We start from the raw sequence: 144,179 nt of genomic DNA on the forward strand, positions 1-144,179 counted from the left end.
TTATGTTTCCCAATGTTTCCAGGAATGCGGAGTGGGGGTTCTGGGACATGGTGGGTGATCTGTAGCAAGCTATAATTTGAATAGCAGTTTTGCCCATTGTTAGTTGCACGTGGATGATCTCTGAAGCATCGTGCTGTGCCACTAACCTGGAGGTGTGGGTATCCTTGATGAATATTGATACTCCCCCACTTTTTTATTTCAGTCCGGGTTTTTTGGCCGAAATGTATGGTATGAGTTGTAGCCTGGTAGTGCTGGGGTGCTCTCTGCAGCCTTAAACCAGGTTTCTGTTACTGCACATATATCAATTTTCTCCATACTGACGAGTGCCTCGAGTGTGTGCATTTTGAGGTTTAGACTTCTGGCATTGAGTAGTACTATCCTCAGTTTTTTATTACTTGCACTACTTACGGCGGTGGGTTTGTCTTTTGAGCCTTGCCTAAAAAAGGCATTATGGGGGTGGCAAGAGCCTTGACCAGTATTCGAAAGCTTAAGGGTGACAGGTGCAAGCCGTCTCTAATGAAGCAGCGTGGCTTGTCGAGCATGCCATCCCAGGCTGACAGACACTGGATCCCCTTTGAATGACACCAGAAGCTTAGCCAGTTGTTGAAATTGATCATTTTTTCTCTATACCGTGGTATTATTCTTGGTGAGGGCAGGATGCTACTCAGGGTCAGGGTCATACCGGCCTGGGCTACGTGATCAGAGAGCTCCTCCATGTCTCTCTTCATGTATTCCAGGGAGGTACAGCTCAGGTCATTCATACCAACATGAACAATGACAGAGTCATATTTGTACTTGTTCTGGAGTGACCTGAGTGCTTGTGTTATGTGGTGGATCCTGGCACCGGACAGGCAGCTAACAGTAACCTTCTCCTTGTTCAGCCTAGTGAGTGGGATGTCAGTGTGCCTGACTATAGAGTCACCTATTACTAGTGTGTTGGGTATGTTATTTTGCCTTAAGGGCTGTAATTGCGTGGTATACTGGTTTTGTGAAGTATATGTTTCATGGTTTGTGTTGGGGGTGGAGGTTGCTTGGATGTCTGCTTTGGAGTTCTCTGCTGCTTTTGCAGATTTGTATTTAGAGCCTTCGAGTATGTTTTCATGTATTTATGTGTGTCTTTTGCCGTTGATGGTTTCATAGGTCTATGTGAAACTGGTGGTGTGATGCAAATAATTCCCTTCTCCTCTTGACTGCCTGGTCCATTCTTGGGTTGAGAGAGCTTAGCCTCCAGTTTGGCTGCATAATTGCATCTCTCGCATGTATTAGTGTTTAGTGGAAGGAGGAGAGGGTTGTCTGTGTACATGAGGCAATTGTAACATTGCCTCAAAATGCCCAGATTCACCAGTTGGACTGGAGAGTACACCTGAAACTGCCCTTTGGACATGCCTGGATAGATACAGTGAACTGTTTTACTGATTGGCTGGTAAGGTCGAATAGAGAGCCTTATGCTTCTCTACAGTATATGGGGGGTATAGTGCTAAGGTTTATTAGTGCTTGTTATGAGTGTTGAGCAAGTGCTGGGATGAGAAGTGAATGGTTTGAGTGCTTAAGTTGAAAGTTTGTCTGGTTCCAAGGGAAAAATTGAAGAGTAGACTTTGTGGAGCCGGGAATAGTTATACCCTAGCTAACCGGCGCTGCCCAGCATGCAAAACCTCGCAAATGCGGGTTTTATAGCAGGGAAATGAAAGAGAGAGAAATTAGCCCAAAATGGCCAATAAACTACTAATTTCTGGGCTATTTTAATATTTCATGTGGCTGAAACTCTGGTGTTTATTGTAAACAGATATTTAGCATTTTCATGTTATTTTGTTATTTATTATTAAATATATTTAAACTTTTCATTGTGGCTGGTCCTTTAGAGAATATTTTAACCTTTGAGAGTACTTATATCTGTTGGTGAGTCTGTGGCCACTCCTGAAAGCCTTACTGCATTGGTCAAACTACCATTCGTATTAATATTTTCACTCTGTATAATTGGGTACCCTTGTAAGAGCCTTAGAGTAGCTGGCTTGAGAGTGTCTGGTGGCAGTAACTACCTTACAGTGGGGGTAGAAGGGGGCATAGTTAGTAAACCTGTGCCAGCCTTTCCCAGGTGTGTGTGTGTGTGTGTGTGTGTGTGTGTGTGTGTGTGTGTGTGTGTGTGTGTGTGTGTGTGTGTGTGTGTGTGTGTGTGTGTGCTGCTTGGAGCAGGGTTATGAAACACTAATTTCACAAAGAGAGTGGTGGAGGACTTGTCTTGAACACTTGGCTGAGGATGTAACTCTACAACTGTGACAGTGGAGAGCCTTAATGTGGACCTGGGAAGAGACAAATAGAGAAACTCAGACCCTGGGCTGAATGTGTTCCCTGTGTGCTCTTAAGGGAAATTGTGCTTGATGCAGAGAGCAGCAACTGGAAATACTGAGTGTATCCATTTTTGTTCTAAGTGAATGTCCCTATCAAGTGTCATTGTTGAGGATTCAGGCTCCTTGATTACTGGCCCAGAGAGGGGATGTCACACCTAGCACATACAGAGTCCTTATATGGCACACCACTTATAATTGATAATATCACTTGATGTATTTATTCTTTTATGAAAATGGTAGCACATTACAAGAAATAAAGGATACAAGTTAGATGCATCTAATCACTGGGAAAGCTGGACAGTTAACACTGTGGTTAGTGTGGTTCTGACTAGCTACAATTATGATTACATCAGCATAACACTTAAAGGAGAACCAGACCCACAGACTGAAAAAAACATGATTATTTCATCAAATCTTGATGTTTCCTACCTTTTAACACTACTTTTGGGCTCTGTATACTTTTTAAAATATTTTTAAATGTAATTATAGAGTCTGCCCACATGGGGTCTGGCATCTTGATTTTTTAGTCTACCTCCAGGTATCCCACAATGCAGTGTTTGGCTTTAAAATATTACATCATAGCCCCTAAACTCTTGTCAATGCATTGACTTTACATGTGTTTTCTTTCAGTCAGTCAGGTTTAATTACAAGTTCTTGCTTTTCAATGATTACTTAAAAGACAAACATGGATAATCACACAGAACAGTGTTCTCAGCACCTGAGCTTTTGTCTCCTGATGTCATCTATCAATCAGTCACAGCAGCGCACAACTCAAATTTGCCACTTTGATACGAAGGGGAAGTGTTTAGGGGGGGAGATGAGTTTAAGGACTGCAACTCAGGCATAATAAAATAATGAAAATTGGCTACTTTAGAAAGAAAAAGAAGTAACGGGCACTGAGGTTGGTGAAGTATATTCAGGCACATTTATTTTTGTAAGGGTGAATATCACAGTTAGTAAACTGATTTTTTGGATCCATAAACAATTTTCATAGGGTTTGCTAAACAATACTATTTAGTATGGATTTTTCCAAACTTTTTCAAGGTTTAACAGCAGACTATGATGCTTTATTAAGCTTTGGGCTTGGGCCCAGTAGCAAAGAAGAGAATACTTCGGGTTCTTTGAATCCCATGGATATTTGTGCCAGTAATTTTTTGAAGTTGACCAAGAGCATGAAATCCTTGAGGACTAATGTCTGGCATCTGAAGTTATTTAAGGCCTATAAGGTTTGAGGGATTTCTCCTCGTGGACTCCGGGTCAGGATTCAACCATGAATGATGGATGATGCATTATTGCATGAATGGGCTCAGGCCCAACATAAGGCTTCAGTGATGTTTGTGGATACTCTTATTCCCCACTAAGAAAGGATCATTGACAAATTTTGTGCTGAAGTATGTACTAGTTATGAGGAGGTTAAACAGTTTGAGGGGGAGCCTTTTTTCACTAAATATTTCAGTCAGTTAGCCAGGGACTTGCTGGTCCTTGAACAACAACTGAAAAACAGAAAGTTACATAAGTTTAACAGAGATGTGATGGATTATAAAAGGGGCAAACCCTTTGGGGGTCAATGGAAAAATGTCAGATTTGTTGATTCTGATAGGAAGAAATCAGGGCCAAACAGAAAAAGACCATGATCAATATTAAAAAGTAGGGCTGCATCGGACCCAGTGGCACCTCAGGGGATGAGTCTTCTTCAGCCACTGACATTGATTTCACCTCTCTTTCTGAGTCTCCCATTGCTAATAGACGCCCCAGAAATGACCCTTTGGGGGGGCAGACGCATTGGTGGGAGGAAGCATAGGGCAAATAAACAACCTACAACAGTTGTTGGACCTAATAATACCTCATTAAGTTCAGAGAATAATGTACACAACATTTCCAGCTATGCTCTTTCAGAAAATGAAATAAAGCTACTCAACAGAGGTTTGAATTTTGTGCCTGTTTTTTTTGTTTATGAAAATTCATTGGTTAATGATGTTTTGAATTTCTGTCGACTATTGAATTTAAGACTGTTTTTTTGGGACAATGAGAATATCCAAAGATCTACTGATTTTCAGTTCTACAGAAGTAATTTTGTTCCACCCGTGGATAAATATGTGGGCATTTTCAAAGATTGTGTGTTAAAAGACTTACATTTTAACAAATCCCTTATGCCAAACATTAATTATAATCTAACGAAGTCAGAACAACAAGCCATGCAACAGTTGATGGCTCAACAAGATCTAGTTATATTACCAGCAGGCAAGGGAGGGGCAATAGTAATTATGGACTGGGACAAATATTTGGCGGAGGGGGAGAGACAGTTAGGGGATGGACAGTTCTATATTGGTATGCCATTAGATCCCGCACTTCAGTTCAAAAAAGAAATTGATAATTTTTTGAATTTGGCTTTGGAGAAGGGCATCATTAATAAAAAAAACTGCCTATCACTTAACAGTTTCTGACCCTCAATCTCAGTATCTGTATCTCCTACCCAAAATTCACAAGAATTTGTTCAATCCCCCAGGTAGACCTATAGTCTCTGGACGTGGATCATTGCCTGAACCCCTGTCGGCCTATCTGACAAAAGATTTACAGCCCCTGTTGCCCCTTGTTCATGCTAGAATTCAGGATACAAATCATTAACAACATGCAATTAGAGCCCGAATGGCTAATGTGCTCTTTGGATGTGTCCTCATTATGTACCAGTATTCCACACTGGGCTGGGCTTGAGGAGTTGCAGTTTTGGTTGGATCAGGCTAATATTTATCCCCCTGGATTCAGTATGTTTTTGGTATGCTTAACTGAAAACGTATTGACCAAAAATGTATTTCACTTTTTTGGTAAATGCTTTTGGCAAGTTAAGGGTACGGCTATGGGGGCATCGTTTGCCCCCATTTATGCGGATCTGTTCATGGGCTATACTGAATATCAGCTTATTTATGATGATTCACATAATCTATTTCTTGGAGAAATTGACATCTGGCGGCGCTACTTAGATGATTGCTGGATGATGTGGAGGGGGGACTTGGTTTTTCTACAGGAATTTGTTGACTACCTTAACCAGAACAAATGGCGTATACAATTTACTTTAAATGCCAATAAAGATACCATCACTTTTTTTAGATGTGACGGTTATTAGGAATCTTGATCATACCCTAAAAACTGAGGTTTTTCAAAAATATCCTCAGTACAATACATTACTACATGCTGGTAGTCATCACCCCCCCCACACACATCATCCGCAGTATACCCAAGTCACAGTTTTTGAGAATGCGTCACATTTGTTCTACACAGGACACTTATGCCCTGTTTGAACAAGATCTGGATAACCGTTTCATCCAATGGGGATATAAAGATAACATCTGTCAGGCTAGGGATCAGGTCAGACGACAATCTAGAGTAGATCTACTACAGTATAAAAAGTCTGATGTCGACAGGGATGGACAACAGCCCATATGATTAGTAACCACCTTTAGCAGGAATTTTCAGATGCACAGGCGGGTTATCAATCAACATTGGGATATCTTAAAGGCCAGTGGCAAGCTTAATGATATTCTTTCTTCCACTTGTTCATTTTCTTTTCACAGGGGACCCACTTAAGGTTCCCATTTTAGTCATTATAAACATAAGGTTCTTCCCACACTTCAACAGTCTATTATATTTGGAAACATGGTTAAGGGATGTGTTCCTTGTGGACATTGTTCTGCATGTACAAGAAAAAGAAAAATAATCTGGTTCCACACAGCAGTGAAAATCAATATGTCCTTTATTGTAGTAAGGTAAGCGCTTTCTTGGAATAACATCTGCTTCATCAGACCAACAAAGATAGAATAACAGTTACATTTTTAAACATTAAAACATCCAATCAAAAATCAGAAAAAATGTGCATCATAGCTAAAAGCCATGTGATAAAATACATCTGTAGAATATAATAGATCTTTAAAAAATTGAATAAAACAGTGTAAGAAACTTCTCTGTGCGGAAGATTTTCAGACCATATATTTCTAGTTAATCACTGCATATTAATCAGATCAGACAATAGTAGTAGAAGTAGCAACATAAACTCGTCTTAAGTCAAAACAAAACAAAAAGTAATAATAGAAAATATATAATTGTACAGCATTACTAATTATTCAAATGTAATCCAAGCAAGGCAGGCAGTCTGTTTCCAGTCGAAAATCCTTTGGATGTGGATTTGATTGGATTTGGATTTTTGGATTGTAAGTGATTTTACTTAGGATTTTCGACTGGAAACAGACTGCCTGCCTTGCTTGGATTACTTTCGAATACTTAGTAATGCTATACAATTATATATTTTCTATTATTACTTTTTGTTTTGTTTTGACTTAAGGCGAGTTTACGTTCGTTACTTCTACTACTGTTGTCTGATCTGATTAATATACAGTGATTAACTAGAAATATATGGACTGAAAATCTTCCACACAGAGAAGTTTCTTACACTGTTTTGTTTTTGGACCCACTACACTTTAATGGGTTGTTTTGAGACGTCGGGGAAACCACGTTGATTACTTGTAAAAAATTGAATAAAAACAGACTAAGTGAGCAATATGTACTTAAAAATGGTAATGAATACAATAGTAAAAAATAATAAAAGATGAACTATTGAAACATATATGATAAAATATTATTGTTCTGCATGTCCCCCATATATTTAAAACCAAAACTTTCACTAGTTTTAACAACCCCAAGGTCTACGATATTTTATGTTTTGGAAATTGCAGTACTGAATGGATTGTCTATTTGGCTACCTGTTCCTGTTCAGCATTTTATGTTGGACAAACGTCTAGAACACCGAGGTTCCGAATATCCAAACACCTCAATGAGATCAGGAACTGGAGAGCTATCAGTGCTTTTTTAAGCACATCTTGGCCCACAAAACAGCCAGATTTACATTTACTGTTATTGATATTGTCCAGGGTTCTAATTTTTCTAAAGTTGACTGACACACCATATTAAACAATAAGGAATCAGGTTGGATTATCAGGCTAGGGGGTTTGTTTAAACCTGGTCTGAATGAATTGTCATAATGGTATAGCCAACCAATAACTTTTGTGAATGCTAATGATGTCATGTATTTAAGGACGAAGTATTTTCATTTTTGTTAATGCACTGAGGAAGGCTGTTGCCAAAACCGGTCTGCTTTTTGTTTTTTCAAGCTACTTAAACAGTTTCAAGTTTTTTACCCATTGTGCTGGACCTTTTTGGGTTTATTTATTGTCTGGGTTGATTTGGTCCATGCACACCTGTATGTGCGGGTGTATGTGTTTGGTGTTATTTGGTGACGTATATGCCAAAAAAGTGGGATACTGGTATTGAGCCCTTAGCTACCTTGTTAACTACCTTCTTACTTTCTGAGTTAGCACCTGTCATCTTATGTGGGCTTCATCTTCTAGCCAGTCTGTTATCCACCTTACCATGTAAGGGTCTACATTTAAGTCTTTTAATTTACTTACAGTAAATGGTGGTGACTAAAATGTCCGGATCCATGTAGGCTGTATGGACCAAATGATTACTTAAGAACCACTGCCTTAGTAATCTTCTGGAAGACGTTTACTAAATTAAGTAGACATGACCTCCTCCTTGTCAGACATAAACAGGTAATAGAACTGAATTGTATCTGCATGAAGCTTTTGATTTTGCAGTTAGAATGCATCCCTGGCTTTGCAAATTAGACTAGTTTGGCTATTGAATCTATTGTTCCTGAGGTCTGTAATATCCCCCTTTTTCTATGAAGGATCATCACAACTGCCCTTCTCCTCACTTTAGGGACATACTCTGTGGCTAGATTAAGTTAAAACATGTTTAGGAACTGGTTTCAAAAGGGTATGTTTGGTGCTATTAGGCATCCATGTAAATTGTCTGGACCCATGGAAATGGTATATTTAGTTTTTGAAAGCGCAGTTAGGGCAAGGTCCTTGAACTTCGGAGGTGGGAGTTTTAGGAATTTTGATGACTGTTTCTGACATAAAGTTAGTACTACATTCATCTGCAAGCATATTAACTGTCTTTAAGGTTAGAGTTGAATTAGTTCAGAACACCACTGGGTGTTATTTCTTGTATAATTAAAGAAATATAAGTATCTTTTACTTCAGATGTTAGTTTCACTTCATGTTTTGCTTTGATCTTTTTGATGGTCATTTTCAGTCCTTTGTTGATATTTTTGCTAGAGTTTTTAATTTGGGAAACTTTCGATTTGTTGTAGGACATTATAAGCTTTTTCTTTTGTTATATATCTTATTTATACCAGTGGAATACCAATGTGTTTGCTATGTAATGGGGCATTTAAAAACAAATTTGGAGGGCTCATCATACAGTTTCAGCTGGTTTGTCCCCTTGAAGTTTTCAAATTAAGAATTGTTCATAGTGGGAGTGTTTGAGACTTTAAAAGAGAAGGTCACTAATTTGTGGTCAGATTTAACCAGAGAAAGGGATACTGTAGGAGTGGCACATGCATAAACTCTGCTGATAAGGATGAGGTCTAGAATGTTCCATCTCATCCCGGTGATTTGAGTTATTATTTTTTCTAATGAATTATCATTTATTAAATCCAGGAATCTTTGGGCATAACAAACTTTTGATGTATATTTACATCCCTATATTGATGGATAATTGAAATCACCCATCATAAAATAATTTTTCTGAAATGTGTAGTTCACCAAGTGCCTTTAGTAAGCTCTCATGATTATCTGGGGACATGGAAATTGTATATACCAGAATATAAGCTGATAATTTGTTTTGTGTATGATAATTTGGAGTTCTCTGAGCTCAATTTGTGGGTCTCAGGGAATCTCTCTAGAGGTGATATGGTTTCTGATGAAAATGGAAACATCTTTTTCAGTTTTCTCTCCAGTCTGAATGCATAGTTGACACTAACCTCAATTAAGAAGGCAGTGTCGTCTTTACAATGAAACCAAATCTTATTTTCAACATATAAATGGATGGGTTCAAATTGCAGGAGATTACGCAATTTTTTTTTACTGAGACTTCTGACTTTGTGAACAACTTTATATAGTCAAAATTGGATTTTGCTGTAATTTTATCTGCTATGTTGGGATGTCCAGTAGCTGGGCTCTGCCTAAAACAGAACTATGTGGAAAGAGCCATCCCTTGTGAACAAGTTGCCCTGTCTGCAGTTTCATTACAGGCCTGTGCTTACTGCACCCCCTAAAATGACAACTACTACTTAGCCATTTGTTGAAGCCAATTATCTCTTCTTTGTATTTAGACATCATTCTGTGAGAAAGTAGGACTCCACTCAGGGCAAATGTCTTATCTGTATTTCACACATGCATAGCAATATCCAAGACATCTCTATGCATGCCCCTCAGAGACAGTTCATTCACACCCATATGAGGTACCATTAGGCCATGTTCATATCAGACCAGTCACTGTGAGGTACTAAACAGCCCACCTAACATTGATCCTAGCAGTAGAGAGACAATTAGCTTTCACCTTGTCTTTGTCCAGCTTCATAACACAAACACACACACGCACACGCACACTAACTCAGAAGTCACATATTTTTGGAAGTAAAATGAATTACCCCTTTCGAAGACTGCGATGTCTCTGACTTGGTATTTAAAGTGCTTGGTATTTGGCTGGCCACCTAGGATTTTGGCTCCTGACTTTAGTGCAGTGTGTGTCTACAGGATAGCCATCAGTGAACTTTCCAGAACCTGTAATAACCTGAACCAGTTGTCCAGTAACTTTCAAATGTTAGTGGCTCTAGACTATCTCAGGTTCTTCCATCTATCAGACAACCACTCATTGATGGCCTTATTTTGTTACATCAGACAGTTTAGAATGTTATGGTAATGCATATTCATCTAAATGTAGCATTTGCAGACCTTTTAAATTGAAAGAAATGTGACTGTCCACATATGCAGTTCCTTTATTTAGCAAGTTCTGCATTTTCGGTCTCTTGCAGGCCAGACAACTTGATGCACAGTAGCTAGAAATGGCAACATTTTTAAGAATATCTGTATTTTCTTGTTGTACATAACACCCTGGAACACTGTAGCTGACAAAAAATGAAACAGCCTGATACATGTGCAGTCATCCTGATTATGCAAAGTCTTTGTCTTCCCTCCCTCCCTCGTGAGCATAAAGCCCCCATGCCCTATTCTCCCATTTGTCTCTGCCCCCTTCTTGGCCTCTGAGGGCACCTGCTGAGAGGAGAACTTGTGATTACGGTCATGACCCATCTTAGGATTAGGAGGCTTTGTAAGGTTCCTAACTCCCCCATGGCAGCCATCAAACAGATTGCTGAAGCGCACACACACACACACACACACACACACACACACACACACACACACACACACACCTTATTGTTGTTCCACTGCAGTCTGAATCACCTCTGTCTCCATGGAATGGTCAAACCAATCTTGGCATCCCCAGTCCTATTGTAAATAATCAGTCCTTGTTTGTGGGTGTATACCTAAGCAAAAAGGTAGCTTTTAAATTATTTGACATACGATGTTTTATCTGTTTCTACAGTGGAAACCCTTCATATGGTGAATGTAGAGCCTTCTGCCAGGACGAGCACTCAAAAACAAATGTGCGCTTGTGTCCTTTCATAACATATAACAGTTGTGAAAAACTCTGTAGCACTTTGTGTACTGCAGTGATGTAAGTGACATTGTTGTAAGAATCATCTTGGTTGTGGTTAATAAATTGATTAAAGCCTGCATATGTATTAGCTATTTATTTCTTTTTGAGATTATTTTATCCTTCCCTTATTGTTGCAGATTTCACCTGTCATTAGAACAGCTGCTGCTTTTCCAGGTTTGTTATGACTTTGTCTCAGGTGTCATTTTTCATGCCCAGCAGTGCTCCCTTTAGAGGCAGGTTTACAGGACAAAGGAAGTGCTATCTTTTTACTTGGTTGTTGATCGTCCACTGTGAATCCACTTTCACTAAAATTAAGAACTGCAGCCTTCAACTGACAAAGGCACCTTGAAGTTATACTTTGGAGCAGTTCTTTCCAGACGTGGCCACATACCTCTCAACCTCTTAATTCAAGAAATCTTGATAAAGTCTAAAATAATGGGGGTCAAAGGCCTATAAATAGGGACAGATTTTAAATATTATTTTTATAAGCTTAAAAAGTTGCTAGGTTAAAAGGATTTGTGTTAGCATGCATTTCTTAAAAGATATTAAGTCTGAAATTCAAGTGTATGCCATTATTTAGTGACTTCAATGCATAGTGATTTGCCAGCAAATGACAAATTTTATGAGGAACACACCAAACATATGAGACAAAAATCTGGGCATTCTGTGAAAATCTGTACGTTCGAGAGGCAGTGGGTGATATGTTGTCTGACAGAATGTGGTTTTAGATTTTAGATGGTCTGCATGGATTTTCACCAGGAGCTCCAGTTTCCTCTCAAAAATTGTACTAACTGATTTTTACATATATGTATATGAGTGACATTCAGTCTGTCAAATCAACTGCTTGTCAACAGAGTGAAAGTCTGAAATGTGGTTTTAATGTTTAGTCATCGAAATCTTAAAATTCTGCATGAACAGTACATGGAATGCACGTGAGTAAAGAAAGTGTGGATTTGGGAAACTAATGCCTAAACTTTCAAATATTCTGAAGGGTCCGACATCAGGAGGTGGAAGTTTCTGAGTGAGGGTAATCAGGTTAGGGTTAAGTAAGGGGACAGATTTAGTGTAGTACACGTGTCTCTCTCAGCTGTCTTGTATAGTGTTAATGTTAGAGAAAGCCTTTTTCTAAAATAAGGGTCAAGGTTAGGATTAGTGCACATTAGTAAAGTGGTGCATGGGTGAAGCAGTTCTTACAGGGAAACAGTTGAGAGTAACAGACATAGTATAAATCCTTCTGAAAAACTTACTACACACAGCAGAGTGTAACATTGATGATGCATAGCAGTAACCATGCAAATAATGTAAAAAGCAATGAACATGTAAGATGCATGCATGTACATGACATGCTAGTAATACCTTCAGATATAGTGTCAGTTACATCCACTGTATTTTCAACTGAGTATGTATCCACTAAACAATTAGTAGGTTTATAGGTTCCTAATAAGCTCACAGCCAAAGAGAGCACTAGGAAGATGAGACACATTACCTAGTACTGCATGGAGACTAACAGTGTCCACAATTGCACAGATTTCCTCCAGATATCCCTGGTGATATTATCCCTGGATGCATCTTAAATAACATGAAACATGATTTAGCCACACCGCTACTAACACTGTTCAGTCTCAGCCTCCATGCAGGTTTTATACCAAGTGAAAAGAGAACAGCTACAGTTATTCTCCTGTGTAAGGGAGGACCTTCCACAGACTCAGGCAATTACAGACCCATAAGTCTGACCAGCCTGATATGCAAAGCCTTGGAAAGACTTATCATGGAACTAATCAGTCAGGACATAGGTAACCTAAACACTGGGCCTGTCTCAGTTTGGATTTATCAAGGGCAGGTCATGCTTACTCAGCCTGATGGAATTTTTTGAAAAGGTCACCAAAGCAATTGATGAAGGTGAAATGGTGGATTCCACATACCTCAATCTGGCCAAAGATTTTGATACAATTCCCCATTCAGGCATAGTAGAAAAGCTAAATAAAATGGGAATAAATCTCTGTTACTCACTAGATTGCCAACTGGCGATAGGATGCAGGAAATCATAATAGAGGAAGTTACCTCCACAAAGAAAACCATCACTAGTGGAGTCTGCTAGGGTTCTGTGATGGGATCTGTCCTGTTTGGCATCCATTTTTCTGACGTAAAGGCCAATACCAAAGGGTTCTGGTTGTCTAAGTTTGCAGATGACTGCAAACTAGGAGCAGTCATTGAATCTCCAAATGACTTAGCCATCCAGCAGGAAGGTTTGTTGTTCGGGATCTTGGAACTTATGTGGACAGTAACCTAACTTTTGACCAACATGTGTCTGTTGTTGTAAGAATGTTCTTCTATATTGCACAGCTTATAAACAAAGAGGATTGTTTCTGGATCTAGGGGTGTCATTGTCACCCTTTACTCAGCCTTCATTAGGTCAGTCATTGAATATAATGTCCCTTTGGCATGTATCTGACTAGACACATGCAACAACTAGAACCCCCAAAGAGATACCTTACTAAAAGGATATAAGTCCTAAACAACATGTTCTACATGGACCAACTCAGTGCCCTGTCACTATACTCAGTATCCTACAGACTGCTAAGAGATGACCTGTGGCTGGCATACAAGGGATCCTCTGACCCATTACTGCTGGAGTTACTGCACATCAGCAACTTAAATGACATCAGAAATGCTCGGTCTAGGGATCTAAACTTCTTCAACATCAACAGATTGGTTTAGAGGGACAGGTATATATCTCAGAGAGGATACTGCTGCTCTGGATAATAGCAAATTTACCCTAGGACTGCCCCCTCTGCTACTAATGGACAGAGGCAGCCCCTAAATGCTTTATTCCATGCATGGGTCCACTCAGATTACCCATGCTAAGATACTAGTTATTCTAAATAGGGGTAATGTATAATTATCAGCCATGGGATGGGTAAGGCCAACCTCTATCCAAATGGGACAGGTTAATTCAAGCACAAAAAGGCCAATTGGATAGGCTTAAAATGGCCCTCAAGGGCAGCTAGCCTAGTGCTTATCAATGAACCTCTGAGCCTATAAGAATGGAGTATGGTTGTATGACAGTGGATTACACACTACTAGGAGATTTTAACTTGTACTCATGAATTTAGTGGCAGTGGTTGACTTGCAGTCTGCAGCTTGGTGACTTTTTATTATATGTGAGACTTTTGATGTTTTGTTAGTAGATTTCTGCTGAGACTTTATCCTTCTAGTTCTACAAGGCTTGAGAAGTGTTTTTTGACAGCCATAGTTTATGTGGATTTGGTATGTTTGTGTAGAGGTGTGGGTGGTAAGATGTGGCGCTTAAAGGCTATTTTTTAGGTGAGAAAGTAGCCCCCATATTTTGTAGATACTTATAGCTCTCATACACTCTATCATGTATCTAGTAATAGTTTATTGACTGTAAGCCTTTGCAAGTTCTATACTGACTAAGAATACCCAGTACTATGAGGCTTGCTACAGAAGGTATATTACTATTTTTTAAAACATCTTTATTGAATTATCACTTGTGACATAGGCAAATTTGCATTTATACAAAAGTAATCAAACTGTATTAACAAATTAACATTAACAAACATTATATTTCAAATACATTGCTATATATTATATAACTGAAGCAACAGTACATAAATTATTCAATTCCTGCCCCTTTTTTAAACAAGAAACATCTTTATTAAACCATCACTTACAGCATAAGCAATCATACATTCATATAAATGAAAACAAACCACACTGACATAATCCTAGTCACAAACCATACTAACACCCCCCCAGTTACAAACATTATACATCACTTATAATCTATCCAATCATTTTCAATCAAACATTACATAGCTCATTTAAGTCCTGCCTTCTTTTAAACCTCAGTCCTCCCACAATTCCCATTTTCCCTATGTAGTTTTCTCCTACCCTTTTCTAATGATCTCAGTTCCAGTTGTTTTATCTCTGTTACTATATTCACTGCCTCGGGTTCATATCATGTTATTGAAAGCCGAAAACGTCGAATGCCACAATGTCGAACCCTATGCAGTGAACGCTAAAAATAGTGAAGCTGCAGAACATCTAATTCTTTCCTAGGGAAAGAAGGTGGTTGTCCGTTATTGTGGCTTCACTATTTTTAGCACTGTGGTGGAAAGTTACGGGGGTTCAGGTAAGTGTGTGATTATGTGGACGTTAGGTTTTGTGCGCGGGTTACGTGAGTTAGGGTTAGGGTGCTGGTGAGATGAGTGTGCGATAGTGACAGAGTTTAGGGTTGGGGCGGGTTAAGTGAGTTAGGGTTAGGGCGCGGGTAAGGTGAGTGTGCGATAGTGACGGACCTTAGGGTTAGGGTTGGGTTAAGGTAAGTGGATAGATAGTAGTGTTTGTATAGTTCAGTGTAGGGTTAAATGTATGATTTTAAGTGTAAGTGTGTAGATTGCTGTTTTTTTGGTGTGCCTGTGTTGTGTGAATGTGTTTTGGAATAGCAAATTTTTTCTCTGGGAAAATATTCGCTGTTCTGAATGTTCGACATTGTGTGCTTTAGATTATTTAGGTTCGATTAAATGGTGTTCGATGTTTTCGGCTTTCAATGACGTGATATAAACGCACTACCTCTAATATAGTTGCTTTAGATTTTGATTTCCATTTTCTAGTAATTGCTTTTTTTGGCAGCCACCACAATTACACACAGGAAGGCATTACCATGTCTAGGAAATTCCAATTCTGTTTTGCAGCTCAGAAAAATAATCTCCCTCGTCACACTAATCTGCCCACCCAGCATCTCCGATAGTGCATCCCACAGGGAATCCTTAAAGTCTGCAAACCCACCATATATTATTATTTTTTATTTTATTTATACCTTGCTGACTTGGTAAATAGACTGATCTAAGGACACTTTTCAGCCACAACCTGGGTGCAAGGACATAGAGTACACAGAAATACAAAAAACAACATTTGGTTACGGAAAAGTGGCAAATAAGGCAGCAGCATTTATTATGAAACTAGATATGCAACTTAAACAAAAAACTACTAGCAAAATTACAGGCATTTGACAAATGAGGCCACAGTCATAGTTATACAGACAGACAGAGAGTCCAAGAACTAGTTCAACGTGCACCTAGTACAACAAAAATGTTAGCAAATTTCAAACTTATCAAGAGCAACTAGAGTTTTATTCAGTTAGTCTTATCTTTATAGCTTCAGATATCTGTCTGCATGGGAGGACATGGTCAAAGACCATGCTGTTTTGCAAAGGATGGGCTGTACCTGTCCACACTAGGCTTTTAGATATTGGCCAAAACTTTGTCCACCACATTTGAGCATTTTTATGTACTGCTAAAATGACAAAAATTACCAAAATAGTGAAAAAGTCTATAAGCAACCTTAAGGTGTTACTGCTCAATGCTCAGACCCCAAACAAAAAAAATTCACACCCTTCAATGCCATGACCAAGACTTGGTTTAAAACCATAAGAAAATACTCCAAAAGTGCAAAGCTACAGTGCCTTCTCCACATTTAGACCAACAACAGCACAGACTGGGGCCAAAGGTGGAAGTGTGTTGATCTTTGTTAGCAGCAAACATACCTCCAGGTTGATTAAACAGTATGATACTATGCAGCTCACCATAGATGGCTAACTACAGGTCACCATCTATGCCCCTAGAGACTCATGACTCTTTACTAAACCTACTAGAGGTGCTCATCATCCAACCAAGCACCCTATTCATGGGTGACTTTAACCATCCCTGTATAGACTGGTAAATGTACACTGCCTCAAACTCACAGGTACAGTGCTTTCTGGATTTTATTAACACAGCACCCTGGACAGATAGTGCACCCTCTAACAAAGGATCAGACATATTGGATCTGGTACCCACTAACATGGGAGAGCATTGCACCCTTCCTCTTTCCCATGTCACATCCTCATTAGTGAGATCAGATCACAAAGCTGTCTCAAATTAAGTAAAAATCAACCAAGAAAATCCAACTCGAGACTTCCAAGATGGCTGCACATTGAGTAACAGCTTAATTCTAGCTCTCCCAGTGTGAAAATGGAAACTCAGCAGAGAAGACCAGTGGACATTTGTGTTTCTGTGTAAATTTCAGTAACTGGCTGGTAAGTGTACTGCCTGGATGCCATGAAGAAAGAAATACAGAGAACCTGAAGGAAAATCACCTTCTCAAAGTGAGGAAAAACACTGACTGGGAAAAGTACTGTAGCTGTTCAGCAAAAAGCAGTGCAAGCTCCAGACATGACTTCCAGGAACTTAGAGGAAAGTATAAGGCAACTGAACACACACATGCACCCCCCCCCCCACACACACACACACACACTTGGCTAAATAAATGAAAGGCTGGAATAAATGGAAGAAGCTTTAAACGGATATTCATATAAGCTAATAAAACTGCAAAAATCAGAGGTTGAAATGAAGAAAAGGCTGGCTGAATATAAGACTGATCAAGAAGAGATGTTTCAAAAAATAATAGAATTAGAGGACAGAGCATATAGGGAAAACGAGAGATTTTTAGCTGTACTACAGAAGCTAGAAGGAACAGACTGTATTAATTATATGAAAGCACAAATAAGCAACTGGACTGGTATTCCACAGCAGGAATTGTTAATTGAAAGGGCACATTGTGTGTGTGGTCCAAACCTTGTATGAGAAAGCAGCCCAGATCTTTAATAATAAAGATGTCATTCTACCAGCAGAAGGAGTTGATTCTGACAAAATTTTGGCAGAAGGACAAAGTACTAAAAGTGGGAGACAGCAGAGCATTTGTGAATAATTATTACTTATTGTACAGCAGGCAGAAGAAGAGTAAATTTATTCCACTGTTGAGGGAATGTTGAGAAGCAGGTGTGATATTCAAACTGCTGTACCCAGATATCTTCAAAATATTATTCCCCAGAGTGATAAAATCATTTTTTGATGAAGCTCATGCTTAGGAGAAATACAAAGGTTTGTCAATCAAAAGGTGAGCTGTGAAACAGAAGGAGATTCTGCTTCTTGTTCTTCTGGTAATAAAGACCACAAACAGATAATGCCAGTGAAACATTTTGCAGTGTTTCAATGGAAAATGCTGGAGAGAAGGAAGGGCATAAGAAACTTGACTAGAAGAATCAAGAGTACATTTGAAATGAAGCAGAGACATGATTTGGGAGATGGAGATGAACAGAAATAAAAAAAACAACTTGGAAATTGACAAATATGGGAATACAAAGCAATAATTATATTTGTGAAATATGACAGAACAAGAACATCTGAAAATATTGGGACATTTTGGACATTGTTGGACTTGTGGGGGACTCTAAAGCATATGCCCTACTTCATGTCATTAATGTTCAGAAAAATACGTAGGGGAAGGGAAGAGGATGGAAAAAATTAACTATAAGTAAAACAAAAACATTTCTCAATAGTACTATTTATATTGTGCATGATTTTCTTTGCATGCTATAAAATGAAGTTTGCTCAGTTATTTTTAAGTGTAATGGAGATACTATTTTAAACAGGTGCTCCTGGATGTTTTTTTTTCTTCTTCTTTCTCTTTTCTTCACTGTATCTCCTTGTTCAGCTTTAAGAAATGTAGGCACTGCAATATAAAAAAATAAAAAAAATATGAAGAAAAAAAGACTGGTTGGAGGAGTATGACAAAAGAAAAAAAATAATGTGCTTTTTCTCATTCTTGCATGGGGGAAGACTGGATTAAAGTCCTTAGCTTGATCTTGTAACAAGTTTTAAGAAAAAGCAAGTAAATGAAAAAAAAAAGAATATTGTAAAACTTTTTTTCTAGCAAATAAATGTATGCTCACTAGCAATTCTGTATCTGGTCCTCATGTCTCCACGGAGATAATCTTATGAAGAGAAATTGGCAACAATCTGATAAAGAGAAATTGGCTAGAAAAAGAAGAGAGAGAGAGAGAGAGAGAAAGAAAGAAATTTGCTAGGAGATATGCTCTCTGAAAGCATCTGGGAGAGCTATAAATATAAGACAAAACCAGACAGCACTTAGTAGAAGCACAGGTTGCACTGTGCTCTTAGCATGAATAACCTTTAGTTTAGGTTAACTTAAGTCTATAAGTGTGGCTGTCAGTTTGGGGCATTTGTTCTTGTTAGGAGGGTAAAACACCAGTATATGAAAATGTACATAGTTTTGCATGTTAGCATTAATTTAATAGGCTTTAGGGGGATATTGAGTGTGTGTTTTTTGAGGGCTTTCAATAAAACAAAAGTTTTGTAAGATGTGACATAGGCTCAAATGGATATGGCAAGAAACAACTGTATAAAAATATCACCTGCCAAACAATGTATGCGTGTAACACAAAAGCTGGAACTAGACCATCCATCCATCCTCAACCCCATTTTCCTGTTTTTGCACATGGGGTCGGGGTGTCACTTCAACAGTGACAATCATCTCAAGCCAAGGTTTACACCACCTAGACATTTAAGAAAAAAGCTGTTACACATAAAAGGTGGGAATAATAACTTTTTAATGCAATGATGCTATCTGTGATATCTTTAAATGTCAATGGTCTCAGAGATAAACACAAAAAAGAAAGAGTAGTGAATGATATTAAAAATGTAGAGTGCAAATAGCTATGCTACAGGAGACGCATTTGGAAGGAACTGAACTGTGAATTTGATAAAGAAAGGTTTTCCGGATGGTTGTTCAGTGGAATAAGAAAACAAAATACTGGAAAACAGCAAAGCAACTGAAGAAAAGTACTGTAAAATTTTATTAGAAAGATTAAGCTCTTTCGTCTGACTATAACGTTAGGCTTTATCAGAATCAAAAAACAAACTCACATTACCCATTTTAAATATTCGTGAAACAAATCACATGACAAACTTAAAACCAATCACAAACTACAAATAATTATAAAATCAAGTATTTAAATATTCACTCCCCAAACAAGCCCTTAATATACATAAATGTCATAATAATTTAAACAACATAAGAACGTAATCTTAAAACACTGGAAATAAAAACATGGTCATTTAAACTTGGGAAGATTGTGGCATTTAATTTTTAATTGCCACCAGAATTCACAGGATTCTGTCAAATCTTCCCAAGGTCCCTCTCTTCTATTTTTATGAACCATGTCTATAACAAAAAAATGACACCAATGGTCCTGAAACTGAAAAATATGCGTATAAAATGAACTATTCTTATTTTTATTTTTGATATTCAGAGAATGTTCTTAAATTCTGTCCCTTAACCTTTTCTTGTTTCAGCAGTTTTACAGACATTTTAGGTGAAGCCCCAACTATTGCAACTCAGAACATGCCGACTTACTTAGCAAGGGGCACACTTTTGTAGCAGTTGGTCATGTTAATCTGCCTGAATTGCTTATTGATTTAAAACTATATTTGAGAAGATTGAACCTGAATATTAATTTTTTTGAAAATAAGGTTGAGTTTGTAGAGAACAGTTTGACCAGGCGAAGTGCTTATAATTTGGCCTTGCCCTTGCCTTTACTTATTTTTGAGGAACTGTGAACCAGAGTTCCAGAAGTTGTTGGATAGATTACGTTCTTATGTTGTTTAAATTATTATAACATTTATGTACAGGGGAGCAGATTTTTAATTACTTAAATACTTCATTTTATAATAATTTGTAGTTTGTTTTTTAGTTTGTCATGTGATTTGTTTTACAAATATTTAAATTGGGTAATGTGAGTTTATTTTTTGATTCTGATAAAGTCTAACGCTATAGTCAGACAAAAGCGCTTAATCTTTCTAATAATAATTTACAGCACTTTTCTTTGGTTGCTGTGCTGCTTTCCAGTAGTTTGCTTTTTTGGTCTTGTTGTGGATGCAGTTTGGATCATATTCAGCGGAATACCTGGAACAAGGAAAAGAAGAGCTCCTGTAGTGATAGAAGAGGATAAAAAAGATAATGGTAAATTTATAGTACTAAAGGGCTACTGGCAAGGGAGGAGTATTACATCGGCACGTATTTATATTTTACCTAAAACTGCTATAGTCAAGCTTAAGAAAATTCTGGAATAAATAATCAGCTTTCAGCAAGGAATATTAATTATAGGTGTGGACTGGAATTTGATTTGTAGCAGTGAAGATGTGTCTGGGAAGTCCAGAAGGGAAAGTATAATGAAGGATAGTAGGGTTTTGAAGAAATTTATGAAAATATTTGGCATAGAAGGTGTGACTTCAGTATTAGGAGGTTTTGAATGAATTTACATATTATTCCCCAAGATACAAAAACTGGGTTAAGCTAGACAAAATTTACATTTCACAGGAGCATGTGCATTTAATTGAAGGTATTGATATGCATCCACTAACTATTTCAGGTCATGCTCCAATAATAACTAAAATGAAAACATAGTGTAGTGAAATAAAAATGTTACTCTGGCACTTTCCCAGCTATCTGTTGAAAAGAGAGGAATTTAATGAATGGGTAGTGGAAATTATTCAGGAGGTATTAGAGAAGACAGAAATTTCTTCTGAAAATGTAGCTAGGGAGTCGGATAAAATTAAAATGGAGTTTAAAAAAAACAGAGGAAATAAAAGAAAGGGAGATGCAGTTAAAAAGTAACAGGAATTATTTAGAGGGATTGACAAATGTTAACTTATTGCAGAATAGGAGGAATCTCACAGAACAAGAAGAGAAGCAAGTGCAGAATGCTAAACAGAAAATAAGGGATTACCTTGATAATATGCATGAGTTTAGAAATATTTCTGTTAAGCAACTGTTTTTGATAATAACTCTAGAATGCAAAAACTTTTAGCATGACTCAGGCAACAGAAAGTAGAAAGTCTGTCGCCAAGCTTAGGAAGCCTGTAACAAGGAAGGTAACAAGAGATCCTGTATAAGTACTAGAAAATTTCAGAAATTCTATGAAAGTCTATATAAAGCAGAGAAATATGGAAATCAAGAAGAGGTACAAATGGAAAGATTTATGGAAGAATTAAATATGCCAAGGTTGGAGATAGATGAAGTTCAATTACTAACAGGGTAAAAAGAAATGAGATTAAAATGGTGATGTATGACCAAACTACAGGAAAGTCCCAAGAAACAGATTATATTCCAGTGGAAGTTTGGTGGGAAAAAACTGATAAAGCTCTGGTATATTTTGTTTAACAGTGTTTTAAGAGGAGGAAAATGTACCAACATCTTGGAAGAAAGCAGTGGTAGCTGTAATACTTAAAGAGGGTAAAGATCAATTAGATCTAGCCTCATACAGGCCCATCCCAATACTAAACCATGATTATAAAGTGTTTATGTCTATAATGGCTAAAAGAATGACAAACGTGATGCCAAAATTGATAGATATGGATCAGTGTGGTTTTGTAGAGGGGAGGCAAACATTTGACAACATTAACGGAATATTGATGATCAGGGATGCAGAATGTAAGAAAATACACTGTTGGTGGGTCTTGATGGAGACAAAGCATTTGACAGAGTAAACTGGGACTTTAAGAGCAGGGCAATGGAAGCATTTGCATTCCCTGATAAAATTATAAGGTTGATTAAGAGGATATATGAGAGATTTGAGGTGAAAATTAAAGTGTGTGTGGGGTCCTCTCTGATAATTTCTGCTTGAGCAGAGGAACCAGGCAAGGATGTCCTCCTTTCCCTTTGTTATTTACATTATATTTAGAACCACTGGCAAAGAAAATAAGGGACTCAGAAATTCAGGGATAAAATTGGTATGATAGTCAAGAAAAGCTGGCTCTATTTGCTGATACTATTTTATACCTGACATAACCAGAAAAGGACATTACAGTGTTGTGTAACATTTTGAGACAGTTTCATATCTTTACAGTATACACAATTAATGAAGCTAAAACAAAGGCAATACGAGTAAGCTATGCACCCACACACAAATTGATTCATCAGTATCCTTATTTATGGAGACATGATTAGATGAAGTACTTAGGAGTATGGATTAAAAATTATTCTGGTATGGCAGCTGAGGATATGTGGGAAGAGACTGAACAAAAGATAATACAAAAATTGATAAATTTGACACTCTATTATATGGATATGGATAGTAAGATACAAGCAGTTAAAATGTTTTTAGTCCCTTTAGTCTTATACACAGGTCAGGCATATTTTTATCAACCAGAGGAGAAGTTGTGGATAGCAATTAATAAAGAGCTGAAGGATTTCATCTGGGAGGGGAAGACAGCAACAGATGAGTGGGATAAGCTGATGCTTCCAATAGAACAAGACAGATTGAGATTACCTGATTTGAAGGGATATTTCAAAGCTACACAGTTAAGATTCCTATACATAGCACAAGCAGAAACCTATAAATCAAAGTGGAAAGGGATGATGATGATGATGATGATGAAGAAAGAGGGAGGAAGCTGAAGAAACAAGGAGAGACTGTGATTTTGGCTGTAGACCTTTAACGAAAATAACAATAATTATACAGAATATTATATTCAAGAAGTAGGACAAAGTATTTTAAGAACTAAGACAACACTGGAATTGAGAAGGGATATTCTACCGATAGGGATGACTGCAATTGGGGATACAGAGAATAGGCAAGAAGGGACTGGAATTTATAGGAGAGAAGTTTCAAAGTAATCAGGGTATTGGGAGCAAATAATTAGAGAAGGAAAGGTAAAACAATGGGAAGATGCCAAGAATTTATTTGGACCGCAGGTTAGAGATTGCTTTCCCTATCAGGGAGTGATATCAGAGTATAGGCAAAAAGAAAGAAATAGGGGGTCTTAAATGAAAGATCAGCATTGGTAGAGTTTTTAGTAGAATCTAGAACAGAAGCTGCCATTAAAAAGGAATAATTAGCACAGCATATAAAATATTGTATGATAACTATAAGGATCAATCAGAGGAGGGTAAAAAGGATTGGGAAGAGAGATTGGATAAGCAATTCACAAAGAAACAATTGGGGGGAGTATATATATATATATATATATGTCTCCCAAATATGCACACAGTCTAGAAGATTTAGGATTTTTTTTGGAAATTTTTACATAGACATTTTTATATCTGAAGTAGACTACAGAGAATTTTTCCTCAGGTAGACAGCAAATGTTGGCGGTGTGATGGGGAAGAAAGACGTAATTGGCAACATATTTTCTGGGAGTGTAATGAGTTGGCAGACATTAAAGATTTCCTGTGGACTGCTCTGTCAGAGATGCTGGGTGAGCAAACTGATGTAACTAGGGAAATTATTTTTCTGAGCTATTATACAGAATTGGAATTGCCTACACATACTAAGGCTTTGCAGAGTCTAATTATGGTGGCTGCCAAAAAAGCAATTACTAGAAAATGAAAATCAAAGTCTAAACCAAATGTGCTAGAAGTAGTGAATATAGTAATAGATATAAGACAGCTGGAATTAGGATCTTTAGAAAAGGGTAGGAGCAAATTACAAAGGAAAAAAAATGGGAATTGTGGGAACAATACATACAAGGGAGTGATGAGGTTTAAAAGAAGGCAGGACTTGAATGAGCTATGTAATGTTTGACTGACAATGATTGAGTAGATTATAAGTGATGTATAATATTTGCAACTAGAATTGTGTCAATATGGTTTGTAATGTAAAATACTTGCAAGTAGGATTGTGTCAGTATGGTTTGTTTTCATTTATATAAATGTATGATTTCCTATGTCATAAATGATAATTTAATAAGGTTGTTTCATGTTTAAAAAAAAGAATATCCTGATCAATCAAAATTCAAGGCTCCCCCAACCCCAAGACCACAGCTACCTATGCATTTATTCATACAGTCCCAATACAAACGTGAATAGCTGCAGAGAGGCTGCCATACCTACTAGAAATAAACACAAAACATACCCTAAAAACAAACCTCACTGGTGGAATCCTCACCTAAACAGGATATATAATAAAAGAAGACAACTCATGGCCAAAATCAGTAACAGCAACTCCCTTAAAGATAAGTGCTCTCTTATACAATTAAACAAGAAACTAAGAAATCGAATTAAGTCCAACAAGGCCAGCTGTGACGTCAAGATTGCCTTGCAGGCTAAGGACAATCAGAAGACATTCTTCAGCTATGTCCTGAACCTTAGAGGTAACACACAACAGTGTAATGAACTGGTGGGGAATGGTACCACCTTTAATGACCTCCAATAAAAGGGCAAGGTATTTGTAATTCTTTACTGATGAAATTTTTTTTTTTTGTGGTACAATCAACTTGGATGCAATCCAGTCTTGGTTATAATTTAATTGATCCTCCTTGTCAGCCAGGTAGATGCACATCTTACAAGGGGTAAGTGCCACCAAATGAAAAGTTAATAGTAAAAGCACAAGGTTACAAAATATTAAGTGTAAAATATTGCAAAGCCATAGTAGTAGCAATGGCAGTAGTAAGTGACAAGACCTACAGGAAGCATAAAGCAATGAGTAGGGCAGAAACAACAGCAATAGATGCAAGACAGTATCTTATTGACTGCATAAATGCTTTCTTTCTGAGTCTATGAATTCCTGCTACAGCGTTTTATTTTGTCAATAAAATAAGAGACTAGGCAAAGTCACACAATGAATAAAATAAAAGATGAGGACTTCTTTGCATCTCAGTTGTTTTATTAAGAACATTATTGTTCAAAGTAAATGCTAGGCTAGCTGCCCTTGTGGGCCATTTTAACCCTAGTTAATTTCCCTTTTTCTGCTTGAAATAACCTATCTAATTTGATTATCGATTGGCCATCCCATGGCCACTAATTATATATTACCTCTAATGAGAATTAATGGGGTCATGACATAGATAATTTGAGGGGTGACATGCATAGGATAAAGCATTTTGGAGCTGCCTCTCTCCATTACTAGTAGAGAGGGCAGTTCTAGGGTACATTTTGTAGGGTTAATTTTCTCTTTTCCGTACATAGATCTAAACTGTGCTTGAAAATATACAGGGATGAACTTTGTTTTATGAGGATGGGGAGTCTGTTCCACAGCCATATTATCCTCTGAGATATATACCTGCCCTCCCAAACTGTTCTGTTGATGCACTGCTTTGTTCTGTTCTGCTGATGATGTTGCAGAAGAGGTGTAGGATCCCTACATGCAGTATTTTTTTTTTTGGAAAAAAAAACATCTTTATTGAATTATCACTTGTGACATAGGCAAATTTACATTTATGTAAAAGTAATCAAACTGTATTAACAAGTTCACATTTACAAATGTTATACTTCACATATATTGCTATATATCATATAACCTATGCAACATTACATAAATTATTCAATTTCTGGCCTTTTTTTTAAAGAAGAAACATCTTTATTAAACCATCACTTATGACATAGGCAATCATACATTTATATAAATGAAAACAAACCACACTGACACAATCCTAGTTGCAAGCATTTTACATTACAAACCATACTGCCACTCTCCCAGTTGCAAACATTATACATCACTTATAATCTACCCAGTCTTTCTCATTCAAACATTACATAGCTCATTTAAGTCTTGCCTTCTTTTAAACCTCATTCTTCCCCTGTATGTATTGTTCCCACAATTCCCATTTTCCTATGTAGTTTGCTCCTACCCTTTTCTAAAGATCTTAATTCCAGTTGTTTTATCTCTGTTACTATATTCACTACTTCTAGTATAGTTAGTTTAGATTTTGATTTTAATTTTCTAGAATTGCTTTTTAGGCAACCACCATAATGAGACACACACAGCAAGGGTGTACCATGTCTAGACAGTTCCTATTCTGTATCATAGCTCAGAAAAATTATCTCTCTTATCACATCAATCTGTCCATGCAGCATCTCTGACAGTGCATGCCGCAGGGAATTCTTAAAGTCTGCCAACCCATCATCCTCCCAGAAAATATATTTCCAATTACTTTTTTCTTTCCCATCACACCTACAGCATTTGCTGTATACCTGAGGTAAAATTCTCTGTAGTCTGCTTGGGGTATAAAAATATCTATGTAAACATTTCCAAGCAAAAATCCTAAATATTCTAGATTTTGTTGCATATTCCTAGACCCAGTATCTTTGATGCCATTTGACTTGCTGATGTACAGTAAATCCATCAGTAATGGGTTAGAGAATGCCTTTCATGCTAGACACAGGTTATTTCTTAGCAGTCTTTAGGATACTGAGTATAGTGGCAGGAATTTAAGTTGGCCCATGCAGTACATCTGATGAGGTTTAGCTATCAGCTAAAGGAAAAGCACTTTATCTGTATTGTGGTTTGTCTTTATTAAACTTTTAAAGATTTTTTTGAGAGGAGTGCACGTACGGCTTTTTTATTTGTTCGTGGTTGTCAAAAAATCTACCAGGTTGAGTAAGCATGACCTGCCCTTGAAGAATCCATACTGAGAAGGGTCCAGTGTATGGAAGTTCCTTGTATCCTGATTGATTAATTCTATGCTAAGTCTTTCCATGGCTTTACATATGAGGCTGGTCAGACTTATGTTCCTGCACTGGTGATCCTGCTTAGAGGACTCATATTAGTGGACTGAATCTGTTAATGTAGTCATCGCTAATATCACATCAGTAATATATGTAGGAGGGCAAAAACCTCAAAAAAGCAGTGTTTTTAAAGAGAGATAAGCAGCCTGCTGTCCTTCGTGGGGACTTAAGCCCCACAGTCCTATATATAAGTATACTCAGTACAGTGCTGCCCAGCCTTTGATTACGAGCAAATATTTTACAGTGCAACACCCATCCTGTGACTGTATTTTTAACACTTTACTACAAAAAAGAGGGTTATTTGCCCTTCTCCCCAGTTGTGTGATCACATAGTTAGTGTATGTAAGTTTAGTTGTGGTGCAGGGGTCAAAGAGCCAACATGAGGGTTTGTCCCTCTGCAACGCCACTATTTTTTCTTCCTAGATTTTTCTGTGTTTGTCACTTTCTTCATTATTGATTCAGTGTTAGTGGTTTGTGTTAGAAGATTCAGTCAACTGACACAAATCCCACTCAGACACCAGAGAAGTCACGAGATGTTTATCAAGCACATAACATTTAGCAGAGCTGGATGCTTTTTATGTTAATTTATAGCTTTTTAATGTATCAGGAGAGGAGATAGGCACATTGAAATCATTATCTTGGGAGGAATTCTGTGCATATTTGCTGCAAGAGTAAATTGAACTTTTCATAATAATTGAAATCATGCCGTTAAAGTTAATAATGCATAAGAATACGAAAGAAAAAAAAAACATTTCCCCTAGATGCATTTCTTGCAACCAGCTAAAAACTTTTATGTATGTATTTTAAGTAAGTGCAGTAATTTCTAGATCAAATGCCTATAATTCCTTCATTCATTTTCTAGTACCCACTTTATAATATTCAGGGTTTGAGGGGAATCAGAACCTATTCGGGCAAGCAATGGGCATTAGGAAAAGAACAAGTCCTGGATGGAATAATAGCCCACAGCAGAAAGCATGCACAAACTTGGGTCCACCTGCCCCATATACTGTACACATATGGGCAGCTTAAAAGATCAACAATTCACCTAATGGCATATCTTTTCTAACGCAGTATGGATGTATAGACAACACAGAAGACATGCCAGGTGTGAAAATATAAAGACTCAAGAAGAGTGAGAAATCTAAGTAATTTTGTTTGATCATTATAGTGTGTGTGTGTGTGTGTGTGTGTGTGTGTGTGTGTGTGTGTGTGTATACACACGTGTATGTATGTACATACGTATGTGTGTTTGCCAGGGAGAAAGACAGACAGACAGATGCAAATAGAGAAGGCATGTTAATAGTGTTCCAAAAATAAATAAATATGAATAACTGATCATTGTTCTACAGCAAAATTACAGTTTCATTGCACAGCAACATTATGTTCAGTTTTTCTTTTCTGTGAAATATGTTTGCTCATTCTGAGATAAATTAATCAGGACAATATGCATTCAGTTCTCTGCAGAACTAAACTAATTAAACATAAAACAAATGTGCTTATTTTTTGTTAACTAATTTATAATGTCATGTTGTTTAGGGTTTATTTTAATGTTAATCTGTGCAATGATCATTCTATTGACCTACATTCAAAGTTGTTCTAATTAGATATGTTTTGTAGACAAGACCAGAATATAGTTTTTTGTTTGTGTTCTCAGAATTCAGTTTGAATGCATTTGGTGTAAATTGTAATGTCAGAAACTGAGAACAAAAAAAGTGAAAACCTATATGAACTATTTTGTGGATCCTTTTTTTTTGGCAGGGTAAATATTTTTAGTAATTTTTTTTTTTTGTGGTGAATTTGAGAATGCATTTTATAATATTTTAATCCCAGTGGCAAAAAGTATGCTACAGGAGTAACTATTATAGTAGTTCTTCACCCTCATTTATAGTGTGATTATTACATTTGAATTTATTTGATAACTGGGCTGAAGTGTACTGTCACAAAAGGAGAAACTGCCAGCCCATCTATCTGGAATTTTGTGAATAATTATATGTCATTTGTGAATATCAGCATGGTTCATATAAGGTACTTGTGTTACAAATGTATTAGAACTGTATGTCAGGTGTATATCAAAGTGCTGGCACAGAAATGTGTGTTGAAAAGGTTTTTGCCAAGTGATTAAAATGTAACCACAGCATGCCCTACTGGAATAGAACAGAAATGTACCTGCACTATTGTAACTGTTTAGATGTATATATTTTAACAGTGGACTGGAATACAGAAGGTTAACTTCAGAAAAATAGCTGAAGTTAAATTACTTTATGACCATGCAATAAAAAGATGTTATATTTCAGTTTCAGTGCAGCAGGAGGCATAATGTCTGTACCAGAGAAGTTTTCTGTATTGTCTTTAAATGTTAAGGAATGTAAATTGTTTTATGACTTCCACCATTTGCCAAATGATCTGAGGTCTATGTATTTTCACAGCTGGATGCTAAATACTGCTAGCTTTCAGCAGCGGGGCTTACCTGGGATAGAGTCAGATGACAAGAAATTATGTTGTTCTGCAAGCTATCCCAGCAGCAATATTTGAGATATTAATTTAAGAACTCTCTGAGAGAGACTGAGCATTCCCTGTCCTGTCTTTGACCTGCCAACATCAAGATCCACTCACCACATCTGCCTTGCTGCTCTAATTAAGTGTACTAGATTATAGTAATTATCTTAGATATAGTCAGGAGTATAGTGAAGCTTAATTTAAATGTTTTTCTTTATTTATTTGAGACTGTCCTGCAATTATTTTAGATATTCCCTGTGATTTTGAACTCTGATATCATTGTAAATATATGCTGAGTGTTTTCTTGTTCTTTAATTATTTATTATTAAATACATTTAAACCTTTCATTGTGGTTGATCTTTGTGAGACATATTTAAGTTCTGAGAGTACTTGCTTATTTATTTAGTGACACTGTATAGGCCACTCCCAATATCCTTGCTATTGGTCAAACTGCCATTTGTATTGATAGTAACATTACACAGTAAGATTGGACACCCTTTGTTAAGGGCCTTAAAGTAACTGATAAGGAGCTGGCTGGTGGCAGTAATAACTACCTTATAGTCTGGGTAGAAGGGGGCATAGCTAATAAACCTGTGCCAGCCCTTCCCAGGTGTTTGTGTATGTGTGTAAAATAGATCTCCAAGAGTGTGTGTGTCAGCTACTTGGGCAGGGACACGATGCACTGGTTGGACAGAGAGAGTGTTAGAGGTCTTGCTTTGGCCACTCAGCTGAGATCTCAAGTCTATAGCTGTGCCAGTGGGGAGTCTTACTGGGGATCTGGAGAAAGAGGAGAAACCAACCTGGACTGACTGTGGTCTCTGTGTGCTCTTAAGGAAAATTGTACTCGATGCAGAAAGCTGCACCTGGAAATACTGTGTGCGTGTACCTGTCACCCTCCCAGTGTACATCCTCCACTAGCTCCTTGATTACTGGTCTAGTGGTGGGCATCACATGTACGTGTTGGTCTTTTTTTTTACCCTGCTGCCTGCTGGCTATCAGATCCCCTATCCAAAAACTTCCAAAATAGACAATTGTCCAGACTGCCATCTTTCATTTCTTTTTCATGTCTATCTGCATGACCTCTCCTTGCAGCTCAGATGAGCGCAGTGCTAGTATCCTGTACACATTCAAATGTATGTGCTTCTATCTATGCTTATTCTCAGCCACAGTTTGCTCTGCCAGGGGAGTGCACATGTCTTTATCTGTTTAGTGCATTTGATACATTCTTGTCTATATCACAGTTGATTGATCAATCTGCCTTCTATAAAGGATCAGTCAGTTGACAATGGCTACCCGATTCTCTACTCCTTGGATAGCTTCCCCAATATCCTGGTCACTAATCAGTCCAGGTTATCTGGGTTGTAATCAGGGCTTCACCCCTCAGCATCATGGAGTCTGCAGGGTTGGGGTATATACTATGCTGGTCAACTATTCATGTTAACTGGGAAGTCTTAATGGATTTGTACCTTCATCATTGTCTGAGCTCACTGAGTATTCATCTGCTTATGGAGACCATGAAGTTATAATGTCCCATTGTCTCATTATTTATGTGATGGGTCAGTGGAAGTGCCATCAGCCATAGAATCAGATGGATTCAATGTTAAATTTCTCTGCATACATTGCTGCATTCCCAATTACATTTGCATACAGAGCTTTAGTAAATTTAGTCATTGTCAATTCAGAAACTAGTTCATGGTTGCTGAGAAAAGTCTATTGAAAGTTTTAGCTGCTTACAGTTATTGAATATCAGGGCTACACTTAATAGAAAAAATACTGTGCAGAATATAGTTTCCGAGAGGCTCATTGGATCAGACTGGATGCAAATGGGCTCTGTCTACAACTGACTTGTTCAGCAAAACTTTATTAAAAGCAATATGGATGTTCAGAATGACAACTATAAACATCCAGACACCATGCTGTTAGTGAAAGTGAACAAACTTGTGAGCATATTCTGTTATTGCTCAGAATCAGATCTGTGAATCCTGTCTTTCCTTGGGCTTTGACATACCTTAATTTAGAAAATAAATGAAACCACACCTAAATTGTCATTAGTTGCTAAACATTCTGTGTAAGTACATTAAAGAAATCACTGATCCAAATGAACTTTATGTAAAATCACCATACTTTTCTATACTGCCAACAAGTTCATTTAAAATGTTTTCTTTGTTATCAAAATAAAAACATTGCTGTGCACAAAAATAAATAAATAAATAACAAAGGGCTAACTCTAAGGTCATACCAGCAATGTTGTGGCATTTCTTTTCTTACTAAGTGTTCAACATACTACAGATTCACAAACCCATTTGTGGTATGCTGATGTAATTAAGTCAACCACAATAAAAAACAAAAACAAACCTCACGCCTTCTTTTGCCATACTCATACAGATACTACAAATATAGAGTTTGTATTCAAATTGCATTAGTAGCCTCCACAGGCTGTTTCACTAAATAAAACGGGATGTATGGAATTAAAAGACTTCTAATTTCTAAGAGGGCCAGTGTTTTAGACCTGTGTGTAAATACGTTGATAACTCAGAGGGACCACAATGCACCCAGAACAGAAATGCGCACTCATAAAGAGGAGTCTACTCAGTTGGACTGGGAAAAAACAACAGGCTTATACTGTTAATGTGATTTAAGGATCACAAAAGTAAAATGAAACTTGCTTGGATTACCTAGCATTTGTGACCTGAAGTGGTTCCTTGGAGTTAATAAAATGCAATCTATTTTGGTTGTAAGATACCATCTAAAATTAAAGTGGCTGTTACTACTGATCTGATAAGGATAACTAATTTAATATTGTAAGATACTTATTTTTGTTTAAAACTACATTATCATAATTTTTTAACAAGTTACTTTAGACTGGTACTGACTGCGGTGGTGGTGCTGCAGTAGTGTTGTCGCCTCACAGTTAGACGTTGTCCGTTCGATTCTCAGTTAGAGCGTCTTCTGTGTAGCGACATGCGTGAACGGGCGTTCCTTCATTGAAGGTTGTGCGTTAGGCCTGGCAAGCCAGTACGTAAAACTCTACAGCCAATCATTAGCAGACTGGAGTTCCGCTGTGGCGACCCCTACCCGGGAAAAGCCGAAAGACACAAACAAACAAACAAATTTTAGACTGGTACTGATAACTGAGAAGGATTAAGGCTTTGAACGGTTAATGAGCTACTTCCTGCAGTACAGGGTTTGATTCCCTCAGTCTTCATTTGCCTGCTTTGTGACCTTGAGCAAATTACTTAGCCTTACAGTGCTCTGGAACAATTGGGAATTTGGACTAGTTTCCTTAATGGTCTCCAGGGTTGCATGCATAGCAACTACCTATGAATTTATGAATATTAATTTATGTTAGAACTAGATATAAAAAAAGGTATAGAGTGCACCACGAGCTGTAGAAATCTCCAAAAAGTTCCTTGGTAGAATGAAGAAGCACAAATTTATAAAATAAATCCACTTTATTAAAAGTGAAAACTGCCTTTGAGAAATTGGTATGAGGGCTTCCAGGGTTAAGAGATTTTCAATGCTTCATCAGACATAAAAAAGTACTACAGAATCAATAAGAAAAATAAAAATAAGAAAAATAACTGAGTTTCAAGAGAAAACAAATGGATCTTGAAACTCCAAGCACACAGGTTCGGGCTTAACGATAGGCTTAGTATCAAGCCTTCTTTAGCAGCCAGGTCACTCAAACATTAACATGGAGTTCTTATATAAGGAGTTTTTTAATTTTCACATTTTTTTTTTTTTAAACAATTATTACTATGTGGCTTTTTGTTTTGCACAATCTTTAATGGTATGAAATCTATGTATCAACAGTTATTTTTCTTATTTTTATTTTTCTTATTGCCCTTTTAAATTTATGTAATGTCATGTGATTCTAACATATTTAAAGATGCATTCTGTAGTACTTTTTTATGTCTGATAGCAGCTCACACCAGTTTCTGCAGTTTTCACTTTTAATAAAGTCTGTGTGTGTGTCTGTGTGTGTGTGTGGAGTAGAGGTGCAGGAACTATGGTAGCTATGATTCCATTTCCCAGTGGGAGATGTTTTCTGGGGTATTCACTTTGTTTCATGGTGCCTCTCACTAAAAGGCTTGTGCATCTGCAGCTAATCCATGCAATATAATTTAAACAATGCAAAACCATTTCAATTATCACTCTTAAATCTCAAACATATTGATTACATATCACTGTTTGAACTCAGTATTTTGTTGCCAGTCTGCTAGCAAGTCATTGGATTACTATTCTGTTAGGATTTACCTTGCATGGATTGCTCATAAGACAGGTGATTGACACATACGAAGTGCTATTAATTTCCCATATGCCCCTATAACATTTAAACACTGGGCTCTGTGTTGTGAACGTTTACATATGACAAATTCATACTTGTCTCTTTAAAACCAGCTGGCATCAAACAGTAAGTGTGGAGACAGCCTGTGAATTTAATTCTCACTGAGTCAGCATGAGACCAGAAATGGTGGCTCTGTAGACTGGCCCCCTTGCTTGTCTGTGACCTTTCCTAGGATTATATACTCAGGCTACTGGATATCTTTCACATATTCATGCACTTCTTATCTATCAATGCTTCAAAATTAATGCAAATCTCTTTATTCATCTTTCATCAAAAGAGATGTCTTAGACTTCCTAGGATAAAACACATAGCAGTATAAATAAAATAAGGCAATAAGCATCTGTATAAATATCATCTAAACATTCAGTGAGAAAAATGAAGACAGGAACATAATGTGACAGAAGGCAGTCCATAATCACGAAGTAAATAATGTGAGGGCCTTTTTTTGAAAAGTACAGTATTGTGTACTATAGAGTCCATGTTACACTGTAATGCTAAATTTGCAAATGTCATGCAATTAAAACTAGCAAAAGGACTGTATCAGCCTTCCTTTAGTACTAATTTAGCTGTAGGTTGTAGGACACCAACACTTAAATTGCATATGCCTGCCTGTCAGAAGTACTCTGAAGCAGTTTTGTGTATTTGTCAGGTATCATTTGAAAGCTAAATGCACTTTCTTAGAACTCAGTGCACCATCGTGATGTAATATTTAAATCTGTAGTCATTTTTCCTTCCTTCTTCAATATACTTCATAATGGTATCTAAGAAAGTAATGTTTAGGTGCTGAAAAAATTGAAATCCTGCTGATAATCTGATTTCCTTCAGCTTGTATATGTGAGATAGAGGGAACGGCTTCTGACCAGTGACTAGAGGAGTAAGGAGCTCTTATTTGAGACCTGAAAGGACGAGGATGGCATGGTATTGATGTACAAGGTTGTGTCAGAGTGATGTGAAGGGGTTATCCTAAACAGGAATGATAGAGAGAAGGATGGGGTACATGCAACAGATCGTAGAACTAAATAAATTTTGTTAGTATGAGCCCTAGAATTTTTACTTCCACTATCCTTGATATACAATATGTCTGTCTCCCTCTTCTAGCTTTACTTGCTATCTGCCTACTGACAAATGTTTCACACTCCTTATCTCGGTTGTATTTATTCCTACTGGCAAATGTTTCATGCTGCTTATCTCAGTGTTATTTATTCCTAACATCTATACTGCAGCATTTCCATACCAATGTCTTTTAAGTCATATGTAATATCTGCTTGTCATCTATATTGCACGTGAGATGGTTGCATATCACCACAGTAGAAATACCTGTTTTATCTTTACATGGTGTCACCACAGAACAATTATCAGCTTGTATCTAGATGTCTTAAGTACCACCTATGTAATGTATCTTAAATGTATCTGCTCAAGATTTTCTCCCTGTGCCTCTGCTGAAAATGAGCTTTGGCCAGTTGAGTTTTCCTAGTCAACAAAGATAGACAGACAGGCAGATAGATAGATAGGTAGATAGATAGATAGATAGATAGATAGATAGATAGATAGATAGATAGATTGATCCCTGAAAGCACTTCTTCACAGGGAGGTTTGTAGATCTGTAGAATGGGTTACCAGATTGGATGGTGGAGGTGAATTCACAGACTCAGAGGCATGGAAAAGGGCCTGGGACCATACTGCTCAACCTCTTAGTGCAAGGAATCTGGACAAATCCTAAAATAACTGGGGGGGGGGGGGGGGCAAAGGCTTCAAAAATAGAGACAGATTTTAAATATTTCTCTTATAAACATAGAAAGTTGCTTTCTGAAGGACATAAAGTCAGAAACTCAAATGTGCGCCATTACATAGTGACTTTAATCCTCAGTGATTTGCCAGAAAACCACAAATTTTAAGAGGAACAGACCAAAATATGAATCAAAAAAGTGGACATTCTTTGAAAATCTGGGCAGTTGAGAGATATGCCTGGGATAGACAGAGAAAGAGGAATGGGAAAGGCAGACAGGAGGGGGACAGAATATTAAATACACCCAAACAGACTAGATAATCTTATTGTCTCCTACCATTAAACAAATGAAGTTTAAAATAGGATACGTCAGTCTTAACTGGAGATAGATTAGTCCCTTGCAGAGCTGTAGTACTCAGTATATATTTTTTTTATCTTCCTTGTTGACTATATGCTTAGAGCCTTGCATATTCACTGTTATATTTTATTAATGTTAAAGGTGTGTAGCTACATTTCTTTAATACTGTTCAGCTATTAAAAGTTTACATAATTAAATAAATGAATTGTGACTATTCTGATAATTGATATGCATGACTTTGCAACAAAGAATCATTTCAGGCCATATAACTTTTCTTATACCTGGCCATTGAATTCCTTACACAACACATTTGGCTAAAACCCGGCCCTTTCCTTAGAAGGATAAACAACAGTGGTGACTGTATTTTTTGCCTCAAAAGCCTAAAGTTGAGAACTGAGGTATTAGCCAAGGTAAGCTGAGTACATTAAGTGAGTCAATACCTATTTTTTTGTCAGAGTTTACAGCTGACTAGTGTTTGGATGAGGCATTACCATAATAGTCATCTTACTGACGTCTGTAAAAGAGCAGGCTGCTAGACTCTGCAGATCAAAGTAGACAGTCATATATTTGGGTGTGACTCAAAAAGCATTCCAGGGCAAGACTCATATAGCACAATGTACTCAGCAAGGGACCTCATTTCAGTTGGCGGCAGTAAGAATACTCAGTTCATGTCTTATGTATCCTTTCTCCTATTTTAGGTAGCATGGCAGGTGGTGATCCATTTCTGTGGTCTTCTGGGATTAGCACTGAGCCCTTTGTAACTACTGAGGAGGGTAAGGTTGTGGCCTGTTCCTAATATAATGAGAGGCAGAATGGTGGGATCTGAATATCCTGCACCAAAAATCCACATTTTGTGGAGAGCAGTGTAGAATTCAGAGCAAGCTTCTTTATCACATACAGGCAGTTAGTAATGAAGTGTTTATGCCTTGAAACATTACAAAAAATATAATGGGGTGTATAGTTCACAGCTGTTTTACTATTTTCTAATCAGATACAGCCACTTGCAGACACAATGAGCATTCCAGATTATGAAAATATGTGCTTTGCACAGCTAACAAAAGCATGCAAAATAATTAAATTAACATATCAGCATGCAGAAGGAACACAGTTGTGGTAGTCTTGCATGACTGGGGGGCACATTTCCAAAGTCTGGAAGCCAAACAGGCAACTGTAAAAACCAGCACCATAGTGCCCAGTACAGTGCCTTGATAACTAATGCCAGACTACAGCGTGAGCTGAAGAGACCAAATAACAAGGCAGCACAGCCTGAGATGGTGTGAGCTGCGGTGAAGAAAGAAACCAACAGAATGTGTAAAGAAAAGCAGCAGGAACTGTTTATTAAAGAGAAAAAGCAGCAAGAAGGACTTCTCATGGTGGAAGAGCAGGAAGGAAGAAACAGACATCTCACTTCAGCAAAGACATCTAAGTATCAGAAGCTAAAGCCATACCCAGGATGCACTGATCCGGCCTAATTTATTTCATCAATAAGGAGACAAATATTTTTTTTGTAGCATTATCAGTTTTTGAAAAAAAAAAAAAAAGAACTCTCAGCACCACATGGAAAAAGAGCACAGGGTGTTTTCTAAATTTGTGTACTCACAGGGAAAGCTATGCAAGTTATAAGTAATACATTTGATGTATACAGTGCTGTTTATATTAAAATCACGAATACTGTGTGAGACCTTTAAGTTAACCCCTGAAATCTATCGCAGATAGTTTCAGCAAACAACGAAAAGGCATAAGATACTTATATTGACTTTGTAAAATAATTATGTACATTTTTAATAGATAGGTAAGTGGAGTATAAGCGAAGCCAGATCACTGTCAAATGGGGCCCTAGGCAGGGTAATGGACCAGGTCCCCACTGCAGCCATTCTAGTGTCCTATTACATGGCTGTATCTCCCCTTTTACCATAAAAACTGTTCAAACCTGTCAGTGTGCATATTATTTTTTTTTTACTCTTACAATGATGACATATTTGGATTTGATTTAAAACTTTTATATCACATTTTATAGCACAAACACTGATGACCATTTGTTAAACACAACAAAACTGTCTCATATTGAAAACAGACTAAGCATGAGCAACAGTCATCTTCTCTGCCCTTGAAAGTCACATGCATTGAAAATGCATTGAAGCTCGCATTCACTGAATATACATCTGGCCTGTAGCAGAGCTGTAGTGAAGAAAGGAAGATGCCATAGAACGTGTAAAGAAAAGCCAGCATGAACTGTGTATGAAAAAGAAAAAAAACAGCAAGTATATTGAGCCCAGGCTGCTTTCAAACCAATGGGCCCTCTGCGCACATTTTTAGGACTATGTATTCATGCCATGTGTTCTTTGCGTCACCTTCCTGATTAAATTATATTTCTTGTTTAATACATCAACATTTGTTAGTGTGTTTTAAATTTGTAGTTTTGAACATTTTTTCAGTAAGCAATGAAACAAAACGCATGTATCAATAATGACAAGCTACCCATTTCAGAACATTTCAACCATAAAAGGCCACTCAAATTTCTGCCATTACAATCCACCAATATCAGTCAGTGTGCACAATCTCTGCAGAAGTAAAAGTAATCTGAATAATTCCACATTAAAGAGAAGTATTACTAATGCAAAGGTTGTTGCTGGCAAGCAGTTTTGTACTTAAGTACTTCATCTACAAATGCAGTGTCTGTTACATTAACAAAATAGGTGTGCTGATGATATTGCCATAGCATTTCCTGCAATAGATTAGCTATGCAATAGGGAATGGCTGGCAAACAATGGCAACAGGTTCATAGTTACTATTCTTGCAGTCCTGGAGGCCATTAAGGTGCTTGCCCAAATTTCCAATTGCTCCAAAGCACTGTCTGGTTAAGCAACTTGCTCAGTCTTACACAGTAGGTAAACGAAGATGGAATTATTTAAACATTGCCCCCTTGCCGCTGAAATCAGCTCATTAATAAGTTACAGCTTTATTCCTCTCCACTGCCAGAGTAGCAGTTTTTAAATAAATACTATTATTTACAATCTGATCTTGTAAAGAAAACTGTATCACTGTAATATGAAATATGCCAAAATGACTGCATAATGGATGCTGAAGATTCCCACTTGAAATAATGCAAATTATATGACCTGACAAATATCAACCCCCTTTGCAGTATCTGTAAAGAAAGTACAGCAAAAATATATTACTAAAATGCAAAATTACACAATCCAGGCCTATTAATGAATTAATTCATTATTTATTGCAATGAATAAAGCAGAACAATTAAAGACAGTAAATGCTGCAGCAACTTTCTTTTGAGCAACCCACAAGTCATACACAAATCAGAAATATTACTTCATACAGAACAGTATTTCTTTTTGCAGGTGGCAGAGGCTTGCATGCTTTCATTACACCTACATCTCATTTTTCACTTCCTTATATATTTATCAAAATAGCTATCCCAGTTAACATCATTTAGTAGAGGACGGACTTACTTGAATGGCTAATAATGTTGTACTATTGTATCATACATCTCCACAGTCAACAGAGCCAGATCATGGACAAATACCCAATACGTGGTAATGAATTAGGTCACCTGCCAGCCATAATAAAATTATGTGTCTCACCAAACCTGTCAGTGTATATGCTATTTCCTTCTTTACTTTTACAATTGTCACAGAGATTTGGATTTAATTTAAAACTTTTATTTCAAGTTTTACAGACAAAACAGCTGTTTACTAAACAATTAAAAATACTCTCACACTGAAAACAGACTTAGCATGAGAAACAGCAAACTTCTTTTCCATTGAAACTCACATTTAGTGAAAATGCATCTGTTATGGGATTCATAGCCAAATAGCATATAATGAAGTGCTAATTTGTAGCATACAGTGAAGTACATTTGTAGCATATAGTGAAGTATTAATTAATATTTATGTGAGAGGTTCAGGAATTCAAAAGACTATTATGTAATGTGTTTGCCAACAGCTAAAGACATCCCACTGGAAGCACGTATCCCTTTTCAGGAGAAGTCCAGGAGTACTGTTTGGTAAAGTAACTTGGTAGAATCACATAGAGGACAAATGAAGTCTGAGCTAATCAAGTCATACACTACAGGAAGCAGTACTGCAGCAGCTCATAGTCTTACTCATCTGCACTAAGTGCTAGACAAGCTGTAATAGCCCAGACAAACTGCATTTCCTACCTGTGTGTCTGTAAAAAAACAAGCTAAATTAAAATATATTCATAGCTAAAATATTAAAATTAAACTCAGAGACTTCATGTTTTGCAGTTTATTCTCAGCTAAATAATAAACACACCTGTCAGCAGTCAACAAAACAAGGAAACCTAGGATCACATCCAACAAACACGGCTCATATGATGATAGTCTGTTTACTATAATCATTTTCCTTCCTTTACACCATACATACTCTGGTAAATAGACGGTTATTAGCCTTGCAGTCCAGGGGACTTGAGAAGCGTAGTACAAATTTCAAGTTGTCCTAACGTATTGTCTGGTTAAGTGATCTGGTCAAGACTAGCTCATAAATATAAGAGAAAATTAAATCTGTTGCATGGTTCTCCAACTGCCTCACTGATAGATCTCAGTCAGTGAGATGGCCCTCTGCACTCTCTCCTTCTCTCCCTGTAAAACTGGGTGCACCTCAAGGGTCTATCCTAGGGCCTTTACTTTTTAATATCTTTACTAATCAGCTCTATACCTCCTGTCCTCAGTCATCTTTAGTGTAATACGCAGATGACTCTATAGTCATCACCACAGCCAACTCTCCCTCTAAGCTCTTCTCAGCTACTCAGGCATCTTTTAACTTAGTTGAAACATGGCTCTCCAACAACCAGCTCATCCTTAACCCTAAAAAAACAAAGCTGTTACTCCTCCTACCTAAAAAGTTCAACTATATTAAACCCTCCTTCTCCATGCAGTCCCTTAATAACACTCCCATTCAGGTAGAATCTCGTACCAAGCTCTTAGGCATAACCATCGATGATCAGCTTAAATTTGACTTGCATGTTAATAACTGTATCAAAACTAGGGATCTGAAGTAGTTACTTCATTTGCTCTGCAACCTGTGGGTATCGGATCCGAGCCGGCAGCTTTTCCAAGCTACAAGATCCGAGCTCCTAGCTCCTCCCCTACCCATAATCCCTTGCTACCTGCTGTATTACCTCAGATCGTTTTTTGCCGTGGCTGAAGTAGCTATCTTTTGAAGAGCTCCTGGCTTTGGTGAGATAGTTTACTTATTCAAGTACCTTTACGCTAGCGTTTTTTGTGAAGTTGTAAGTAGTGTACGTGTTTGTAGTGCCCCTGGGTTTATTTTTGGTGTTTTTAGTTAGATTTCTCGTAGTTAGTTGTTCCTCTGTGTGACACCCCTCCCCCCCTTAGTGTTTGGGTGTGAGTGTGTGAGTGACTTTAAAATGGCTGAAGGGCCCAAAGCAGTTTTTTCGAAGTGTACTGAGTGTGGCCATAAGCTTTCACCAGCCGATGGCCACACTCAGTGCATTTTATGCCTGGGGGTGGCCCATTTATCTGTGGCCTGCCAAATTTGTGCGGCCTTTAACCCCCGGGTGCTTAGGGATAGGAAGAATAAGCTGATCCTGGTGGGAAAGCTGCCCCAGGAATCGGCTTCTTCTTCCTCTCCCGCTCAGGCTCAGGCTGCTTCGGCAGCCCCGGTGCCTTCTGCGCCCCTTGCTCAGCCCGGGAGTCAACCTCCCTCTTTGGGTTCGAGCACAGGTGACGCTGGTGTCTCTTCCTCCAGAGAGAAGAGGCACAAGGATAAGGAAGGGCACAAATCACATAAAAGGCGGGCTGAGACTCAACCCTCAGCCCCGCCATCTAAAATGACTAAGTCTCCCTCAAGGGTCTCCGGATCCTCCCTCTCTCGGCTCCGTTCATCCAACTTTTTGCCGGAGCCGGAGGAGGAGGACCGGTCTCCCTTGAGGTCATCGAGGCGACCCTCCTGGCCCACCTTGACGACTTCTTCTAGATCGACCAGAAGCCTCACCGAAGCAGACATGGATCGGATGATGCGTCGATTCATACAGACCCAAATGCAGATGGGGGTGCTCTTGCCTCCCCCCCCTCTGGGAGGGAGCACGGCCCCCATTTTTGCTCCGATCACTCCTTCTCTGACTCGTTTTCGGGTCTCGGAGTCGTCGGATCTGGGCCCTTTCGGAGCCGGGGACTTGTCGGCACCGATAGAGCTGGTCTCTTTGACGCCGACTATACCCTTGAGCATGTTGGATCCGAGTTCTTGGGGCCGAGGGCTGAGCGTCGGATCTGGGGGAGTTGGTGTGTCTTCAGCGCCGCTGGGTTCAGAGAGCACCTCTCTCTCAGCACCGACTGCATCGGCCCCGACTCCGATCCCTACCTTGGAGCCGAGGAGGATGCTTTCGGAGCCTGGCGAGAGTAGTTCCCCTTCGGCTTTTGAGGTAGTGGAGAGGGTACTGTCGAGGTCCCCAGTCCGGGCTTCGGATCCTCCCATACCCTCCCTGCATGTGGGTCTATCCTCTATCATCCGACCATCGGGACAGCCTGCTCAAGCCCTCCAGCTAGTTCCCTTGGAGGAACAAGAACCCGTGGATGAGCCCTCTTTGGATAGCCCCACCGAGGAAGTCCCTCGTAAACGTAGGTGTAAAAGGAAGCACCTGGACTCCCCTGAGTCCGTTACCACCGACACGGATTTAGATGAAGGGGAAGGTTCCCCAAGGTCACCCCCCGAGGATGTCTCCTTTGGAGACATCATGGAAATGTTGCGTATTAGAGGGGGGTGGTCTGCCCAAAAACCTTCCGTGGATTATATCCGTGTTCCTGGAGGCATTTGAGGCAGGCCCATCTACCTCCTGGGTGTCCCCTCCAGCTGACCCCCTGATGGACTTAATTACTACCAGGGTGTGGAAGGAGCCCGACACCGTGGAGCCATTTCCTAGGCATCCTGATAGAGTCCTTAGCCCCCCTACAGATAGGCAGTCTTGGGCCAAGGGATCTCCCGTTGATGCCATGTTGGTGGCGGCTGCCACCAGGAAAGAACTCGCCAGGAGAGTTCTTCGGTCCACCCACAAAATAAGGAATCCCGAGCACTGGACCGCATTGGGAAGCGGATGTTTGCTTCAGCGACCTTCTCGATAAGGGTGCTGAACTATATGGCACATACCATCAGGCTACAGCGAGACTTGATAAAGGAATATGCTGCAGCCCCCCCGGAGTCCATGTCGGTCGGAGACAAGAATGTTTTTTCGACTCGGATGGCCACTCTAAAATCCATTTCTAACACGTCCATGTGGCTTCTCTCCCATGCAACGGAGGGAGCCGCTAGGGCCAGCGGAGCCAGGGTCATCTTGCGACATCATGCCTGGCTCCGTCTTTGCGACTTCATGGATCCCTTCAAGGCATCCTTTGCGAACGCGCCCTTTGATGGATCTTCGCTTTTCGGCAAGACCATTCACGATACGCTGGTCCAAAGTGAAAAGGACGGGAAGATGCTGTCTGCCGTCGGAGTCCACTTCTCTAATCCCCAACGATCCTTTTCTAGGAATCAGAGGGGACAAAAGAAGCTGTGGTTCCACAAGTCTCAGCAATCCCATCCAGCTTCGGACCCCTCATCCTCTAGAGGCAGAGGAGGACAAGGTGGACGCCGGCCCAGAGGCAGAGGGGGACAGCGTAACTTTGGGTCTAGAGAACCTTTCTCGGACAGACCCGCACAACAGCCCTGAGGACTTGCCCGACTGTCCTTCTCTGGAGGCAGTCGGGGGGCATTTGAAGGAGCACCTGTCAAATTGGGAGTCCCTTATGACAGATTGATGGGTGCCCTGTATCATATCCAGAGGTTATTCCATCCCCTTCATAAACCTTCCCCCCAAGACCAGACGCCTCCCCAATGTACCACCCGATCAGAGGGAGGCAGCGGCTTCAGAAGTATCAAAGTTGCTAGAAAAAAGAGCCATCCAGCCCGTCCCCCAAATCAGTCCGGATTGGGTTATTACTTCAGGTTCTTTTTGGTGCCAAAGAAAACGGGGGACCTAAGACCCATTTTAGACCTTTCCGCTCTGAACCTATTCATTCCCAAGGAAAAATTCCGGATGGTCACCCTCCAATCAATTCTCCCCCTTCTGCGGGAGAACAACTGGATGTGCTCGGTAGACCTCAAGGATGCGTACTACCACATTTTGATGGACAGACGATCCAGAAGGTCTCTCCGCTTCCGGCTGGGAGCCAGTCATTATCAGTTCAGGGTTCTTCCATTCGGCCTCACCTCAGCCCCCAGGGTGTTCACCAAAGTCATGGCAGTGGTTGCAGCCCAGCTGAGACTTCAGGGCATTCAGGTCTTCCCGTACCTAGACGACTGGCTCCTTACTGTCGCCAGCAGGCATCAACTCTGCATGGCAAGAGATTATGCTCTGACTCTTGCCCACAACTTAGGCATCTCAGTAAATCTGCAGAAATCCTATCTGTGCCCCATTCAGGTCCTGGAATTCATAGGGGCCAGGTTGGATACCCGTATCTCTTGAGCTACCCTAACTTCAGACAGGCTGAGCAGCTTGTCATATCAAGTATTAGCCCTTCTTCAGAGTCCTGCCCCACTGGCGGAGTTAGTCCTGAGGGCACTAGGGTCTATGGCGGCAGCGATCGGTCTCTCCCTTCACGCACGCCTGCGAATGAGGATATTGCAGTGGACCCTGCAAGTTCAGTGGTCCCTATCACTCCACCCATTGAACACTCCGATACCACTGAGCAGAGTTTGCAAGGACTCCCTTCTTTGGTGACTCCACGCGTGAGAACTGAGGGAAGGGAGACCCTTTCTGATTCCCCCGCCCCAAGCCACGTTGACCACGTATGCTTCTCGCCTCGGGTGGGGGGGGCATTGTTCGGGCAGAACCGTCCAAGGCACGTGGACTTCCCTAGAAACCACTTTGCATATCAATGTCCTAGATATGAGGGCGGTGCTTCTAGCGTTGCAAGCTCTCCATGACCTTCTCCCTCTGGGGACTGTTGCAATCCAGACAGACAACATGTCAGTAGTCTGGTACATAAACAAACAGGGAGGAACCAGGTCTTACCCCCTTTGTCAAGAGGCTATGAGAGTTTGGGAATGGGCGATATCCACCAACCGGTTTCTGGTAGCAACGCACATTCCAGGACGATCCAACATATTAGTGGACAAACTGAGTCGAGTAATTCTCACTTCGTACGAGTGGTCTCTCAATCCATCCATTGCGAAGCAGATATTCCGCCAATGGGGTTGGCCTCTCTGCGATCTTTTTGCTTCTCCATTAAACACAAAATGCAGCGAGTACTTCGCAATACTTCCCCCCTGAAGGGAAAAATCCCAGAGATGCTCTAGTAGTTCATGCTTGGCCTCCCGGTCTTCTTTATGCTTATCCCCCCCTCCCGCTTATGATAAAGTTCATACAGAAAGCCTGTTGGTTGGGGAGCAGAGTTATCCTCATAGCCCCATTCTGGCCTCGTCAGATCTGGTTTCATTATCTGCGGTCTCACAGTGTGGCTCCTCCATGGATTCTGGATCCCATTCCAGACCTGATCTCACATCCTGCGGGTTGCCAAACCCCGAACCTGGTAAACCTCAAGCTTACGGCTTGGTTGATCCAGTTCCAATGATGGCTAGGACTCCCGGTATCTCTTCTCCTGTTAAGGCCATACTGGTCGTGGCTCATAAGCCATCTACCAGAAAACTTTACAATAGTAAATGGAAACGTTTCTCCATCTGGGCTAAAGACAAAGGGCCTGGACCCATTTACAGTTCCTATCCCGACTATTCTGGACTTCCTGTCGCTGATTTTTTGGCAGGGAGCAAGTGCTTCTATGGTTAAGGTACAGTTGGCAGCCATCTTCCATTTTCATGTAGGTGATGGCTTAGGGTCCTTGGTATCTACAAAATTATGCAAAACTTTCTTGCGGGGCATCTTTCTTTTGAAACTGCCTGTGAAAACTGTGGTGCCCCCATGGGATTTGACCTTAGTCTTGCAAGCCCTGGCAAGTCCACCCTTTGAGCCTGCAGCCTCAGTTCCGTTAAAGTTCTTGTCGTGGAAAATGGCCTTCTTAGTGGCTATTACTTCGGCCAAGAGGGTTTCAGAACTTCAAGCTCTGTGTATGAAACCCCCTTACCTTATTTTTCACAAGGATAGAGTGTCCCTCAGGACTAACCCGTCTTTCTTACCTAAGGTGGCTTCAGAGTCAAATATTAATCAATCAATAAATTTACCAGTGTTCTTCCCAAATTTTCAGAACAAAGGGGAATACAAGTTGCACAAACTGGATGTACACAGACAACTACGTTTCTACTTGCACAGAACTAAAGATTTTCGCAAGTCGGACCAGTTGTTTGTATCCTTTGCAAAATCAGCTATGGGTAAAGCCATTTCCAAAGTGACCATAGCAAATTGGATCTGTCAATGCATTATTCACGGGCACATATCAGGCAAACCAGCCCCTACTGGAATTCACACTCATTCTACAAGGTCTGTGGCCACCTCAGCAGCCTTTTGGTCCAGGGTTCCCTTGGATGACATATGTTCAGCAGCTACTTGGTCCTCTTCTCATACGTTCATTTCTCATTATAAACTAGATATGATTTTGAGAGGCGGGGCTTCTTTTGGCTCCGCGGTGCTTTGGAATATCCTTCTGTAAAGGCCACCCAGGTTTTTTCTTGAGTAGCTGGGGACTCTGTCCCACAGGTTGCAGAGCAAATGAAGTAACTACTTCAGATAAAGAAGTTATGTACTCACCATAACGTTCCAGCTGAGTAGGTACTTCATTTGTCTGCAACTGACCCCCCCACTGCCATCTCCCGAACCTTTTCTGGATTTTCTTGTCACCTGTCAATTTCTTGTCAGGAGATTAGATATGGTGTATTCCTCTCTCGAGGTTTTTAGTTGGGTGATAAGGCAAAAAAGTCGATCTGAGGTAATACAGCAGGTAGCAAGGGATTATGGGTAGGGGAAGAGCTAGGAGCTCGGATTTTGTAGCTTAGAAAAGCTGCCGGCTCAGATCCGAAGTCGGATTCGATACCCACAGGTTGCAGACAAATGAAGTACCTACTCAGATGGAGTGTTATGGTGAGTACATAACTTCTTTTTCCTTTACCGTAACAAGAAATTCCGTACCTCTAAAGCCAAGATTACTCTTTCACTTACCTACCTTCTACCCAGTCTAATGTACAATTCTCAAATTCTCACAAATCTTAACTCAACACTCCTGACCAAACTTGAATCTACCTACAACAAGGTAGCTAGATTTGCTGCCCAACAAACCTACAACTCCCATCACTGTCTCTCTCTAACACACCTAAACTGGCTTGAATTACACCACCAGCATCTTCCCTCTCAGCTCCAGATCATCAATTCTATCCTATACCAGCCTTCCTACTGCTCAGCACTATCACCTCTCATCTCCCATTATTCTCCCTTCAGACCTCTCCGAAGGTCTAACCAAGACCTACTACAAATAAACTCAAATCTAAATTTGGACGCAACATGTACAGCTATCACCCCACTATTGCCTGGAATAGGCTCCCACTATAAATCATGACCCTTACACATCCTAAACAATTTAAGACAGCCACCAAAGAGCACTTTAAAAGTCACTGGTCCTGCCACTGCACTCTCCCTCCTTAAACATCCCCTACTTCTCATAATTTAATCTACTTTCTGCCCTTAACTCACTTTTCTCACTAGCTCTCTCTAATCTTCCTTGACTACTCTTTCTACTGTCTTCTAAAATCTGTTAAGCAAATTGCCTCAGAGAAACATTCTATTGTAATTGTCTTGTCTTCATGCAACTATATTATGATAAAACTGGGTTTTTGTAACCACTTACCCCAAAAACTATACTCAACTTAATGACATATTTCTTTATACATCTTGAAATAGTTATTCTATACTCCTGATTATTGACACTGTATAATATTGTATTGCTATTTAATGCCTTGTAATAATCCTGCAACATTGCTGTTTAATGCTAATTTATAATGAAAATTGTATAACATGTTGGAGCTTTTCTCCCCAGGCCACCACTGAAAAAGGTCTCTTCAGCTCAGTCAGACAATCCCAGTCACCAAATGTAAAATAATAAATAAATAAATGAATAAAGTAAAATAAAATCAGCAATCTATTCTAAATCACAAGTTAACAGAGTGACATGTTTTACATCAACATAAATGTTATGTTATTTTATTTTTGTATTAAATATTTGTTAACTGCGTTAGTTCTACTAGGCTAATGGCTTCTTTTCAGGGGACACTTGAGGTGGTATTTATACTACTAGGAGAAATTTGGCCAAGGCATTAGGGCACTTTCCCCTACTCTTTTAACTAGGTGCTGTGAGATCTATTACATCCAGCTGATCTACCAACAACTCAAGCTGATGGCACCTTGGTTTAATGTGTCATCTAATGGACAATACACTCAGGAGTGCAGCACCCCCTCCCCTTGCTGCAGTGCAGTGTCAGCGATCATTTAATTTTTGTGGGAATGAAACCACAGCCTTTTACACCCTACCTGTTACACCACTGATACTGACTGTGCAATACAAAATTCTATGACCGACATTGACAGATTGTAATCCTCAGTGATTTACAAACAGAAAAACAACAACAAAAAAAGAGTTAAAGGAAGCTGACAGTTAATGTGGAGGACTAAGGCTCTTGCCTCTCAAGAGTTAAGGTTCAGGGTTTGACTCTCAGCTAAGTCACTTAACTATACAGTGCCCATCTAACTGGGGCATTACACACATACCTCCTGCATGAAGTTGCACTGCCTACTCAATTCGTTAACTTCTTTGTTGCCTTATATCCTCACTGGGGAAGAAAAAAAAGCACTGCTTATCTAAATCTACTATGTCTCCTGCCATCAACACAACTAGTAGACATGCACTCACTACAGATAAAGAATGGAAATCAAACCAGAAGTGGATAAAAAACAGGCAGCAACTGAATGTGCTAAAAAACAAAAGAAAGAATGTAAGGTGAAGGACCAGATGAGAAGGCAAGACATGTGGAAAAAACATAAATATAGTTGCAAGTATAGAAAACTTCTGGAAGAGCCTCATGTTGATCAAGAATGAATGCAGGAATGGTTAAGGAGAGGTGAATTTACATCAAGAAATGAAAGGTTAATATTGGCAGCCCAAGATAGTGGGCTACGTACACGCTGGTTTACTAAGTCCACTGAACATGTGGGAGAAACAGACATATCTAGGTTTTGTGGAACAGAATTGGAAACAGCCACACACCTTATTGCTGGTTGTGACTCTCTAATGGCAGAGGGACTGTATACAGAAAGGTATAATAATGTGGCGAGATTGTTACACTGGAGATTGCGCAAACATTATTGTATTGAAGTGGCTGAAAAACACTGGAAACATGAGCCACAGAGAATCATAGAAAATGATGAAGTTTACATCACTTGGGATCACACAATACCAGCAGTCCAAAAGATAGATGCTAGAAAACTGGATATAGTGGTCCAAGAAAAGAAGACAAAAGTAGCCTTGATCATTGAAATCGCCACACCTAGTGACTTCAGTGTCTTGCATACATAGAGACACAGTCATAAAATACCTCGATCTGCAGGCAGAAATGAAAGCCATGTGGAAGAAAGATACCCAGACAGTTGCAATAGTAGTAGGAGCAACTGGTCTTATAAAAAAGAATTTACAATCGTATTTAGATATGTTACCAAGTCATGTAACACCGTATGAATTGCAGAAGGAGTCATTACTGGGTACATTGCGGGTGCTGCGAAGAGCGCTTTTGGCTAACATCAAAGAGTAAAACAATACTAATTTCATGAACTTTAATCATACTTTGACTTAGGAATGGGTTCCATTCCCGTCATGGTATTAGAAACTCAAAAGGCTTGGAGAAATTAAAAAGGACAGATAATCTTTATCCCACCTGTTACTTAAGTCAAGTTTGCTGGAGGAAAATCCTGAAACATGCAGGTAATGTTAAATCTTCTGCAAACTGATGTCTCCGACATTAATGTTAAATCTTCTGCAAACTGATGTCTCCGACATATATACATTTTGCTTTATGCTGAGGTTTCTGGGGTTGAAAAAGGAGCTATTGTTAAAGCTAAATGAAAGAAGGAGCATTTTTGTTTATTTATTTTTATAAATCTAAGTGGAAGATGGAACATTTTTAAAGCTAAATGAAAGACAAAACACTTGTTTTTATTTTTTAAGCTAAATGGAAGATGTAACATTTTTTTAAGCCAGGCTTGGCCCCCAGCCTGTCACCTTGTGCTGGATCTAGCTCTGAGTATAAGCCATAATCTAGGAAGTGCTGGCAAGTCTAATTAAAGGGAATAAGTGCTCATCATGATATCTGAGGGCATAAGGAGGTTGGATAAGGGGGAGTGTGCAGTCACTGGTGATATGAACTCTAATGCCAGGCTCTAAATTTAGAATAAGTCACACTGACACATATTCATACAAAAGAACCTATGAACATCATGATCCATTGGTTGAAATGTAAAGGACTAGTGCCAGATAAACTCACTATCCTGTTCAAATATAATGTTTATTGTTTAATTAGAGGTGGCATACCAAACCCAGCTGTCTACTGTAGATAGGTAGGTAGGAATTTAAAGTCCAGTTGGTTTAGGAGCAAGAAAAGCAATTTCTTTGATATTTCATTGTCCATCCATGGCAGCACTGAAACTAGACTTATCCTACTGGAGAAAGAGTAGACCACTGGAAAAAGAGAGAAGCAGAATCAGAAATGAAATTCTTAACTTTGCTGTAGTGAATGGAAAGCGACGGTCTAACAGGTAATAATTCTAACAACACACATTCCTGTTTAATTGAAAAATAATATTCAGTCATTGCTATAAAAACAGAAACGTGTTATGGGCGTAAATATTACTCAGGGCCAAGTCTGATTTCTTTATTATAAGAAGATAATGTCAATACTCTCTCTCTCTTTCTCTCTCTGTGAAGATCTTTCTTCTAATGTCCTAGATCATTAAGATAATAATGATAATAACTATGATAATACTTTTAGTGAGATCTACTACATCATAGTTAATTAATGGATGTAAGCCAGTTTCAAGAGTTATTGATGGAAGATGTGTTGAAACTCCTGAATGACCCCTTAAAGGATAACTGAAAAATATAGGTGCACCAAATGCTCCAGTGAAATACATTTTTTTCTTGTTAAAAACTTTAGAAAAGAAGTTAGAGAAACATAAATCCTTAGCTTGTTACAATGCTTACTTTAGGGGCTGTATAAAGAAGACAGTTGTACCCAAAGACAGAGAGTATTTAAAATTCCTAATGGGTCATTGAATCAGATCCTTTATTACACGATCTTTGAACTCAGCACACACAGCAAGACCACAGGGATTGCTTGACAGAAACTAGCCACAAACAATCTACACTATGTGGCTGAGAAAATTATTGCTGAAATAGATGTCTAGGCACTATTACCATTCAGACATTGTATATAAGTGTTTTTTTCTTAAATGTAAATACAGAGGGCATAGTCAGCATTACCCTACCTAATACCCCATAAAAGCTTGTCCAATAGACTTCCAAGATGGCTGCATATTGAGTAACAGTTTAATTTCCGCTCTCTCAGTATGAAAATAGAAACTCAGAAGAGAGAGCCAGTAAACTTGTATCTTTGGGTAAATTTCCATAACTGGCTAGTAAGTGCACTGCCTGGATGCCAGCAAAAAAGAAATTCAGAGAACCTGATAGAAAATCATTCACAAATGGTAAGGAAATAACATTGACTGGGAAGAATTCTGCAGCTGTTCAGCCAAAAGCAGTGCAAGCTCAGCTTTGGTGCAAGATATAACTTCCAGTAACCTAGAGGAAAAAATATGTGAAATGTACTCAGAGTTGATTAAAATAAATGAAACACTGAAACAGTATATTAACTCAAATAACAAAAGGCTAGAAAAATGTATGAAGCTTTAAAAAGATATTCAGATGAGGTGATAAAACTGCAAAAATCAGAGGTCGAAATGAAGAAAAGGCTGGATGAATATGAGACTGGTCAAGAAGAGATGTTTCAAAAATAATAGAATTATAGGACAGAGCATGTAGGGAAAACGTGAGATATTCTGCTCTACCAGAGAAGCTTGAAGGAACAAACTGTATTAGTTTTATGAAAACACAAATAAGCAAGTGGACTGGTATGTCACAGCAGGAGTTGTTAACTGAAAGGGCACATTGTGTGTGTGCTCCAAACTGGCCAATAAGAAAGCAACCTAGACCTTTAGTTGTAAAGATGCAATCCTACCAGCAGAAGTAGTTGATTCTGAAAAAAATATGGCAAAAGGACAAAGTACAAAAATTAGGAGACAGTAAAGTGTTTGCGGAAAATGATTACTCACTGTACACCAGGCAGAAGATGAGGAGATGATTCTACTAATTAGGGAATTCCATTCACCCTTACTTCTCTCATGCTGACTCCACTCCCCTACCCTTTCCCAAGTTGCCACCCATTCCTCCTCAATCTACATTTATTCTGCACTATACTCCAACCATTAACAGGTTTGACCACTCAACATCACGTTAATTCAAAACTCCTCCCCCACAATACAATTACCTAGTCTCTTAATCATCTCAGACTCTCTCTCATTCATCCCAGCCAAACCCTACCAGGATTAACCACTCAATGGCAAGATAGTTAAACACTCCTCCCTACAATATATTACCTAATCTTTTAATCATCTCAACCTGTTTCTGTACATCCCAGGCAACCACTATTCATTTACACCACCCCAGTCCTTCACTTCTCCATCCTAAAGACTTTTTCCTAAACTCTAGCCCTCTACCATCTCTTCTCTGATCAGTAACTCTTGTATACAAAATGCTGCTCCTTATATTATTCTGTCATATTCTACTACTGACCTCCCACTTAGCATTCTATCACTTTCCCTTAAACTACACTACCACAACCCCAACCTCCTACTTAACCTAGACAATTATACCTGTTGTAATATCTGTAACTCTTGTATACAAAATGCTGCTCCTTATATTATTCTCTCATATTCTACTACTGACCTTCCATTTAACATACTATCACTTTCCCTTAAACTTCACTACTACAACTCTAACCTCCAGCCTTCTACTTAACCTAGACAATTATACCTGTTCTAATATCTGTAACTCTTGTATACAAAATGCTGCTCCTTATATTATTCTCTCATATTCTACTACTGACATTCCACTTAACATACTGTCACTTTCCCTTAAACTTCACTACCACAACTCTAACCTCCAGCCTCATACTTAACCTCGACAATTATAATAACATTCTAATATATCTCCTAGCCTCCTCAATCTTTCCACTGCTATCTGTCTTAAATACAGAATACTTCACTGTGATCAACCCCCTTCCCCAAAACAAAACATCTGTTCATACCCACCCTTAAGAATTATTCCAGATTTTTATTTCAGAACTCAAAGGTTCAGTTATGTGGGGATATACACCAAAACCCTGGCTTTACTAATCTAAACCTGAAACGTCAATACCACCAGTTCCTGCAAGCACCACAATAGCCCAGATAACTGCCTTCCTTCATTTATAAGCCATCCCTTCTCTAAGTCATCCTTTATTCCTTATACAAAGATATTTTCCACCCAATTCAGTTCTCATTCAGAGACATATCATTCTCCCACTTCACCAAGCACAAGTCCAGCCAATAAACTAAGTCGGATAACATTATATCTTCATAGTATTTGTAATAAAATCACAGATCTACATGCCTAGATATCACTGTATTCCCCAGATATCCTATCCATCACTGAAACATGGCTTAAATCCAATATAAAAGATACAGAAATGCTACCTTTAGGCTATAACATCATGAGGACTGACCAACTCCACAAAATAGGAGGTGCAGTCACCCTACTGTACCACAGTTCCTGTTACCTCTCCTCCTATTCCACCTTCATCCTTAAATTTTACTTGGCTGAAATACTCTTAACACTGTTAAAGCTCCAAAAAAAAAACAAAAAACAAAACAAAAAAAAAACCACTCTGCATTATTGGAATTTACAGTCCCCGTGTGACATACCCATACTCGAAGAATTTCTCTCCTGGGTATCTAGTACTGTTACTTAAGAAAAGATCATTGTGGATGATGTCAGTATAGACGGGCAAAATGTAACCTCTTTCAGTCCATCATCCTGCACAGCACCTACTAGATACAACAAAAGCAATAAGAGCACAATTCATGATTGGATTTTAGTCTCAGAACCCAGTAAATATACTATCAGTGGAACCTATCCTAACTCCTTAAGTGACCAGCTCCCTGCATACACACACACATACCACACACAGACTTAACACTCATCACTACAGTACCCACCAACTTAAACCAGCCAGGAATCTCACAAAATTTAACAGACTTATTAGACTTATTCAAGAGTATCCTAAGGTCCTTCAACTGGTGTATACCAAAAATTCTTCCATTAGCTGATGCAGCTGTTACTTTTAATACAGTTTTTTAAACACCCTAAATAACCTTTCCCTCTACATATAAAAACAGTAAAAGTAATACACTACCCTTGGCTATCCATCCTCACCAAAACATTATGTGTACCAGAGACAAGGCTTGAAGGAGTGGCTAAATAAAAAAAAAACTTTTCAGAAGTACAGGTAACTCAGTCATCAAGCTAAAAAAAACAAATATACAAAGATGAGAAACAATATTATGACCAACTACAATTTAATCATAAAAATGATCCCAAAAATGTATTGTCTTCTATTCACACATTACTCAATCCTAGTTCAAAAAAAAGATCTGTATCCCTGTCAGACCTGGTCCCCTCTTGAAATAGCAACTGCATGTAATAAATACTTTATAGAGAACATTGCTGTCCTCACCAACAGGACATCTCCCTCTACTACTCAAACCAGCAACCTATTACCAACTGCCCCCTCAACTACCACATTAACCACTGAAAAATATAAATCCAAACAATCCTTAGCCACAAATGCTAACAGCAGTACCTTAAAACCTGTAACAATACTTATTATAAAAAACTGCTTCTTAAACTTAAACCTTGCTCCACAGCTGCTGACAACCTTCTACCAGAATACCTGAAGATTGTAGCAGAAGCCCTATCTTACCCAGAAGATATCTTAATCAATAGATCCATACAGGAATTGTATGTCCCTGCCATTTGGAAAAGATAATGTGTCATCCTACTGCACAATGGTGGAAACTCTACAAAAAACTTTCATCCTGTTATAATTCTCCCCTCTCTCTCAAAAATCCTAGAAAAAACGTATCCACACTCAACTTCTTCACCATCTCCTGTTAGAACAGCTTTGAACCAGTACTCATCATGGATTCCGCCCTGGCCATAGTACAGCTACTGAACTATTACCCTTTTTAGATAATATAAACAAGAAAAAGGACTCTGGCAAACTTATCTTTTCCATATTTCTGGATCTGTCTAAAGCCTTTGATGCCTTATTACATAGCAAACTCCTTCAACAACTGCATCATATCAGCCTATCCCTTCCTTCACTTCAGTGGCTTAACAGCTACCTATCTGACAGACAGCTAACTGTTAGATGGCAGCATACTTTCTCTCCTTACCTCCCTGTAACTACTGATGTACCCAAAGGCTCATTTCTTGATCCACTTCTCTTTAACATTTTCATTAATGACCTCTATACCTCTTGTAGGCAAGCATCACTTATACGGTATGCTGATGATTCAACACTAATATGCTCATCTGACACTCTGGCGCATCTTCTTGAAATCACACAAGAAGCCTTCATGTCTGTTGAAAACTGGCTTCACAATGCCCAGTTATTACACAACCTGAAAAAACAAAACTACTCCTATTCCTCCCCAAAAAACATCTGAAGGACAGCTCCAGCTTTAAAATCGTCTCAGTTAACAATACAGAGAAAGAAACTGTATCCATACAAAACTGCTTGGAGTGCCAATTGATGACAACCTCAGATTTGAACTCCACATTCAAACAACATAAAACCTCACCAGAAACTTGGTATGCTTTATAGACATAAATACTTTCTTACTAACTCGGCTAAAATAACCCTAGTAACTACTTAGCTCCTTTCTTCACTCTTATATGGTGTCCCTGTCCTTGCCAACTTGCAGGTGTTTGTTAAAACTAAACTTGAAATATGCTACAACAAATTTGTTCAATTTGCTGCCAATAAGCAATATTATACAAATCATTGCAAGACCTTTAAAAGTTTGACCTGGCTTGAACTACCCCACTACCGCCCTTAACATCACTTATAAACCCCATGCCTCTCCAGCACTAAACTCTATTCTTCCTACCTATCTCCCAAACAGACCCCTTCGTTCTAATGATAAACAACTTTTCACCATCTATAAAACTCAAAAATCAATTGGAAATAGCCATCACTGCTACTCTGTTGCCAAAAAATTGAATTCTGTTTCACAGGGTATTACAACTGTAACTTACCATTCTTCCTTCTAGCATCTTCTGAAAGACAATCTATTAAACTCATGGCTCTGCTTTTTACTTTTCTCCACCCATCTGTCCAGATTCCCTACCCATGTCCACTTCCTCATTTACCCTCTCCTCCACCTTACATAACCTGTTGCTATCACCTCCTCCCCATTTATACTAATCTATCCTAATCTGTCTCCCCTTCTATAGATACAGTTAATCACATGACATTTACTTATTACAACTTTGAATTGCCGAAAGCATGAGCTCCAGAACTGTCTTACAAAATTGTTAATTATTTTTGAAGTGTGTAATTGTCAGCTGTTTCTTATGTAATGTGTTTGCATTTTTATTTCCTCTGTGAAATGGAAATTTTCTCCACTGACCTATGCTGAAAATCGGTTCTTGTGACCCAGTCAGACTTTCCTGGTAAACAAATGTCAATAGACAAATAAATAAATAAATAAAATGTATTTAATAATATGGGTTTGGAACTATTTCATTAACATATATACTGTTACAGTAAAAAAAATATAAACAAGAACAAATGTCATCTTTCTCTCTGAGGTCACTTAACCTCAGAGTTAATATATTTAGTTTATGAAGTGTGGGGGTGCAGACCTAACAGTGTGGAGGGCAGGTGGCCACATCCTCCTGTAAAAACAAATTTATACTTCCTTTTCTTTTTTTTCTTTTGTGTCACTTTCCTGTCATTGTCCATTAACCATCAGACCCTTCTTGGCCATTTGACCAGTTCAATCTGCCATCACTGGGATATGATTCAACAGGGAAGGGACATCATCTCGACAGACACTGGAATAGTTTGCAGTTTTCTGTTTTGTTTTCTCCCTGGCCTTGCTGGCATGGCCTGGTAGGAGATGGGGTGAGGCATGCTATATTTGATCTGTAGAGGATGCTCCTCATTTCCACATGGTGTCTTCCCTCCAAGTACCCCAGTCCCTCCACTTGAAGCATGAGCAGGGATCTCCCCAGTCACCAGTAGGTAGATCACATTGCATGGTGAGCTGTGAGTGCACACAAACTCCTCCAAGTCCATAGGAAAGGTGAGTGGGTCATTCCCCTTCATTCCTCCTTCCACCTGGTTCTTCCATAGCTGATGGCACTAATAAGTCATTCATTAATAGTTTGGAAGTTTGGAGCCTTATATGCACTAATTGTCAGACAATTTAAATCACAATAAATGAAAAGTGATATACATTTGTAGACCTTATCCTTCAACTGTGTCTCTGGTCTGAAGCATTTTCTGTAGTCGACAATATAAATGATCGGGCATACTGGTGAACAGCAACCTATCTTTTAAAAACAATGCAGAATCTGCCAAGAATGGAGTTTTGAAGAGAATATGTCTGCTCTACATTTGTATATCCTTTAGGTCACTTAAATTACAAGAATGCACATTGCATATATGAGTCCTGTCATTGAATACAATTGCCTATTCTTCCAAAATTACAGGGGTGATTTATTAGCACTTGAGTGCATCCAAAGACATTACAAGAAGGATTCCAGTATGTAAAGATATGTCTTACCCAGAGTATTTCTTTTTTTCTCATATCGCTGCTTTAGGTATTGTCTATGGTTAGTTTTTAGGTCTTTGACCAATGAAGAGTTCAGGTTATTCACGGGTCTAGACTTTATAAATAACCACAGGCTCATCTGAAATATTGATGTTGCATACCAAATGCAAATGTTTAGAACAGTTAGTAGTTGTTGTTTGTCTTTTCCCGGTTAGGGGTCACCACAGCGGAACTCCGCTAATGATTGCCAGTTGATTTTTATGGTGCCGAGTTGCCAGCCCAACGCCCAACCTTCAGCGAAGGCACGCCCAGTCACGCATGTCTTTCGGAGGCCACTCGACCACGGGGAGGACTTGCAGACTCCACACAGAAGGCACTTCAGCCGAGAATTGAACAGGAGAACCTCTTGCTGTGAGGTAACAATGCTACCGCTGTACCACCACTGTATTTTAGAACAGTTAGTATGAATGGGTTTATTTCACTGTCATTAGACATGTGCTGGAATAACCACCCTACATCTATCAGGTGATCAAATTCATTAAACTCCTTTAAAAGATCACTTGATTTATTGGTTGGCCCTTCTGCTTTTACCATTGAAGTGATGGAATCTGTGTTCTACTATGAACTTTCCAGCTGAACACAGGGTACCACGACACTAAGAAAAGAATAGAAATGCTTAGGGTTTGATTTTAAATAGCCTGCTTAACCTGGGTTATATTTTCTGTGCTGTGAGCTAAAATTTCTTTCTGTTGTTTCCTGTTGGTTTGTATTATTGGACTACTGCATTTTGATAAATGAGCTTGTAACATTTGGTTTCTTACTATTCCTCGAACTGTCCTGTACCTGGGATACCTTAGTATGTGAAGCACCAAAATTAAGACATTTATTTTGGTTGTCGTGAATTCTACCAGTGGGTACACCAAGGCAACATTTCTGTACTCTAACAATTAGTATCTGGGTTACAGGATTAATGAGATAGACAAAGACTGCATGCAGCCAGCTTTCTTTGCATGAACTTTCAGGTGGCAAAGCATGTAGACAATACCAAACCACATGGTATGCATTCAGGAACTCACTTAGAGGCTACGGGCATCAGTTTTCTTCAGCTATCTTAAATCTATACAATGCATTATATCTACTTTTCAGAAACTAACATTTTCCACTCAGATACGTAGAAGACTTCAGTATATATATTCAATATATATATAACATTTTATTAAATAAAAAATAAATTCTTATCATTCCAGTAGTGTTTCAGTATGACATTAAGAAATTACTTTTGTTTTCTTTGCATTCAGGTAGTGTTTCAGTACGACATTAAGAAATTACTTTTTTTTTCTTTGCATTCAGGTAGTGTTTCAGTATGACATTAAGAAATTACTTTTTTTTTCTTTGCATTCAGGCAGTGTTTCAGTATGACATTAAGAAATTACTATCATTTTAAAAGCAAACAATTCTGTCTCTTTTGCCCAGGTTCAGAATAGAAGGTATCATTATGAATAATCTCTGAGAAGTCGTCTTGGGTTAAAACTGCAGTACTACACTCCGATCATTATTTTCCTGGAACCATGGATTCTAGACTTTTCTCTGACTGTATGCATTCAGTCAGGGATATAAACAGGTCATCAGTATGGAATAGTGATCATTCAGCTAGAGGGGAAAGATAATGGAGAAATTTCAGATTTTGTCTGCATTATTTGTAATAAATGGATTCATTAGTGAGTAGATCTTGTGGGTAGTGTTAACCATTGTGGCAGCATATGGTCTTCTGCTAGGTGGTATTGCAGCCGTGTACTCACTAAGTGCATTAAAATTATAGTGTTCAGTGATGACAACATTCCTTCTGTTAGATTATATAATACAGAGAAATAAAAACGAGGTCATGCTGCTTCTTCATCTTTGAGCATTCAGAGTATCAGGAGGCGTTTGGAAGAGAAATGCTATCCAAAGTTAATGCCTCTCTAGAGACTACCTCCAGTACTAGTCATTATGATGCCTATCTGTGGATGAAGAGGTGCCCAGGATGATTCTAGGCCGTCAAGACGATACTTCCACCAATTATTAGCCATGAGATGTTAATTTTCTTTAGTGCATAAATCCATAATAGTGTTGTTTAGGGGAATTTGTACTATGTTTGAGCCAGCTTTCATTCTGTAAGCATCCATAACATTATATTTGTAGATAGTGATGCATGTATTTTTAAGATCAGTGCTTGGGATAAACTGCTTGTGGTTCAGGGGGCCTAGATTTCTTTTAGCATCACCTGCAAACAGAATGACCTGTACCATATGCAGAAAGTTTGGAATTGAGAAACTGATTAGGTTTATAGGTTCATAGGATGATACTAGGCTATTGGCCCAGAGGCCCTTATAAGCCTAGCCAAGAATTTTGCCCATGTTCCCTCAAAAGTCAGCACCTGTTTCCTCTGTCCAACAGGGACACAGGTGGGATCCCAGGGGTATATTTTTTATTTCCCATCCAGTCATCCAGGTTCCTGTTAAAGAGGGCTAGAGAGGTACTCTGCTTGACATGGAGAGAGAGTCTATTCCACAGATGGGGGATTCTTTGGGACATGAATCTATCCCGTCAATAAGTTCTATTAATGTCACAGACCAGGTTAAGGCCTTGCATGCAGGTTGCATGAGTGGAGTTTGTCTTACAGATACACAGCAACTCCATCAAGGCTGGGTCTGAAATGGCCTTGTATGCCAGACACAGTTCACCTCTGAGCAGTCTGTATGAGACTGAGTAGAGGGACAGGGCTTTTAGCCTATATGTATAGGACAGATGTTTTAGCCCCTGGATTGTCCTGGTCAGGAACCTCTGTGGTCTCTCCAACTACTGCATGTGCTTGACAAAGTATATGCTGAAGGGGGCATTGTACTTGATAATGGGTCTGATAAGGGAGGAGTCCAGGGATGTTATGACCTCCTTGTTCCTGGATGAAATACCCTTATTTATGAGTTGGGCTATGTAGAAACCTTCTGTACAATGGAGGCAACATGGTGGTCAAAAGTTAGGTTGCTATCAACCTGGGTGCCCAAGTCTCTCACGACCGATTGCATGGTTAGTATGTTGTTATTAATGTGATAATTAGTGGGAATGACATTTTCCCCAAAGGGGATAATGATGCATTTCTTGGCATTCAGTTTGAGGGCATGCTTCTGGCACCATTCATTAGTTTGCGTAAGGCCCTCTTGGAGGATGTTCACATCACCAGGGGAATTTAAGACAGTGCCCATCTTGCAGTCATTTGCAAACTTGGTCAGCCACAGACCACTGGTTTTGGCTTGCACCTCAGAAAAGTATATCCCAAACAGTAGAGGCCCCAGGACCAATCCTTGGAGTACACCTCTTGTTACTGGTCTACTACTGGAGGTGGCATCCCCTACTTTGACTGAGTGGGTTCTATCAGTGAGCCAGTTAGCTATACATCTGGTATTATACAGGTTGATGCCTAGATGGGAGAGTTTATCTATTATGCCTGAGTGGGAAATAGTGTCAAAGGCTTTGGCTAGGTCAAGGTAGGCAGTGTGCACCCTCTTCCCCCCATCCATGGCTTTGATGACTGTTTTGAATTAGTCAACCAAGTTTAACAGGCATTTTCTCCTTTTGACAAAACCAAACTGTGTGGGGTCAAGCATTTGGAGGTTGCCAATGTCCTTGTTTATAAGGTCCATGATAATACATTCCATGGTCTTGCAAATCAGGCTAGTAGTTAGGCTGATGACCCTATAATTTCCTGGGTCAGTGGACGCTTCACCTTTGTGTAGAGAGATGACAGAGGCTGTCCTCCATTCAACTGGGATGAAGCCGGTGCTCAGGCTTTGGTTGAATAGGGTGTCTAATAGAGCTGAGAGCTCATGCCTGAGTTCATGTAGGATACAGCCAGGGATGTTATCGGCTCCATGAAGACAGTATTTTTTGCCTTTGAGAGGGCATTGAGGACCTGCTCCCTGGTGATGAGGAGGGGGGGGCAAATAATTAGACATATAAGCAGATAGTCTTCAGTCATGTGAGCAGGTAAACACAATGAAGAAGATGAAATATATTATAAATGTGCACAAATTATTGAGCTTGTGATAAGGATGAGTAAACAATACACTGCGTGAGGTATCCTCATAGCAAGTCCAGTCCAAAAGATTTATTTTCTTTATTGTGAATCATGCAGTCACAGTTTGAGAGCAATATACAGTGAAATGTTCCTAGCACTGCAAGAAAAGTAATGGAATAAAAGTAGTGACAGTACCTCAGCCCTTTGCTAGGAGTGATGATGGCCTACAGTGAGATTTACAGGTTTATGAGTGAGACAGCAAACACATTTCATCCTAAGATGAAAAATCAGTATAATAGCAGTACCAGAAACCTAGCAATCACAGAAAACAGGAGCAGGCAGAGAAAGTTCAGTATCATTTCAAAGATTTTGCTGTAGCTGACAGTGTGCTATGAGATTGTTTGGGGTGCATATATTAGAAAAAGAACTAATTTGGTGTGTACAGTTCACAGTTATTTAGCAAATGCATTATGAATTGTGGCTAATTCCTTTTTGCATCACATATCAGTACTGTAAGTAATACTTAAGTCTATATGTAATTAGAAGTGATTTATGCAGGAACATAAATCAATATCGTTTATAAATTATCATTTGCTATGATGCATGTATGAAGGCAGTATGATAATAGTATTGCTTATCTAGGATTTTTCTTATGGTAATGTATATGAAAAATACTTTCAAGGCTATTAAATGGCAGCAGTATGCAAGATCATTCAAATGTAAAATTGAAAAATGACACATATTGAATTATTATGGACAAATCAAACTGTACATTAAAATTTCACCTGGGGATTGTCTACAGAAATTTAAAGTATGCAATACATAGCGCACTACAAAGATTTACAGCTGCAGTCTGACTGAAAAAAGTCTCCCTGAAGTAGTCACTCAAAAATCGTTCCGGCTGCATCACAGTATTTTAGGTGGGGTGGGTGGGCAGCCATTAAATGTATCAAGATCTGGTTGGACAGCTAAAGGAAAATAGCTGCTTCTGGATAACAAGCCACATTAAATGTAAATCTTGAATTCAGAAATAAAGAAGTAGCTGACACAGCCTACAATTAGAAAATGAACATATATCAGATAAGAAAAAACAATCTTAAGGCCTACAGATGGCACCCAGATAATAAAGCATGACTTATGTATTACAGCTCTGACCCATGACAGAAACACGTAAATCAAGTGCCCCCATTAACTGACTCCAAGTGGTTAGCTGAAAATGTTATTAATGTCAACCCGTAGCAATCTAAAAAAATTGAGGATGAAATGTAAAGTATGACTCACAAAATACAAGCAAGTCTACATCACAAAACTAATGAAACGTTTCTTATCTTCAGACATATTGACTGTAAAACAAAAAATAAATAAATAAATGGAGCTGACAAATAAATACCTAAATAGCTGAAAAATACATATATAGACATTCTGCAAGGTGTACACATTATACATATATGCATATATAAATATGTATGTGTGTGTGTGTGTGTAGGCAGGTATTATATACTGTCGATCTGAGTGCAACAGAGTATTCAGTGGTAGCAGACAAGCATAAGATGACATTTATGCAAAAATGATGTCTGATTCAGTGAACTTTTGTGGTTGATTTTAGATCCAGATGAAGTATGATTTTCTGACTAGGAAATGTTCACTCTGGTAATCAGTAGATGAGCTGAATCTTTATTTTCTATATATATATTTTTTTACACTTTTAGCCATGACTTTGACCAAAAACTCAAGGTAAATGCAATAATTATGGACAGTATTGTTGTAGAAAATCACCCAGCAAGTTTTGGCAGATGGGAGTTAACTGGAGTACTTTTATTTATTTTAAGTCACATAATCAAGATAAGGAAAGTCTAGACAAATAAATCTCTTGGAAATCCCTTTGAAAGTTAGAACTTCTCTAGGTGGACTGCAGGCTGTGTACATGCACATGTTAACTACATAATCAGTTGACAGGCCATTCAGCTGTATTTTAGAAGGCAGAAGTTAAGACAGAACAATCAACTCAGCAACATTTCACCAAATTTGTATTACTGCACTCTCTGATTATGAGTGACAAATAATTAACAAACCTTAGAAAGGAAATTGTAAGCCTTCATATAACAGCACCTACAAGAAAATAAAAGCCTGCAGCAGCTGTTTTGGCAACAGTATCTGAAATATTACAGAAGGCAGCATCTGTCCTGGCATCACTATTTGAATATCACAGGGGTTGTCATCTGTCTTTCACCAATATCTGAAATATCACAGAGAATCATTACATACATTTAAATGAACATCCAGTGGGATATCTTCATACAGGGTTACTTTTGAGTGAATAGTTACAGCATCTGCCTTGGCAGCAGTATCTGAAACATCACAGAAGGCAGCATCTGTCCTGGCATTTCTATCTGAATATCATGGGGGCTGCCAGCTCTCCAGTAACCAAAATCTGAAATATCACCTAGAAGCATTACATATATTTGGAAGGACATCAGGTGGGAAATCTTAATACAGTGTTACCAATAAGTTAGTAGTTAGAGCAGCTGCCTTGGCACCAGTATCCGAAACATCACAGAAGGCAGCATCTGTCCTGGCATCACTATCTCAAACATTACAGAAGGCAGCATCTGTCCTGGTATCACTGTCTGCATGTCACAGGGTTTGTCAGCTCTCTTTTCACCAGTATCTAAAATATCACAGAGAATCATTACATATATTTTAATGAACATCAGGTGTGAAATTTTCATACAAGGTTACCTCTGCGTGAGTAGTTACAGCAGCTCTCTGGACACCAGTATCTGAAGTGTCAAAGAGGGCTTCCAGCTGTCCCCACATTATCACAAGTACCTTCCATCTGTCAGCAGTATCTGACATTTAAGGGTCCGCACCCATTCTGGCACTTAGCATAGTTTAAATGTTACACATTGTTCTAGCTGTCGCGGTAGAAATAACTGAAATGTCATGGTGGGGACCTAGCTGTGGAATATTACTGAGGCCCCAGCTGTAACAGCACAATATCTTTAATATCACAGAGGACCCCAACTACATTAACACCCTAGTTGGAGTATCACAGATGGTCACAGCTGAACTGCACTAACACACTAGGTGTAATATTACAGAGGGCCCCAGCTGTACTAACACACTAGCTATAATATCACAGAGGGCCCCAGGTGCACTAATACAGTAGGTGGAATATCACTGAGGACCCCAGATGCACTAGCACAATATTCTGAATATCTCAGAAGGTTCTTAGCAATGCTAGCACAAGATCTCATATGTCACTGAGGGCTCTCAGATATTGTATCACACTGTCTGATATACGTTAGAACTATCCTAGTCTAGTGCAATATCTGAAATATCTCAGAAGGCTCCCAGCTGCAGTAATACATTATGTGAAATATCACAGAAGGATCTCAGCTATAATAGCACATTATATGTGATATCACAGATTCAGCACAATATCTGAAATATCATAGAGGGCTCCCAGATGTTGTAATACAGTATTTTAAATATTACAAAAGTAATAGGTGTTGCTAAGTTAACAGATGGTGTACTTGGTGATCTATCATTATATCTGTCTATCTATTTGTATATTTGTCTATCTGTTTTTGTTTGTTTATTCATTTGTTAACTGGGTAAGTGAACTTGTCCCTGAACATGGCCTGTTTTCAGCCACAACACAAGCTGTATGACAAAACCATTACATAGACAATATCTTTAATGGATTGAGTAAAATAAATTTAAAGGCCTTTTTCAGGTTTGGTAGCTAGTGACAAACGTGTTTCAGTAATATTGAATGCTGAACAAAAGCAGTCAGGGATTCATAAATAACATTTTTATGACTATTTGAATCATAACAAGAAGGGAGTCATCAATGCAGAAATATAATATGTTTACAGACATATAAAGCATAGCAAGGAAGTAAAAAGTGATCATAGCATAGAAAATTGACAGTAATATCAAGTTACTAAATACATCATGTATATTGAAAATGTATTTATAAATGTATATTGTATCTTTAGTTGTCATGAGACCCAGTTTAATACAAACTGCTCAGCAGGGTATTCTGGTTGCAGTGATGTGCATATGCTCACTGTAGGATGTATCTGACTTTCAGGGTTGGATTATTAGAAGAAGGAGAGACACTAAATACAATGGCACTATTTCCATGAATTTGAGGGGAGGGTTCTTTGAAAAGAGGGAAATATGGACTATAGATTTACAGTGCAACATCAGTGACAGAGGCATCCAGTGTAAAGATGGTGGGGGTTCTAAGCATTGAGGGATAGGTGACAACTGTTGACAGTCAGTGTGTGAAAGCAAAGTGCATAATAAAGCACACTTTAAAAAATTGTACATTTGCTGGATGATACCTGTACACTTTATAAAGTGCCTTTTACTCTGAAATGAAGGAATATTAGATTTAGTTATAACAAACTCGACTGCAGATTTTCTAGACAAAAAGATGGAGTCACTGAATTCACTGTAAGTTGATTAGAACATTTCTTTTCATTCAGCATAACTCAAAAGTTATGCTACTTTTTTTTTTTTTAATGGTACTTTTCCGTTAACAGGGCAACAGCTTTTTTGGCCTCATTAATGGTTTTTGTCCTATGGAAAGTACACACACACACACATTTCTTTCAATTTCTGTTTGTATAAATATATAACATGTGTCTAAGTGTTATGTACACATACACATACACACACATCAGGTCTCATTCTCTTAATTGCAGAATCAGGGACAAAACCGGAAGTAATCCAGAACATTCAAGGACAATAATTTGAAAAGTTAGTTGAACAGAATGTGGCTTAACAGCCATTTTCTGTAGTCAAAGACGAGTATAACTTTAATCATGTCACATACATCACCTCCTGCTATGTGCACTTGCAATATTTCACACATAACAGAAGGCTGCCAATTGGAGTAGTGTAGAAAATAATGAATGTAGTTGCAAAGGTATTCACGGCACCATATTTGAATAAACCAATGTAACTTGCCAGTGCTGCATTAACCCACATTTATACGTTGCAACAGTTTCCCAAAAAAAAAAAACAATGTGTCTGTTAGAATCCATCTACTGTTTTCCTCAAACTTGACTGTCATATTTCAAAACTACCACTGATTTTTTGTAAGGACACATATTTATGTTTGCTACTTTCTTGACCTGGACGCTGGACCTTCTTAACAACAGGGGCAGCATAACTACTGTGGACAACCATGTCTTTTATACTCCTACCTCTTGTATAAGTAAAACAAGGTTTATTGGGTAAAAAACTCAAATCCTTATATGTAAAGAAAAATCCCCAATAAAACATAATAACAGCTACTACTTTTTCAGTAAGCACTGTGCACATATTAGAAAAATAAAATGTATTTGCAGGTGTCACATCTCCAACATCAATTACCAACTCCCGCCATGTGTCTCTTGACTTCATTGTTTGTCGATTACCTGATGCCAGTCTAGACAAAGCACCATTTCTAACAGATAAATTATACCCCCTCTGACTAAACAATTCACATATCTTATACAATTTCTAATCTATCTCTTCAGGAACCTTACACAGTTTGCTACTACATAAAAGCTCGCCATAAGGTAAAGCCCTAATTAAGTGAGGCAGATGGCAGCTTCTACTATCTAAAAAGTGCAAATCATTGCCAAATTTCCCATGTACTCTGGTTCTAATACTATTCCCTACTGAACCTTCTAAAATCAGATCCAAAAAAATGACTCTATTACCACACTGAGCACCACCAAACTGCAAACCAAAAATTATTTTGTTGTAAATCATTTTAAAAAAAGATCAACTAAATCACATACCCCCTTCACATAAAAAAATCAAATCATCTATATATCTAAAATACTTAACATAATTCTTAAAAAATTCAAATGATACAAAAACTTATTTTCAAACAAACCCATAAAAGGTCTGCATGCATGGGGGCAAATGGCACCCCCATGGATGTCCCTCTAATTTGATGATATATTTTCTTATCAAACTCAAAAAAAATTTAACAAACAAAAATATACCAATTCAATCAGATAATTAGAAAATGGACTATCCCCTAGAAAAGCTCTTAATTCTCCCAAACCCCATTGGTGCTGACTATTTGTATAAAAACTCTTTACATCCATAACCAGCCCAAACTATTCTCTGTCCATTGCAAATTTCTAACGTTATCTTAAAAATCAAAACTATCTCTAATATATGACTCTAATTTTACTACAGTTGGTACCAAATACATATGTAAAACCAAACCCATACTATGCAGAAAATAGTTCACAGCAATAGGTCGGCCTGGAGGAGTATACATATTCTTATGAACCTTAGGCAAGCAATAAAAAGTAGCCAAAGTGCACCCCTTAGTTTAAAACATTTTTCCAAATCTTTACTAGACAAATAGCCTAACCTAGAGCCTTTACATAATAAATTTTCAAAATTCCTTAAGGCATTTTCATAGTCTGCCATATTAGCTACTTCATAAATATTTAAATCATTCAAATTTTCATAGCACATCCGGTCATACTGAGAGTAATGCATCACAACAATTTTATTTCCCTTATCTGAAGGTTTTAATACAATATCATCCCTTTCACTCAAATTCGTAAGGGCAAACCACTCAGTTTTAGTAAGGTTATAGTTAACATTCCCCTTTTCCTTCAAAAACTTCTTATATTCACTTTCTGCAGCATAATTAACCATGGTGGAAAAGCTTTTTATTCCTTCACGACTATAAGGGGGAATAAAATCACTTTTACATGGAATATTCGAAGTGTCCATTAAAGAATAAGCATTAACTAAATTTTCTTCAAGTAAAAAACTCATCTTCAGTATTTTCCTCAAAATGACTCAAAGAATCATTCAATTCAACATTATCAGACTGTTCAATGTGCAAAAAGTAATATGACAAATGCAATTTTCGAATAAACCTAAACAATTCTGCCTTAAAAATATGAGGTCTAGGTAAAACAGTAGGGGATAAATGTCAAACCACAATTCAGTACAGAAATTTCAGCATCTGATAAAACAACACCCGATATATTCAAAACTAAGTTTTTATAGTCACAAAAAGTCTGGAAAATTAGTACAATCTTTTTTTCTTTCCAAAACCATATGACTGATTCTATCTAGCTGCTTCTGGATGTCCTCAGTACGTCATGCAGACTGGTGAGTACAAGGTGTGGGGTTTGAGACTGACAAGGGTATTTTGCTAGGCTTAAAATGGCCCACAAGGGGCAATTAGCCTAGTACTAACCTATGAACCTACTCTCTTTTTCATTGAGTCACCATTTCGCCTGCCTCCACAAAAATTCTCCTGTAGATAATTCGGCTGTTGGGCAGGAGGCAATGGTGGATAGGCCCTTTCTTAATTTTCCCAATCCGAAGAACTGGCCGTTAATTCAAAAGAAGCAAACAGTACCCTATGTTGTTGCTTCACTTCCTCTAGGGAGTTACCTCCCCTTCATGATCCTTTCTTATTGGATAGTTGGAAGATGGAACCATTACTGTAGTCGGTAACATCCCTTCTGAGTTTCTTCAATTTACGGGCTATTGTAGCCTTAAAATCGTCTTTTACTTTATCATTAATACCTCCCAAAATTTGATCCAAATGGGAGGATGACTGTGTAGAAATGGAAGCACATAGGTCAGTAATCTCTTCTTTAATAAATCGCTGTCTCACAGAATCCCTGTCTACAAGTATAGCAACCCATTCCTTAACACAGTGATGAGCTGCAGCCATCCAATGAGCAGAAAGCATTTTATCATCATCATTATTTAGGCCAAAGGGCATAGATGGGTTTTTAAATACCCTTAGACCTCTCCGTGACTCATCTAGTTCAATGTAGCACTGTAAACTCATAATATTGTAGAAAACTGAGTTTTCTTTAAATAACAAGTGCTCCAATTTTTCAACAATACCTTGCAGCTCCATTGGAAATAGCACACTGGAACGTGAACCAATAGCCGAGAAGGGGTTAATAGTCCATTGATTATGGCCATTCTCTAGGACCTTTTCCCAACTCCAAGCAGCATCTCCCAGTCTCTGACCATTCTGGCTGTTAAAGCCCTCACTCGAGCATTCCCCCAATTGGGAAACATAACAACCCATGGTTCTCTGTGTAATGTCTTCTCTAAAGATGCAAGGTATTTGAAAAGATGGTTCACTGGCCGTAATAAATTATAAAAAAAACACAAACTAGAAAATAAAATAAAAGAAAACCACAATGGCCAGTAAATCCAAAGGTTTTAATAGACAAAAATGTCACTTTCTAGCACCTAGGCTTAAAGCCTTTCAAGAGTACAAATAACACCATCACAAACACCATTTAAATACTAGTTCCTATTAAATAATTAAAACTAATTAATATGTCAATTATACTAAATGAGCATCTTCCAATTACACTCAGAATTCAATCCAATAGGCATCAAGGTGTCAAACTTAAAAATGAAGACAGTTTCTGTTACTTTTCCATTATTGGGACAGTACTTTTAATGTGCACTGGCAGTGTTAGCACGCGCCAGCAATGATTGCACAGCTACTGTTGATGTGGGTACCACACACTTTTTTTCCTGTCAGATTTTCTGTTCTTTATTGACTAATGCTGCCTCACTTATATACTCCCCACAGATGTGAGGAGTTAAATCTGTCAGCTATAACAGATCTTGCTAATTGCATTTAGTACTGTTTTTCACAAGTCTGCAAAAAAAGGAATCATTGACTATGTATGACTCAAAAACTCCAGTAACATCCTTGGGGTAACCTGATGTATGGCAGCTACTTGTGTATTTGGTTAACTCGACAAAAACAGTGTAAATCGTAAACATGGTTGGAGGTATTATGCCTTAAAATGGAGTAAATGCAGTTATTGCAGATTCTGAAATATGATAATATCTCACCAAATCATTGATTAAATACATGCGCTGTCATTTATAAAAATAAATCCAATCCATATTGTTAAAAACTCACAAGCACAAACCTTTTTCTTTGGTTGAAAAATATACAATGAATATAAAAACAAATGTTTAAAACCATGGTTATGCAAAGTTAACACCGTGAAGAAGCAAATGTTTGATCATCTCAATTATTTTCTCCCTAATTATTCATTCAGCAGTCTTGTTTACACTAGAGAAGTTGTAAAGAATGTAAACCATATTTCTCCTCCTTGGCAGAAGGAAAGCAAAGATAAGGTGTGGGGGTCCCTGGAAAAATGACTGGAAAAGATGAAGCAGCGGACAACGGGTAGGGGTGCAAAAAAAGGCATTGTAAGGTCTGTGTGACATTGTTCCACAGCCATCAGCTGCGCCGATATTGGGCACTCAACATCAAGTGATAACTGTCTTTTCAGTTTAGTTCATTGGTTCTGAAACCAGATTTTCACTTATGTTTCAGTTAGCTGCAAGGATTTAGCTAAGCAGGCTCGTTCATGTCAAATGTGGATTCCCGCTGAAAGATCTGACTCCTGAAAGTGTAACACAAACAACAGCTTTAGGATTAGCAGCTGTGCGCTCATTGCCGGCAAGTGCTAACATTGCCAGCGCACATTTCAACTGCTGCCCTGATAATGGAAAAGTACCCAGTTTCCTTATAAAGCAACTTGTCTTTAGTTATTCAACATTACAACACTTAACTTTTTCCAAAATAGTTCCTTGCAAGCAGCTATTATTTCCACCATGATGATTTAAAAAATGGAGAGCTATTGGGCTTTCAGTTCTATTATTTCTAATGGCTCTAGGGTGCTCCTGTAACCTGACCCTAAAAGACCTCTTGGGCTCTGCTATATAGAACAGACCACAGGGGCACCTCAAGGCATATTCAACACCCTCAGTAGTGCAACAAAAAGTGTCATTTCCAGGCTGGCTCCAAGGGTGGGTTCCAGTATCCATTTTAACTGTAGTCCAGATGTGTTTTCTTAGGCTTACCATCAAAATGTCGATCACCCCTCGTCAACACCACTAACCCAAACTCCAAACTGTGACTGTTGATAATGTCGAACACTGATATTCCGAAACACAAAACCCGCCCCCTTTTTGACCCATGGTAGCACTGGTTTTGTGGTGTGGAGCAGTTGGAAATGTCAAAGTTCTGTGTTTTTTTCACTATTTTGAGAAATCGGCATTACAGATTTCGCATAAAGGAGTTGCCAGTATGAACATTCAACGATGGGTGCTCGAGATTTTGATAGCAAATCGTTTTCTTAAACTAAAGCTGAACTCTCATAATGGGTATTCATTTAGATTCTGGATCACTAAATGCTATTAATACATGTGTAATTTAAATTATTTCCTTGGCAAAAGCTTGAAATAAGATTATATGACATGCTTTTTTGCGTACACAATGAATTACAAGGACATGTAAACTTTAGGGTTGTAAATGTATCAGAAGCTGTTACATAAAAAATTCTAATAATGAGATGTGATAATGAAAGAAAAGAGTTTTATCTAATAGCTGAGAAAATGAACAAAAATAAAGTAGCACGTCTAAAGCTACAAGGCTTTCTAAACCTAGGGATTTAGTGCATGTTGTATGCATCAATCATATTTGATGGCAAACAAAACAGTCAGTCAAAAGAGAAGACGGAGGCAAACATTAGGATAAGATACAGACATCATGAACAAAAAGCTAGTCAGACTGTAATGGATTTAAATGTCAGAGCCAAAACTCCTCATCAGCTGAACAGAATATATCTTTTCCCAAATTTTGAGAAGTCCTGGAGATAAATGTCCAAAAAGATCCAGAATTACAGAATGGAACACTAGAGATGCAATATGTTACTGGCACACTTCTTGCAATTATCTTTATAGAGAACATTGAATGGCAGAATTATCTTTATAGAGAACAGATATGTAAAATAATTTATACATTCTTCTCTCCTTTATTTTGTTCCAAAATGTGAAGGGAACACATTCAGAATAGCCACAACTGTGCTTCATTCATACCCCCTTCCTCACCAAAGCATCCTTTGGCTATAAACAAATAACTGATCTTGTTGGGCTGGCCGAAATAGAAACACGAGTTAGCCCATGTTCAGTGTATATTGTTTCTATAGCCCAAATGACAGAGACGCCAAAGAGAAATGTATTGATTTAAAGTGTATAAATGGCCTGTATCATCTATTTTCAAACCAAACTAGCATGCTTTCATTTTTATTTTGGGATTAAGTTACACATACTTTTCAGTTATGCACAACTAGTATGATTTAAGACTGTTTTTGTGCATAATACATCAAAAGCAAAGTATGTGACAGTGTGTTCAGGGCTGAAAAATGATTCTCTGTTTGCAAATTACAGCTCACAAGTCACTTTTTGTCAAATAACAAGCAGTGAATTTCAATATGCTATTAAAATGGGTTTAGAGCAATGCCAATTTCTCCTTTTTGTTTAAATACTAAAATTAAACATGAACTATAGCTTCCTGTTTTTGGTAGACTGTGGATAAAGCAAAAATAATTTTATACTGAAATTCTGTGCTTTCTGCAAATGGAAAAACTGCAAAATAAATTATTTATTTAGGAAATGCGTGTGTCATGTTCAGCTTACAAATATATTATGTGGAAACATGCTGATGTACTAAAATTAGTTAGAACTGCTATCTTTAAGTGTGCTATCAATGTTAGCTGCTTAGCAAAGCATGCAAAATCTATGCAATCTGAAAACAGCTTTCTGGTATATACTTTTAAATTTTTTAAGCAAAAAGATATTTCAGAGACTCTGACACCAAAGTATTTGCAGTCAGAGTGGCATAATATAGTAAGGATAGGAAATAACCCTTCAAACATTTCAGCAGCAGATTCATAAGAAGATTGATACAGAGATGTGAGAGCATGACATGAAGTTGGAAGAGAGTAAAGTAATACAAAGAAGCAATTCATTATAAAGTAAAATGGAGACTGTTAGAGATATATTCCTAGTAAGGAAACTAGGATAAAGAACAGTATAAGAGCTCATCAGCAATGACATAGGCATAGGGAAAAATATCTAAAGGAAATAGCAGGTTAAACCTATCAGAATAAGTTGTGTGTTTATGTGGAAGGCAGGGGACACTGGAACATACCACTCAATTGGCCAGATTTTTGCCTTACACTTTTGGTCTATTTCTCTCAAAATTTGAGATTGTCCTTGCTAAGCAATAAGGATTGAAGTCACTAAAATATGAAGGTCATTAGAGTTTCAGACTTCATACCCTTAAGAAAATGCACACTAACACAAAACATGTTATTCAATCAACTTTCAAACTTTATAGGAACTATATTTAAAAACTGTTACCATTTTTTGCCTTTGTCCCCCCTCCCCCCAACACATACACACTATTTTGGCTTTATCCAGATTTCTTGCACTAAGAGGTAGAGAGGTATGCAGTAGACTAAATGAGATTGGTAGTTTCTTTCCTTTGTGATTAGCTTCTTTTTTATATTTGTCTATGATCAGGCTGACAAGTATGTCAGATATCTATGTTCCTGCTTTGAAGATTTATAAAGGCAAATAGGTGCATGGAGGATTTAACACATAAAAAACAACTGCTTAAAATTCCAATATTTTAGTGGTGGCAATAATATTGTTGTGGGTGTATTACAGAAAGTTTTCTTTATTTGTCTTCCATATACAGTCTGTACGTATATGTGTGTATGTGCTTGTGTATGTGGGTATACGTAATATGTTAAAAAAAAAAAATATATATATATATATATATATATATATATGGATTCACTTTATAATCTCGAAATACTGAAGTATCTCAAGACTATAAAGCCGAAAAAACAAAATATCGAAACCCCAAAAGCACGAAATTTAAAATCACAACTTTTAAACACACCCTACACCACACAAACACACATACACCTTCCTCCCCACGTTACAACAAACAAAACACACACAAACACAACACAAACACACAAACTTACCCTACAGATAAGCAGGGGGGCAAGCCCCCCTGCACCCCTCACACCCCTGCTATATATATATATATATATATATATATATATATATATATATATATACATATATATATATATATATATATACACACTAACTCCGAGGTCGCACTAAAAAGACAAAGACACAAAATCCAGTACTACACAATCTACATTCCCCTCACACAAACACACATCACATACATACAAACACCACCATTCTCAACACTTACACACTCACGCTCTTACCTACATACCGTAAGCTACACCTACAACTTCCCAACACGCTAACATACACTAAAATTCCTACCCAAAACCCTTAAAATATAAACACTTACCTGAATCTCCAGCTATCCATTAACACAACGCACTACCACAACCGCTGAAGTGGCATTTCTGGATTTGGTTATGTGGTCTTTTGCGTTACTGGGCTTTCGCTATTATAGTGTCGAGATACTGAAATTCGAGATTTCAGTATTTCGAGAGAGTAAAGTGAACCCATATATATATATATATATATATATATATATATATATATATATATATATATATATATATATATATATATATATAAACATATATATATATATACACACACACACACATTATTTATTCTGCCGTTCATACCGACAAAACATAAACCGTAAAATTATATGAGCGCATGCCACACATCTTATCTTTTGTCTTACAGAGGTTAATTTCCTCATGATTCCTAAATCTTGCTTAAAATCTGCCACCACGTTTATTGGTTCTGGAAATTAACATGATTTTGTACAACAAAATTCTTCACTCTTCATGAAGCAACTTCTAAAGTTGTAGATGCCTTACTGTCTGATGAAACTTATATGCATTTATGACTATTTTACTTAAGCTTATTTTTATTACGCTGTGCAAATCCGAGTGTTTTGCATCTTTGGTACTTTGTCAAGCAACAGTGATGTTAATTAAGAATGCAGACAAGTTTAAGTCATGCTAGAAAAGCAGCACTTACCATAAAACAACTACTTGTTGGGGCTATGAATTAACCATTTCTGGAAAAACATATATTAAAACTATGAAAATCAGCTTTATTGGTCTACAAATTCATCACAATATGACATCTTGACTCTGTAGGTCTTTTCACTGTTGTATCATTTTGAAAAGAGATGTGCAGTTCAGATACTAGATACTTTTTTGCAGTGATTTTTTTTGTGTAACAGTTAAAACTGACCTTCTCAGATTTCATTGTTTGGTTCATTCATAGTTTCTACTATAATGTCTGCTTGAGTTACTGACCCTTCCCAAAGACAGGCACACTGCAGAAGCTGCTCCACTAATCCTTCCAGGATCTAGCTGACAAAGCTTAGTATTTTACTGTGTGAACATCTCTTCACATCCATACTACAGACAATTGTCTGTAGAGAACCATCATTTTTTTGATCTGTTTGAATGGTAACCAGGTAAACCCACCAGGCAGAAGTACCTTTTTATAGAGTTGCACTTGGAACATTCTGGTTAAGCATCTAACTCAGCATCATACAGCATGCAAAAATTTGACCACTAGATTGCAACATGAAGCCTGTTTGCTATCCCTTAGCTTAATCCTCTGAGATATACTTAAAAGGCATCAGCACTGAGACAGCTTTTAGCTACAAAAATAGCATATACCTTTCTGCTTTTTCCTCCTTCGTCTCTAACCTTTATACCTTCCTTTCGTCTATTAGTTCTGCTGTTATGTTATCACTACTTTCCAAACTCTCCAGCGAGTCATTTTCTTCTCAGTTTTTGTTTTATTTTTCTTATTCTACCCATTATTATTTGATGGCATAGTCACTCAAACTTTCTTAACTCTGCAAAACTGTACCCTGTTTAGAAAGACTGACACTGTTTGATTTGTAACAACATTAAACAAATGCATGACTGGGTAATAAATTGCTTTTCTGTCCCACCAAAGTTATAAATATGTATTCCAGATAATTGTATATGTTTATTCCAGGTTATATTACAGTTAAAAGTTGGTGACTTTAGCAGGGTTGGCTGCACAAACTTTAGCCAAAAGTCGCTGTTGTGTGCAATGGTGTCAACCTTTCCTTGTGGCTATATATAATTTTAGTTCAGTATTACCCAAGGTTCCTCCTGTCCTAGAACTAATCCCTCTTAGTTAACAAGAACCTATATATCTTTCAGATGTCCATTAACAAAACAGTTCTGCTGATGGAGGTCACATCGACTATTATTATTTATTATTTGATAACCTGGTAAGGCTAGTTTATTGACCCTTTTCAGCCCTGACCCGAGTTCTGAAAAATCATTACAAAAAACAAAATTAACAGCATTTCATTTAATTAGATTAAACAGCATAGAACACAGAGCCTAACACCAAATAATTATTTCAGAAGGTACATACTTTGAGAGTATAACAGCGTTCATTAGAAGAAAAGTACAGGGAATATCCAGTGTAACAGAAAGTGCAGCACAGAGTAGCTATAATTGTGTTGCAAGAGAAGAAAAATAAACCTAAGAGTGTATGGATATAGATTTAAATGCTAACTGCTTAACAGTTCATAGGTTCATAGGTTCATAGATTAGTACTAAGCTAACTGCCCTTGCGAGCCATTTTAAGCCTAGCCAATTATCCCTTGTGAAACTCAAACCCTGCACCTTGTGTTTGTAAGGCAAACACCTTAACCATTAGGCCACCCTCCCACCCCAGATTTAAGCATATAGCATGGATATCTACATTATGTACATGAATTGTATGATACCAGATAATGCTGCAGTGCTGTATTTAAGCATAGTTTAAATTACCACAATTTAAGTGTTTTAGCCATCCATCCACATCCCCTTTTTCCCATTTTTGCACACTGGGTTGGGAATCACTTCAACAGTGACAATCATCTAGAGCCAATGTCCACACCACTGGGGTGGCTAGGCCTGTCACAGTTGCATGTTTTAAGCACTGTCTTTAAAGCAGTTGCAAACTATTTAATTGTTTAGGTGAGTATGGAGTGCTTTTTTGAACTCTGTTAGTGAAGCAAGGGATTTAATTTCTAGTGGAAATGGGTCTCCATTGCTTGCCCAGACCTGCAGGATGTTTTCTCTCCAATTGCATTTTTGAATAGTGGCCTGATAAGAGTTAGACCATTTTCTTGGGTATTTCTTAGAGAGTAGGGTTGTTTGCTTAGAGGCAGTTTTCTTTTCAGTGGTGGGCAATACCCATATTTTAAAATGTTGTAGAGTAGACAATGGCCAAGTAAGGTGGTCCTTTTAGTTATGGGGAGCCACTTGATATTGTTTATTAGGTGACAGTGGTTTTGAATCTACTAGGAGGGTTAATCTGAAGTTTGTGGGTGTATTGTTGAGAGTGTAGTGATAACAGTGGTAGGCAGTACTCTATTAATAAGAATACGTTTGGCTATCGCTGTTCTAGCACATGGCGAAAGAAAATAAGACATTTTGTGGCACAAACTAAGCTGAGCTGATTCTTTGTTAATAACTTTATCAGTTTGTTTGTCTTTTTGGTTTTTCCCGGTTAGGGGTCGCCACAGTGGAACTCTGGTCCGCTAATGATTGGCAGTCGATTTTTTATGGTGCGAGTTGCCAGCCCGATGCCCAACCTTCAGCAAAGGCACGCCCATTCACGCATGTCTTTCAGAGGCCACTTGACCAAGGGGATGACATGCAGACTCCACACAGAAGGCACTCCAGCTGAGAATCGAACAGGAGAACCTCTTGCTGTGAGGCAACAATGCTACCGCTGCACCACTGCGGCTTCTGTTAATAACTTTATCAGTATGGGTTACAAAATGAGGAACAGGTAAATTGTCACTCCCAGGCATTTGACTTCAGATGCAAGGTGGATAGTGTTTCCTTGGAGGGCATTAATGTTGATCTTTGGGATGTTAGAAACTTTTTGTTTAGAGGCAAATAATGTAATTTTTTGTGGTTTCTAAGAAGGTGTTTGCTTTTACACCACTGGCAAAATTAGAGAAGGATGTTTCCAGCTTAGATTGTAACAAAACGTGATCTTTGCTGATTCCATGAGGAGTTTTTCATCAGCATATAAGATGATGTTACATCCAGCTAGGTGGTGACTTCCTTTTTGGGGAGGAGTAGGGAGAACTCTGCTCCCTTCTCATACCATGTCTATCAACCTCTTAGCACAGAAGTCAAGGACCAAACCAAAAATAGGGACAGATTTTAAAAATTGCTCTTACAAAATTAGAAAGTTGCTAGAATAACAGGTTTTGAATTATTATGCATTTTCCGAAGAGCGTGAACTCTGAAATTCAAACGTTTGCAATTTAATGACTGCATTTCTTAATGATTTGCCAGAAAACAGCACATTTTATGAAGAACAGATCTGAAGTAGGAGGCAAAAAATCTGTGCATTCTGCAAAATTCTGGACAGCTGAAAGTTATGTCTCATACTGATTATGTCCAGTCTGTTTCATTTAATGTAGTACTTCACAAAATTCACCCTAATTCATGGCCTCACTATTATGTTCTTATGTTGCCCCCACCCCATTTCTAGCCTTATTTGGTGCAACCTTTAAAATGCATAAATGGTCTGACTTTCTTTACTTATTCACATTTTCTAGCCCCTTTAAATAACTTCTGACATGCCCACCATCTTAGTTTGCCACTTTCTGGTACTATTATCAGTTGTGGAAATCTGCAAAGTGTGAGACACAAGTTTCATCAAAACGGAAGACAAAGCTTTTATTTAAATTCTATTTTAAGTTGCAATTATAATGAGCTGTGTAGTGATACCTTTTAGACTAAAACTTGGGGAAAAAAGCAGAAAAATAAATGAAAAAGCATCTGCCTGCATTTTTACTTTGTTCAGGGACCTTAGCCTTGTGGAAGAATTGCTTATTACTCCAAGATTTTACCATTCTTTATATGTTGTACTGCTCTTCTATCTCCATAAGTAGAATTACTTGTACAAGCAAGCTGCTTACATTTAAAACCCTGTCTGGGGCCTTAATCTTGTAGCTTCATTCACAGTTGTGGCAAAATTGTGAAGTATTTGCCAGATTTGAGCTTCATTTAGTCATTCATTACATTTTTTCATAAACAGCATTATTGGCAAATTTCTGCATAGTCTGGTGCCTGTAATGGTGACAGTATTGTGAATTTTGTTCCAGGATTTATAATTCAGTACTTCTTATAGCTGTTTATATACCAATGTTGCTGCTAGATCGTCTGCTTATCATTCACTTTGTTAATGTTGCATGCTAGTCCCTTTCTGGTTACTTTGCAACTGCTTTCCCCCCTGTTCTTTGTGTTTACCTTAGTTCCCACTGAGCGATTAATCAAAGGTTCTGAAATTCAAGTAAAAATCCCAAGGCAGAACAATGAACCAAAAAATGAACTTCAAGACAAGGCAGGACTGCAGAGCCAGTACTTTAATAATCCAGTAAAATAGCACACAGAAGTGACACAATATCACCACAAAATCTGAAGGTTAAGAGCTTTCACCTCGAATCACCAGGCTTCATCAGAACAAATTGTAAAAATGACTGTAAGCTTTAAATATCAATGCCAATTAACCCATCTGCAACAATTAAGCAATTAGCAAACAAAACCTTCAGAATTTAAAGGACCCTATAATGTTTCTTTCATAAAAATTACATTCATTTAAAAACTTGGAATCATAAATATTAACAATGTCATATCTAATGTTGTACACTGTCATAAACACTAGTGCTTAATGTATTGCTAAAAAACAATATTGCTTAAAAAAACAATGAGGTTTAAAACTAAAACTTGACCATCAGCATTCACATAAATAATTGTCAAGAATTAAAATAAGAATAAAAAAGTCATGTGCATAGTATCTCTTATTACAGTTTTGCTGCTCTAAGTTTCAATATACTGTTGATACTAATTTGGTCGTTTAAACCCGGGGTCCTTCCTGAGTCTAACTTGAGCTGCCAGAAGAGCTCCCTATACTCAAGCTTGGCCTCCCAGCAGCTTCTCTGGGGATCAGTGGCCACCTGTTTCATGATGATGCATAATTTAGAATGCTTGTATAAGGCATTAGATTCCTTAGCCCTAGACACATCATACATGTGCTCATAAACTGTCTTCCTTAAATTCCTCTCCATTTTTCCAACATAAAAACTGCAACACATCTCACATATTACTAAATACACTACCCCCTTAGAATTGCAATTGTAGGAACAAGAAGCTCTCACCCAATATTTCCTAGACGGTAAAGAAAACTCATTGTTGTCCACCATGTAGCTGCATTGAATGCAAAAACCACATCCATAAGTCCCCCATCTCCCACCATTACTTGACATATTTTTAATATCTTTCATTTCAAACAATTCCTTTAGGTTGGTATCCTTTCTCCTAACAAAAGTATTTTTTTTCTGGGAGATGGTTCTTAGTTTCATCATTAACTCTCAAGATAGCCCAGTGTTTCCTCACTATACCCTCTATCTCAGCTGAAGTAGTAGAGAATGTGTGTTTATAAATGCCCCTTCATGATTGTAATTAAACTTGTTTGCCTGAATACCTGTAAATCTTCCAGTACTCAAAACCGGGTAATACAAGGTGTCACGATTTCTAATCACATCCTTAGTTAAAATATCAACAAGAGTTTTAGGGTATCCCCTCTCCAAGAACAGCAATGTTAGAAATTCTAGCTCTTCAAGGAACATGTTCGTATCACTGGTCATTCTCGAGGCTCTAATGAATTGTCCTTTAACAATCCCTTTCTTCTGATAATGGGGGTGCAAACTGTTGTGATGCAAATATGAGTTAGAAAAGGTACTCTTCCTAAACAATTTTGGTTGAAAACACTGGTTAGCATGGTCCTTATACAATGTAACATCCAAATAATCCACCTTTGATTGGGACCAGGTATAAGTAAATCTCAAAAATTCAGAAGAGTTTTTAATGTAACCAAAAAAACTCATGCAGTAATTTCTCTGACCCCTCCCAAAAGAGGCAGATGTCCAGGTAATGGGTGTAAAAGGAAATAAATCTGTTCCAATCGGTCTCAAATATATATTTGTTCTCCCAGAAATAAAGACACAATTAGCATACAGTGGAGCACAGGTGGCTCCCATAGCCACCCCCTTTGCTTGCTTAAAATTACCCCATGTCCATTTTCTACCCTCACATGTCACCACAATATTGCTATTTTCATTTAACAGCCCATCTATAAGAATGGGATGCAAAGTGTCTCCTTCTTGTGTCTCCATCTGACTTTCTCAAAGAAAATAAATAGGAAATGGTGTGTTTAATTCGGGTTGTAATTCCAACCTTTCCCTCTGAACCTGCCTCCCAGAGAATGATAAGAATAATTGTACACCGGGTGCCATTGTTTCCGGGCTATCCTCTTGCTTCTTCTTAAAGGGGGTATGTCCAAAGGGTGACTGGTGTTATTGTCATCATTAGTGTTCACTTCCATCCCCTCCACATAATCTGCGTTACCCAAATCAAGTTGGTGCTTATTATGTGTTACTTTGGGCGGGGGATAAGCCCTTCCTTCCCTATATTCAAGAATGTCCCATTGTAACTTCTTAATTTTCCTATTAATAACCTTGTCACAATGTAAGTCAATGTCCTTAAACACCCCATCATATTTAACCTTTTCAATTCCAAACAAATAATAAGTTGTAATTTTGTCATGCACCATGTTTAGATCATTTAGTAATACCTCTCTTTGCATTTCATAGTCTTTTATCATTAACTTTGACATTGCATTTCCTGTATTGTTAAATAAATCAATTAGTTGCTTATACAACCAACTATCTGCCCTTTCGGGCTCAAACCATAGGACTAGTGCTCCAATATTGGATCCCTCTCTAGAAAATCTTGTTCTTGCAGCTTGAATTTTTCCCCAACCCCCCTACCCTTTTACTGTTCTGGTTTTACAAGGCTATGTCTCTGGCTTCTGCTCCTTATGGTAATTTGACTTTCAAAGTCCTTCCCTCCCCTGTTTCATTGCCCTCTGCCGACACAAATGCCTAGATAGTAAATTTTATCTATAAAACTAGCCTTGAAACTGAAACCTGTAACTTAGTGTGGCTAACACAAAGACACCGTGCAGACAAGCTTAGAGCAGCTTGTGTACTCATTAAACACCACTACTGTCAAATGTTAACGCAATCTAAGTTAGTCTAGTGCTAAAACCCAGAAAACACTCAAGGAGACCTCTATATAACCCAGTCTACAACCTACAGTTGCCCACCCAAATACAGATATGGACAATAGCCAGCTTGGTATATTTAGCTATCCTGAGACAATGTAGCAATTGTCTCATATACACAGACAACCATTTAGTATTTAAAGAAATAAGCACATTATGCGAGAGATGTACATACACAATTTCAAGTGGAGGCAAAAATTTTGCATACAAACAAGGTTGTCAAGAACACACATACTATATCCACCACACAGTGTCCACCACACACACAAACAGACTTATGCTGAAGCAATGAAAGGCAATCTTCCCAAACCTCAAAAGACTTCCTAAGCCTATAAATTGCAACCCATATCCTCAACAATCTCTATAACATTCACCAAAAACAACACCAAACACAACAGATATGCCTACACTCAGGTGAACCCCAAGAGCAAGGTCTATAAGGCAAGCAAACACATTACTCAGGACTCTTTATTATAGACAATTCTGTTCTAGGACACACAGATGCCCCACTCAGCAGACTGAATAAGGAGAAGATAACAGTTAGTTGCTTATCTGAACCTAGGATCCATCAAGTTACATATGCACTCAAGTCACTACACCAATTTTACCAGTATGATTCTATCGTAGTTCACGTGGGAATTAATGGTCTGAGATGTACCTCTCTAGACTATATTAAGACAGACATTATGGACCTCTCTGAATATGTGTCTCAGGCAGGTATGTGCCTTGCATTGAGCAGCATTCTACCGTCACCAAAGATAGTATGAACAAAAGATGATTGCCTTTAATTATTGCCTTAGTTTCTGGTGTCTTTCTAGGAGGATTTAATATCCACCACAAAGTGTCCACCACACACATTAACTTATTCTGTGTGTTTTTGACAACCTTGTCTCTATGCAAAATGTTTGCGTCCAGTGAAATTGTGTATGTGCAGCTCTTGCATACTGTGCTTAGTTATTTAAAGATTATACGGTTGTCTGTGAACATGAGACAATTGTTACATTGTTCCAGGATGACCAAATATTCAATATTTACCAGCATTACAGGACATGGTTAACAAATCATGTTGTTTTGCAAAAGATGTTCTGCACTTGTCTTCCCTATGCTTTCAAATATTGGCTAAAACTTTATCGACCCCCTTAGAGCCTTTTTTAGGCAATGCCAAATTGACAAAACCTACTGGCATAGCAAATAAATAGCAAGGAAATGTAAAGGTGTCACCGCTCAATGCTATGAGCCTAAACAAGATATTCCACACCATACAGTCTTTCCTCACTCTGGAGAATATAGACATCTGTGCCATTACCAACATGTGGTTTAAATCCATAGAAAGTACTCCGGCAGTGCAAGGCTTCAGGGCCTTCCATACATTTAGACCATCAGCTGCACAGATAGGAACAAAAGGTGGAGAAGCCTCAATCTACATTAGCAACTAGTATAACTCTAGGTTGGTTACACAGGATGATACCCTGGGGTTTATACATTTGCAAAGTCATATACCATATCCTAGTAAGTTATAGGTCAGCCTTTGTATCCCAAGGATTCCATATCTCATACTTAGACCTACTGGAAACACTCACCATTAAACCAAATACCCTGTTCATGGGAAACTTTAATTATCCCTCTATAGACTGGAAAACATACATTGCCTCAATCTTGCAGGCATAACGATCCCTGGACTTTATTAAAATAAATACCCTTGAAAAGACAGTGTACACACCCATCATAGGTTCAAAAATATCAGACCTGGTACTCACTAATATGGGAGACTGCTGCACACCTCCCTCACCCCCCCCCCCCCATCATGTCCTCACTGGTGAGTTAGGACCACAAAGATGTCTCCTTCAAAATAAAATTCAACTTGGTAACCCCAGCAAACCCTGTAACGGTTAGGAACTATTCCAAAGCAAACTACACCCTATTGAAAGATAGTTTGTCAAAATGCAATGACCCTCCTAACTTTGAGTTCATAGCAACCTATGCAGAATTATTCACAGAAGCCCTGCACAACCATGTAAATGGCTGTATAGAGGCTGGTGTACCTACTAGAAGTAAGCCCAGAACAAACTCTAAAAATAAGTTACATTAGTGGAATCCTAACCTTAATGGATATATAACAAAAGGGAAAAAAAGAACCAGTAAAACACACAATGATGGAGAAAATGGGGAAGAACCAAAACCACTAACAACAGCAAAAAACTCCTCCGCTGTACAGGATCCCAATAAAGGCAGTCCCACAAAAGTTGATTCGTAGTAAAAGTTCACCAAAGACCCAGAAAAATGATTCAGTCACTAGCCAAGTAATGGTAAAATAGTTTAATGAAACGACACAGTCACAAGATTAAGCGCTTTCATTTCCAACCTGGAAACTTCATCAGAATAAACAGTCCTCATATGCAAACACATTTATACTGAGCTAATTGGTTTCTTCCAGTTAAGTATGTCTCAGTTAAATAATCATTGTGCTTTTATTAAAGCTACGATGCACAATGTTAAAATAGTGTTATATTTGTGCATTTTTTGAACACAGGAAAAAATACAGAAAAAAACATCACAATACAAAACATATATGTCTCATAATAAAACCATAAAAATTCCATTTGTTGTATACTGTCTCTTCACTATAAAATTGTTATATGATTAATCATTAGTTCAATTATATGTATGCAATAAATATAATAAATATTATAAATAAATAGGAAGTGGATAAAATGCATGGGTAAGTGAATGTATAAATAAATAAATAAAAATTGTATATGGAATATATATAAAAAAATCTATCTATAAGTTAATATCTACTATTTATTTGGTTATTATTTATTTTTCTTTTTGATTTTACCTTATTAGCCCTTAACTTTAGGGCTGGTAAAAGTGATACATATCGTTCATCCCAGGGGGGTCTATTTGAATCCAGTCGCAATTGCCAAACTAACTCCCTATAACACAACTGGTTTTCCCAATCCTCCCCTCTACTGTCCCTGGGTAGCATTTCCAAAATCCAAAACTTAAAATTGGTCTCCATACATAGTAAGGTATGTCTATAAAGTGCATTAGTGTCCCTTTTTCTATTAACATCGTACATGTGTTCGTAAATCCTCTGGCGTAAATGTCTTTCTGTCTTCCCTACATAATATGAGCAGCAGGAAGTGCAGTAAACTAAATATACTATCCCCTTTGTCTGGCAAGTATAATGTTGCTTGCTTGTAAAATGTATAGGAATAGTGGGTATTGTTAAATCCCCAATATTCGCTACAAATGTACATTGGGAACATCTTCCGCAATGGAAGGTTCCTTTCTTTTTGTTCAACTCATTTTCATTCTCCTGCTTTGTTTTTTCAAAGATATTTTTGACATTAAGACCCCTTCTAAAACTGTAGCACAAACTTCTATTGAATACTTCTAACTTGTTAGGCATGCTGTTAAAAATGTCCCATGTCTTATCTATAACCTTTCTGATCAATTTAGTATCAGAATTATATGTCATAACTAAAAATGGGGTAACGTCATTCTTTTTGTGTGTCCTTCTATTCAGTCCCTCACCAATATTGTTGTTAAGAACAGTATTCTCTTTATTACACTCTGCATTTAGTAAGGGTATGTACCTTGTCCCCCACCCCTTAATCACCTCCTCCTTAAGGGAGTTGATAAGTGGATCAGGGTACCCTCTTTCTAAAAAATGTTTGTGCACATATTCCATTTCATTAATAAAGTCCATGTAATTAGATGTCATCCTAGCCACCCTGACCATTTGTCCTTTTATAATATTTTTCTTCTGAAATGGAGGGTGGTTGCTGTTGTAATGTAAATAGGAATTAGAAAAGCAAGCCTTTCTATAAATTCTGGACACATATTTTTCTATCAAATTGTCTTTTGAAATAGCTACATCTAAATAGTGAATCTTGTCCTTGTTGAACTCATATGTAAATTTAAAAAGGGAAAAAAAGTCATGGCTGAATCAGGAAGAACAACTACCATAATGATAAGAGCTCTCTGATTAAAGTAAACAGGAAACTAAGAGGACTAATTAAGTCCATCAAGGCCAATTATGAGGTCAAGATAGCCTCATAGGCAAAAGACAACCACAATGCCTTTTACAACTATGTTTGTAACCTCAAAAGGCAGCACAGAGTAGTGTGCCAAACTGGTGGTTAATGGTGTCACCTTCACTGAGCAAAGTGACATAGCAAATCTGCTGGTTGACAAATTCAGCTCAAACATCACCCCCACTCCCTCACTGTTTCCTCCATGAAATACCTATAGGATAACTCCCCAACTATTCGTAGGGAGCAGGTCCTGATGGCACTTACTAAGGCCAAAAAACAGCTTTGAATGGGCCTCAACAATATCCCAGGATTCCTCATATATAGACTGAAACATAACCTGTCAGGGCCACTTGTCACTTTTTAACTATAGCCTCAAAACAGGCTTTGTACCATGAGAATGGAAGACTGCAAGGGTTATCCTACTTCACAAAGATGGATCATCAACCGACCCCAGAAACTACAGACCCATTAGTCTGACTAGTATAATATGCAAAGTCATGGAACTAATTATTATGGAAATGATCAACAAAGACACAGGCAACTTTGTATGTAATCAGCATGCATCAGTAGCTTTTATATCCTGTCAGATTGGTTAGCTTTATGTGGAATATACTTTTTTCATATTTCCACTTCCCAGAGATAAGGTACTGATGAGGTAAGAACTGAAACTGAAGAAGTCTATAAGGCCACAAGTGCTTATCCCAGTAAAAGCAATAAAATTATTTATCTGGAATCAATCTCTTTTTTGAAGAACGATTGGAAGTGGATTTGTTTGTTTTTTAGAAATAAAATTACTTAGTTGAAGGTATTGTCATAAATACTTGGACTGTCGACAATCCTGTGTTGGAATTTCGGGTTTGCCCTGATGCATGCTCCCTATATACAGCCAGGATGGATCTGAGATCCTTGACTGTGTTTGTACTTTATCTGCATATTTATCCCATAAGTTATTTATTTATTTTATTTTACATTTGTTTACCAGGAAAGTCTGACTGGACACAGGTCCATTTTCAGTGGAGGCCCGGGGAGAAAAGCTCCAAATACCAATACAGTTCAAAGGAGACAATATAGTAACATATAAGAAAACATAATCTCATACATGTTAAAAATACATTTGAGCATAAATAGCAGAGATTAACAATCCCCGGGATTCATGAAGCTCGGCGCAAGGACAGTGTTAGCCTTGCGCCGACCGTGCGGCATAGAGATGGCGCAGCAGCACCACATGCATATTAATGAAGGTGCTCTGCCGTAATGGCCACGTGCATAGGAAACATGTACGAGTGCAGGGGGCGTGTCCAAGCGCTGCACGGAGGCGTGAACATGTTGGCTGCATACGCACAACCTACAATGCTGACTAGTACAGCCTGCCTCTAATAGTAATCACTCCTGTCGGTGTCTGTGGATACTGAAATGTATGCAAAGCATACACGACATCATTGCGAACACCACAATAAGAAGTAAACACAAAGGCACATAGCTGACTATTGAGGCCCTGTCCCTCGAGCAAAGATATTTAAAACCCCATGCCCGTATTCCATTGTAGTGTCACTAGTTATACCAAGTGGAAGTGAAACTCATTGTGTTAGCGCACCGCAAATTGCCAAGCCTAGCCCAATGGTTTGGGTTACCACCTGTCCTACATTGTGAGGGACAGTCCCCCTCTAGGCAGGTGTGTCCATACCAAAATCATAATAAATGTGAAATGTCCTGCAATAGTAGGACATAATTATGTCCCATATGTTATGTAATAGTCCCATACAGTACGTATGTCTGTATATAAAATACCTATATGTTACAAGAAACAGAATAAGCAAGTAAACTAAACAGAATAAGCAACTACACTGCTACAACAATAAAAGCTTATATGTAGGCATGAAACTAAAGTACTATCTTTTTTAATGACCGTGGGTATGTGTTGGCCTGTAAACTCAGATGTGTGCCATAAAAATGTCCCATCCAGGTCATATGGAAAGGTGGCAACCCTACCAATGGTCAGAGCATTCGCCCAATATCTGCCCATTCGCGGTCCAAGTTGTCCTTGTCAGGACAGCCCATAGATGAACGGGTATTACCTGGGTCTACCTACCATGTCATGAAAGATAAGTATTTGCGAGTACATATGCGTGTGAAGTACAGTATGTGGATGATCTGAAATGTTAGTGTAGACCTCACAATCATATTGGTCCCAGAGATGTGTAGTGTACGCAATGTGTTCTGTTGACTGTGCCATGGGATGAATGTTGTTTGTGGAATATGGGGTTGGGGGGTGACGGGTAATGTAATAATTCACCAAGGGGAGACTGGGTTGTATGCACAATAGGTGAACTGGAGGTCTACGAGAGACCAGTGGGTGAATCAGGAAGATAACCAAAGAACAAATATACACATCTGCAATACAATCCCACAAACATGTGAACATTAAAATGTGCAATACACATGTACAGAAACGTTACCAGCACATACCCACATAATGGTCTGGCCTGAACTGAGCCATCCAACCCCAACACACCTGGATATATAATTGAATACCCATCATCCCCTTCACAATACACCCCCCCTTCCTGAACATCCGCCAAAACCAGCCATACTTGGGCTGCTAGATAGGCACGGCCATATCTGCACATAGTGACCCCTACCCATATCTAGTAGGCAGTCTCACCCTAGGCATTCTCAAGATTGCAAACTATGTATCCTTTGCATGTATAACCCTACCTTACAGCTGTAAAGCAAAGATAGTCATCGGTCCCCACAATTTTTGGATATCCCTCATGGGATATGCATCTGTTCTAAACATTAGACTTGGTGTCACAACATGATGTCCATTCCTGTATACATTTGAACACAAGTTGTATGAGCAGTAGTTGTCCACAAGACTGCTCAGCCTCCAGCCGGTCCTGCAGAACCTATGACCCGGGATTAAACACCTGACCATGATGCACGTCTCCCCACGTGCATTATCAGGAATATATACCTTACATATTTGCATAGTAGCAGTCGGATATAAGGTGCTTAAGGCACTTTAAAGCAGACGTAAGTAGGGTTACCACCTGCCCCACCTTGCGAGGGATTAAACACCTGACCGCGATGCACATCTCCCCATGTGCATTATCGGGAATATATACCTTACACATTCGCATAGTGGCAGTCGGATATAGGGTGCTTAAGGCGCCGTAAAGCAGATGTAGGTAGGGTCACCACCTGCCCCACCTTGTGAGGTACAGTCCCTTTTTGGGCAGTTGTGTCCAGACCAAATATAATGCAATGGCAAATGTCCTGTGATTGTAGGAAATATGTCCCATATTTCATGTAACAGTAGAATAAAACAGTTATTTATGTAAAGTACTCAAAGTTACAAGAAATAGATGAAGCAAGCAAACTGCTACAAGAATAAGCGTTCATTTAGACAAATAAGTAAAGTTCTAACCTTTGTACTGACCATCGGTATGTGTCGGCCTGTAAAATCTGATGTATGTCCCGAAAATGCCCCACTTTGGCCATAAGAAAAGGTGGCAACCCGAGACGTAAGTGGGTATGCAAGCGTGTATGCACAATGGTAGGTGGCGGTGATTCAACGGTATGGGAAATGTAAATGAGCATGTAGGTGTATATGCATGTGTATGTACAGACCGATATATACACGCACACACACACACACACACACACACACCCACACACACACACACACACACACACACACATATATATATATATATATATATATATATATATATATATATATATAAATATATATAGATATGAAGAATGAACATGGTCACAATATAGGAAATCCCCGTAATAGTTAATGCTGTTATATATCAGGATGGCCATAGGTGAGCACACCTCTGCATCCCGAACCACAGGTAGGACGCTAAAAGTGGAACGAATGATCTCCCCTTGCTACGTCTGACTTTCAACTAGGTACAGGGCAGTCCCGGTCCCCAGTCAGACAAGCCTAAACCTGGAAGGCCATATGAACACCCTGACAATTGAGCACACGTATGTGCCAGGTCTATAGGCTGTAGAGGTCTGAATATCCTCGGAGTGAGTCAACATGCGACACAAGTCAAGAGCAGTAGGGAATGGCGCATGTGTAGCAGTGCATTTTTCCCAACAGGTAAATGGATGCCTGCTGTGTAAGTGAAGTGTTGATGCATGTGTTCAGGTAACTCTGCACAATGGGTATACATATAAATGAGGCAGAACACCAATAGTGGAGTGATTAGAGCATCCGCCTAACAAATAGGCATTCACGGTTCAAGGTCGACAATAGCACATATCATTTTCCTTGTGGAATGAATGTTGCTCTGCTGTAAAGCTGACATTTAAACATGTAAAGGTGAATGTGTATATCGCATGGGACTACTAACCAGATCCTTTCAATCAAAGTGGTATTGTCATAATGTATAAGGCATAAATAAGCGACAGTAAGCATATGTAACATATATAACATATCAGTAAGCATAGGCGAGTGCGCCTGCGCAGGTGTAAGCAGCTCCAAGCATAGGAAATGTATGTTTGTATGTACAGTTGTAATATATATACACACACATATATATACACACACACACACACACACACACACACACACACACACACACACACACATATATATGTGTGTATAGATATATATATCTACATACATGAGAAATATATAAAGAATGGACGTTGTAACAGTAAAGCATACACAAGGGATGTGAAGGGAATCAAGATCAATGTTGTTATTATAAAGTGTTTTCAGCATATGTCATAAAAAGCTGCCCAGGAGTGAGCAGAACACCGCTACTCACACCAGAGGCAGGGTATTACCAGTGGGAATAACATCGTTGAAATGCTAGGTCTACTTTACACACAGACGGAATGTAGTCCCATGCTGGGACCTCCAAAAATTGGAAAGCACAAATGGCCGTATTCCATAACCCCAGGAAAGGCACATATGTGCAGATATACATGGTGGGAGTCCCTGTGAATACATGAGGCGGGACAGACTGTGTGTAGGGCCCCAAAAGCTTTGGAGAGGGAAATGTGTAAAGGTGTGTCATGGCTGCAATAACAAGTGGATAATGGATGTTATGCGTGTAAATTTAACATGGGTGGAGTGGAGGAACTATAGGTATGCAATTATGGATCCAGGCGTGCCAGGGTTGGATGGACCACCTCGTGGAGGTCAGCTAGGTCGTAATAGGTATATATGCATACTCACATGCAGACAACAATATATGTTGAAGTACAAATTCTGTAACACATGCATTCCATTTGTTGACATAAATAATAGGAATGTGCCCATACAAGCATCGACAGTACATGGAATAATAGGTTGTGCAGAAGAGGGATGGGTCGAATCACACTATCACATTCCAATTACCATCGGTAATCCGTACATGAACATATAGCGACATCTGTCTGCTGTATAACGTGCTACATACCGATTACAAGATAACTGGAGTGTGTCAGTATTATAATGAATAAGGCACTAGTATGCTGGTGAAGCTTATATACACCATTACGCATGTGTAAGTGCATATGAGCGGGGAATGTATTGACACACTGATGTACATATATATAATCATATATATATATATATATATATATATATATATATATATATATATATATGACAGCAAGATATGAATATACATGTATGAATACATATGCAGATCTATCTGTATATATTAATGTAAATATATATATATATATATATATATATATATATATATATATCTATGTTACAGTAAATATACACATGTATATACCTAGGTTATGTTACAGCAGTTACGGGTAACATGTTTAGACCGGGCATATATTGGTGGGAGATCCACTCAACAAACGTCTACTTACCAGCCCCCCCAGCTAGGCTAATGAGACATACAGACACGCAATAAAGGTAAATACAACACTGCTTCCCAGACCACCGGTAGGAAACTACCAGTGGGAGAGATCTACAAGGTCTACACTTTAAACATGGACAGCGACGTCCCTTGTGTGACACCAAAAATTTGGTACTTACAACCAATGGGGCAACACAATTACGACCAGGATGTAGCTGTACATGGAACAGTAGGTTGTGCAAGCCTGATAACACATGGGTTGACACAACGTACGACATGTGTCCTGACACGGGGAGAGTGGGCAGTGTGTAGGGGTGTGTTCATATCCCACCTGCGTCCACCTGTGCCCACAGTAAGGATGAGTGCTGTAGAGTAGTGGCAGGTGGGGGAATTATGGGTATGTGATTATGGGGCTAGGCATGCAGGTGTTGGCTGGCAGACACATATTAGGACCACCCCGTGGGTGTAAGTAATATTCCGATGTGGATATAGCAGATGCTTATACCTCCCAAACTGTAAGAGCACATCTGCTGGACAGTCTGTAAACCATTGGGGGAATACATAGGGACCATATCATTGAACTGTCCCTGATCACCAGTGACGTCCATGATTATGAATCAGAATCTTAACACAGTCCCAACTAAACCATCCTAGAACTAGTGATATTAGGAGGAAAGGTGGCGGAATACACATAATGAATAATGACAACATGTAAGAGTCATAAACTGCATGCACGTCAGCCAATGTGTATGAATACATATGTGCTCTGTGTCCGTCAATGTGTCAGGTTAATAGCACCAACCTTCTAAATGTGTCCCTGAGGTCATTATGCAGTGTCCCTGATTCAGTGTTTATTCTTCCCCATTCGTATGAGAGGTCTGATAGTGAGGGAAAGCACATGTTACGCCGGCTACCTTAGAAAGTTGATAATATTATAGGTTTGGGGTTACCACCTGTCCACCTTTGTGAGGGACACTCCCCTGTGGGCAGTTGTGTCCTGCATAATAACTGTAATTAAGGCAAATGTCCTGTGATTTAGGGCAAAGACTACCTATATTGTCTGTAGTAGTAGCATAAAACAATTATGTCCCTCTAAAACACCTAAATGTTATAGGTAACAGTATAAGCAACTATAATGCTACAAGAGTAACCTTTTAGTTAGGCAAATCAAGTACACCCCTTTCTACTGGCTGTGGGTGTGTTGCCCTGCAAAGTCTGACATCCCTACATACAGGTCCTATAGGGTTGCCACCTTTCCAAATGGCCAGAGTGGGACATGTTCTGTAGAAATGTCAGACATTCCAGGACTAAACATACCTACAGCTGTGCATAGTACAGGATTACACTTATTTGCACAAATAAAAGCTTAATCTAGTTGCATTTGAATTGCTTATGCTACTTCACATAACATATAGAAGTGTCATATATAAAATAACTGTTGTATGCAATTATTAATGAAATGTAGAATATAATAATGTCCTGTAATCTGGACATGTGCAATGTCCTGATTATTTTTGCACTGTCTCTTGCAAAGTGGGACAGGTGGTAACCCTAAAGTCCTACCTTGGCCAATTGAGAAGGTGGCAAACCTATAATAGGTATGCAGTAGCATGACCTGTCCAATGGATGTGGCTACCACAACCCAGCTACTCATTTGTAATGCAGGGTCTCAGTTCCCATGTATCAGCCAGATGGGAGCAGAGTGTATGCGGAACACACAAATATGATTAATTCACTGGACAGGCCGCTGATTACATACAGTCGAACGCCATGCCGTTGCCTAATGGACAGCCATTCCCAATACTGTAGTCATGTAGTCCGATGTGATAGGCATTACAAGGTGGGAGCAGATTGTAAGAGGAACACACTATCATGAATGATTCACCGGAAAGGCCGCTGATTCCGTACAGTCGAACGTCATGCAGTCGCCTAATGGGCAGCCATTCCCGATACTGTAGTCAGGAGTGGCCTTAGGTCAACTGGTGCCCTAGGCAGCGGGCACAACGGCACCCCCCACCACACCACCCAGTGCCCCCATCCTGGTCTACCTACACCAAATAAATACTGGTAAAGTGCACCCACTAAAGCGGTGTCCTAGGTGGCCACTTAGTTGGCCTATACCTAAGGCCAGCTATGACTGTAGTCATGTAGTCTGATGTGATAGGCATCACAAGGTGGGAGCACATTGTATGAGGTACACACAAATATGATTGTGTCACTGGACAGGCCGCTGATTCCATACAGTCAAACATGATGCCGTCGCCTAATGGGTGGCCAATCCCGATACTGGAGTCATGTAGTATGATGTAATAGGCATCACAAGGTAATATTGTGGTCCTCGCTCACACCCAAGGGTGTGAGTGACAGATGCAAGCACCAATGCCAGTGCATTAACAAGCGTGGGATTGAGCGGGTGTAAGCGTGTTTGGCTACCTGTATGCGTGTATTGCATTGGTTAAGCAATGCAGAGGCTAATCGAGCATAAGAGGCTGTAACCAGAGGATATCATACAGTGCAGTCATTCAACAGTATAGGAATGTATCCCATCATGTAGATGTACATGTGAGTGTTTATGTTCAGCATATAGGTACATACATATATGGAGATGTATCAGGGACATACCATGTGGCAACAAAGCATTACAAATGAATGAAATGGGAAACACCAGCGATGCCTGCATTATGTAGTGGTGTTGCTCTATGTGATCATGAGACTCCCTCAGACAGACATATGTCAGTCATACATGCAAATAGTTGTACATTGGCCGTATACATCACTCTGTGCATGTAATGTACATTAACACAACAGTACCTGTCCAATCATTATGTGTGAACAGTACTCCTGCAATGTGCTGTGTGCAACATCATCATCATGATAAAGGTAAATGGGGTAACCATAGAGGGACCGGTAGTGTTTTGTGTGCAATGGGGTCGTCCTCCTCACATGTACCTGGACAATGTAGGAGTGATGTGCATACCAGGACCATGCGCCTGAGGGACAGTGGTGAGGATAACAGTAGTATGTTATGATGCATATTACAAGGGTTTCATGTGTCCATTGGGCACGTGTGTGTAATGGACAGCTATGTATAGGGCATATGGTGTCCTAGGAGCCAAATGGCCTTATGTGTCCATAGGTGAGGGTCAGATGTTGGGGAAGGAGTGTAGGCATGGCCATGGAGGATAGGTAGAAGCACAGAAATTACAGCATACAGGGTTGGTATATGACACGTGGGGGGGGGTACACCCTGGATGGGGATGGGTCTTCGGCATTCAAAAGCCCATGGGAACAGTGGGATGTAGGACTCCAGCCATGGGCAACTGCCACTGCACCTATACAGCTGCAAAGGAGGCAGTGCTGGGGGTTGTCCAGGAGGGGTAGCATCACCCTGTAAATGTGACACTCTGCCCTTGAACTGGCGTATCTGGCTTCGTAACCCCTTAGGCAGCCACCTACACAACATGTCAGGGACAGCACGACAGCAGATATGTACCTGTCTGGTCCCGCTCCCAAGGGAGACTTGCTCCATCCTCAGTGGTGATACCAGCAGAAGGTGGTGCAGAGCCAGCAGTGGTTGATGTTAATGGCTGGGTCCCAGATGTGCTAGTGCCTGGTGCCATGGTCAGCTGAAGTGGGACAGGAGGATCTGCCAGGACCTACCAACCCATTCAGCCTATGGTGTTGCGTTTTAAACCCACATATGGCTTAGTGATAGACAACAGCATACAGGATTACCTACAACAGTATGCATAGATATCACCAGCAACCCAACACAACAGATGGTATACATTTGCAGAGGGAGCACAACACCTGCATATATACCGCATGGCAACTGTACAATGTGTAGTAGATGTGTGACCGCAGCTATGAACAGTTGCCCATCATTGGCTTGTCACTGGGAATCCCAGACAGTGTCAGTCATACCACTGTCTCATGTGACACTTGTCCAGTCAGGAATGCGATGGCAGTAACACATCCCTATCATCATGTACTCTCTGCAATCCCCACACCATGCTTCTGCTGTGCACAGAAGTGTGTTCAGTGTGTAACACAGGAAACAAATGGTTGCACAAACTGACCTGATCACAGATGGCCCTACAGATGGGGTTCCCTCATGAACAGAGTACTGTCATGTCTGTATTTTAACATGCAGAGTAGCCATTACTACACTTACATGCTGTAGTTGTGTGACACATCACCCTGCTGTCATTAGGCTATTTCCCACTGTGGAAAATGATAGAGGTACATCCAGATATCATCTGTGATGCCGTGTCAGAACACCACATCCAGGTACTACTCACAGTGACTGTCATGGCCAGATAATAACATGTTTCCCTAGATAGTGTACTGTGTTTATCATGCGGATGGCTATGGGAACACCATCACAGCTGTACCACATGCAGTCAGCTAGAGGAGGACTGCAATAGGTGCAGAGGCCATCACCTGACCATTTCCTTCTGTTACAATGCACATGCTGCTGCTGTGCAGGTGTACACCTTCACATCCACCAGAGAGTGTGTGTGTGTGGGACAGGCAATGTACACCAGGGAAGGGCTTGGAGACTTAACCATAAGCATCATCTGCCACACGCTGAATAGTACAGGGGCAAACCCCTGACTACTCATTACTATTACATGTGCATGATGTTACTACATGTGCCACAGAGGCGGCATATTGCAGTGCTGTAAGAACATGTTGTTAGGTGAGTGAGTGCCATCTGCAACAGATATAGTAGACATACATTAGGTGTGGCACACATGTCAGTCCACGTGAATGGATGCCATTGTCACCACAACCACACTCTAATAGACACGCATTGACACCTTTGCTAGGGTGGCAAATACACAATGTAACTACTTAGTTTGCCACACCGCAGTAATGCACAGGACCACATGCATCACAGGGGATATCTGGAGGTTCTATGGGTTAGGGCATGTGAAAGTGCTTGACAACTGTTGGTATGCCAACGAGGTTTATATTGGGAGTGACTGTGGTTGGGAGCATCACAACCCACACACAGACACAGGGTGCCAGTACTGTCATGCAGGTATGCATTGCTCCATGGGTGTGTAGTGTTTGGCTGTGCAAGATGGCTGTACAAGGCTGAGGGGTAATCCTTGCCACTGCATCACCTAACAATGGTGTGCAGTGCAGGGGTGTAGTGTCTGCAGTGTCCCACACAGATGGGTACTGCATTATCTGGCCTGACATCCTGGTTACCAATGTGTAGGGCCATAGCTTTGCAATGCATGCATGTCTGTGTTTGATAGTCCTTCACATGGACATTGCCTGGGATGTGCATGTCCCACAATATTGTACAGTTACATGTACAGGTGTACCTGATTTGGCAGACACATGTAGTGTACACAGCTTGTTATACCCCGATATGCCAATACTGGCCTGGTGTGGTGAAACCTGCTTATAGCGAGCAGGTCGGCCCTGCACCTGCATGGATAGAATGGACAAGTATTCCATGGTGTCAGTGGCATGGGTCCATACAGGGCACATGTGTATAGCATTGTCTGGCCTTAATGGATCACATATGATGGCACCACATATGTTGCAGCCATTCAGTGTGGAACATAGTGAAGGCACAATGTCCGCATATATGTGCCTATTGTACCGCTGCACAGGGTGCCATGTCCTCTGCAGGCCATTCCGGTCACACCATACCTACTATCTGTCCTCAACGTGCATGTTACTAGCAACATAGTGGGATATCCTTGGCAAGGTTGTATGTGCATGGCACATGGGTGCGGGACATATACCGGCTACTAGTAGGGCTGCATACTTAGTTCACCAGCCCTTTTGCCAGATGTATGGGTATGGCTTGCCAACACAGTGCTGTGGCTGACTGACAGTTGTACTCCTCGTGAGGTGGCCAATGTGTCATAAGATGGATACTATATAGGAAAACTACAAAACCCGCTCCCAAGCATGTCCAATGGTAAGACAATCATTGCCACCTCTACACAGGCTCTGACAGACACACACTTGCCATGTCCTGTATACAAACCCCTACCGTATCACACTGCAGCAGCACGCATTTAGGGCACACACTATAGTGAATACTGCAAAGCACTGTACTTGTCTCATGCAGGCAGATACACACACACACACACACACACACACACACACACACACACACACACACACACACACACACACACACACACACACAGTTGGCATGTCTGGGATTGGAACACTGACCTAACTACTTTACTACACTACAGCATTACGCAGTTACAGAATGCACTGCCGAGATTACTGGGACACAGCACTCCCAGAGGTGTATTTGTAGATGGGTGACATCATCGGCCTTGATAACGGTGGGTATAAGAAATGTATGGAGCGTGAGCAGTATAAAAGCATTACTCAGTCCTCAGGCAAACGGGGACACACACACACACACACACACACACACACACACACACACACACACACACACACACACACACACACACACGGCAAGTGTGGGACTAGAACACTGACCTAACTGCTTTATTACACTACAGCATTACGCAGTTACAGAATGCTACCGAGATTACTGGGACACAGCACTCCCAGAGGTGTATTTGTAGATGGGTGACATCATTGGCCTTGCTAACGGTGGGTATAAGAAATTTATGGAGTGTGAGCAGTATAAAAGCATTACTCAGTCCTCAGGCAAACGGACACACACACACACACACACACACACACACACACACACACACACACACACACACACACACACACACACCAAGTGTGGGACTAGAACACCGACCTAACTACTTTATTACACTACAGCATTATGCATTTACAGAACGCGCTACTGAGATTACTGGGACACAGCCCTCCCAGAGGTGTATTTGTAGATGGGTGACATCATCGGCCTTGCTAACAGTGGGTATAAGAAATGTATGGAGTGTGGGCAGTCTAAAAGCAATTTAGAGTCCACCGGCAAATGGGGACAGACATACACACACACACCATTGTCAGTATGGAACACCTGCCTATTTACAGATTACTATTACAATACTACATACATAAGAATCATGCCACACAGACTACACATGTCAGGGCTGTCATTATGACCGTCTGGGAATGCGGACATCAACAGGAATGCTGGCAGTTAAGATGTACATACCTGTGAACCTGTGTGTTTAAAGTAGGAATCCATCCTGACCTGGCGTATGCCCATCTGTGGAATGGATGACTACTACCACTATACAGGCTTACAGTGGCCATGCCCATACACAGAGGCACATAACCGACACAAGGTGGCACTGGGCATGCTCACACAGTAGCACAGGGCTGTTCGGAATGCACTGTGTGGCCATCTACACAAGGATATACTGGGCATGCTTATACACTTAGTAGCACAGGGGGCATGCTCACACACTTAGTAGCACAGGGCTGGTCGAAATGCATTACTATGTGTTCATCTACACAAGGTTATACTGGGCATGCTCATACTCGTAGTAGCACAGGTCTGACTGGAATGCACTCTGATGCTAAACACGGAGGGCCACAGTGGCCACGCTATTACAGGTAGATGTAGAGAACACATTGTAACGGGCTCTGGTGTTAGTAGTTGTCATTGTTAGCAGGAACGCTGCTCTACATATATTTGACACCGGTCTTTTACACAAGATCAGCTGTCATTCTGGGATGACATGGCTGACAGTAGGCAGGACTTTGTCACATATCACATGCATCCATGATACAAGGGAGTGTGGATATTACCCAAGTCACAGCCGCCCACACATTGCCATTCCAAGGCAAATGTCCTAAACACAGGTTAACTCCCATACACCTACAGGACAACTGCATTGTTTTCTTATGCTATACAGTGCTAGATGTGTAGCATCCATATTCACAGCTGGTCACTGTAGATCCAACAATGGGGAGTACTGACATCTGTGCAGTGAGGAACACCTAGCTGATGTCTCTGTAGTGCACAATAGCACTACCACCATATACCTCAGAACCTAGCACTACCACCATATACCTTAGAGCCAGACATGTGGGCCATAACACAGGTATGGACTGCTCCAGGTGGTGTACCCACATACATAAAGGCCACTCACATGTACTGACCAGTCCCCCCATGAAAGGCATCACAGATGAGCCATGTGCAGGACACAGTGTTGCATGCTGCATTCTAGGATGTAAACTGCAGACACCACTATGCCCTCGGACCACCAACACGCAACCATACATGTTGTATGTCATAGATGAGTACACCACCATGTGACCCTTGACCTGTGTACTGTACTAAGCTCTACATCAACTGTAGACAGTACACATGTACTGACACAGTTGCATCATGTGTTATGCAATGCAATGATACCACTGTCTGTGACCAGGTTATCTCTACACATACCAAGGGCCCACAGTACTTTCCACCATTAGCAGATGTATGTTGCTGTACACCAGTACACACCCTCATGTATGGATATGACATACATGTACCTGCCCTGGGTATGTACATGCCACACACACAACATATCTGTAAATAGCATAGCTGTTGTAGTCCTTTGTGCAAACAGGTGGCTGCAGCCATTACACACATGCACATGGAATGTAGGTCCATGGCTGTTGAATGCTAACAGTACATAAGGTGTGATATCACTGTTGGCAGAGGTAACATCCCCTCTGTACTGGTCACCCATCATATCATACAACAGTCCATGTGTCATGTATGTCATTACACATATCCACCAATTGCAATGCCTACAAACATGACCAAATGTCAGGATTGTAGGACCTACACACCTGTACACATAGTGTTGTGCGTTCAGATAACATGCGTGTGCAGTTGCTGATGTATGCAGGTGGTGTGCATCCTAGTACATCATGCAGTTTCAATGCAGCCTCAACATTGCCAACTGTATATGGTGATATGCTGAATGTACAGAAAGATGTACCACAGGAATGGACAGATGTGTTGAAATAACTAAGTGGTGGGGCATCTTTGCAGATGGATGTTTGCTGTGGACAGCTCACAGGTGTGTCGCAAGTGGTCCTACAATACCCTGTGTAACTGGTAAGCAATGGTTTCATTAATTGAAGGACATAACACACAATTTAGACAGCGGTCAGGGTGACAGCGAAGGTAAATCACTTGACACCTGTTAATAGATATGACGTCCCTAGTGCATATATCAGCACTGTTGGCACAGGAAGCGTCAGTACAGTTTGTAACACGTGCAATACTGCTGTATGTCTGACATACATAATATGAACTAGGCAGGTCTGAGATTCACAGTACTGGCATGTGTGGTTGCATGTGTGTCCATATATGTCACGTATTGTGGGGAATACATCTCAATTGTTACTCACTCTCCTGTACACTAGTGTACACATCTGTACAGACTGCAGTGTAGAAAGCAGGACATAGGCAGGAGCAAGTATCTCACACATGTGAGGTATCTGTATGTGCATGACATAGGTGTATTAATTACTGAATGCCACAGTGTGTGTATGTAGGGCTGACTGGTCCCTTGGGTGAGGATGTATGTTACCATACTGAACTGATAAGACCCCTCCCACCATCCAGGCGATGCATTCTACTATCCGTGTTGATGTCCCCAATCTTAGGCTGTTCTAACTACCTGTACATGTGTATTCTCTGTGGCGTGTCATGTAGGTGCACAGTACTGTAATGATGATTTGCACATAGGCAGGGGTCCTCATCCCACCAGTAGCAACTGTGTGTGAGTGTGTGTTACTGTGTCGGTGAAGCCGTGAGTATGTGTGTGTTACAGTGTCACTGAATACATGTGTGTCAATACCTGACTGTGTGGGTGCAGTTGTGCGTTGGCATCCTGTCATGGGAATGTGTATTACTGATTCCCATTGAGGCATCACACTTCCCACTGGCCTCTACCCTTGTAATCAGCTAGACCACTCTCTTACCTCACCACGCCATGTAACTGTACCTGTGCTGTTACCCTTTATGGATGTCACTTCTGTGGCCACAGTAGCTTAATACACAGCTATCATGCTCTTTGAATGGTAGACGTGTTTGTAAAGTGGGACATTCAAACTGGTATATGTCAGCTACATGGTGCATGCTCGTATATTCATACATACCTGTGAGTAGTCCACATTGACATATGGGACACTTAACTGCAAACACTGACATCCACCGGCACGTGCAATTAGACCTGAAGAAGGACAGCAGAACATCATGACCAACATGCATTTACTGTTGTTACACAAGACACACACTGTTAACAGTATTGTACACCTGTACTACATGGTATATCTGCTGCTTGTTCACGGTCCTCAACATTTGTAAACTACACATATCATCCTAGTCTGTTCATCCTGTGCGTCAGACCATATGAGCATGTCCCTGCACTGATGGTGTGGATGTCAGGGATGCGGCACAGGCATCTCCATATGCACAGGGTGTTAATGTGTGCTGGAGGCCTAGGCTGCACTGTTGTTACATAAGACACATACTGTTAACAGTATTGTACACCTGTACTACATGGTATATCTGCTGCCTGTCAACAGTCCTCAAAATTTGTAAACTACGCGTATTATCCTAGTCTGTTCACCCTGTGCATCAGACCATATGAGCATGTCCCTGCACCGATGGTGTGGATGTCAGGGATGCAGCACAGGCATCATCATATGCACATGATGTTAATGTTTGCCAGAGGCCTAGGCTGCACCATTGGATGACATCATGTGTGTGGGTTTGGGCCTTTGATCTAATTGGGCATGTGTGGATGATATGCATGTGTGTGCGTGTATGTCTGCACACAGTTCTCCTATGTTACACAGGGTATTATTGACAGCTGCAGACTATACAGGTGAGGTTTTACAGTTCACGCTGTCAGGCCATGGACATGTGACCTGTGCCTGCCAGGGGTTGCACGGGCACTACCAGACAGAGGTGCAGATTGGGTACTTCCTGATGTCACTAGTCCACTGGAATCGTGTCCCTGTTGGGACCACCCCAGGCCATGTGCACATGGCCTGCTGTATTATGGTGTGGACAGCACAGCACCAGATGCACTTCTGCTGCTACCGCCACTATGGGAGCAGGCATGTGATGTAGCTCGTACACGTAGACCTGACACAGGTGATGTAGCAGGCCTACGTTCATGTGCCTGATGCCTCACTCCTACCAGATGTTCCAACACAGACAGCTTATGCTCGCGGATCGTCATGCCATGGTCAAGAACTCCAACCATGTCACCCAATCATCTAGCCAAAGCATCAGCAATCTGCTGTTGAGCATTTACCATTGCCTGGATGCTGTTGTTTAAAGAACGGACAGCAGCCCTCTGTAGCCTCTGATCTTCTCTGTTGCACCATTCAGCATGTGCCTGTGCCTCCATTACAGCCTGAAACATGCATCTGGTGACACCAGCTGCTGTACTCTGTTGTACAGGAGCATGTTGGCCAGAGGCCCTCCTATGAGCAGCACTGGCCACGTGCCTGTGTGGGGCACCACCAGTAGTTTGGCTGACACTATGTTGTGCAGGCACACCTTCCATAGCCCCCACACTTTCCTGTTCCAAGCTACCACGCATCAACTGTCCTTCCTCTATGGCCACTGGTGATGGGGTATGTGCAGGTATGGGATCTGTGTGTGGGGATGAGGTGGATATAGATGGAATGGCAACCAATGACACAGTTTCAGCCCCTGACAACTCTGCCTGTGTCCCAATCATACGTTCATCATCACTGCTAGAGTCTGTGGGGAAACTAACATCTGATGTACCACAGGAGGGCAATGCACCTACATCACCTGTGAGGGCAGACAAAAACTGTACATTACAATCTATACAATAAGACACACACACACACACACATGTAATATGACAGAAGGCATGCAACATGCATGTGATACGGCAGATGGCATGCAGCGCAGACAATAATAGTGGTGGTTATCATACATCCCTAGGTTGCACACAACAGCATTCATAGCAGATGGCATGCAAATTACACAATTATAGTAGTGGTTAGCATACATCCCTGTGTTACACCATATGGACCAGCACAGGTTAACAATACACCTGCCTGATGTGTGGCATATGACCTTGATAATCACATGTAGTATGACATGTGATCTGCTGACGTGTGCAATGACATGCATACATGTTTAACACAATGGTGTCCTGTCAAATATACAGTGGGGCAATAGTGTACCAATTCAGTGCTGTCTGTCCACCCTACAGATATACTGCAAATTTAGCTGATGTGCATGGCCATTGCAGGGAAACATGAGGCGTCCCTAGTGCTATACAGTGTGAGTTACAGACAGGGTTCATAGCCACGACTGTGTTCAGATACACATATATACTGTGGAATGTGACCCAGGTCACTGATGGGTATACGGATGACACCCTTGCACATCTGCAACCATAATGCTGCAGCCTGGCAACTATGGCCAGACATGGCGAACATGTTGGTACACCATGTCCCATATGACATCTGTGTACCACACACACACACGAGGAGCTAGTATGGCATTTATGTCCATCACCAGCAACGGGAATGTACTGTATCTGTGGCCTGATGTGGATACTGTACAGGTGACTGTTGTCATATTGCAACACCCTCAAGATGTTCAACACATCTTATGTGGTGGATTGATGTTACGCCTACACAAGATGTGCACAGGCCTGTAGGATGTCTAGTGTTCCACATCTACATTATGACCATTATACAAAGGCCATGGCTGAACCATGTGTAGCCACTGTATGACAGGGTGTACACACAAGTGCAACACGTCTTCTGTGTGTGTTGCTCCATGTCTCTGGCCATCCTCCATGGCCATGTGTGTACATGTGTTCTCCAAATTATTGTGATGTGCATTTATTTCACATGTCTGTGTTGTCCCATATGACATATATGCTCCACTGACAACAGGGTTATGCAGATAAAGGGTGGTATGCGGGATATGTTTTCAGGTTAGGGTAGGCAGTGTTGCAGCCAGGCCAATAGATGTCATGGACATGTCAAGATAGCACATCACATTGTGTGACATTCATATCAGGGCTATGATCCACACCAGTGAAACCTGCGTGCTGGCCATGCTCCAACCCACTGTGTAGTACTGTTTGCATTCACCACATGTGTAGATCAGATCTGTTGTACATTCCTAAATTGAACAGCACCTCCACCATTGTATGCACAGCTGTCAACACATCTGGCAATAAAGTTTGTGAGGATTCATGTCAGTGAGATGATTCACATAGTTTGCAAGTGTTGCACATGGGTAGTCATTGTGATGCATTGCAGGTCCGACATTTATATTGTGACAGGACCATACATTATGTGTACATGTTGTGAATGGCCATATGGCAGATAGATTTGTGCATTAAGGTTCCTGATAAATAATAACACTCTCACCTGCAACGGGCTGCTGTTGCAGCAGAACGCCAGAGGTACCTAAATAGGAGTAACACAGCAGTATGAGCATAATCCACCCCTGAATAAAGGCTACAGGGAGCAATGTGCATAACACATACACCAGTACACTAGACTATATTATGGTGTATACACATGTGTGCATACACAGAGTAGCATACTATAGTATGCAGCATGTGTGTATACATGCCTTGCATTTGATGTTACATTACATATTGTACAGTGACATTTGCAGTTATATGGAATATAGTTGTTATAGGTGCAGTACTGACTTACCAGACAACTCCAGGCTCAGTGGTTGACAGATACCTACCTCCACAATATCGGCTAAGGCTTGTGGATGTGGTTCTGCAGGTGTCCCCGGGTTGGCCAGTAGCTCCTCGGTGTGTGTGAGTGGGGGCTGGGTTGGTGCTCCACCACCTGTTGCACCTTGTTCCCTGGCGATTGCATTTGAATGCTATTTCACCTGTCTAATGAGGTCTATACAGTGTCTGTGCACCTGCTGGTATGTGCGGTTGTGGCCACCCACATCATTTACCCTCCTGCGAAGTTCCATCCACAGAGCATCCCGCTGCTGTGCATCCTGTGGCACATGGCTGAACAGGATATTGTGATTGTCGAGTAGGTATGGGATGAGGGCCTCATCCTCCAAGCATGTAAAAGGGGGAAGCCTTGCACGTGGCATACCTGGAAGACATAATGGCGGAGACAGGTCACAGTAACTCAGAGACATACAGAGCTACAGCTGAACATACATGTGTATCACATTAATTCAGTTTAAATATTTGTATTTGCAAACCTACACGACACTGACATGTTTGTTTCACACACATGTGACACTCAATGTTGAGTGGATATTATCACCATATATGTGTGTGTGTGTGTCACCTGATTACATTGCTCATACTCCATGTGGTTGCTGTCTTGATGTGGGCATGTCTGTTTGCCTGTACTGGTGCTCCTACCTATCAGCACATGGCTGGATGTGTCCACATTAATGCAGTTGACCTTGATGCAGTGTATATGTCACATATAAGGACTTACACTGCCTTAACAGACATGACCTGTGACCCTGCAAACATGCCCACATAAGGTTTTACATGTATGTGTTCTGCCATATACATCTACATGGCACGGTACAGTGATTCAACATCCTGCCATGTATCACCCATGTTGCACATGTGATACACATGGGACACTGGCTAACCAGATGGTATTTGCAGGGATGGATATCAACTATAGCATGTACAGTCAAAGTCAACTAGTGGGCTATATGCCATGGGCCATGTATAAATCTAGGATGAAAGGTTACCTGGCAGTAGCCAACAGGCAGGTCTGTGGGGCCAGGTGGAGCAGTGCCACATTACTGATCCACAGGGTTAATGATACATGTACCATGCGGTCATCACACCATGTCTGAGAGGGGAGCGATGTGCAGCTTTGACAGACAGGAATGCATAGTATGGCAGGATTATATGTCAAGTGTATGGGACAAGGATCTGTCCAGCATGTGGTAGGTGGATGTCCATGAAGTATGTGTTCGAGATCAGGATGAGTATCTGTAGCATGTCCGACATCACTGGGCTGGACATGGATTTATTCAGGGTATGCGTCATGCTACATAGTGGAGATGGGGAATGGGATGGTTGGTGTAGGCCATCTGCACATGGCCAATACCCCTTAAAGGAAATATGTGATCTGATATGGGTCACTTGAGTGTTCTGTATGGCTGGACAATGATCTCTATATTCATGAATGGCACACTATCATTATTAGGGTTGCCACATATGACTCCCTGACAGGTGTGGTGACATAGCTATCACACGAAAGACAACTTCATCCCTCACACACAAGTGTCCATTATGTTGACAGCTGCCTAGGTAGTAGTTCATGGGTACAAGGTTATTAACATAGGGCTGACAATGCGAGTCAGCTATTGCTCCTAGGTCATAGTCATTCACATACTTCGATAGGCAGATGCCTTCTGTTTGTCTGTGAGGTATGGACTACAATGAGGGGGAATAAAATTCGTTAACCCTGACATACTGTAGCTGCCACTGGTGTGATGATCACGTATTATTCAGACACCTTCTGTAGTGTTGGTTCTGCCAGCAGTCCTGTTGCAAAACACTCCTGTGACATAGGAATGTACATCCAGTATACCGAGTGTAGGTGGTACACAGTATGGGTGATGATGTCCTATGACCTGACAAGGTTATGATATGCAGTGTGATATCAACCATACTGTCATCTACATCTGTGCTGCTGACATCACTTAAGTGATCAAGGTTCATGGCCTTCCAGACCAGACTCAGCAGGGTAGTAGTGCAGTACTTCCCATTATCAGTGGTGTGTACACAACCTGACATGGAGCTATGTTTTACATGATGTGTATGCAGAGAGCATCTTGTTTTGCCATATGTGTATGATACAACCTGTGATGTGGGCAGGTCCCATGCAGACTGAGTGCAGCTTGTACCTGCATAGTTGTGGGTACAGGGGCCCTGTGGTGTACATGGATATATGCTTGTGTACCTGTTGGGGGGAGGGGGGCATGTGTTTATATTATCCAAGACCCTATATGGATTGCTTATTCATGCTAAGCACTTGTTCAGGACTTGTAAACAGTATGTAAGCTAATAATTACTATAGCACTCAATCTTCCACATTACCTACAGGTAAGGGTGAACAGGTTTTGTACATACTTTTCTCACTTACATAGAGTAATGTAGCTCTTGTACTCACTTTCCTCGCTTATCTAGGTGAATGTAATTCTATATTCAGGCATGTCCAAGAGTCAACTGCCAGTGTTCTCACCTGTCTATCTGATTAATCTGGACATCTTGAGGCAATGTACACATTGCCTCATGTACACAGACAAGCCTCTCCACCTACCACCCAACACTATAACCTGTGAGAGATGCACTCATCTAGCCAAACTGGAGGTAAAGGTCTCTCCAACCAAGCCTGACCCTGACTGGCATGTGGAGAAGGTACATAGTCGCACAGCACCACACTCATCACATAAGTCTCACTGAATCTACCCCACCATTAACTGGGAAAACTACTCGTGTACCAACACATTAGCTCAACGGTTTCTGGAACTCATAAACACCAATGCCCTGACTCAACATATCCACACACCCACCAGAGGCAACAATATCCTAGACCTAGTCATTATCAACATGAGTGATTGGTGCTCCACACGTGAAGCCAACTCCTCGTTGGTCCGATCAGATCATGTGCTGAACTCCGTTGATATCCACATCCCGCACCTACCCCCATTAAGGGAACCACAGTATAATATGTCTAAATGGCCAACTACATGCTTCTTAAGACAGATGTGGTGGACGTCATGATACCCATGCAGATGGACAGTACTGTTACAACTGCTGAATCCTACACAAATGCACTCTATAAGCACTTACAGAAGTGCATGGCTTGTGCTATCCCAAACAGAACCAGGACTCTATACTCCTAATTAGCTAAACCAATCTGGTGGTCCCCTGCCATAAACATATTGTACTACAGGAGGAAGACACTGTTGCAAACGACAGTACAATACCATGCATGGAGGAGATCCCTGGCCAGCCTCAGTAAGAAGGTGAGATCCCTTATAAGATCCTCCAAAGCTAGCTATGAAAATGATAACGCAACTAATACCAACAACAACCACAAAGCATTTTATAGCTATGTCACATATCTCAATGTCGACAACAGATCTGCTCTGAGTTACAGCACAAAGGCACGAACATCACAGAAATAATTGATATTGGCAACATCCTGGCAGATCCCTCTCAAAGCTGCACACTCTAAAGGCAATATCACAGCATCCATGGGACCAGACAACATCCCAGGCTGCATTTTACATGAACTTCAGATCGTACTGTCTCCCCACCTATGCACCATGTTCAGTAATAGCCTCACATCAGGCATAGTGCCCCCTGAATGGCACACAGCAACAGTTATCCCACTCTACAAAGGTGGCACCTCAACAGACCATGGGACCTATTTCCCTATAGGCCTGACTAGCCTGGTCTGCAAGGCTATGGTGCACATCATGGATCACTGTTACAGAGACATTGGGTACCTCCCAACCTTTGACCCCTCCCTGTTTGGCATTGTTAAGGCCGGACCATGCCTCCTAAACCTGGTGGACTTCTTAAAGACAGTTACCAATGCATTAGATGAGGGTAAGGAGGTCCACACAGCCTACCTAGATCTCTCATAGGCTTTCAACACCATTCCTCCTTCTGGTATTATTAACATACCCATCCTCCTGAACATTAACCTCTACATCATGTGATGGTTTGCAAAGTGGCTCAAGGACAGAACCCACACAGTGGGAGTTGCATACCCTAGGTCCGACTGTATACCAGTTACAACTGGCGTCCCTCAGGGCTCAGTCCTAGGACTCTTCATGTTTGGTATATACTTCTCTGATGTACAGACAAGCACAGGAGGGCTTTGGCTGAAAAGGTTTACAGACAACTGGAAACTAGGGGACATAATTGTTTCCCCAGCTGTTACAGACACCATCTGGAGGGGTCGCACTGTGATGAATAACTGGTGTTAATATCATGGCGTCAAGCTGAATGCCTAAAAGTGCATAGTCATCCCCTTTGGATATAACTAATTACCCATGGACTACCACATAGGTGCTAGTCCCCTACATACAGGAAAGGTAGTACAGGATCCAGAAACCTCAGTAGATGGCAGTCTCTCCTATGATACCAATAATGACAAGGTGGTTAGAATATCTTTCTACATAGCCCCTCCTAATCTCTAATGGGTTTGCATCCAGATCAGAGGGGGCATTGTGACTCTACACATGTCATATTAGACCCATTAAAGGATACAACACCCCATTTGGGATATACCTTACAAGACAACTGCAACAGCTTGGAAGATCACACCAGTACCACACCAAGAGGATTAATGACCTCAAACAGATGACCTTTGCAGCCCAATCTACGAAACTCCAGCTGTACTCAGTTGCATACCGCATACTCACAAGTGATCTCTGCTTGACATACAAGGCCCATGTCCAACCCTGTATTGCTGGATATGCTCCACCTAAACAGAAGCCCCTGAGAGCCACATGCTCTAGGGATATACACCTAACCACAACGATGAGTAGAACTTGCTGGATGGATAGATTCCTGACCCGGACACTCCCTATGGTTTGGAACGTGATTCTAATGTACATCAGGCAGGGCCCCTCATGAGCACTCTTCAAGGGAAACTTTGACGTGTGGATGGGAGGCAGACATGTACCCCGGGGATCACTGCAGTGGCTCTGCTGGACAGAGGCACAGGGAACTATTGGCTCTGTCATTCAGAGGCACAGGGAAGCAACCTGTGGGGGTGGCGAAAGCCAACACACGCTAGCTAGGCTTACAGATACCCTTGGTAAGACAGCCTAGTACCTACCTTTGCACATATTACATGTCTTATGTGCATGGATAGTTAAATAGCTCTTCCATTTTACTTTGTTATCATGCTGATAAACTGTCAGCTCACTAAAAGATATATGTATCCTGTTATTGTGTATTGTAAATGCCAATTGACATAACTAATGTTTGCCTAACATTACAATACTACTATGTAGCTTGTAATCCATATCTGCCTACAATACTGTACATTACACAGTTATTGGCACAATATCCCACAATGCAAAACATACTTGCACAGTGGCCCAACCTTCCACATGTTATTCTCTGTAATACACCAATACATATGGCTACAGTAACAATATATCAACATATACTATCCCCTGTTATAGCACATACTTGTTGGACCAGCCCTGCCACTGACGTCAGCTGGTGAGGAGCATTTCTGTTCAAAGTCCTTATATAGCATCCTTTGTGGTGTATGCGGTGTTTCCCTTGTGGCCTACAGCAGTACACACAAATACTACAAGCGTTACTATGCTCAACAATACATCATTACAAGATAACTGTTTCCACTATATGGATTGCGTGCACTTTAAATACTACAGAATAGTACTACATACACAGACATACTGACTGTTCTGCATACCTTATTAGTAACCTGAGGTGTCGTTAACTGTTGATTCAATCCTTTTCGGTTTGTGTTTCAATGTTCTTTGTCACATTCTGCTGGTATATACAGATGGTTTGAATGTGTGATAACACATCCTTTTCTAGTTACATATCAGTAACATGTGGTATCTTGTCCACCAATTGCTGTACCAAAGTAGTTAATTGGATGCACATCAGCTGTGCAGCTACTCCATTAGCCGATACCATGGCAACAGTGGTGTATAAGTGAGTACTCCTTTTGGGCGTTTTCCGTTTGCCTTGCTTTCGAGGGAGACGGCTAGATGCATTATTGCGATATATTTCAACATCTATATGGAGACACACAGAGATGTATTAGCTTCATGACTCCCGTGGACTGTGTGTAATGGCTAGACGATTTAGTTCTACATCTGAGTACAGCTGTTATATTTCGGAACAGTGCTACTTTGCAGGGTTTGTTTGTACCTGATACTTCTGCAGATGTTTAAGTCTGGAAGGATGTTTGGCCAGCTCAAGGCCATATGGCTATGCATGAACTGTTATGTTGTGTACAGTGTGCTCACCAGATGTCCTTGATTTGGTGTACAAGTGTAGCATACTGTGCTGTTACTCACTAATTGCTAACACATCCCGGTGTACGCACAACCCTCTGAAACGCTATTAGTTCAAACAAGCCCTATTACATCAGCAGCTGTTCCATTGTATAACAGCAGCTATTTCACATAGGGCCATGTTAGTGTGTCTCTGACAAGGTATGTTAAGGCTTCTGCAGATGTCGTACAGTGTGTGAATGATTTGTGATGTTATTACAGTTTGTATTGTAATATGTTTGGATGTGGGGGTGATGTTGGTGGGTGTGCTTAGCAGATGCAGGTGTGTAGATACTGCTTTTATACATAATCGCTATGCGTGTGAGGGTTCCTTCCTTAGTTGAACACCTATCCTTTTGTGGACTAATACAATGGTAATTGCAGGCTGATTCATTAAGGCACTGTTATGTGGTTCCTGTATAGCATGCAAGTGATGTTAGTCCTTGAATCCCTTCGGTAATACATCTGAATGTAATAATGTGTTGCTACATGATAGCTGTGTATTTCTGTCATAGGGATTTGCAGTCATTGTAATTGTGTTGGTGACTGACCCCCTTTGGCTAGGGTTGCCACCTTTTCATATGGCCATAGTGGGTCTTTTTTGGGACACACATCTGATTTTACAGGCCGACACAAACCCACGGTCAGTACAAGGGATAGAACTTTCCTTTCTTGCTTAATTATAAGCTTATTCTTGTAGCAGTTTAGTTGCTTATCCTGTTTCCTGTAACATGTAGGTATTTTAGATACAGAAATAACTACTGTATGCAACTATTACAGTACATATGGGACATAATTATGTCTTACAATCCCAGGACATTTGCCATATTTAGTATATTTGGTCAGGACACAACTGCCCAAAGAGGGAGTGTCCCTCACAAAGTGGGACAGGTGGTAACACTATCATTGGCTCATGTCCATAGCACATATTTTTAATGGTGTATAGGCATATAGGTATACTCTCCATATCCTTTGTTCATAAAGGTTGGTAGTGGCAGAATGTGTGATTGCTATGGTTTATGTTATACACATATATGAACACTTCAACCGCTGTATACGGGAGACCTACGGAATTCCAAAACCACAGTGTTCCGACACACACAGTACCGGGACCAGACTGCCATACCCCACATTACCGACATCGACAGTAATTCACGAAGGTAACACGAGCATGAAATACACACATGCACACATAGACACACTGCTACCCAACACATCCAAACAAACCATCCTACACTACGTATGAGCAGGTGGCCAAGCCCCCTACACCCCCCATGTAGGTGTCTGCTCCCCCCACACCAGCCCCTACTTTAATATTCTACATCCTAGGTCGTGCAAACAGACGCACAAAGCTAACCCACAACCACACATTACAGTCCCCCAAGAACACACACAGAACACACACTTACACACACTACAGCCCTAAGAAACACACGTACACACAGTAACCTACCCAAACTGCAACACCAGAAGCACTGACTAACTGTCAATTAACATTGTGAGATTACACCTCACGCATCTGGTGTTTCGGTACTGTGTTCTTTTGGACTTTAAGCGTCGGGATTACGTGCTTCGGTATGTAAAGCAGTCAGTATGTGGTAGGTATGCTATTTATATGTACCTCCATGGTTATGTAGATGTTGTTAACCTATCTATATATCTACACATATATATATATATATATATATATATATATATATATATATATATATGTATATCCCCATATATCGACATATCTCTCTCTCCCTCTCTATATATGATGATGTGTGTATGTATATATATATATATATATATATATATATATATATATATATATATATATATATAAAACTACACCTTTCATTGTGTACATGCCGTTTTGTCCTATTTCAACACATTCCTACCTTTTGTGCTTTATCCTGTCAGTATACACAACTGCCATTGGTACATCTCAGGTAGCTTAGTGGTATGTTATTGTGATGAATGTGTACATGGTTGCGTGTTCTAATCCTGGCATCTAATACCTCACTAAAAGAATCACAGGCCTAAAGCAGATGCCCTACGCTGACCGCCTTAAAAAACTCCAGTTATACTCTGTCGCATATCGTCTACTCAGAGGCGATCTCTGCTTAACATACAAGGCCATGTCAAACCCAGAGCTGTTGGACATGCTACACTTAAAGAAATCCCAATCCCTCAGAGCTACACGCTCCAGGTATCTAAACCTTGTCATCACAATAAACAAAACATGCTGGAGGGATAGGTTCCTGACCCAGAGACTCCCCAGACTCTGGAATAGATTGCCCATACATGTCAAGCAGAGTGCCTCTTTGGACCTCTTCAAGAGGAACCTTGACGATTGGATGGGAGAAAGGAAATTCACCCCAGGGATCACGTCAGTCACCCTGCTAGATAGGGGTCCAGGAAAGTAAATAATGTGGGAAGAAATAGCCAGGGAATTGTTATGGCTAGGCTTGTATAGGCCCTAGGGCTGATAGCCTAGTACCAAGCTATGAACCTATGAACCTATGAACCAGTGATATCTTACCGCTCAGAGCAGACACTGGTAGTGCAAGGGTGATTACCGCACATTTCAGCGGTTGTGTTCCACATGTTTATTATTCTGTGGAGAACTACCTATATATATGCAAGCTGTGTTTAAGGTATACTATGTAACATGTACACATCTGTGAAGATTCCTGTCAGGGATACTCCCCATTATTTGGAACTACATCCCTGATTGAATTATACAAAACCCCTCACTGACACTCCGGAAAATCCTTGCAGAGTGGGTGGTGAACAGTAGCTGCACCCCAGGGATCCCACAAGTGGCTCTGCTCCACAGAGGAACAGTTAATTGATCGATAGGGTGGCAACAGCAGACACGTTTTGCCTATGCTTATGAGTGGCCTCGGTAGTTGGTCATGTACCTACCTATGTATCTATGAACCTGTACATACAGTATGGACACATGCTGATAGCTTAATTTACTGTTCAGGTATTGACTTACCTTGTGCCAATGGCAGTTGTGTGTACAGTAGTTGAGGGCTACCTATGTAGGATGCACACAGTAGACCACCTATACATGACAGTTTACAGGTGGTCATATGTGTGTGCCATCCATGTTTGCTGTGTGTGCAGGTGGAGAAGGGTGTCAGTCCATGAGTGCCTACACTGTCAGTGTGTGTGCTATACATTCCCTCTTTGCCAAGGCATGGGCATACTGGGCATGCCTCCGTCTGCCTACTAAGGCTAGCATAGGGTGTTCATGGTCTGAGTCCCTGTGCCTGTGGGTCCCTTGGCAATGGTGGTGGGCTGTGAGGGCCTTCACCATTCTGTCCCTGCTGCACCTGTTTCCACAGGATCATATTGTGTAGCATGGCACATACTATGAAGATGTGGGCACAAGTTCCTGGAGAGTACTGCAAGGCTCCACCAGGTATGTCCAAGCAACAGAACCATGATTTCAGCATCCCAAACATGCGTTCTATGATGATTCTGGTTTCTGCGTGTGCCTCATTATGGCATTCTTGCGTGGCTGTGTGTGCATTTCTGATGGGAGTTATCATCCACGGTTCCAGTGCATAGCCAGCATCCCCCACCAGGTGACCATATGGGATGTCCCCCCTGGCAAATACCTGATACAGCTGTGAGGCATGCCAGATGTGGGAGTTGTGATAGCTTCCAGGACTGCCAGCACACACATCCATGATAATGTCCTGGGCATTGCACATGACCTGGCAGTTGATGGAGGGGAATCCCTTGCGGTTTATGTAGCGCCTACCCTGCTCACTGGGTGGTGACTTGATGTGTATGTGCGTGCAGGCTATTGCACCCAGTACCTCCGGGTAGTCCGCCACACTGTGGAAGAGATGTATATTGCTGGCCAACTCCTCCTGGAAGTATATGTGCTCATTGGCATGTGGTAACATGGCATCCAGGAACTGGTGGAGTACCCTGGATGCTGATGCCTGTGAGATCCCCATGATATCCCCAGTTGGCCTTTGGAAGGTACTTGTGGCTAGTATTCTCAAGCTTACACATACCTTTGTGTCCACTGGGATGGGTTCCCCTCTGTTACTTCTGGCTCTGAGGCGTGGCCGGCACAGCTCAACAAGTTGCTGTATGATGTCCCTCTCCACCCTGTAATGCTCTACTATTTCCAGATCATGTAGCCCCTGGTAGGCTACCCTGGGTCTGAACACTCATCTCCTCCTCTGGTGCCTGAGATGGTTGTCAGCATCATCCTCCACACCACCATCAGTCTCCAACACATGCTGGTGAATCAAAGCTATGGCAGCCCCTAACATATACATATTAAAAGTTCCCCGTCTGTATACACCAATGGTGCAGAGTGTCTGGGAATACACAAGTGTATGTGTGGGGCTTTCACACCTTATACTATTATGCAATAGATGATGCTGGTGTAATTGGGTGTGTTTGTGCTATTCCAGCTGCAGGGTATCTTAATTATTGGTTTTACAGCAGGTACTGCTATTGTGGGGCCTTTGGTCTTCACTTACGCTTGTCTGCCATGATTCATCTATTGCCCTTTACTTCTATTTTCAACCAGATTCACCTCCCATTGTCAGGCATGCATCCAGCTGCCTCCTTTCTTGTTTTGTGCTTCCACAACCCAGGATTGTGTTGGGAAATGTGTTATGCAGCTGCTTTGTACTGCTGTGACAGTTCTCTTTTCTTTGCTGTACGGCACCTCCCCTTTCCTGTTCTGCAGGTAGCTGCTAGCAGCCTTGTTAGCTGTTGTCTATGGCCCACTGTGAGTTTCTAGGTGTTAATTACTCATTTGTACCCCAATTACCATGCTGCAGCATTTCCTTATTGTCTTCCCATATCCTTCCTGTTTCAGCTGTGGTGTGCGCTGCACACATCTGTTTACTGGGTTTCGTGCGCATTTTCATCCATGTTCACATGAACTTTTGGTTACCTTGTGTGCTCTCAGCTAAGCAAAGCTATGGCTGCTTCCATACCCCTATCCTGTGGCTTTGCTTAGCAACACGCAACACGGACTAGCAATGATCCAATGTGCTTACAGCTACGGTGGCGCGCCCCTCTCTTGATGTCATGTTTACCTCCAGGCCACTCCTCGGTGTTGTAATGCTACGCCAGCGGGACGTTTGCGATTCAGTATTATTTGACTCATTTGCATGGCATTGACTGCTAATTCCTAGTTACCACACGGAACACTGTCACAGACCCTTAGCAACACTTGCGCCATGGTTGTGGTGTAGCATGCATGCCATTGACTATTATGGGGATATCATGAATTGCGTTACATTACAGTTTTATGACATCTAAATATATTTTCCTTATGATCCCGTTTGCGCACTGATGCACTGCAGTTTTACTTTGCGTTGGTGTGGCCATGAAATTAAATGTTATTTTTTATATGTTGTTCATGTTGTTTTATGCCATTGGCTATATATTTAGCCATTGGCATATATTAACATTATAATATGTAAGTTTGGTCCACTTTCATGGCTCCGATTTTATGTTTGACAAAATGTAAACCATTTTTTTTGGTTTACAATTCTACATGCTTATGCTATGGCTGCACAACTTCATGAATCGCTATATACCTTCATTTGCATGCTACACTGCTGTGCATGGGGTAATTAGCATACATGCGCCAGGAGCTGCGCAGCTCTGGCGTACGCTGGTAGTGCACATGGAAACAGCTCTTACCTGAATCACTCGACGGCCATATTTGGCGCTAGATCACCGATGCTACTCCGGCGCATGGCGCAAGCTTCGTGAATCCCGGGGAATGTCTAAATATTTGATAGTAAGCCATATCTATATATATATATATATATATATATATATATATATATATATATATATATATACGTGAGAGTTAAGTTACTTTTTTATTATTAACAAATGGGATATGGGGAGCAACCATTTGATCCTTAGCAGAATCATAGTAACAGTGCAGTGGTATGGCTTAACCTGGGGAGTGACATGAGCAATGCCAGTTATTTAAGTAGTGGGTTTTGAGAAGGTTTTTAAATTGGCAAGTAGAGGTGATGGCAGTTAAGTGGCTTGGAAGTAAATTCCAGGTTCTGGCAATGGAGCAGGCAAAGAGAGATTTACCAGCATCGTTTTTTGTTTGATGACATTTATGTAGTGCTGATAACTAGATCTTTAAGTTCTAGTGGTGGTATAGGGGTGAATTAGATTATGAAGTGCTGGGGTTTTGTCAGGAAGGTAGTAGTGCTTGTGAGCTATTGAGGGTTGGTTGAGTAGGAGTAGTTGAGGTAACTCAAGCCAATTAAGTTGATTGAGGGCTAGACAGTAATGGGATCTATGAGAAGCATCAGTAGCAATCTTGGCAATCTTGTTGTAGCAGGATTCCATTTTGCTTAGTTTGGTGTGGCGAAGTTAGTTAAGATGGGGGACGCATAAAGGAGAATGGATAAGAGATGAGTCCTTGCTAAGGTAGCCTTGGTAGGTTTAGTGATGAACTGTCTGTTCCTGTAAAGGCGACCGAGCTTTTTGTTAACTTTCTTAATTGTTTGGGCTATGTGTATGTCGAATTTTAGTTTATTGTCAATTTCAACACCTAATAGTTCTGTGTGTGTTGTTGGGGTGATTTGTCTATTATCCTTAGATGTTATGGTGAAATCATTATTTAGTGGAGGAGATCTATCAGGGCTAAAGAGAATTAGTTTTTTTTCTTTTTGGGATTAAGAATAAGTTTTATGTTAGTGAAGCATGCTTCTGCTAAGGAAAAGTTGTTTTGGGTTATGGTTTTGAGCTCATGTAGGGTGGATGAAGCACATATAATAGTGGTATCATCTGCGTATTGCATTACGGGGGCAGAGAGTGAGGATGAAGCTATCTGGTTAGTAAATAGTGAGAATAGCAAAGGCCCTAGGATGGACCCTTGAGTGACACATATGGCTACTGGTAATAGGGGGGACAATTGGTCTTGCCATAGAACTGCCTGCTGACCGTCTGATAAGTAGTTACTAAACCATGATATGGTGGAGGAGCTTATGTTAAGGGAAGACAGAGTTTCTAGAAGCATACTATGGTTGAACATGTCAAAGGCTTTTGATAAGTCTAAGAATATTGAGGATACAAATAGTCCATTGTTTCTGCGGTGATTGACAATGTTGGTAAATGAGAGTAGTGCTGTGGTCGTACTATGGGAAGGTCTAAAGCCATGCTGGGATTTGGATAGCAGGTCATTCTTTAGGAGGTACTGCATTAGTTGGGAATGAACAACTCTCTCTAATATTTTTTATAAAGTTGATAGAATTGCAATAGGGCGATAGCTGGTAAGCTCGAGAGACTTACCCCCTTTGTGCAGTGGTATAATATGTGATATTTTCCAGGATTGAGGTAATTTGCATTCTGATATTGACCTATTTATGAGAATGGACATGGGATAGGCTATAGCTTCAGCTGTTATTTGAAGGAAATCTGCTGGTAGATTGTCAGCTGCCAGAGTGGTTGGTTTCAGTTTTTTTGAGTAGTTTAGCAATTGTATTAGTGGGGGTGAGTGCAGGGAAAAACTGGAGGAGCTGCAGTGGCCAAACAGGAAAAATTACACAACCAGGATCCAATGTAGAAAATTTAATAAAAAATCCTTAGCGCCTCGGCTTAGAGCCTTCAAAGGAGAATAAAAGACACAAGAAATACCCAGGCATTTATAGCACAACCATTTATCATTAATTACATAATTACTTTCAATTAACTAAAACAACTTTCCAATTACATTCCACATTAATACCTACTGGACTTACAGTCCCATACTTTAAAATAAAAACAGTCTCTTTATACAAAAGCCTTTTCTTTACATCCAAATTACATCCCTTTCCACAAATATGTTCTAATACAGTACACTGCAAACCATCTGGACTTTTATTATGATATTTTTCAAAATGTACTGCAAGAGGGCTTTCAGGCTGGAGCTGGAGGAGTTGATTGTTGTACTGAAATGGGTAGGGGGTCTCTGTAGGTAAGGGGCTGCTAGCAGTGTTGTGGGTGTTGGCTAGGGCTTAGACTGTTTCAGCAAAGTATTTGTTAAATTGGGTGGGGATGTTGTCATGGTCGTTTGGTAATACAAGGGTAGGAGTGGTGGATTTTCCTGGGTGCAGTAAACTAGTTATTGTGGCCCAGAATTTTTGAGGGTTGTGAGCATATTTTTCTTGCATGGTTTTATGGTAATTAGTTTTGTGAAATTTTATCAGTTTTTTAGCTTTGTTGCAGAGTTCAAGATAATTCTATCTCAAGGTAGTGTTTTTTTTTGTTTGTGAAATTGTAACCAGGCTTTGTCCCTTTCTTTCATCATGGTTTTAGTATCTTTTGTTAGCCATGGGGCATAGTTAGTTTTGATTCTAATGGTTCTGGGGGGGTGCATGACATTTTAAGATGTTTAGGAAGGTTGAGTTAAAGTACTGCACGTCTTCATCTAGAGGTAGTTGTTTTAAGGGAGTCCAGTTGCAGCATTTTAGTGAATTGATTAGGCCATTAGCTCTGAAGGTCTTTTTGTTATGTACCACTCTGAGGATGAGTTGTTTATTGTGGTGGGATCTGTTCCTAACTAGGCAAGTTGCTTGATGGTCACTCAGACGGTCAGGAAGACAGGCTGATTGTTGAGCCAGCAAGGGGTCTGATAGCAGAATCCAGTCTAAGATGGACTGGCGTTTGGAGGTTTTGTCAATTCTTGTGGGGGCAGTTATAATTTGGTTAAACCCATGGAGGTTAATATAGGTGGTGGGATATTGGCTGGAACAGTCAGTCCAGTCAATGTTAAAGTCAACTAATAGTATGGTTTCTTGTGGAAGGGAGGATGACATCCAGTTTAGTAGGATTACCAGTAGGGCAGTATTATTACCTGGTGGGATATATCTGCCTGTAATAATTATTTGTTTGTTGGAGTTAAGTTTTAATTTGGCTAGAATTAGTTCTATGTCTTTGACGTCTTGGGAATTACACTCAAATTGTTCAATAGTGAGGTGGTTTTGGAATAGTATTGCAACACCGCCTTCCTTTTTACCTGATCTGTCTCTACATGTAACGTTGTACCCAGGGGCAGTCATTTCATTATCGTGATGTTCAGGTTTGAGCCAAGGTTCTTTAATACAATGACATCTGGTTTATATAGAGCTAGTGGGGCATGAAGGTCCTGTGTTTTGTTAAGAATACTTACATTAATGTTTAAAAGGAGGAGAGATGAGGTTGGTCTTAGATATAGAGGATTTGGCTATTTTAAGTTTCTGTTAGATTTGTTAGGTCCTGGATTAGGGTGAATGTCCCCAGAGCAAGCCAGTTTTTGGAGTAGGTATAGATAGAGTTTGTTTAGTTTGTGTAATATCTTAGCTTGTTTCTGGGAGGACAGAGGCCTAGTTTTGTATTTAAGAGTATTATACAGGAAGGAAAAAGGTTGGGTGGAGGTAAGGTCACAGGGTGATATAGGGAAATGCCCTACTTTTATGGGACTGGTTGTGGATTCTGTCTGCCATGGTGGTGGGGAGGTGATATTAAGTTGTGTGGTAGGAGGAAAGGATGGACAGCAGAAGGAGTGAGAAGATAGTTAATGAGAAAAATAATACTTTTAGTAGTTGGGTGTGATGTGTATAGGACATTGTTGAGTTGCAGGAGGAGTTGTGTGAGTGTAGGAGTGATATCAGTAACTATACATGACAGGTGTTGAAATAGGGGTGTGGTGGAGTGTTCTAGTGTGGGGGATGATTGATGAGGACTGATTGGAAAATTGGGAGTGAGTTGTGTTGAGGGGTGTGATCTAGAACTATAAATGTAATTGATGTGGGGGTGGATGGAAATGGAGGTAGTGTAGGGGAGCGAAGTGAGCCCGAGCATTAGTGAGGGCAAACGGAGCGGGGCAGCACCTTCCTGTAGGTGTAGCAAACGAGAAGAAAAAAAAAACAATCAGTGAGGAGGTCAGATACTTCAGCACAGGAGAGAGAAAGTCTTAATTAATGTCAGAGATTCCTGTTTCTGTTTTAGGTTTTGCATAAATCTAAGCAGAGGAACTCAGTTGCTAGGCTGGGAGCAAAGCTAGGAAGGTGAATGAAAGAGACTGTGGTAGGGAGAGGTGAGAGTAGAGATTCTATGTGGGAGAAAGAGGCCAGAGGGATTCTATGTGGGAGAGAGAGAGTTCAGAGGGAGGAAACAAACAGGTGATAGGTAGAAATATGAGGGACTGTGTCAGTAGGAGTCATGAGAGTACAGGGAAAGAGCTAACAGAGAAAGTGGAGGGGTGTAAAGTTATGTGGGAAGGTGAATGACTTAAAGACTAGAGAGCAGGGGTAGTAGGGTGGGAGTACACAGGGAGTGCTGTAGCTGATCAGGGGCAGTACTTTAAGGAGGCACACAGTAGGCAGACAGTAATAAGTTACATCAAGTGGGTATAGAATGTTAGGCTTAGTGAATACACAGTGTAACATATGTTGTTCATTTACTGCACTGTTGCTGGATAGGAATTTCACTGAAGGAACAACACTGTTAAAGGGAGTGGGTAGTCTTCAAAGCTGACTGGGGTTGACAAAGTCCTTTAATTGTTTGGTGGCAGGAACCTGATCAGCTAAACACACCACTGCACTATGGGGCAGACAGGATGGGAGAGTTATGTTGAGTTTAAATAAGACACCTAGCTCCTTTGTGGTTTATCTACAAATTTTAATTTTCATTATATACTGGATACAATTAAATACACCTTAGTCAAATTGAGGCAGGTCTATTTGACTATCTGAACTAGTTGGCTGTGATATGGTATGGAGTTCTTTTTACTGTGAAATGGATATGGAGGAGATCAAGGTTGTTGTCCTCTTTTAAGAGTTTGAAGGTAAGATAGTTTCTTAGGAATATATACATGCCCCCTTCAAAAACACTGTCATTTTTGTGTTGGTTCTGAAATATGCAAATATTTAAATTTCAAGAATTAGGAATGTCTGTAAGGAGGACAACTTCTCGTGTAAGCTTTTAGCATTGAGCCGTGCTACCTTTATATAGTTTTGATTACCCTACATAGGTAATTGAGGAGGCTGACCTTGCCTAAAAGACGTCACTATAGGGGACAAAAAGGTCCTAGCCAATATATATATAGAAATCATGAGGCCAGAGGTGCAGGTCATCCTCTAGCAAAGCAGTCAGGGTTGTGAATCATCCCCCCAGGATGATATATATTGGATCCACTCAAAATGTCACCAATAACTAAGTTAATAGTTGAAGTCAGTTATCTTTTGTTTGTTTTTTTGGCATTTTCCTGGCAATGGTAGGATACTGCTCAAAACTAGTTTCACACCAATTTCAAATGTGTATTCTAGGAGCTCTGTCATGAAGGCTCTAGTGACAATGCAGATCCTGGCATCTGAGAGGCAGCTAATTGTCACTCTGTCTTTGTTTGACCTGATATCTGGCGCATCTGTGTGTCTGAGTATGGAGACACCTATGGCTAAGACAGTACCAGATGTACTGTCTCAATCTTGCTGCCTTAATGGCCTTGGCCAACTAGCTGAGTGATTCCTTTTTGTAATTGTGTTTTCTGTAGCATTTGCGTATGTTGTTTGCCTTTTAGTGTGATGCTGAGTGTCCAGCATACCAAACTTTTCCAATGAAGTCTTTGTGGTTTAGGCAGTGACCTTGTAAGTGCCTTGGGATAAAAAGTTGTAGTTTGTTCAGGATACGGTGGGCATGGTTATGTGAGGTGGATGCCAAAAGTGACAACATGCTTGACATAGTCTAGTCTTTTAAGAGTGGTTGGTTTCCAAGCTTAGTAGATACCTGCAGGCTGCACCTCTCATGTAAGGAATAGTTTGTAGGAAGAATCAAACAGTTGTCAGTGAGCATGAGGCTGTTCTTGTATTGCTTCAGTATTTCTACTTTTATCAGGCTGGTGACAGATGGTGAGGTAAACTACGGCATCATAATATATAGTGCCCATTGAAATAGATGGTACTAATAAGTGCTACTGAACTGAATTTGTAAGAGAGATCTAAATACTAGAATATTAGGCTAAGCAGATTTTTAAGAAATATATAAAAAAAAAGAGTTAAACCTTCTGGGTAGTGCAGTCTGTACTAAGCAGGCAGAATGATAAGAAGAAGAGAAACTTGAGCTTAGTGGTCTAAGGGAGGAGCTTCCCAATTTGCTCTACTAATGTTCACTAGTATAAACAGATAAGATGAGATTGGGAGGAATTTCCAAAGACCCTTTATAGTAAAAGAAGTCATCTCAAGAGCAACACTGCTCAACTGGGAGGGTACTCAGTACATTGGCTTTATGGAATACAGTGGAAGGGTAAAAGTAATTAAATAGCTTATACAATTGATACTTTTGTGCTTACTGACAATAGCAATGAAAGAGGAGAGACAGGGAATTTGGTAATCAAATTTACATAAGGGCAGACAACAACAACAGATACATTAGCTTTAAAGTCACATTAGGGTGTGAAGGTGGAGGAAAAAAATCAGAAAAACAGATCTGTAACAAGCCAGATGAACAAAGATACTGAAACTTATAACAATAACTTCCTCTCGTAAAGGCTATGTACTACAAATCTGAGGCCTAATACCTGACGGAACAAACTGCTTTAGGTAAAGAACAAAATAATGCACTTTATTTTATTTATTCTTAGTTGACTGGGTTAATCCCACCAGACTAGTAGCCTCTTTCCAGGGAAGACCCAAGGTGGTATTTCTACTAAAGTAATGTCTTTCGGCTTTTCCCGGTTAGGGGTCGACACAGCGGAACGCCGGTCCGCTTATGACTGGCAGTAGATTTTTACGGTGTCGAGGTGCCAGCCTGATGCCCAACCTTCAACGAAGGCAAACCTATTCACGCATGCACCTACATACCTACATGCATGTCTTTAAATGTCACTCGACCACGAGGAGGACATGCAGACTCCACACAGAAGGTGCTCCAGCCGAGAATCTAACCAGAGAACCTCTTGCTGTGAGGCAACAACGATAACCACTGCACCACCATGGGTAAGGTGGTATTTCTACTACTAGGGGAAATTTGGCCAGGGCATCAAGGAACTTTCCCTACTATGACAATCATAGTATGTGCAGGTGATGAGTGTGAGCACCTGTTCCATTCCTAGTGCAGTGGCAGCTGGGAGAATGGCACATAAATTTAGCAACTAAGCAAAATGGAGTAGATGCAAATGCTGATCACATACAGGTGCTTGCCAAAACAGAGGAGAAGAGAATTGTTCAGGAGAAGGGAGAAGGAGATTGAATTGAGGATACAGAGGAATTATTTCAACAGGAGCTGTTTGAAGAGATGAAAGAGGAAGAGAAATGAGATGACGGTGTTATAATTACAACCCTCCAGTCGGGAGGGTTGCAGGATGATATATTAGAAGATTTAGTAGAACAAAGTGAGCCAGAAATAGGGAAAGAAATATCGTGGGATGAAATGATAGAATATATAAGGAAGAAGGATAAACCTTAAAGAAAAGACCTTTTACAGAAGTAGTCAGAGAACAAAATGAAGTTAGAAGGGAGAGAAAGAAGATAGAAGAATTGGAAAGGAAGAAGTATGTGGTAAGAATTCAGAGTAAGGAAGAATCCGAAATGAACAGGTATGAAATATGGAACAAGATCGTTGTGCCTTAGGAATAAATGCACTAGAGGTAAGAGCATTTATTCTAATTAAAAAAGAAACTTGTGACATTTTTTTGAGACTGCTGAATTTTTGGAATACTTTTTGGAAATATGAAAAGTAAAAAGAAATATATCAGTGGAATAAATACGGTGCAAAGACTTTTTTTTCATGAAACACAAAAAATAAGTTAACATACAATTTTGGACAGAAACTAAAAGAAAGACTGTTAAAAAGTACTTATTAAAGAACTTTTGTAATGAAGTAAAGGACATTTCTAAAGTTATTGATAATACAGGATTTTGGATAGGGTCTTGGGACTGTAATGTGATTTTGAAAATGGTAAAATTATACACATTCCAAACATGAATAATGTTGATGGTTATAGAGTTGTAGTTAAATATTGGGGACAACCAAGAACATGTTTTTTTTTTTTTGTCAGAAGGAGGGACATTTTGTAAATAATTGTGATAAAAAGGGATGTTATTCATGTGGGGAAACTGGCCATAATGCTAAAAATTGTGAAATAAACATGGTATACCATGTCAGCAAACAGGACATGTATGGATGGATTGTGTGGAGAAAAATTTAGAATGTGATATAGAAAAAATAGAGAAGACATAAATGAGAAGGAACAATTGCAGCAAGAGGGACCACAAAAAGATGTAATGGAAAACAATGATATAAACCAGGAAGAAAATATGGATAGTACACAAAAAGAGAAAGGGGAGAGGGAAAGTAGGACAGAAATTAGTGATGGAGAAGAAATAAATGTATTCAGAGTTTTCTTGTGCCTGGCTTGGACACCTGCGACTACAAGACCTGGATTGCTTCTAAAACCATCTGGATCTATGAAGCTGATATAAGTATATATTTTTTTGCACTTGTAACTGTTTCAGTGATATTTATCACTTTTGTGCTGCATTTGTTGATTTTGTTGAATTTATCACTTCTTTTCAGCCTACACTTGTTAAAGAAACTCCAGTTGTTTGTTACTGTACTGCTTTAGGTTGTTTTAATAGTACACTGGCATTTCCTAATCTCATCTTGTACTGCAAAATCTGTTCTGAGCTTTCCAAAGTTCTTCTGAGTCTGCCAAAATATTTCTAAGTTTTGCAAAGTTTTTGTGTGTTGTGAACATTTCTCAGGGTTAGTGAACTTATTTCCAAGAATCACAAAGCACAAAACAGCCCAGTATATCCAGATAAATACCTCAACCAATATGACCATAAAATGTACTGTAGCAAAAAAAAGGTGAGGCAACACAAATGGAAGGCAAACCAACAATTTTAGTCGCTAGTGAGCGCTTTCACAGTAATCATTACTGCTTCAGCAGACATTTAAACACATTGAAAACCTAATTTTATATGCTAAAACCTGTCGTAATTAATCAATGAAACACATGCCAGGTTTTAGCATATAAAAATGAGGTACATTATTTCCAAGGATTCCTGATATTGCAGGAATTCTGATTTCTGTTGTAAAGCATTTGTTACCGCACTTGTGCTCAAAACCAGTTTGTTTTACACTATGACGGTTATTTTGTACTCTGGTGGGAGCAGAGAGCTATTAAACCCATCCAGGGTGAGAACTATTGGCCAATAGCTTATTGTGCTTGTATATGATTGGCCTGCGGGTTTAACTTTATAAAAGTCTTTCATCTTGCTGTTATAAAAGAATTACATTTTTGTGTGACTGTGCTCATTTATTCAGAGCTTCCTTGTGCCTGGCTTGGACACCTATGACTACAAGACTTGGATTGCTTCTAAAACCATCTGGACCTACAAAGCTGATATAAGTATATATTTTTTGCACTTGCTCTAACTGTTTCAGTGATATTTAACAGCAGTTCCCCATGCTTCCATATAAGCAAACCTCTCCAGTTTAAAATCCTCTATAGGAAATGCTCTTGATAGTCTTCCACTATTCACAGCTGCTTGAAGAGCTGCCATTTTGTGCAGAGGGTGGTACCACTGTAAGTCATCTAATAGCATACTACTAAACATTTTCACTTTGACCTTTAAGCGTTTCTCCCCTACTCCTTCTCATCTAGAAATTGTGTTTCCTTGCCTTACATTTCATAGGATAGATTCAGACCTGCTGAATATAGACTGTTTGGTATCACTGTTCTTTTAAACAAGCCATCTTACATTAAGAGGAACTTCTCTGTACCCTTGTGGCAGAAGTGTGTAGCCCATGACCCATCTGAGTAGGGGATTGCTGGAGAAAGCCTCAGTTTTGCTTACCCATTGGTAGTTGTGTTAAAACTGTTTAAATTTGTCTGTATATAAGCCTTCCATTTCTGCAGGTTTGTGCTCAGTTTACCGGAGTGGCTCAAAATTTGGCAACTTTAGTCAGAGGTCTGGAGGATATCTGCACTGAAATCCAAGGCATCCACTGAAAACAAAACCTGAAATATAGGTATATTTTAAGCCAGCCCTGCACTTTGTTAACTATATCTAATTGAATTACTGCTTTGTGTTTGCTGTTTGTGACTGCAGTTTACTCTGCACTACGAAATTATGTTTCACTACCTTATATAGAATAGGCTAGATTCAGAACTGCTGAATCTAAACTGTTTGGTATCACTGTGCTCTTAAACCAGCCATCTTACGTTAAGAGGGTGTCCCTGCATGGTTGTGGCAGAAGTTTGTAGCTCAGGACCTGAGTTGGGGATTGGAAAAAGGCTCAGTTTGGGGATTTCCCATTTGCAGTTGTGATAAAAATTGTTCAAATTCGCCTGTATATAAGCCTCACATTTGCCCATTGCTGTGCACCATGTAAAGGGGTTTAGTAGTGCCCTGTATAGATGCATAGATGCAAATGCTTGGGAACATTATTTTTACATAGAGACCTTCCGGTAGAACCCCCCCAAGCTTCTCTGCTGAGCAAAGGGCAACTAAGCTGAACTCTAACCAGCATTCTCACACTTACCATGCACAACCTACTACACATACCCCACACACACCCACTCACTCACTCACTCTGCCTTTGCCAGCCAAGCTAGCCCACTAGTTAAGCCAAAGTCCTAAGTTCAGCTATCCCACTTTCTTCCCAAATACCACAGTCATAAAAATCCTGCCACAATAGATGGGCATTTTACCATCATTTCTCCTGCCAGCTTGATTGATATAGGCATCTTGAGTTCATGTATACTGACAATCATTTACTCCTAAAGCAAACTAACACCCCATGTGAGAGATGCAAATACACTGTGGAATTGGAGTCAGTTCTCACACATAAAAACAAACTAGACATCAAACAGGTTGTCAGCACACATGCTTCACCTCTCACGCAAGCCTCACCTCTCACACTAAATAAGGTCATGACACATAAACCCTCATATGTGGAGGTACTCACTAAAAGCCTATCAAAAGAATAGAGATCTCACAAATGTACACCACTCACACTCACCACTAAGCAAAAAGAAATCACTACACATATCGGCACACACATCTGTGTCTCAACAAATAAGGCCCTAAAGTAAAACACATCAAATATCTTGGTCACAGGTGACTCCATAGTGAGATACACAGATGTCCCACTCACCAGACTAGGAGAAGGCCATGGTCAACTGCCTGTCAGGTGCCAGCATCCAACATCTCACGCATGCACTCAAGTCACTCAACAAGTACCGTTATGGTTCTGTCATAGTCTGTGTTGGAGTGAATGACTTGAGATGTACCTCTCTGGACTATATAAAGATAGACATGATGGAACTCTCTGATTATGTGTCCCAGATAGGTATGTCCCTAACAATAAGCAGTAACCCATCGAGTGATTTCAACTACCCCACCATTAACTGGGAAAACTAATCCTGTACCAACTCTTGTGCTCAAAGTTTTCTGGAATTCATAAATTCCAATGCCTTGGATCAACTTATCCACACCTCCACCAGGGGCAGCAGTATCCTAGAACTGGTCATTGCCAACATGGGCAACTGGTGTTCCACACCAGAGGTCAATTCCTCGGTCAGATCCGACCACAACCAAATCACCCCAGAAATCCACATCCCACCCCCACCCCCCCATTAGGGAAACCACCATAAAAAATTTCTCCAAAGCCAACTTCATGCTTCTTAAGACAGAAGTGGCAAACTTCACAACAGCCATGCTGATGAACAATAGAGGTACGACTGCTGAATCCTATACAATTGCACTTTATAAGCACTTACACGAGTGCATGGATCGTGCAATCCCTAACAGAACCAAGATGCTATCCTCCAAAAAAAGCAAGCCAATCTGGTGGTCCCCTGCTATAAACAAACTCTATAACAGAAGAAAGAAACCTGCATAAAAGAGTAAAATCCCATGATTGTAGGAAGTCTGTGGTCAGCCTCAATAAGAAGTTGAGATCCCTCATAAAATCCTCCAAAGCTAGTTATGAAAACAAAATCGCCACCGACTCTAAAGACAACCACAAAGCATTCTATAGCTATGTCAAGAATCTCAATGGCAACACTCAGATCTGCCCTGAGTTACAGCACAATGGCACTAAATATACAGAACCAACTGATATTGCCAACATCCTGGCAGATAGGTTCAGTGCTAACTTTACCCCTCTCTCATCCCCTAAAGGGCCCATCTCTATACCGGAAGAATGCAAAGTTCCTGTAATCATGGCTGCACAGGTAAAAAACACACTATCCAAAGCCAAGAACACAGCATCCATGGGACCTGACAACATCCCAGGCTGCATTCTACATGAACTACAGAATGAACTGGCACCCCACCTAAATACCATGTTCAATCATAGCCTAACCACAGGCTTTGTGCCCACTGAATGGTGTACAGCAACAGTTATCCCACTCCACAAAGGGAGAGCCACCCCGGGAACTACCGCCCCATTAGCCTGATGAGCCTGGTCTGCAAGGCTATGGAGCGTATCATCATGGAACTTATAAACAATGACATTGGTAATCTCCAAACTCTGGACCTTACCCAGTTTGGGTTTGTAAAAGGCAGATCATGTCTCCTAAACCTGATAGACTTCTTTGAAGCAGTCACCAAAGCCGTAGATGAGGGTAAGGTGGATCACACAGCCTATCTAGATCTTGCCAAGGCTTTTGACACCATCCCCCACTCTGGAATTATAGATAAACTCACTAAACTAGGTATAAATCCCTATGTCACAAGATGGGTTGCCAACTGGCTCACTGACAGAACTCAGACTGTGAAAGTAACAGACTCTAAATCAAACTTCAGACAATTGACAAGTGGAGTACCATAGGGTTCAGTCCTAGATCCTCTCCTGTTTGGTATCTACTTCTCTGATGTACAGGCTAACACAGAAGGTTTTTGGCTAACAAAGTTTGCAGATGACTGTAAACTAGGAGCCATAATCAAAACTCCTAACGATGTGGACATCCTACAAAAGGGCTTCCCTGAGACAGATGCCTGGTGTCAAAGCCATGGCCTTAAGCTCAATGCCAAAAAGTGCATTGTCATCCCTTTTGGTAAAAACTCTGTACCCATGAACTATCACATAGGCAGTAATCTACTTAACACCGAAAGTGTGATGAGACCTTGGAACACAGGTGGACAGTAGTCTCTCCTTTGATAATCACATCACCACAGTAGTCAGGAAATCCTTCTACGTGGCACACCTCATCACAGAAGGTTTCTCATCCAGGAAGAAAGAGGTCAATGTTCTCCTCTACTCATCACTCATTAGACCCATTATAAAGTACAACGCCCTTTTTGGTATGTACCTCACAAGATATCAACAACAATTGGAAAGGCCACAGAAATACCTCACAAAGAGGATTACTGGCCTCAAACAGACGCCCTATGCAGACTATCTCAAAAAACTCCAGCTTTACAATGTCGCATATCGCCTACTCAGAGGTGAACTCTGCCTAACATACAAAGCTATATCAAACCCAGAGCTGTTGGACATGCTCCACGTAAAGAAATCCCAATCCCTCCAAGCTACATGCTCTAGGGACCTAAACCTTGTCACCACAATAAACAGAACATGCTGGAGGGATAGATTTCTGTCCCAGAGTCTTCCCGTACTCTGGAACAAACTACCTATCTATATCAAACAAAGCTCCTCATTAGCACTCTTCAAGAAAAATCTTGTTGATTGGATGGGAGATAGGAAATTCACCGCATGGATCACTTCTGTGGCTCTGCTTGACAGGGGCACAGGAAAACAATTTTCTTGGGTGACAAAAGCCAGGGTACCATTTGGCTAGGCTTATATAGGCCCTAGGGCCAATAGCCTAGTACCTACCTATGAACCTAGAAATAAAGATTTATTATATATGCAAAAATATTTTCTACAAGGAAAAAAGAAAGAAGTAACACCATATCTAAGTAGAATAGTAAAGGAAGGCAATTGTATAATGAGAGAAATGAAAAATGAAACAGGAAAAATTGAAAGAGAACCAACAAATATAATGAATATCTTAGTGAAGTATGTGAAATAGATGGCAAAAAAGAGAGAAATACAAAGGAAAAAGCAGTGGAGGGTAAAGCAGTTTACAGAAGAAATGCATAAAGAAATGGGAAAAAAATTACAGTAATAGAATTAGAAAAGGAAATGATGAAAAGAAATGTAAGTTCAGCAGCCATACTAGATGGTATGGGATATTTTATGTATAGAAATTTAATGCAATGGCAAAAAGAAATTTTAATAAATATATTTAATGAATGGTTAAATTATGGTATCAGTTGTGAAGAAATATGTAGAGGTTTTATGAAGTGTATATGGAAGAAGGGGGGAAGAATGAAATTAGAAATTGGAGCAAGTAATGTTGAATAATAGAGATTATAAATTATGAGAATAATACAAAAATAATTAGAAATAAATTGAATTATAGTAAAAAGCTATTTATGTGGTTAAAGAAAAAGGAAGCCAAGAACTGTTAATGATAATTGTAGAAATATCAGATGACATTAAGAAAGGAAAAAATGGAGTAAAACTAATGGTGGCTGATAGCAGTAAATCATTTGATTAAAGAACATGATATCTTATGGCAAATAATGGAAGAATATACTTTTAGCACAAAGATAAAGAAAGTATGTGAATCTGTGCATAAAAATACTAAAATTGGGTTTTAGCAAATGGTTGGTTAAGTGAAGAAATACAGATGAATAGAGGTGTAAAATAGGGATGTTGTATTTTGTTTGCAATGGTTATGAATAATGTAATAAAAGGATTAAATGAAGATTGAAAAAAGTGAATATGCACAGGAAATGGGGGTGGTATATCATATTATTATGTCTTATGCTGATGATAAAATACTAACAGCTAAAGCAGAGATGAAATGAAGAAAATAATTATAAATGTGCATGATAGATTGCAAGAAGTCGTATTAAAAATAATCAAGAAAAATGTAAGAGTTTTGGAGATGATAAAGAATTGGAAGGAATACAGTTTTAAAAGAAAAAAATATCAGTATTAAGAACTGATTTTGGAGAACATGATATATTGAAGAAATAATGGGAGAAGATTGTGAGAGATCTCAAAGGACTTAGTATTATGTGGAATAGGTATAGATTGTCATTTAATAAAAAAAGTATGTTTGATAAACACAGCATGGGTGGGGAAATTATTATATATTGGTAGTGCATATATAATACCAAGAGAATTGGAGAAACAGATTATTGAAATTAAATTTCAATTTATCTGGTGGTCCAGATTAAATCCAGTTAAGAGAGGGGTATTATATCTGGAAAAGGAGGAAGGGGTTTATGTTTACTGAATCTGAGCCTCATTACATTTTTATAAGGTCTTGGAATGGATAAGTGGAAAAGAAAATAAGTTGGCAATAAGTATATTTAAGGAGAAATATAAAATAGAATGGAGTATAATAAAAATGAATAAAATGGAGAGAGACTAGAGAAATGAAAATACAAGAATGTATCAAGAAAAAAATAAAATTGTGGAAATTAAAGATAGAAGGAATAATAGAAAATAAAAAAATATAGTATAAAATATAATGTTGCAAAATTATTGTGTGAATCCATGGGAACATTTAACAGAAAAAAGTAAAAACTATAAAGCAAAGAAATAAATGTTGTATGAAGAATATTGTTTGTCAAGGCTTCTTATGGAGGTTGCACATTAATAAGTTGCCAGTAAAGGGAAATATGCCTTATAAAAAAATAAATGAAAGGAATTGCCTTTTTTGTGAAGAGTTAAAAAAATATGGGGAAAAATAATAGGAAAAATAGTTAAAGAATTGCAAGAGTATAATCAGATAACCATCGATATGATTAAACATGGTTTTTATGGGAAACATAGTAAAGAATATGTTAATAATTTGTATAAACAAATGTTTTGTATTGTATAGAATATCTGGAATGAAAGACTGAATGAGATTATGTTCAATGGAAAGTGGGTGTTACCAGACATAATAAGGAAAATTAAGTGTTGGTTGTGGAAAAAAAAGAGTGCAGGTCTGTGCTTATGTAAAGATATGTTAATAATGAAGGAATATAGTGATTAATGTAAATTATTTGTAAATATGTAAATTGTAAATAATTGTACAAGTAAAGAACCCCTACTCTTTTCAATAGGTGTCATGTGATCTTTTACATCCACCTGAGCTACCATCAACTCAAGCATAGGGGACCTTGGTTTAATGTCTCATCCAAAGGATGGCACATTCAAGAGTGCAGCACCACCCCATGCTATACTGTATTGTCAACTAAGAGTAGAAACAGTTCTAGCAAAGAAATATTTAAACAAAACAAATACAAAGTATTTTATTGTATTTTCTTTCCTGATGTAGAGATACTCAGAAGGAACTATTGCTCTTCAGATTTAAAATGTTTCCACAGCAGTAAAAGAATGAAAATAAATGGCTCCCTACTGAAATGTCGGCACTTAAAATGTAGATTGCTGACAGGCTGAAAAAAAGGGCCGAAAATGTGGGAGGAGAGCAAATATTAAGCATCGGTCTTCTCTTAAACACGTTTTTCAGTAAAGGCTTGATCCTCTGCACCCTCGATGTGTGGGGGCTAGCCCTCCAACACCCACAAATGTGTGTATATATATATATATATATATATATATATATATATATATATATATATATATACACTAACTCCTAGATCTCCATACTTTGGAGAAAAGGGAGTATTTTGAGAAATGTATTGGCTATTCAGTCTTAACATTATGGGTCTCACTAAAGCAGGTTCTGACATTTCAAACTATTGCCAAGTAAGCACTAGGCCCTACTTTAAATCAAATTAAAGAACAAAGGATAAATAATGTTCTGTTGTGGAATTTGTGGCATCTTCCTTATAGTTTTCCTACCTTTAATAACAACTCATCTATGCAAATTTTCTATGCATATCTTTTTTTTTGCCTTAGTCTATAGTCTTAAGACTTTGAATACATTTTTTAAATAAGAAACATACTTCGTTCCTGTTATTAACGCATAGAAAAACATATTCATGAATATTTACATTTAAACAATTTCTGCATATCTGCACCAGTTCTTTCCATTTTAAATAGTTCAGAGATCATAACAGTTATATAGGATTGCTTAATATTTCTTAATATTTTCCAGTGGTATCAGTTTTTGTCAGGGCATATTTTTAATTATACATTTACGTTAACATCAAGTATTTTGTTCAAACATATCGACTTTTAACTTAAAAACAATTGACAATTTAATTGTTTTACTATCTTTACTTCAGGGTGGAAGCTGGATATTTTTAGTTTAATTTTTTAAACGGTCATATTTCATACTTTGCAATTCCCTTTCACTGCCCTCACTAAGCCCAACTTATAAATCTGTTTTTTTTTTTTTAAATTACCCCCACAGTACTGTGCCCACTGGCTACTCTGTATGCAGCCAATCAGTCCATTCATTCTATGGCAACAAAACCTGGAATTATCAGGTGAGGAGAAGGCCCTATGACCAATTTGTTCCTGCCTGAGAATCCTCAGTCAGCTGTCCCACTGCACAGTGAGAGTCAGCTGGTAGGGAATGGTGTCAGCCTGCTCTTCCTGTAAGCTGGACTACACTCTACCCCAATGGATATCCCCTCCCTTGTAGTGGCTCTTCTGAACTGTGCCATAGCTGCCCTCCTTGGGGAAGTGTGCCTTGGTACACTGAATTTCCCTCAGCTTTCTGTATAACTTGCACATGGCGCAGCAGGCTCGCCAGGCTTAATGTCCATGGGGTGAACACCCAGTGTTCCCACTAGGTGCCATCTTGCCTCACCGGGATGAATGAGCCAGCAGCGACCACTCACTTCCATCCTCCCATGCCAGCTCTTACAGATGCCAGACATGCAACATAGTCAGGGTGTTATTCATCTGTACTATGCAGCTAACAAATAGTTGTCCTTGTTCTTGTTCTTCCAAGTACAAACAGTACTATTTGTTATGCCCTGTATTGTATATCCCTGTAGTGGATATAAAAAGTGTACACACCCCTGTTAAAATGCCAGGTTTTTGTGATATAAAAAAATGAGACCACAATAAATAATTTCAAAACTTTTCTCACCTTTAATGTTACCAATAACCTGTACAATTCAGTTTGAAAAACAAACAAATCTGTCAGTGGAAACAATATAAAAAATAAAAAATGTGCAATAAGCTGGTTGCATAAGTGTGCACACCCTTAAACTAATACTTTGTTGAAGCACCTTTTGATTTAATTACAGCATTCATTCTTCTTGGGTAGGAGTCTGTCAGCATGGCACATCTTGATTTGGCAATATTTGCCCACTCTTCCTTGAAAAAGTGCTCCAAATCTGTCAGATTGCAAGGGCATCTCTTGTGCACAGCCCTCTTTAGGTCACCCCACAGATTTATATTGGATTTAGGTCTGGGCTCTGGCTGGGCCATTCCAAAACTTTACTTTTCTTCTGGTGAAACCATTCTTTTGTTGATTTGGATGTATGTTTGGGGTCATTGTCATGTTAAAAGGCAAAATTCCTCTTCATCTTTCTTGCAGACACCTGAAAGTTTTGGGCCAAAAGCGACTGGTATTTGAAGCTGTTCATAATTTCCACCACCTTGACTAAAGTCTCAGTTCCAGCTGAAGAAAAGCAACCCCAAAGCATGATACTGCCACACCATGCTTCACCGTGGGGATGGTGTTTTTTTGGTGATGCAAAGTATTGTTTTAATGTCAAACATACCTTTTGGAATTGTGGCCAAAAAGTTCAACGTTGGTCTTATCAGACCATAACACATTTTCCCACATGCTTTTGGGAGACTTGTTGTATTGTTTTGCAAATTTGAGCTGGGCCTGGATGTTTTTCCTGTGTAAGAAAAGGCTTTCATCTTGCAACCCTACCCCATAGCCCAGATATACGGAGAATACAGGAGATTTTTGTCACATGTAGTACACAACCACTACCTGCCAGAAATTCCTGCAGCTCTTTCATTGTTGCTGTAGGTCTCTTGGTAGCCTCCCTGACCAGTTTTTGTCTTGTTTTCTCATCAATTTTGGAGGGATGTCCAGTTCTTTGCAACATCGCTGTTGTCCCATATTTTCTCCACTTTTTGTGACTGCCTTCACTGTATTCCATGGTATATCCAATGCTGCAGAAATTTTTTTGTACCTTTCTCCTGACTGTAACCTTTCAACAATGAGATCCCTTTGATGCTTTGTAAACTCTCTGCGAACCATGGCTTTTGCTGTAGCAGGCAACTCAGTAAATGTCAGGAAAATCTTACTAGGACAGCTGAACTTTATTTGGGGTTAATCAGTGTCTCTTTTATTGATGGCAGGTGTGTACCCAAGAAGACGGAATGCTGTAATTAAATCAAAAGGTGTTTCAACAAAGTATTAGTTTAAGGGGTGTGCACACTTATGCAACCAGCTTAGTGTATGTTTTTTATTTTTATATTTATTCCCCTAACAGGTTTGTTTGTTTGTTTTTCATTTGAATTGTATAGGTTATAGGTCACATTAAAGGTAGGAAAAGTTTTGAAATTATTTATTGTGGTCTCATTTTTTATATCACAAAAACCTGGCATTTTAACAGGGGTGTGTACATAAACCAGACCGATACCAAAACTGCTTAGATTCAAGTCCCCGGGCCTTTGGATAATACGGCCCAGACCACAAAATCCTTTATAAACGCATTCTATGAACACCTTCAGGAATGCATGGATCATGCAATCCCAGATAAAACCAAGACCCAATCCTCCAAAGGCAGACGTCCTGTCTGGTGGACCCCAGCCATAAACAAACTATACAATAGAAGGAGGAAGCTACTACATGACAGAGCAAAATCCCAAAAAGGGAAGGCATCTCTGATCGGTATCAGCAAAAAACTACGGGCACTCATAAAATCGTCTAAGGCCAGCTTCGAGAGAAAAATTGCACAGGACACTAAGGATAATCACAAGGCTTTCTTTAGTTATGTTAGGAACCTGGGTGGGAATTCCCAGATATGCTCAGAATTAGTCCAAAATGACAAAAAAATACACCGAACCCACAGACATTGCCAACATCCTAGCTGACAGGTTCAGCGCAAACATCTCCCCCCCCCACCAAAAGGGCTAATATCTATCCCAGCAGAGTGCTGCCCCCCTGACATCTCAGATGCTCAGGTAAGAGCTGCCCTCTCCAAAGCAAGAAACACAGCATCAATGGGACCAAACGGTGTCCCGGGCTGCGTCCTACATGAACTCCAAGAAGAGCTAAACCCAAACCTAAAACTACTGTTCAGTCTCAGCCTTACTACAGGATATGTACCCAAAGAGTGGCGTACAGCAACAGTGGTCCCTCTCCAGAAAGTTGGTGCCTCAACGGATCCTGGAAACTATTATCCCATAAGTCTCACTAGCTTGGTCTGCAAAGCTATGGAAAGGATCATCATGGACCTTATAAATAAAGATATTGGGGACCTACAGACACTGGATCCTACCCAGTTCGGCTTTGCTAAGGGCAGATCCTGCCTCTTAAACCTGGTTGATTTCTTTGAAACAGTCACCAAGGCCATTGACAAGGGGAAGGTGGTCCACACAGCCTACCTGGACCTCACAAAAGCCTTCGATACAATACCCCACTTGGGCATTATAGATAAGCTCACCAGCTTAAATATAAACCCCTATGTCACTAGATGGGTTGCAAACTGGCTCAAGGACAGAACCCACATGGTTAGAATAGCTGGAGCCATGTCAGACTCCAAACCAGTTACAAGTGGCATCCCACAAGGCTCAGTCTTGGGACCTCTCTTGTTCGGTATATATTTCTCGGAGGTACAGGCCAACATGGAAGGACTGTGGCTGACCAAGTTCGCAGATGACTGCAAACTGGGCACCATAATAGACTCTCCAGCCGACACAAGCATCCTCCAAAAGGGCCTCATAGAAACAGACAACTGGTGCCAGAGCCATGGCCTCAAGCTAAACACCAAAAAGTGTATAGTTATCCCCTTTGGCAAAAACAAAGTGCCCACAAATTACCACATAGGTGGTAATCCATTAAGTACAGAAGAAGTAATTAGGGACCTGGGGACCCAAGTTGATAGCAATCTCTCATTTAACAACCACGTGGCCAAAGTGGTTAGAAAAACATTTTATATAGCCCACCTAATCATGAAGGGATTCACATCTAGATCAGGGGAGGTCATCGTGCCTCTTTACTCATCCTTCATCAGGCCCATAATTGAGTACAATGCCCCTTTTGGGATGTACCTTACCAGACACCTGCAGCAACTAGAAAGACCCCAAAAGTACCTCACCAAGAGGATCAAGGGGCTCAAACAGATGCTGTATGCTGCCCGGTTAAAGAAACTCCAGCTCTACTCAGTGGCATACCGCCTGCTCAGAGGCAATCTGTGCCTGACATATAAAGCCATGTCCAACCCGGAATTAATGGACATGCTGCACCTCAGAAAATCCAAATCCCATCGAGCTACGCGCTTGAGGGACTTAAACCTCAGCACTGAAATAAATAGGACATGCTGGAGGGAAAGATTCATAACCCAGAGGCTCCCTTCACTCTGGAATAAAATCCCAGTCCAGGTTAGGCAGAGTCCCTCATTGACTCTCTTCAAGAGGAATCTTGATGAGTGGATGGGAGATCATAGGTTTACCCCGGGTATCACTTCTGTGTCACTGTTAGACAGAGGCACAGTATACTAACCTCGAAAAAGGGCATAGCAAAATTAATTTAAAATGGGTGGCGAAAGCCATACACACTCTGGCTAGGCTTATAAATGCCCTAGGGCAGATAGCCTAGTATGAACCTATGAACCTAAGTGCTTCTGATGCTGGTCTGTTTTGAGCTCATGAAAGTAGCAGTATGTGAATTTTGCCCTGCAGTGATATCTTATATTGTGCTTTATACACCGTGTGTTTCATATACCAAGTGGTTTGCACCCCTCCATACAAGGCTCAGAATCACTTGGTATATAAAACACACAGGACTGTGAGACACCCAATGCTTCTGGTGTGTGTCTGTGTGTGTGTGTGTGTGTGTGTGTGTGTGTGTGTGTGTGTGTGTGTGTGTGTGTGTAAATGTCAGAATCAGAATGTGACTGACTGTTCTGTTTGCTAAGTATCTGTGGTGAGGGTTGTGACTGCTGTGTCTGCTCTGTGTTTTTATGTGTATGTGTTTTTGGCCAACATTGGCCTAGTCTTTGACTGGTAGACTCATTCCCATCTGATCCTTGATCCATTTGAGTTTGAGACCACTAGGTCCCAGTTCATCATCATGTTAACACTATACATCAGAACTCTGTAAAAGCAGCACTTAACATAAAGTAGAAAACACAGGCATATTTGTTTCATTTTAATTTACATAACTAAAATTTTAAATACTTGCCGATAGTAACTAAAATGATAACAAATTAACTTAAAATCAAGATAAAGACAGGATACAACATCTAGAACCAGTAACAAGGGCATAATTTGGCAATTATATAATTAGAAACATGTATCTTCATAAGTGCAGGTTTGTGCTTACCCTAAAAATAAAATAAGCTGTAGTGTACACAACTTCAATACTTCATTCCATGACACCTTGTTAAAACAATATTTCACAGTGTTGAAACCTTACAGGATGCAGTTATTCACATACACTTATTTTCCGCAAACATTCCTATGCTAATTATATCAATTATAGATTAGGAACCTACAAGGAATCTTTTAAATGGCTCCTTATTGAAGTGTTTGGACTCAGATTTCCAAGACCTGCAAAACAAAATAAAAAGACCAAAAATACAGGAGAAAAGTGAATATCAAACATTGCTCTTAGCCTTTAAACTTTTTTTGCAGGGGGTTTGCCTGTGCACCCTCTTCTAATGTAGGGGGAAGCCCCATACCCTCTCAACATATATATACACCAGCTCTGAGATCACCATACCTCAGAGAAAAGGGAATATTCTGTGAATTGTCAATCTCAGACTTGGTATATATAAGTGTATTTTTCCAGTCTTTCAACTTTTCAGTCTGACTCCTGACATTTCATATGGGTACCCATTTAAACACATTGGCGGGTAAATAGGTTGACAGCTCAAATAGCCACACAAACATATCCTTTGACTATGTACATTCAATATCATGTATGCAGTAATTGCTTATCCCATATTCATAGCACTTATGACCCTTACCATAAAGTCAACATTGCATATTTTATGCCATCTTTAGCCTTCATGTGGCATCACTGGAAAATGTACATATTAAAATGTTAAATACACAGTACATGATTATATGTAGTTCACACCTTTATGTACAACTTTCCGGACTATTAGACCATCTTGTGCCTGGGAGTTCTGTCATATGCATATGTCAATTACCAACTGAATCAACTGAATCTGACCTCTCCTCCCAGTTATCTTCTTCATTTAAATGTACTACTTCCTACTTAACAGTACCCCTACCTCTTTGTTTCGGGTCTATGTCAAAAGATTGAATGGACAAATCATGAAAACCGATATGGTTGAGACCATATGATCAACAATTCAGTCCATCAAAAAAAAAATTCAAAGCCAAACAACACTCACATACAACAAAAAGAATGCACCCCCACACGCCCTGTTAATTATATATACTAACTCCGAGATCGCACTACAGTCAGGAAAATGGCAAATTTCCTGATCCCTACTGTAATGCGATCTCAGTCAGAATGGTTCAACGGAGTGAATTGTTGATCATATGGCTTCAATGATTTGTCCATTCGATCTTTTGACATAGGCCCCTTTGCTTCATCTATGTTTGGGTACTCTTATAGGTAATATTTTTTTAGTTTTCTAATGGCTTCCTCTGGAATATCAAAAGCCATCACTTTACCATCCCAAAAAACTTTAAAGGGGCTAGAAATTACAGTGTAAATTTCTGTTTTATCTATTTACTAGTGTCCACAAAATGTAAACCGTCTTTGTAACTTTGACTCAGAATAGTAAAGTTTGACAAACCCAAATATCCACTCCACAGTCAGCTTTTTCCGTGGCTGCCACAACTTCCGCAAAAAGTCAAAAATTCAAAATCGGCCTTGGTCTTCCATATTTAAATTCAATCTCTAATAATGACAATTGTTTCTTTTGTGGTATACCCAAAGATTCTTTCACAAAACCTGTTAGTTCCACCAAGTTATTATTTTTTTTGTATAACCTCCAAGCCTCTATTTTTTATTTTCCGTATTGATCAATTGATTCTCCATCTCTTTAATGTTGTAGCTGCCTTATCTTAAACTACACACATTTGGTGTTTGGCTGATTCAGTGGCTTTCTGCTGCTCATGCAAACACTATACATTATCAAGACTGGCCATATTTAACCTCTTTACATATAATTGAATAAAGCATTCACATTTACAAGCTCAGTTAATATGGTATTCAAACTACTGGTTACTTCAACAACATTCAGTAGCAAAATTTTCCCAGATGTCTTTTAATAGAATGGGGAGGGGGTACATAATGATAGTCCCCTTCTAAATTGTGACTCATTTACCCTCATAACATTCTGATTCTACTATAAAATTTATTTTTCTTACCCCTAGCCAGGAGACTACACCCTTACTCATCAAATAACTTAAAAAGTAAGTGATCTTTACTTAGCAATGGATGGGGAAGCCCTAAAAGTAACCTTCTTCACTGCACACCTTTCATGTTTCCATCAAAAAATGTTTTGAATTTTGAAAATTCTGTTTATAGATTCTTAGGTAAGTACTAGGATAGCTGCTCTTGCAGGCCATTTCAAGCCTAGCCAATTTCCTTACAAAGGTGATAATCACACTCTATACCTTGTGTTTGTGAGGTAAACACTTTAATCATTATGCCAACCCCCTTTCCTTCTAGTTCCCAAAGTTGCTGTCAAGCTCATGCAAGGAGTTGTTCATAGGTTCATAGGTAGGTACTAGGCTATCGGCCCTGGGGCCTATACAAGCCCAGCCAAAAAGGTACCCTGGCTTTTGCCACCCAAAAAAATTATTTTCCTGTGCCACTGTCGAGCAGAGCCACAGAGGTGATCCCCGGGG

This window comes from Protopterus annectens, chromosome 14.part0, assembly GCF_019279795.1.
Source record: "Protopterus annectens isolate FY-2018-M chromosome 14.part0, PAN1.0, whole genome shotgun sequence".
Classification (NCBI taxonomy): domain Eukaryota; kingdom Metazoa; phylum Chordata; order Ceratodontiformes; family Protopteridae; genus Protopterus; species Protopterus annectens.